The 144,179-nt window shown below is 44.9% G+C and overlaps 2 long non-coding RNA genes across 2 annotated transcripts; one reads left to right on the top strand and one right to left on the bottom strand.

Moving 5' to 3' along the window:
- Window positions 1–30,332: 30,332 nt before the first annotated feature.
- On the bottom strand, window positions 30,333–44,047 carry LOC141083078 (uncharacterized). Its single transcript, XR_012230645.1, has 2 exons — window positions 43,940–44,047; window positions 30,333–33,025 (listed from the first exon to the last, which is right to left on the bottom strand). It is a non-coding gene; the product is annotated as an uncharacterized lncRNA (long non-coding RNA).
- Window positions 44,048–44,260: 213 nt separating this feature from the next.
- On the top strand, window positions 44,261–108,970 carry LOC141083079 (uncharacterized). The gene is made up of 5 exons (XR_012230646.1): window positions 44,261–44,449; window positions 63,090–63,223; window positions 67,230–67,346; window positions 91,020–91,127; window positions 108,868–108,970. It is a non-coding gene; the product is annotated as an uncharacterized lncRNA (long non-coding RNA).
- Window positions 108,971–144,179: the final 35,209 nt, after the last annotated feature.

Here is a 144,179-nt window from a genome sequence, read left to right as displayed (position 1 = left end):
TTTTTACGGTGTTGACTGAAGGAGTTAATTAGTGGGTTTATAGTTCGGGATGTTCCGGACGCGGGGATAACAATTATGTGTACCAAAATACATTTAAAAAGAAGGAAGAAAAATTATGAAACCAATAATTCTCCTGTTGTGAATTCCCTTGCTCGGACTTTTGAGCCGAAGCTCCCTCTGCTCCCTCTGGTGGTTACTGGGAGTAGTGGAGCTGGCCAGGTTAATGGAAGTTTCCCACCTGACTACGATAATTGAGAACCTGGGATTACTGGCTGGGAGCATATAATTGAGCTGGCTGCTCTTAGTGGTTTCTGGTGATTTCCTCCTTGTGCATTTGGAGTTCTTTTGTCTCCTGCCTGATCTGCGTGGTTCAGTTAAATGATTCTTTTGCTAATCCTTTGCATCTAATCTGGTTGTGCCTTTTTTTTGCTTTCTTGCTAGGGTTCAGCATACTCCCTGCTGGGGGCAGCGCTGGGCCCCGCTCCATATGTTACAGCTTGTGTCAGTTTCTTCTGTCCCCTGTTATGTTAGTATCTTTTGCTTTGCTTCCAGTTCATACTAGAGTGCTGATCTAACAGGGGTGAGGTCGTGTGGCCTCAGGCTTTTTGTATATAAGATGTGTTGGATTGTTTCAGGGTTTTGTGCGTGATTGCAGACAGTATCTTTTCTGTCCTGTCCTGTCTAGACAGCTTGGGCCCCACTATTTGCTCAGTCCGTTCTCTGCCTGTGTTTGTGTCTCATCTTGTCTCACCGACAATATGTTTGAGGGCTGTCTATTCCTTTGGGGATCTGCTCCGGGGCAGTTTAGATATTACCTGTCTGGCTTTAGGATTAGTTAGTTCTCTGGCTGTGCCGAAGCGTCTAAGGCATCGTAGGAATGCTCCACGGCTACTGCTAGTTGTGTTGATTGGATCAGGGGTCTGCAATCCGCTTAGTTACCAACCTCTCTGGTTTTCTGGTGGCTTAGCCTGTTCCTGCCATCCATGGTGACCCATTATAACAGTCTCCTTCTTGCAGAATTCTCTTTCTCCCTCTCTCTCACAGAAAAGCAGCCTGTTGTGAGTTCATTTTCCCCTTCACCATTGATGTCTGATGAACTCCCTCTGCTGGTGAAGAGAGGTAGTGAAATTGATTGGGATGGGAAAAACCTTTCATCTGAACAGGTGGAGCGTGATTGGACACCCGGAATCACTGAGTGGATATAAGGCAGCTGATGCTCTGCAGGGCTGCTGGTGATCCTTTCTGCTCTGAGCTCTTGCAAACCAGTTCAGTACCTGTCTTCTGAAAGCTAAGTTTTTGCTCTCTTATTTTTCCTCCTTCGGTGACTCATTCATAACAGAATCACCAGCCATACCGCAGATTCTAGGGTAATCAATAGCAGGAAAGAATTGTAAAAGAAAAAAAAAAAGGTGTCAGAATTTTTTTTTTTGTGTGTATATTTTTTCCTCTATGTCTTTGAGGCCATAGGGGAAATTTTTTTTCTTCTCAATGGAGATGAAGCAATTGTCTGATCGTGTGGAGCAGCTCGCTGCTGAAGTGCTGGGAATTTCCGCCTATCTTGCTCATTCACATGTTGCTGAACCAAAGATCCCTACTCCTGATGTGTTTTTTGGGGATCGGTCTAAATTTTTGAACTTTAAGAATAATTGTAAATTATTTTTTGCCTTGAAGCCTAGCTCATCAGGGAGCTCCGCACAGCAGGTTAAAATTGTCATTTCTTTGCTGCGCGGCGATCCCCAGGATTGGGCGTTTTCTTTGAAACCTGATGATCCTATTCTAGCTAATGTGAACGCATTTTTTCAAGCCTTAGGGCTGTTGTATGATGAACCTAATGCTATTGATCAGGCTGAAAAGGCCCTGTTGGCATTGAGCCAGGGTCAGGATTCTGCAGAGTTGTACTGTCAAAAATTCCAAAAGTGGGCGGTCCTTACTACTTGGAATGATGGTGCCTTGGCAGCTCTCTTTCGGAAGGGTTTGTCAGAAACCGTAAAAGATACTATGGTGGGATTTCCTGTTCCCTCTGGTCTTGACGATTCTATGTCATTAGTCATTCAGGTTGATCGGCGTTTGCACGAACGCAAAACTGCACAAGAGGTGTTGCCACCTGTTGAACAAATGTCTGAACCTATGCAATGTGCTAGAGTTTTGTCTAGGGCGCAACGTCAGGAGTTCAGAAGGCGTAATAATCTGTGTTTTTTTTGTGGAGATGCCTCGCATATTATTTCTGTCTACCCTAAACGAGAGAAACGTTTTGCACACACATTTGCTGTGGGTGGTGTTCAACCTAAGTTTCTTCTGGCAATTACTCTGATCTGCTCCCTGTCCACATTTTCCGCTAAGGCTTTTGTGGATTCGGGAGCAGCTCTGAACCTGATGGACTTGGATTTTGCTAAACGTTGTGGATTTCCTATGACACCTCTGCGGACGCCTATCCCTTTGAGGGGTATTGATGCTACTCCTTTGGCGAAGAATAAACCTCAGTTTTGGACCCAGGTGGTAATGCGGGTCGCCCCAGATCATCAAGAAAATTGCAGATTTTTGATGTTGCATAATTTGCATGATACCATTGTTCTGGGGTTTCCCTGGTTGCAAATCCATAATCCAGTTTTGGATTGGAAATCTGTGTCTGTGGTGAGTTGGGGTTGTCGGTGTGCCCTTAGTGACACCCCTGTTTTCTCCACCTCTCCCCAGTCGCATGATGTTTCTGACTATTTGGCTGATTTTTATGATGTATTTAGTGAGAATGAGTCTGCGTCTTTGCCTCCTCATAGGAGTTATGACTGTGCAATTGAGCTGAGCCCTGGGTGGCAGGAACACCGCACTGAACTTGCTCACTGAGCCAGTGCTCGTGTCCTGAGTAAAGCGAACTGTGCTCAAAGATACCTGTGGAGCGGGCAGCAGTCGAGTAGGTGTCTACTTCAGAGCCGCAGGACCTGAAGCACGTGACTGCTGGGGGCGTGGCCTAAACTCCACAGAGCTAGGAGCTGCAAGAGAACTCCTAGCAGGGTAACTGTGAGACAAAGTTACCAAGGGGCATAGACAAGGAGAATAGTCAGACGTAGCCAATGAGTCAACACACAGAGATAGCTGTAAGGTACAAGAGGGGCGAGCAGAGTGTAGTCAGGTCACAGGCAATGAGTCATACACAGAGATAATAACACAGTACAGAATCAGCAGGCAAACTCACAACGGGAAACAGAGCCGGGTCAGAACCATATAAACAAGCTATAGCAACAAACAGGCACACGGGGGTCAGCACACTAGGCCAAAGGCAGAAGTATAACTGGCAGGGATTGAAGCTTCCCAGGGATTTAAGAAGCTCTCCCAGAACCAGAAAGAGGCCACAATCATTAACCCCAGGTGTGCCGGTCAAAACCTGCACCGAGCTCCAGACATTAACCCCTGACGTGCAGCTCAAAAACCTGCACTGGGATCATGACACTGGGTGTAAGTTTCCCAAGGGTCGACTTTACAATTTATCTGTACCCGAGCACGAGGCTATGCAATCCTATATTAAGGAGTCGTTGGAGAAGGGTCATATTAGACCATCCTCTTCACCCTTAGGTGCTGGGTTTTTTTTCGTGGCCAAGAAGGATGGTTCATTAAGGCCTTGTATTGACTATCGTTCCCTCAACAAAATTATTGTTAAATATCAGTATCCGTTACCCATGATTTCGGATCTATTCTCTAGAGTTAAGGGTGCTTGCTGGTTTACCAAGCTTGACCTCAGGGGGGCATATAATCTTATTCGCATTAAGCATGGGGATGAATGGAAGACGGCGTTTAATACTCCGGAGGGACATTTTGAGTACCTGGTGATGCCTTTTGGGCACACTAATGCCCCTTCTGTCTTCCAGTGCTTCATGAATGATATTTTCCGAGACTTTGTGGATAAATTTTTGATCATCTATCTGGATGATATTTTGATCTTTTCCAAGAATTGGGACTCTCATGTGGAACATGTTCGGACTGTGTTCCGGATTTTGAGGGAGAATTCCCTGTATGTTAAGGGATCGAAATGCCTTTTTGGGGTACAGAGGATTTCATTTTTGGGATTTATTTTGTCTCCGTCAACTATTGAAATGGACCCGGCCAAGGTACAGGCCATTTATGATTGGGTTCAGCCCACTTCTTTGAAGGCCCTCCAGAAGTTTTTGGGTTTTGCTAATTTTTATCGTAAATTTATAGCTAATTTCTCTGGTATTGCCAAACCATTGACTGATTTGACTAAGAAAGGTGCTGATGTGCTGAATTGGTCTTCGGAGGCTGTTTCTTCCTTTCAGGAGTTGAAGCGAAGGTTCACTTCTGCTCCGGTTTTGCGGCAACCTGATGTCTCACTCCCGTTTTAGGTAGAGGTGGACGCTTCTGAGATTGGTGCAGGAGCTGTTTTGTCCCAAAAAGGTCCGGTAACATCTAAAATGAATCCCTGTGCTTTCTTTTCCCGAAAGTTCTCCCCATCTGAACGCAACTATGATGTGGGGAATCGGGAACTGTTAGCCATGAAATGGGCATTTGAGGAGTGGAGACATTGGTTGGAGGGAGCTAAACATCAAGTCGTGGTCCTTACTGACCACAAGAATTTGATTTACCTGGAGTCGGCCAAACACTTGAATCCTAGACAGGCTAGGTGGGCCTTGTTTTTCACACGTTTTGATTTTGTGGTCTCTTTTTTTCCGGGCACTAAGAATGTCAAGGCAGACGCCCTCTCTAGGAGTTTCTTTGCTGATTCTCCTGTTGTGACCAAGCCTGCTTCCATCTTAGGTGAGGGGGTAGTTCTTTCTGCCATCTCGCCCGATTTGAGACGTGCTCTGGAAGAGTTTCAGGAGGACAAACCTGAGCGTTGTCCCATTCGAAAATTGTATGTTCCTGACCAGTGGAGGAAGAGAGTTGATGTCTGAAGTTCATTGCTCTGCATTGGCTGGTCATCCAGGTATTTTTGGTACTAGAGATTTGGTGAGTCGGTCTTTTTGGTGGCCCGCCTTGTCTCGTGATGTCAGGAGTTTTGTGCAGTCCTGTGGGACTTGCTCCCGGTCAAAACCTTGTTCTCGCTCTAGTGGGTTGTTGATGCCTTTGCCGGTGCCCAGGAGGCCATGGACCCATATTTCAATGGATTTTATCTCTGATATGCCTGACTCTCAGAGAATGACTGTTATTTGGGTGATTTGTGATAGATTCTCTAAGATGGTCCATCTTGTACCACTCCCTAAGTTGCCATCTTCCTCAGAGATGGTGCCCTTGTTTTTGCAACAGGTGGTTCGCTTGCACGGGATTCCTGAGAACATTGTATCTGACAGAGGAGTTCAGTTTATTTCTAGATTTTGGAGGACTTTCTGTTCCAAGCTGGGAATTCAGTTGTCCTTCTCCTCTGCGTTTCACCCTCAGACCAATGGGCAGACGGAGAGAACAAACCAGACTTTGGAGTCGTATTTGAGATGTTTTATTTCTTCTTATCAGGATGATTGGGTTTCATTTTTGCCCATGGCCGAATTTGCTTTTAATAATAGAGCTAGTTCTGCCACTTTGAGGTCACCTTTTTTTTGGGTTTCATCCTTGATTCTTTTCAGGGTAGGTGGAGTCTTCTGCTTGCCCAGGTGTTGACACTGTGGTGGAGAGAATGCACCAGATCTGGGACCAAGTGGTGGATAGGGTCTCTCTCCCAGGCAAAGGCCCAGCGGTTTTCCAACCGTCATAGGACCATTGGTCCCCAGTTTAAGGTGGGTGATATGGTTTGGTTGTCATCAAAGAATATCTCTATGAAGGTGGCTTCTCCAAAGTTTAAACATAGATTTATCGGACCTTACAAGATTTTGGAGATTCTTAATCCTGTCTCTTTTCGATTGGCTCTTCCTGTTACATTTAAGATCCATAACGTGTTTCATAAGTCTCTGTTAAAGAGGTTTGTTGAGCCAGTAGTTCCTGTGGTGGCACCTCCGGACCCTGTATTGGTGGAAGGTAATGTGGAATATGAGGTTGAGAAGATACTGGATTCTCGCCTGGCTAGACGGAGACTCCAGTATTTGGTTACATGGAAGGGTTATGGCCAGGAGGATAATTCTTGGGTCCCTGCATCCGATATTCATGCCGAAAGATTGGTTCGTGCTTTTCATCGGGCCCATCCTGATCGCCCTGGTGGCGTGGATGAGGGTTCGATGACCCCTCCTCAAGGGGGAGGTACTGTTGTGATTTCATTTTCCCCTTCACCGTTGATGTCTGATGAACTTCCTCTGCTGGTGAAGAGAGGTAGTGAAATTGATTGGGATGGGAAAAACCTGTCATCTGAACAGGCGGAGCATGATTGGACACCCAGAATCACTGAGTGGATATAAGTCAGCTGTTGCCCTGTAGGGTTGCTGGTGATCCTTTCTGCTCTGAGCTCTTGCAAACCAGTTCAGTACCTGCCTTCTGAAAGCTAAGTTTTTGCTCTCTTATTTTTCCTTGAGATTGTGTCTGTTTACTTAGTGTTTGTGTTCTTCCTGCCGTGTTGGTACAGGCTGAGCTCCATTTTTGTCTCTGGTCAAGTTGATCTTTTGCTCAGTCTTCAGAATATACCTGAGTGCTGATATAGTGATTTTGAAGTCTAGTGACTTCAGGGCCTTTTTTCTATCAGACGTGTTGGACATTATTTTGGCAGAATTTTTGCGGATTGCAGCCAGCATCTTTTCTGTCCTTTCCTATTTAGTTAGTTTGGCCCCATCGTTTGCTCAACCTGTCTTTCTGTCTGTGTTTGTGTTTTCATCTGCTTTTCACCGACAATACATGTTGGGGGCTGTCTATTGCTTTGGGGTCTGCTCTGGGGCAGTTTAGATTTCCCCTTTCTTTCTTTTAGGCTTATTTAGTTCTCCGGCTGTGAACGAGGGGTCTAGGGCACCGTAGGAACCCCCCACGGCTACTGTTAGTTGTGTGAATAGGATCAGGGGTCTGCAATCCGATAGCTACCAACCTCTCCGGTTTTCTGGACTTAGCTTGTGCTTTTGTTTTTTCCTCCTTCGGTGACTCATTCATAACAGCAGCCCCTCCTATTGTTAACTCATTTTCTGGTCTGCCTCTTTTTTCTGCTGAGGGAGCTGGTTGTGCTGACAGAGGAGTTGAGAGTTCTCTTTCTGGGCTCCTTCGGTTGGTGGCAGGAGATAATGAAGCTGATCTAATTAACAGAGACCTGCCACCTGATAATGAGGAAGAGGATTGGACATCTGGAGTCTCAGACTGGATGTAAGACAGCCTACTCCCTATTCCCATGCTGGTGATTTTTCCTGCCTCCTGAGGTCTTAGCTTGAGAACGCAGGAACTGAGCTGGAAACTAAGTTGTCTTTGCTAATGTTCACATTTGATTTGGTTTGGTCTATTCAGTTTTTTGTGTGGTCAGCCAGCCCCGGCTGGGGCTGTGCTGAATTTCCACTCTTATGCCACTGTGTGTGTCAGTTTGCTTTGTGTCCCTTATTAGATTGGCCTCTTTTTGCTCTATTCTCAGAATATGCCAGAGTGCTGATATAGTGGGTGAAGTCTAGTGACTTGAGGGTTTTTTTCAGAAGTGTTGGACATTTTTGCAGGGTTTTTTGGCGTGATTGCAGACAGTATCTTTTCTTTCCTGTCCTTTCTAGTTAGTGTGGGTCCCATCGTTTGCTCAGCCTATTTTCCTACCTGTGTTCGTGTTTTCATCTTGTCTCACCGTCAATACATGTGTGGGGGCTGTCTATTCCTTTGGGGTCTGCTCTGGGGCAGTTTTAGATTTCCCCTTTTCTTGCTTTAGGCTTATTTAGTCCTCCGGCTGTGACAAGGCATCTAGAATCATCGTAGGTACGCTCCACGGCTGCTGTTAGTTGTGTGGTTAGGATCAGGGGTCTTAAATCCGCGTAGTTACCAACCTCGCTGGTTTTTTGTGACTTAGCTTGGTCTTGTTTTCCTCCTCGGTGACCCACTCATAACATCCTCCCCTAGAGCCACTAAAAGCATCTACATTGGGTTGAATTGTTAGATTCCAATCACCCCTCACAATCAGCAAACCCTCTTGGAAAAGTTGAAATGTATCCAGTGTTTTGATGAGCCATTGAACCTGTTTAGTATTAGTGGCATATAAATTGCCGAATGTTACCTTCGTGTTAGCTAAAGATTCCTTAACAAAAATATATTTGCCTTCCAGGTCACTTAGACTGTCTACGTGTGTTAAAGGGAGGCCCTTTCTGAATGCTTCACTAACCCCTTTGGACACTGAAGAAGAGCAGCTGTTACACCAGATGGGAAAGGGGGAAAAAGACATGTTGGGGACCCTTCCAAGTTTAAAGTGGATTATGTGAATGAAAGCTACTTGTGTTTTTTCTTTAAGAGTGTAGTTATTTGAGTTTTTTGACTGCATTTGGCAGGGGAATTGATGCCCTTCACATTGAAGGTTGCCACAGTGATCGAGCCTGTACTCACTCGACTAGTCATTTCCCATACTTCCATCAGAGACCCATGTCACATTAGAATGCCTGAAAGAACAACAAAAAGAAGAGAGAACTTTAAGTAACCAAAATTTTTTTACATTAACAAGCTCGCCCATTGCGGGGGTGAGGGGGGTTTTAAAATATCCAAACGTGAGCAGAGAGAGTCCAAGTGATGATCTTAAGATCATAGAATCATAGAATCGTAGAGTTGGAAGGGACCTCCTGGGCCATCTGGTCCAACCCCCTGCTCAAAGCAGGATTCGCTAAATCATCCCAGTCAGATGTCTGTCCAACCTCTGTTTGAAGACTTCCATTGAAGGAGAACTCACCACTTCTCAGATCAAAGATTAAGTAAGAAAAAACAGTAAAAGAAACTGTCAAAAAACTGCTAATGAACAGTAGCCAATAGAAAAATGGAGTTATGGAAAAAAGGTCTAGGAAGTCTATACATGTAGGGCCCCCCCACCCCAAAAGTCGCTCTCCTCCATTTGCACTCAATATGCCTAGGCCAGTATCAACTCGCCCATATTTTAACCTGAGAAACCCAAAAAAGAGGAGACAGACATATACCATATATACTCGTGTATAAGCCGAGAGTTTCAGCCCATTTTTTGGGGCTGAAAGTTCTACCACACCACCCGCCCCCCCCCCCCCCCCCTTCTCGGCTTATACCCGAGTCATATACCGGGGGGAGCGGGGATGTCAGATCATACTCACCCTTCTCTGCAGCTCCCCTGCTTGTTCCATGTTGTCGGCGCTGCTCTCTTCCTGCTTCAGCTGTCAAATGGTACCCGCTCATTAAATATGCGCATATTTTATGAGCGGGTACCACGTGACCGCTGAACCAGGAAGAGAGCAGCGCCGACAACATGGAACAAGCAGGGGAGCTGCTGAGACGATCGCCATGAGGTGGGGAGGCATATTCACTTGTCCCTGCGCTCTACTGTCTTGCGTCCTCTGCCTGCTATCGCGCTCTCTGCCTGCACAGTCACTGCAGAGCCCGCAACGCTGATGAGCAGGGGGCAGCGACTGAGGTGAGTATATGGTTTTTTGTTTCTTTTTGTAAGGGAGGCAGCGGCAGCAGCAACATGATGAGGCCACACACTGTGCAGATAACTGGGGCCACTCACTGTGCATCATAACTGGGGCCACATACTGTGCATCATAACTGGGGCCACATACTGTGCATCATAACTGGGGCCACTCACTGTGCATCATAACTGGGGCCACTCACTGTGCATCATAACTGGGGTCATTCACTGTGCATCATAACTGGGGCCACTCACTGCGCATCATAACTGGGGCCACATACTGTGCATCATAACTGGGGCCACATACTGTGCAGATAACTGGGGCCCTCACTGTGCACCCTCGGCTTATACACGAGTCAATAAGTTTTCCCAGTTTTTTGTGACAAAATTAGGGGGGTTGGCTTATACACGGGTCGGCTTATACACAAGTATATACAGTAATAACGGCAGATCCTCAGGAATGGGGATTGTCTATTAACTCAAACTTCCAGACATCTAGCGAATTCCTTCCGCCTCACGGTCAGCAGAGCCAAGTCAAGCTGGGCGCTTCCTAGGATCCAACTTTTAAGGTTTAAGAGACGTTTGTTTTTCTTGAGCGACCACTCCTGTGGTCTTGTCAATTGGGGGAGGTTCCATCCAGTGTCGACCAGTATCCAGGAGGGAATGTCAATTGGCTCAATGCCGATCACTTCCCAGGAAGCCACAAGATCCACTGGGGAGCGTATTGTGATCTAGCGATTATCCACGCTGACCGCGAGGCCAAAATGGTACACCCATCTATAAATCAGGCCTTTAGCTCTGAGTTCCATTAGTAAAGGTTTGAGGGGCAATATCTTGAAAAAGTTGGAGTTTGGAATTTTCATAGTGAATCTTATCTTGCTCTTTGGCAATTGCAAGGATGGCTGCTGTGTCGACGAAGCTGAGGAGACCACAGATAACATCTCTAGGGGGTCATTTGGTTTTGGCTTAGGTTAAGCGCATGATGCACCCACTCGATGATTATAGATTCAGCTCTCTTTTGCCTAAGAAAGTTAGTGAAAATTTCGTTAGAAACTATTACAAGGGTTTCAAGTGCAAAAGATTCAGGTATGCCTCTCAATCGGATGTTTTTCGTCCGGCTTCGGTTTCCTTGGTGTTCCGCAGCCAAGAGTTCCATATTTAGTTGTTGATGGAGGGCTTGATCTCGGAGGCAAGTTATCGCACTGACTGTTTCTATGTTGGTAGATTCCAAAACCTCTGCTCTTTGACCCAATTGTAAATTTGTTCGAAGGACAGTCAATTCTTCTAAGAGGGGTTTCATATTCTGGGCCATTAGTTTTTTCATAAATGCTCTAGAAATCGGCTCAGAGTCTCCCTGATCAGATTCGCTATCCGAGCCGTCTCCACTGGAGTCTGACCCTCCATACACACCCTGACAGAAGTTATGTCGCTTATCCATGTTATGTAAATAAAAGCTTATAACATGACGTTAAATTCATCCATTGGTTATATAAATTATTTTGAAAGCTTAAACCCTCCGAAATGTGGTTTAGGTTAAGAAAATAAATTTGCATCAATGCAGTAATATTGATCATTTAATGGACACAGAATGGTCAGATTTTGTGACGAGTGTCAGCTTACGCTGAGTCATTTCTGCTTTGAATGAGTGGACCCTCTGGGCCATGGCACCCACCCACCTAGGGCGAGCTGACCTAGTGAGAACCACCCCCTATACAGGGAGTGTCAGGGGCAAGACCAAGGGGGTGAGCCACCACGGCAGCTGGACCAGACGGCCAGCTCAGGGAAACAAGACAAGGCGAAACGAGATGTTAGTTCAAAGAAACTTAATTTAAGGAAGGCTTCAAGGATAACATCAGGTGCAAACATAACCAGAACAGGGACAACATAGCAAGGTGAGTGCAAGGGCACGCTAAGGTCCAAGCATGGTACGTGCAGATGGTAGGCGGAGGCACGATGACATCAGACTCCGGACAGCAAGCGACGATCAACCGGGACATCAGGTTCTGAAGCTCTGTAGGCAACCATCAGGATCCGGACATCCGAAAGTCAGCCAGGGTTCCATGCAAGGAAACAAGACAGGGTTAACGACATGATACATGTCAACGGACACGCCAAGTTCGGGTTCACAGGATGGAGGCCGGCGCATGCCAAGGGGCATGCCAGGGACAGGTTCACAGGACAGACCTGCGCATGCCAAGGGACATGCCAGGGATGGGTACAAGGACGGTGGCCTGCGCGTGCAGAGGACACGCCAGTGAAAGACAGGGTACGGTGGCATCGGAATCCGGGTGCAGGCATCGACTGACAGGATCCAGGAATCAGGCTGCGGACATCAGCTCCGGACATCAGGCCGCAGTCATCTAGGTCCGGACCTCTGGCAGCGGTCGGCAGATTACGGAATCTGGCAGGCAAGACAGGGATCAGAGCAGAGAAAAATAAGCAAAAGAGTTGTGCAAGAGTAGCACGAAAAGGCACAGTGCGGAACCAGCATGAGTGCAAGGGAGCACGGAGACCACGGCTGGGAGCACCGGCAGGTGGTACCGACGATGGCATTTGCAGGCGGGCACGACTAGAGGCGGCACCGCTGTGGGCCACGCAGCCAGACCACTATAGCACTGGATGGGGCACGGCTGAGACACACAGGCGAGCACGGCTAGAGGCGGCACGGCTGAGGCACACCAGACAAGCACAGGCGACCAGGCACGTGCACGGAGCCACAAGACAGGGCTAGGCAAAGGTACAGGACAGAGACACGTGCGATACCGCACGGCAAAGCCTGGTACGAAAAGTGCAAGAGCGCACGAAACATCAGAGCCAAGGTTGGTATAGAGTAGTAGACAGGACCCTGCGCATGCAAAGGGCATGCCAGGGACAGGTACAAGGCGAGGCCTGCGCGTACCGAGGGGCACGCCAGGGACAAGGACAGATTCTAGCAGCGGAGCGTAGGCCGAAGCCCAGAGCCGGGCCAAGGGAGAGCCTTGGGACTAGACAGGGTACAGAGCGGAGACCTGCACGTGTAGACAGACACTCTAGGAACAGGGACAGAGACAGAGTCTAGTAGCGGAGCGTAGGCCGAAGCCCAGAGCCGGGCCAAGGAAGGACACGTCAGGGACAAGGACAGAACGGGGCCTGCACGTGTAAGGAGACACGTCAGGGACAGGGTACAGAGACGAAGCCTGCACGTGTAAAGAGACACGTCAGGGACAGGGTACAGAGACGGAGGCCTGCACTTGTAAGGAGACACGTCAGGTACAGGGTACAGAGACGGGTACCAGAAGCCACAAAGCAAAGCGAGACAGGAAACATGGAAAGAAACACGGAACAGGGTCAGAGCAAACAAGGACTACAAGGCAAAGCAGGGCAAAGACAAAACATGGCACGAAGGACAAACACTAGACAAGGCACGAGGCAAGAGACGGAATACGAGCATGGAGCGTGTGCAGAGACGCACTACAGAGCTAGGTGCAAGGGCACAGAATAGAGGGAGTGTCCCACAGACCAAGCAGCCATGCAGGGGCACAATACTCATCCCTGAGCAAAGGAAGGGGTGGTCTGATATAGGGCACAGCACCTCCTCTTCCGGGTCAGGACCAGGGGAGCACTTCCTAGTTCAGATGCTCCAGGATCACAGAGCGCAGTCACATGATCAGGGTTTCAGACATGACGAGATGATCACAGAACCAGACAGTGCAGGATCCTAGGAAGGACACATGATCAGAGTTTCAGACATGACGAGATGATTGCAGAACCAGACAGTGCAGGATCTTAGGAAACGTCACATGATCAAGGTTTCAGACATGACGAGATGATTGCGGAACCAGACAGTGCAGGATCCTAGGAAGGACAGATGATCAGGGACACTAGACATGACGAGAAGATCACAGAAGGCAAAGCAGAAACGCAGGCATCTTGCAGCTCAGCAGACATGAGGTGAGTGTGCACACTGCTCTAGGGAACAAGCAGGATAGCAGAAAAGATATGTGCATGCACATCGCTCCAGGAGTTCTTGAGACAAACAGACATGGCAGACATGACAGACATGGCGGACATGACAGATTTTGGCAAGACAAAAGTTTTGTCGCCTGGTCATATAATGCACCCAATCCTAGTTTACATCCTCACCTGTGCTCAGTAAATGATCGGTTAATTAGTGGGTGTGTATAAAAAGAAACCCAGCACCCCAGACCTTCTCTTGAGCTGCAACTTGAGCTCTGACAGCATGCCAAAAATCCATCCTGCGACCAAAGCCTGGATTATCAAGAGGCTGAAGACCAGATCCACTGCAGAGATGGCTGGCACCTTTAATGTGACTTAGCTACAAGTACAAAGAATTTAAAAAAAAAAGATTCAAAGAGACTTGAGATGTCTTTGACAAGCTCAGGTCCGGCAGACCGCACAAGACAACTGCTCAGGAGGAATGTTTGTTGGTTAGAAAATCAAAAGCAAGCCCCTCTTCCACTGCAGCTGAGCTCCAACAGGCCTGGTCACCTCAAGTCCCTGTGTCAACTAGAAAAGTTTGTAGGATTCTGTCTCGAAATGGCATCCATGGTCGAATCAGTGCCCAGAAGCCAGCACTAAATAAAATGTAAATAAAAAACCGTGTGGCATTTGCAAAGTCCCACAGCCTGCTATACAGATGGACGCTGGATTTCTCTGATGAATCTTCAGTGGAATAGATTTACCACTATTATGAAGCCCAATATGTCATGAAAAAACAATCTCAGAATCGCTAGGAATCTGTTGAAGCGTTCCAGAGTTATTACCTCATAAAGGGACACTGGTCAGAATTGCAATAAATGGCCTGGTCATTATGGTCAAAATAGGCTTGATCATGAAAGGGTTAATAGCCAGTAAAGGCTAAGGCTGTGTGCACACATCCGGAATTTCCGCAGATTTTATGCGTTTTTGCTGCGTTTTTTCGCTGTGAAAACGCGGTGTCAACGCTGCAAAAACGCATAAAATAAGCCATTGTATTCAATGGCATTCCGCACATGCTGTGCTAATGCGGAGTATATTTTCACAGCACAATCGCATCGCGTAAAAATATGCAGCAGGATCATTCTTTGTGCGGAATTGCGGGAATTCCGCACACATAGGAATGCATTGTTCCGCTTACTTTCCGCATGTGTCTATGGCCACCATGCGCAAAGTAAGCGGAAAATGTGCGGATGGTACCCAGGGTCTGGAGGAGAGGAGACTGTCCTCCAGACCCTGAGTACCATATCCCTGTAAAAAAAAAATTAAAATAAAAAATGGTGTTTTTCTTACCTTCCGGCGTCCCACGCAGCGTCCCCAGGCCTCAGTGATGCTTCCGCCAACTCCTGTTCCCAGTGATGCCTTGCGACAATGACCTTTGATGAAGTCGCGGTCTCGCACATACCGTAGCGGTCTCGCGAGACCGCTACGTCATCAAAGGTCATTGTCGCAAGGCATCACTGGGAACGGTACTTGCCGGAAGCAACGTGAGGATCGGGAACGCTGCATGGGACGCCGGAAGGTGAGAAAAACACCATTTTTTTATTATTTTTAACTTTATATCTTTTTACTACTGATTCTGCATAGGCGGCCTCAATAGTAATAAGTTTGTCACACCAGTCAAACACTATGTTTGGCAAGTGTAACCAACCTGTCAATCAATTTTCCAAGCGATGCTGCAGATCGCTTGGAAAACGCTAGCATTTTGTTAGCTAATTACGCATGCAAAACGCTAGTTTATCACGGGAATTACGCATGCGGAATTATATCGTATTTCCTGCGGCAGGGAGTTGCGGAATTCCCGTGGAAATTTCCGCGGCAATTCCACAATGTGTGCACATAGCCTAAATATTCAGCTGCGGGCTGATATTAATAGACCTGAAGATACATGGGTATTACCTGCTTCCCAGGCTAAACATCGGCCCTCAGTCGCTGGCTTTCCCTGTCTGGCGGAGAAAATTGTGCGGGAGCCCACACCATTTATTTATTTTTTTTAATTAAACAGATATTGCGCAGATTATGTGTGTTTATGTGTTTATTTAACTCTATGTACCATTTTATTATGTTTATTACTAAAAATCTGACAAATTTACACAGACAATTTGCTTAAAAATGATGCAATCTATAATAGAGTATAAGCATTATCGCTAGCTTGATTTTGCATAGTCATTTCTTGGCTTTTTGTTGAGTATTTGGGCAAGATTATAATAATAATTTTTTTCAGTGTGCTGGTTGTAGAAATATTATATGATGCTCTTTTGCACATAAGAAAGTTTTTTATAAATTAATTGGGATTATATTTGTGATTAAATACAAAACATTTTTTTGTGTTTTGCTGCTGTCCTTCTGTGGGCTATTTTTCTATGGAATCATATATATGTGGTCATTTTTAAATATTTTTCAATAAAAAAGAAATGTTTAAATTTATTTAAATGGTTCGCTTCTTTGTGGCTTATACATTGATTTGTTGCCACCTTGTTTGTTGAAATACTTAGTTTGAAGTGCCATATCGTAATATTTGGACGTATTGTGTATATACTAAAAATCAGGCGTAGTATTTATCAATAGATAGATATATCGATAGATATCTATCCATCTATCTATAGGTTATCTATCCATTTATCTATAGATCTATCTATCCATCTATAGATGTATGTATATATATATATCTATTATCTATCTTATCTATTTATCTATCTCATATCTATTTTGACCAGGTTCGCCGGAGGAGTCATTTGTCTCTGCCAGCGAAGGGCCTGGGAGGGATCCGGTTCTCCCCAGGCATTTATCCACATCAGCTGTGGTCCAGCTCACTCCAGAGCTCCACGAGCCCGGTAGGTCCACTGCTTTCTGCCTCCCATAGTGCTCCAGTGGGAAGTTGTTTCAGGGGGTTTTACGTGTAAGAACCCCTGTTTTATTATTTTTTTGTGACCTTGGGGAGGGAAATCAAACGACTCACGTCTGTCCCAGTAGCTGCCCAGGCCACGCCCTCAGAGCTATAACTTTAGTCTTTCCACTGACGGAGCTTTATGGCAGCTTGTTTTTTGCGGGACCATTTTTATTTACATTTCTTCTGTTTGATCTCGTTTTTTTGCACTTTTTGTTCAGTGGTATGATGATAAAGCATAGTTTTTTTTTTTGCCTGGTTTTCTGTTTTTTTTTTCTTCTTTTTTTACGCTGTTGATTGAAGGGGTTAACTAGTGGGACATTTGTATAGTTGGGGACTTTCCGGACGCGGGGATAACAAATATGTGTACCAAAATACATAATTTTTCTTTTTTTTTTTTTAATGAAACCAATAAATAAGTACGTTTATGTAAAAAAAAATAAAGGTACACATATTTGGTATCATCGAGTCCGAATGACCCGACCTATAAAACTGTCATGCTAGTTATCTACTTTTTTCCATTCTACATGACGGCACCACGAGAGAGGGGATCTGCCCAACAAGGACAGGAAACCTTCAAGATAAAAGGGGCGGCTCCTCCCTCAGCATCAGTTGGTTTCCTGTCCTCGATGGGGAACCCTCAATATGCAAACCTCTTGAAGAAAGAAGAGGATGCCTGGGTCAGGTGATTAATGGCAGGCACCCGTCTGCTACACCCGTCACCAGGTATCGGTAGTCGCCTCGGGGTCCATATATTCCTATGCCCCCCCCCGAGCGAGTGGAATGGCCACAGCCCGTGAGGCAATTTGCCCGTGTGAAGTTGGAGCCTAGGAGACCACATTGGTGGCCATGCAGCCCGTGAGGCACATCGGTGCCCGGGCAGGGGTAAGCTCCTCGGAAGTCCCTAGGGGGTCCCTCCCTGTTGAGCACAAGCCGAACACCGTGGTTTTGCCCTAGAGAAATATCTGCAACGTGGAAGCTTCCTCTCGGATTCCAGGTCCATGGGGGCCACAGGTATGAGGGCAACAGCAGTACGGTCATGTGGCTAATGGCGAGGAACGCCGGCAAGGAGCGCACACTGGGCCGAGAACACGCAGTGTCAGGCTGGTAGCAGGAGCATGCAGGGGTCACACTCTGAAAGAAGACGCTGCGGCGTATAGACCCGGGAGTCGGCGCTGAGTACCAGGCAACTGCAGAGGCGTTCGCGGTAATGTGCACGGAGGTAGCAGAGCGCGCGCTGTAGATAACACGGGGGCGCGTACCTGAAGTAGCTGTGGGCGACCCGGAAGTAGAGCACGACACCTGGGAAACAGCAGCAGGTAGAGCGCGCACAGGAACGAGCGACCCGGCCACATGGTAGGGGGCGCGTACCGGAAGTGGTCACCGGGTGCACGCGTGCAGTCATCGGCATATACCTGAGGGGGCGCAGGCACCGGAGGAGAGCGCGCACTGGATGTGGTTGCAGGGTGCGCGCATAGGCCAGCTGTAGTGCGCAGGCGTGGGGGTATAACCAGGAAGCGCAAGCGGCCGGCAGGTGCAGGATCAACCAGGTGTTCCAGTTAATTAGTAAAAAAAAAAAATGAGAATGCTGCTATTTAAAGGCAACAGGAAGTGCTGGGAGGCGACACCACACCATTATTGGGTTGGATGTGACTGCTCTCATCACAAAACAGCAGCAGTAGCAGCAGTTAAGCAGTTTATAGGCTGGAGAGCCCTTCACCAGAGCACTTGCAACCGCGCCAGGAGGCGAAGGAGAGGAGGTTGCGCTCAGAGGAGAAGAGCCAGACACGCCGCAGCAGCAGTGGGAGCCGCTCGGGCAGCACACGGGCGGATCGTCACCGCAAAAAGGAGGGGTCCCTGGTCTCTTTGGGAGACAGTGAGAAGACCACCAGCCTCCAGATCCGGTACCCGTTCTGTGAAGCGTCCGAGTGGTGAGTGAGCTTCGAGAAAGTCCAGCACTCTAATGTCTGTTCTCTTTCTCTCTCTTGTCTCCTCTCTCATTGGCGAGATGGAATATAGGAGTTCCCTAAGAAGAGTAGGGCAAAATCTAAAAGTAAAGAATGTCCTTTATGCAATAGCCCCCTAGGAGCATCCTGCAATAAAAGATTGTGCCAGGATTGTATTAACAAGACAGTAGCGGAGGAGACACCCTCATTCTCTGATAGTCTGAGATCCCTAATTCAAACAGAGGTTTGCAAATCAGTGAGGGCATTACAATCAGCGGATACGGATAGCAAAACTAGAGATAGATCCAGCCCCTCAGTGGTCTCTCAGGAGGACTCCACAGGGTCAGAGGAGGACTCAGATAAAACCCACTATTTGGATAATAGTTCTGACGAGGAAGACGCATTCCCAGTAGAAGCTACAGATAAGCTTATAAAGGCAATCCGGTCTACCATGGGGCTGGTAGATGAGCGAGCAAAAAAGACAGCTCAGGAACTCGTGTTTAGTGGAATTGCAAAAGAAAAAACGTAGAGCCTTCCCTATTAACGAACAGCTGGAAGGACTCATAAAACGGGAATGGGAAAAACTAGAGAAGTAGTAGTCCCAGATAGTCAATTCCCTAAAAAGGAGGTACCCCTTTGAGGAAGAGGCATCCTCGTCCTGGGATAGAGCTCCAAAAATTGATGTAGCAATATCAAAAGTCGCCAGGAAATCCACCCTACCCTTTGAGGATTTAGGTTCTCTAAAAGAACCTCTGGACCGAAAGACAGACAATTGTCTTAACACAGCCTGGAGGCCTCGGCTGGGGCACTAAGGCCCGCCATCGCGGCCACTTGTGTGGCTAGGTCCCTAAAAATATGGGTTGACAAACTGGAGGATCAGCTAGAGCAAGGAGTCCCCAGGGAGTCTATTCTGGAAGCATTGCCGGCCATCGGAGCAGCGGCAGTCTTTCTCGCTGAGGCTTCAGCAGATTCAGTCAGGCTAGCAGCAAAATTGGCAGCCTTAACTAATGTGGGACGCCGTGCAGTATAGCTCAAATGCTGGCCGGGGGACACACAGGCAAAGATGAAACTCTGCTGCTCTGCCATGTGAGGAAAATTTCCTGTTTGGACCGGCATTGGATGACGTATTGGAGAAAGCCGGCGACAAAAAGAAGAATTTCCCAAAACGGCCATTTCAGGCCTTTCGGCGCTCCTTTCAGAACGGCCGAAAATTCAGAAGACAGCAGTACAGCGATCGAGACAGAAACAACTCTGACAAGCGATCCAGAGGTGAGAGAGGCTTCTATTTCGGCAAGCCCTCCAAAGATGCCAAAAAACCCTCCCATTGATGGTCCTTCTCAGGTGGGGGGAAGGCTCTCTCACTTCCTCCCAGCCTGGGAGAGGATCTCATCCAGCACCTGGATCCGGCAAATTGTAAGGTCGGGTCTGGAATTAAGATTCCACCACTGGCCGCCTCGAAGATATATGCAGACTCCAGTGTAGTCATCTCAAGAAAAACAAGAAAGTCTGGAAGGGGAAGTATTATCACTTCTAGACAAACATGTCCTGGAAGAAATTCCGGAAAAGGAAAAGAAGGAAGGTTTTTACTCCCCGCTATTTCTCATAAAAAAAACAGACAATTCCTGGAGGACGATTATAAATTTGAAAGGCCTCAACAAATATCTGATAGTCCCATCATTCAAGATGGAAACGATAAGGTCAGCGGTGAAGCTCCTCTTTCCTCGGTGCTACATGGTAGTCCTGGACCTCAGGGATGCTTACTATCATTTCCCGATCCGGCAACAAGACCGCAAACATCTGAGTGGCAGTCCAGATAAGGTCTCAGTGGCGTCACTTTCAATACAGGGCTCTGCCCTTTGGCTTAGCAATAGCCCCCCGAGTCTTCACAAAATTAATTGCAGAGGTCACAGCGCATCTCAGGGAAAAAGACACTCTGGTGATACCATATCTGGACGACTTCTTGATAGTGGGAAGAAATTTCTCATTGTCAAGAACAAGTCAAAATAGTGATGGAGACACTACAGACCCTGGGTTGGCAGCTGAACCTCAAAAAATCCAAACTGGAACCAACAATGATCCAGAATTTCTTGGGCTTAACAATGGACTCGGTGGTACAGGAGTGTCGCCTCCCAGAGGAGAAAGAAGTGAAGATCAAAAATCTAATCATGGCAACATTAAAAAAAACAGAAATGACTCTGAGAAGGGCCATGTCAGTGTTGGGGTCCCTAACCTCCTGCATACCAGCAGTAAAATGGGCCCAGCTCCACACAAGAGAACTTCAGTGGTGTGTGCTACAAAATAACCTGAGGCTTCAGGGGCAGGTAGAGCAGAAGCTCACCTTCCTGGACCCTGTACTCCAGTCACTCAGGTGGTGGTTACAGATAGAGTCCTCTCCAAGAGGAATACCCTGGACATACACAGCGTCCAAGGTAGTCACAACGGACGCCAGTCCTTGGGGGTGGGCAGCCCACCTAGACACACTATGGCTCCAGGATCCCTGGGCCCAGGAGGAAAGAAATTATCCTCAAACGATTGGGAACTGCTAGCAATCGAAAGGGCCCTGGAAGGATTGTTGACACACCTAAGAGGACATCATGTGAGAGTCCTATCAAACCAACCGAACAGCGGTCGCATATGTGAACATCCAGGGGGGCACCCGTTCTCAGTCCCTGATGCAAATAGCAAAAAGGATCATGACTCTAGCAGAACACCAGTTCCTTTCATTATCGGCCCTGCATAGCCGAGGCGTAGACAACCTGAAGGCAGACTTTCTGAGCAGGAACCACTTGAGGCAAGGAGAATGGTGCCTAAAAGAGTCCATTTTTCAACGGATTGTGCATATGTGGGGGAAACCCATCATAGATCTCTTTGCCTCAAAAACCAACAGGAAGGTTCAAAAATTCTGCTCGCCTAAGTCCAGCAGACAGGCCATTGGCAGTAGACGCCTTCAGGATAAAGTGGACACCAGGTCTCCTGTATGCCTTCCCTCCAATATGCCTCATTCCAGCAATTCTGAGGAAGATCAGGGAGGACCAAGCCAGAATAATTATGATAGCTCCCTTTTGGCCGAAAAGACCATGGTTCTACTGGCTGAGAGTGATGTCAGTGACGGACCCATGGGTGCTCCCAGAGGACCACGACCTTCTAACACAGGGTCTCTTCAATCACCCTCCGAAGTCCGGGCTGCATTTCACAGCCTGGAATTTGAAAGGGCACTGTTAGGGAAAAAAGGATTCTCAGCGGGGTTAATATCCACCTTACTCAGTAGCAGAAAACCAGTGACTACAAAAATTTATGGAAGGATATGGAATTTTTTTTATCTACCTCAGGCCCAATACAGGAGGGGGAAGTCCCGATAGGGGCAGTACTGGAGTTTCTGCAGAAAGGTTTAGAGTTGGGGTTAGCTGTCAGCACCCTCAAAGAACATGTCTCAGCCCAGGCAGCCTTATTCAACTGCGACTGGCAAACAATAGATGGGTGGCCAGGTTTATCTGGGCCTGTACTTGAGCTGACTCTGTGCCGTCCCCTACTCCTCCTCCCTGGGATCTAAATTTAGTCCTATCATCTCTGACAGAAAGTCCGTTTGAACCGCTAGACGCAACGTCAGATAAAGTGGTAATTTTAAAGACAGCCTTATTAGTGGCACTCACATCGGCCCGTAGGACTGGGGACTTACACGCACTATCAGCAGACCCTCCGTACACTCAGGTCATGGACGATAGAGTTGTGTTAAAGTTAGATCCAGCTTACCTTCCCAAGGTGGTTTCAAAATTTCATAGGGCTCAGGAGATAGTCTTACCATCCTTTTTTCCTAACCCTAGTAACCAGAATGAGGAGAGGCTTCATTGCCTAGACGTTAGGAGATGTATCCTGCAGTATTTAGAAGTGACAAAACCCTGGAGAAAGCAGAGGGCCTTATTTGTCTCATACCAAGGGGCAAGAAAGGGCCTTAAAGCCTCTAAACAGACTATAGCTAGATGGGTGAGAGAGGCCATCATGCTAGCGTATAGTACTGCAGGCAGGGCTGTTCCTGAGGGCCTAAAAGCCCACTCCACGAGGGCCATGGCGACGTCCTGGGCGGAGAGAGCTGACGCCTCCATCGATCAAATCTGTAAGGCGGCCACCTGGTCCTCTCCGTCTACCTTTTTTAAACATTATAGATTAGACCTATCTGCTACCTCTGATCTCACATTCGGGAGAAGAGTGTTACAAGCAGTGATCCCTCCCTAAAGAGAATACAAATCTCTGTAACTCTCTCATGGTGCCGTCATGTAGAATGGAAAAACACGGGTATTACATACCCGGTAGTGTGTTTTTTCATGAGACATGACGGCACCCTTATATTCGCTCCCTATTAATCACGTCATTAGTTGGGTGCATTATTAGCATTTTACACTCCCTTCGGTGTTGGAAATTTAGTAGTGGAAAGGATGTATTATTTATGTGTACATTAACCTGCGGAGTTCCTCTCGTGCTCTGTAAAACAACTGATGCGGAGAGAGGAGCCGCCCCTTTTATCTTGAAGGTTTCCTGTCCTTGTTGGGCGGATCCCCTCTCTCGTGGTGCCGTCATGTCTCATGAAAAAACACATTACCAGGTTACCCGTGTTTCAGTGCACACCGAAAAAAAAGCTAAAAAAGGAGCAAAAACCTTTTCCTTTTCGTCATATTGCAATAAAACGCAATCAAAAAGTCAAATTGAAATAAAAATAGTAGCAATGAAAACGTAATCTTGTCCTGCAAAAATCAAGCCACCATACAGCTGCAACAATGGAAAAATGAAAAAGTTATAACTGTCAGAATAAAGCCATGCAAAACATTTTTTTTTCTATAAAAAAGTTTTAGTTACGAAAAAGCGGCAAAACATAAAATAACTACCGTATATACTCGAATATAAGCCGAGATTTTCAGCCCATTTTTTAGGGCTGAAAGTCCCACTCTCAGCTTGTATTCGAGTCATATACACCAGGGGGTCGGGGGGGGGGGGGGGGGGCGGGGGTGTCAGGTCATACTTACTGGTCCTGGCACGGTCTCTGCAGCCCCCAGCTTCTCCGCGATCTCCCTTCCTTCAGCTGTCACATGTTACCGCTCATTACACTCATGAATATGCCTTCAGCGCAGCGTTGGGCTGCGGACGCTCGGCGTGAAGCTCCACCCCCTGCTGCGCCTCCTCCAGTCAGCGCCGCCTATGGGCGCATGACTCTGCATGCGACCTGCGTACCCTATCTTTAGCATTGGGTACGCAGGCCGTGCACAGGTATGCTTTTGCCGGTGCATGGGTCCTTTTGACAGCGCGCCGACCTGCGCCAAATGCACCGTGTGGCATTTTGGTGCGATTGGCCCACCGTCAAAAGGATGCATGCGCCGGCAAACATACCTGCGCACGGCCTGCGTACCCAATGCTAAAGATAGGATACGCAGGTCGCATGCAGCGTCATGCGTCCATGGGCGGAGCTGCCCGGAGGAGGCGTGGCAGGGGGCAGAGCTTCATGGCGAGCGTCTGCAGCCTAACGCTGCGCCTCCAAACGCTAATGTGAAACTAGCCTTAGAATTGTAAAATCTGGTATGGTCATGAAGGCGAAAACGGGCTCTGGGATGAAAGGGTTAATGATCCTGGATTTAAAAAGAGATGTCTTAAAAGCTCCTCTAGGATTAATGTGTATGTATCCCAATAGTTTTGTCCATATGGTGTGTAATAGATTGTGCTTCTTCGATGGTGAGAGGTGGAGAATGCTCCTCTGATGATGTGTAAATCTGGTATGTTAATGAGAATAGTTTTGGTATATATTTTAGGAACGCACAAAACTCCGCCAAGGAGTGCTGGGAGGGGTAAATTCAGATCCAGGGAAGAGGAACCAAAGAAAGATAAGAGGTAAGCTCAAAATACGGCTATCATTCTGGTATCAGTTCATTGTACTGTAAGGCGTCGTTCACATATCCAGTTTTTAATTCCATTTTTGGATCCATTTTTAGATAAATAAAATGGAAATTAAAGGATTCAATGCAAAATTAGTTAATTTAAATGTGGATGGGAATGTCCTAAAGCACAAGTCATATGCACCCCAATATGCCTTAGATGCCAGGTACTGGATGGGCCCAGGAAAACCCACTTCACATTATTAATTTGGTACTCCCATTCTGTGTTCTTATGCATTGACTGCAAGGCCTGCCCTGCTACCAAGTCATATGCATCCCAATCCCCCCTTGGTAGAAACATGGAGGAGGGTCTCTTAACAAAAAATATCCCATTAAAAAGGAGCGGATCTCCTAGACTTGGAAGGCCCATACAGTAAGTGCGTTGGCTGTCAACATTTTCCCCTGTGGGGTACACCTCAACCTTTTCCATAACAAGTATTTTATGCCCAGCTAAACCACACACCCTAGTTAGGAATTCGATCCTGGCTGTAGCAGCTTGGAACACGTTAATCCTGTTGTCCTCGTGGGGGTGGATGATGAGGCGTGGAGGAATGCCTGATTAAAAATAGGCCCAATTTCTAGGAGCGGGTCTCATAGACTCGTAATGTCCATACACTTAGTATATGGGCTGTCAAACATTTCCTCGGTGGGGTACACCTCAACCTTTTTCATAGCAAGTATTTTATGCACAGCATAACCACCCACCCATGTTAATAATTCGACACTGGATGTAGCTGCACGGAACACGTAAACCCTTTTGATCTAGTGGCGGTGGATGATGAGTCTTGGAGGAAGGCCTGATTAAAAACTAGGCCCAATTTGTAGGAGCGGGTCTCATAGACTTGGAATGCCCATAGACTTAATGTATGGGCTGTCAAACATTTTCTCTGTGGGGTACACCTGAAACTTTTTCAGAACAAGTATTTTACACACAGCATAACCACCCACCCTTGTTCAGAATTCAATACTGGCTATAGCAGCACAGAACACGTTACCTCTGTTGCTCTAGTGGGGGTGGATGATTACGAAATAGGCCCAATTTCTAGGATTCTTGTCTCATAGACTTGGAATACCCATACGCATTTCTCCTTGGGAGGTGTACATATTTTTTGTACTTCTCAGAAAAATAAAGGGAACACTTAAACAGAATATAATGGTCCCTCTCTAGGCTATTAATATCTGCCCTCAGTCACTGGCTTTCCCTCTCTTACACACATACTCTAATCTAATTATTAGTCAAAGACATATAGAAAACTAAATGAAATGGTTTACTGCATGTAAACCATGTGTCATTTCATGTCTGTTTTTGTAATAATTTTCGGAAGTTGGCAATTGATTTAGTGGCTATTATTCTATGTAGAACTCTATGAAATATAAATCATAAATATACATTGAATATATATATCTATAATAATAAATGCCCTAAGCAGCTTCCGGTTGTAACAACTTCCGTCCAGTTGTAACCGGTGACGTCACCGCACACCTCTTTCCATGTTAACCCTCAACACACCACTCCTCCTCAACACACACACTCCTCTCGCCTTTCACCATCTCCACTCACATCCACTCACTCTTTCACTCCACATACGACCCTTTCTCTCACTCCGTCTCTCATACTCACGCCGTCATCGCGGCTGATCCACGATCCCCGACATCTTCTTCCACCGGCGCCATCCTGGATCCCGACGGCATCCACGCCGGCGACATGTTCCTGCGGCGACGCTATTTTGGATCGGCGAAATCCCGCGATACTCAAGATGGCGTCGTCGCAAGAACATGTCGCCGGCGAGGACGACGTCGGGATCCAAAATGGCGTCGGCGAAAACTCGCGAGATGTCGCCGACGCCATTTTGGATCCCGACATCGTCCACGCCGGCGACATGTTCTTCCGGCGACGCCATCTTGAGTATCGCGGGATTTCACGATACTCAAGATGGCGTCGCCGCAAGAACATGTCGCCGGCGTGGACAACGTCTGGATCCAGGATGGCACCGGCGGAAGAAGATGTCGGGGATCGTGGAGCAGCGGCGATGACGGCGTGAGTATGAGAGACGGAGTGAGAGAAGGGGTCGTATGTGGAGGGAAAGAGTGAGTGGAGATGGTGAAAGGTGAGAGGAGTGTGTGTGTTGAGGGTTAACATGACAAGAGGTGTGATGCTATCGCATCCTCCCGATGCGATAGCATCGAGCCATAATCTAGTATGTATATATATATATATATATATATATATATATGTGTATGTGTCTCAATGACGTGTATGTATGTGTATATATATATATAGATATATGTGTGTATACAGTACTAGCTGTTTCCAGCCAGCTAGCGCTCGGCACGCTCATTGCTATCTAATTAACACGGCTGGTGATTAAACTAAAGTAAATAATGACAACATTCAATAGCGCTTACGCAGGTGGTACATTAAATGGCCGAGATTATGTGTGGTAATGTGGTGGGGGGGCGGGATTGTGTGTGGTAATGTGGTGGGGGGCGGTATTATGTGTGGTAATGTGGTGGGGGGCGGGATTGTGTGCGGTAATGTGGAGGGGCGGGATTATGTGCGGTGATGTAGGGGGGGCGGGATTGTGTGGTAATGTGGTGGGGGCCAGGATTATGTGCGGTAAGGTGGTGGTGGGGGAGCGGGATTATGTGCGGTAATGTGGTGGTGGGGGGCGGGATTATGTGCGGTAATGTGGTGGGGGGGCGGGATTATGTGCGGTAATGTGGTGGGGGGGGTCGGGATTGTGTGCGGTGATGTGGGGGGCCGGGATTGTGTGCGGTGATGTGGTGGGGGGGGGTCGGGATTGTGTGTGGTGATGTGGGGGGGTGGAAGTGTGTGGTGATGTGGTGGGGGGGCTGGATTGTGTGTGGTGATGTGGTGGGGGGGCTGGATTGTGTGTGTTGATGTGGTTGGGGGGCGGGATTGTGTGTGGTATTGTGGTGGGGGGGCGGGATTGTGTGGTAACGTGGTGGGGGCGGAGCTACTATGCAGGGGGCGGGATTAGCGAGTAATCACGATGCCTCATATATATAGATGTGTGTGTATGTATTCTATATGTGTATATATATATATACAGTAAATATATATATATACACTTTATGAAACATATCAGTGTGATTTTACTGTATCCCCAAATGAATTGCTGGCTTTTGTTAAAGGACACTGGTGCCAATCGCAATATAATATGACAATATAATATGACCTTGAAAAAAAATCGGCTCATGGGAGCTGCCCCATAGATTAACATTTTTCCGAGTGCTATGCGATTTTTTTTCTCGCATAGCACTCGTCCGTATTTCTCGCTAGTGTGATGCCGGCCTTATACAGATACCGAGGATTACACCCAGTATACAGTACAGGAGAAGTGGTACTCTGCAGTGTATATATACAGAATACAGATTCTGAGAATTACACCCAGTATACAGGACAGGAGAAGTGGTACTGTGCAGTGTATATATACAGAATAATACAGATACTGAGAATTACACCCAGTATACAGGACAGGAGAAGTGGTACTGTGCAGTGTATATATACAGAATAATACAGATACTGAGAATTACACCAAGTATACAGGATAGGAGAAGTGGTACTGTGCAGTGTATATATACAGAATAATACAGTTACTGAGAATTACACCCAGTATACAGGACAGGAGAAGTGGTACTGTGCAGTGTATATATACAGAATAATACAGATACCGAGAATTACACCCAGTATACAGGACAGGGGAAGTGGTACTGTGCAGTGTATGTATACAGAATAATACAGATACTGAGAATTACACCAAGTATACAGGATAGGAGAAGTGGTACTGTGCAGTGTATATATACAGAATAATACAGTTACCGAGAATTACACCCAGTATACAGGACTGAAGAAGTGATACTGTGCAGTGTATATATACAGAATAATACTGATACTGAGAATTACACCCAGTATACAGGACAGGAGAAGTGGTATTGTGCAGTGTATATATACAGAATAATACAAATACTGATAATTACTACCAGTATACAGGAAAGGAGAAGTGGTACTGTGCAGTGTGTATATAAAGAATAATACAGATACCGAGAATTACACCCAGTATACACGACAGGAAAAGTGGTACTGTGCAGTGTATATATACAGAATAATGCAGATACTGAGAATTACACCCAGTATACAGGACAGGAGAAGTGGTTCTGTGCAGTGTGTATATCTATAATAATAAATGCCCTAAGCAGCTTCCGGTTGTAACAACTTTCGTCCAGTTGTAACCGGCGACGTCACCGCACACTTCTTTCCATGTTAACCCTCAACACACACACTCCTCTCACCTTTCACCATCTCCACTCACTCTTTCACTCCACATACGACCCTTTCTCTCACTCCGTCTCTCATACTCACGCCGTCATCGCCGCTGATCCACGATCCCCGACATCTTCTTCCGCCGGCGCCATCCTGGATCCAGACGTCCTCCACGCCGGCGACATGTTCTTTGGATCGGCGAAATCCCGCGATACTGAAGATGGCGTCGCCGCAAGAACATGTCGCCGGCGTGGAGGACGCCGGGATCCAAAATGGCGTCCCGACAGCATCCACGCCCGCGACATGTTCCTGCGGCGACGCTATTTTGGATCGGCGAAATCCCGCGATACTCAAGATGGCGTCGCCGCAAGAACATGTCGCCGGCGAGGACGACGTCGGGATCCAGGATGGCGTCGGCGAAAACTCGCGAGATTTCGCCAACGCCATTTTGGATCCCGACGTCGTCCACGCCGGCGACATGTTCTTCCGGCGACGCCATCTTGAGTATCGCAGGATTTCATGATACTCAAGATGGCGTCGCCGCAAGAACATGTCGCCGGCGTGGACAACGTCTGGATCCAGGATGGCGCCGGCGGAAGATGATGTCGGGGATCGTGGAGCAGCGGCGATGACGGCGTGAGTATGAGAGACGGAGTGAGAGAAGGGGTCGTATGTGGAGTGAAAGAGTGAGTGGAGATGGTGAAAGGTGAGAGGAGTGTGTGTGTTGAGGGTTAACATGGCAAGAGGTGTGATGCTATCGCATCCTTCCGATGCAATAGCATCGGGCCATAATCTATTACAGAATAATACAGATACCGAGAATTACACCCAGTATACAGGACAGGAGAAGTGGTACTGTGCAGTGTATGTATACAGAATAATACAGATACTGAGAATTACACCCAGTATACAGAACAGGAGAAGTGGTAGTGTGCAGTGTATATATACAGAATAATACAGATACTGAGAATTGCACCCAGTATACAGGACAGGAGAAGTATTATTGTGCAGTGTATATACAGAATAATACATATACTGAGAATTACACCCTGTATACAGGATAGGAGAAGTGGTACTGTGCAATGTATATATACAGAATAATACAGATACTGAGGATTACAACCAGTATACAGGACAGGAAAAGTGGTACTCTGCAGTATGTATATATACAGATACTGAGAATTACACCCAGTATACAGGACAGGAGAAGTGGTACTGTGCAGTGTATATATACAGAATAATACAGCTACTGAGAATTACACCCAGTATACAGGACAGGAGAAGTGGTACTGTGCAGTGTATATATACAGAATAATACAGATACTGAGAATTACAACCAGTATACAGAACAGGAGAAGTGGTACTCTGCAGTGTATATATACAGAATAATACAGCTACTGAGAATTACACCCAGTATACAGGACAGGAGAAGTGGTACTGTGCAGTGTATATATACAGAATAATACAGATACTGAGAATTACAACCAGTATACAGAACAGGAGAAGTGGTACTCTGCAGTGTATATATACAGAATAATACAGATACTGAGAATTACACACAGTATACAGGACAGGAGAAGTGGTACTCTGCAGTATGTATATACAGAATAATACAGCTACTGAGAATTACACCCAGTATACAGGACAGGAGAAGTGGCACTGTGCAGTGTATATATACAGAATAATACAGATACTGCGGACTACACCCAGTATTCAGGACAGAAGAAGTGGTACTGTGCAGTGTATATACAGTATACAGAATAATACAGATACTGAGAATTACACCCAGTATACAGGACAGGAGAAGTGGCACTGTGCAGTGTATATGTAAAGGGAGTTTCAGTCTTCCAATTAGAAATCGTCCAGACCTGAATAAGTAAGATGCTTCTTTATTGGACATGCCGGCATGGAGAGAGAGAATGACAGCCTCACCAGGTGTGGGCCGTCCTCTGTCTAACTCAATACATATTCTTAAGAGTTTAAATAGCAAAGCCGAAAGGGTGTTGCAACATATTGCGTTTGCAGAAAAGAGTACATGGAATATGCTTAGCTTGTTAGAAATTCTTATCTACGTTACCAGAGAAGTCATGCAAGACAAGGAAAGCCAGCTAACGTTAACAAAAAGTAACGCCCAAAGGTAACACCCATGTCTTTACAATACAGTCAGCTGAAAAGAGTTTCAAAGTCTTAAGCAAAAATAAATGGCATATATGCAGTCATGTGCATAGATATATATACATACACGCATGGGTATGTGTATATATATACTGTATATACACACACACACACACACACACACACATACACCCATGCACACAAAAGAAATTACTTTATTGCAATTATTATAACATTCCCTCATCTTGTAATAAAATCATCTATCTGTACACATTGGGGACAGATTTTTTTGTCAGATTTCACAGAAGATCTTCATATAATCTAGAGGGAGCGTAATATGTTCAGTATATTTATCATGAAGTCCCAAAATTTTAATTCTTTCATTTGATTCCAAGGTCTCCATTCCTTGATGCATAGTTTTTGTTATGGCAGAGTCAATCAGTCTTTGAACAAGTCCTCTAATGCATAGAATAGCACAGCATCCACAAACAATCAGCACTCCGGCCACGATGGTAAGAGATGTCAACGCAGAAATGAATAATCCGGACCATTTCCCAAACCATCCTTCAGTCCAGGAATATGTCGTCATATCCAGAGTTCCCAGCTAATTCATTAGACTGGGCAGTCAGTCCATCAAGAGCTTTGGAGATACTTCTATCAAAATCTGTATTAGGGATAAAGGGTGCAACAAAATCCTCCAAACATTTTATGTACTCCTCCCTTTTCTGCTAAGAACTTGTCTAATGCCATCCTATTCTACCAAGCCATGAGAGGAGTTGGTCCTAATTGCTCAGTTGTCCCTTTAACTGCATCCCGGGTATAATTAACAAATCTCTGCTGGTTATAGTATAAGTAGTTTATCCAATCTACATTCATTTTTATAATCACCCACCAAATTATGGATTCCCACCCGGCTGCTACCTGGTTCCTAGCCTTGTACTCGTTGGTCACTCCCCTGGGAACTCCAATGTCATCTCTGTAGATACTAGAATGGAAGGATCCTTGCGGAGTTTCACGCTTCTGTCTCTTCCACTACGTATCTTTGGCCATATCCCTGTTGACAACAGGTGGAACAGCATGATTGGCTGGACCACCGCACAATCCCCTCGGGAACCATGTGGTAGTCTGGCTCTTATGCTCTTATCACCGCATAACCACCATACATCCGCTCTCAGGGTTGTGTGGTCTGACCATATGGCTGAGTACTTGGCCCTGTGGGAGACAATGATCCGTTCTCTCCAAGAGTCGCCTTGGAGCTCTCCGAAGTCGTGCCCATGCCCTGGATGACTAAAACAAGTATAGTTACCAGGATTAGCAATCACCTGTGGTGGGATATCCAGATTCTCTAGTGGAGGAAATAAAAATGATAACATTTTACATTTTCCTTCCCTTTCTGAGCAGACATAAGTTTTACTATACACCTTAATTTTTTAAACCTTTTTGCAATGTAGTTGAGCCATTCTAACCTTTCATTCTTCTCCTCACAGCCTCTCTCTAGAGATAGTTTATCTTAATAAGTTAGATTGTCTAACCTATCTATGAACCCTATAGACTCTATTAGGGTTTTTTCTGACATACCTTCCTTGGATCTATGTATACTATTATTCTGAACTTCTATGTAGAAATGTCCTATTGGCTCTAATCCTGATATATCAGCTCCTATAATCTTTGATCCCTCATCTTAGGGTTTTTTAAAAGTTCTCAGTAGCTGATTAAAATTATTCTTTTTTGTGTAAGGGGATCTCCTTTTTCCTAATGGAGAATCAGGCTTTAAAATCTATGTAGCCATAAAGCTTATACCTATAGTCTCGGGCTACAATTGTCCATTCTGCTTTACGCCAGTCACACACATGCATCCCCTCTGCTATTAGAGCTTGTAACACAAACATACTTATCAGACTCTGCTAGTTTCACAGCTTGTTCCCTATCTCTGTATCATTTATACAACAGACAAAAATCCACTAACATGGCAGCCTACTGCCCGATTTCAAAAGCAAGATTTAAAGTCTTAAATCTGAAACCATTCTACCACCCTGGACTTTCCTCTCCTGCTGGGTCTATTACCCTCCAATTTCCCATCACTATGGTCACGAAGAATATACATGTGACTATCCCTGATGTACACATCCTAGATCTGACCGTCTTGTCCGGGTAGGGGGATGAATGGGAGACTTCACCAGCTTGAGACAAGCTTTCCCTTGTGGAAAACCTCCCTTTGTAGCTGGACTTTGACAAGCAAGTCAGATCCTACTCTGTCCCTACCTGTCTGACAAGTTTACAGTGTGAGAGATGGATCCAGGAATCTTGACCGCAGTAGGAGAAGTCCACAGGACTTGGTAAGGACCTTCCCACTTAGGATGGTGCTGGTGTTTCTTCTTTATCACTTTCACAAGGACCCAGTCTGCAGGTTTTACGATCTCAGGTTTTGTTAGTGAGTTTCCTGGAACAAAACTACGAGTAGAAACTTTTGTGAGTTAATATCTTAACCATATATTCTGCTAATGTACAATCAACTTCCTCATCTATCCTTTTAAAGAGCTTTAGCTGAGGTAACAGAAAAGATCTCCCGTACATGACTTCGAAGGCTGTCAGCACTACAGATGTCCGTGTGACATACATATTTAGTACAACCAATAGGAGACAGTACAACCAATTTTTCCTGTTTCCTGCATGGTCTTTGTCAACCTATTTTTCAAGATCCCACTGTGTCCTTCAACCAGTCCGGCTGACTGAGGATGACAGACACAGTGGTTTCCCAACTCAATTGACAATGTTTTAAGGTAATAATGACATTACTTAGTTCACTGTATATTTTCTGGAACCCCAAATCTGGGTATGATTTCCTTTAGAAGGGCCTTCGGTACCATTAATGCATCAGGGTGGACAGCTTCGATCCACCTTCTGAAAGCATCCATAATAAGAAGGCCGTACTTTTTCCCCTCACACTTGTTCAATAAAATCCATACAAATGTGTTGGAATAAGTATTCAGGGTGAGGACATTGTCCTCTCTCTGGTCTCAGATTCCCTTAGGAATTATCTTTTACAAGTAATGCAGATTAAACAAAAAATTTTAATAATTAGTAAAGCCATACATCATAAATACGTAAGATATGATCTCTACCATCCCTCCTGTTGAGACATAGCTTATGCCATGGCTCAATACTGTGACATATCTTAAGAGGTCACTGGGCAGTTTATACATATAGGGCATCTTTATAAAAAAAATAACCCCTTTTGTTACAAATTTTTTTTTTTTGTTTTTTCTTTTTTTTAAGTACCAATAGCATGTCATCCACATATAAGAGCATCTGGCTACCTTCTGGTGACTCACATTGAGCTAGGTTAGCAGATTTTACCTGGAAACAATAGTAGGTGATTCACCGTACCCTTGTGGAATTCCAGTGAATGTATACCTGCTCCCCTTATATGTGAATACAAACCAAACCTGGCTATCTGGATGTACCAGGATGCTGAAGAAGACATTACTGACATCACTGTAAAGATCTTATGTTCCGGCCTACAGCCATTCAGCAGAGTATGGGGGTCTGGCACTGTGGGGGCTCTTGTTATCACAGCCTCGTTTACAGATGGGGGCGCCCTCCCTACTGGAAACAAGGCTGTGCTACAAGGTGAGCTGGACAGGGTATAATCACCCCTATTATCAATCCCACATCTGCAGGTCATGAGGACCACAAAGATTCTGAGTATGTGGTCAATTCTTCCTCTAATTCTAGGAAAGGATCAGCATTTCTCCACTCGTTCCCCCGCCTCGCTGCAGGTGGACACTGGGTTTAGAAATGGTGTTCCACTTCAGTACTTGTGAATATGCCTGCAGTCTGGCATTGCAAAATAAGCCATCACCCAAATCCTCCCATTGTTACTTTCCTTATACTCCAACAAAATCACCAAGGAATTTCCATGATCTACCTTTACATCTGGAGAGGGAAACATGTGGCACGGTGCTAGTTCTAACAGTTTACAACTGATGACACAGTTCCCTTTATAATTCCAGTATATGGTGTGCAAAGAACAATCTAGAGCATGGAAATTCTCATATTTTACATCAGGACACCTAACATACCTGTAGTACATGGAGCAGTGTAGTTCTTCAGGTGTGTGAAAATCTACATTTTTATACCTTTATCTATTGCTTCCTTGATGAAGGACTCAGTAACTAAGGATGGTCCTGCAGTTATTAGATATAGACTGTAATAATATCTGGATTCCCCATACCCCTGGAGCACCATTGTCTCAGCCATGGATGTCACCTATAGTCCTGCAGCAGTAGGAATTATTCCCAGGCTCAGGGCTTGCATCATATCCCTCCCACACAGCTGATAATATAATTTGTGCAACTGCACTTTTACCTGTGCCGAGGGCCCGGTGTCTCCACAGGCGTAGACAATGGTTCTCTGTGTCTTACCACTTGCTCCTTTTACCACTATGCAGGCAGCAGACAGTCCAATAGTCGGTATCTCTTCTGGATGTACTAAGGTTCTAGTGGCTCCTGAATCAACAAGAAAAGTGACCTCATGGCTTCCCACAAGGACGGTTACTTCTGGAAATACAGTGTTTTATAAATGTATTTCTACTTTAACCAAACTAAATATTTCCTCTCATTACGCATTTCTTGTACCAAATTTTCACATTTTATGAAACTAAGTTTATCATCAAATGCAACCCAGCTGTCAAAAGACAGACTCAGCTCTTCTAGTGGCCCCTTCTTATCTCAAAACCACAACCACATTCCACAACAATCCTCATGTTAACAGCTTATCTCCCCACCTCAGGACTGTGTGCTCTGGGTGGTGCCTACTCCTTGTTTGTCAAGACTAAAAAGACAATGTCAGGGATATACAATTTTTACTTTCTATTTGCTATAATATATAAGAGTTAGGCCTATAAGTTACCAATAAGGACACATTGCACATCTGATCTGAAGACTGTTATCTCCGGGTACCTGATGAGAAAGGACCATATCCAGTTTCATTCCAGGGATACCCTCTTGGTACAATCTTAATAACTTTCCAGCCATCAGATGAAATGGTCAATAACAATCCTGCCTTACAATGAGGACAAGGTCTTAAAATATATATCTATGAGATAAAGTCCCATAATGATGTTACATAAAATTCTTAAACACAAAAAGACAAACAAGATGAGGACTATACATAATATAAACCCTGGAGTACAATGGATTTCTACGCACTTTTAAGAAGTTTGACAAATATCAGTGAAATTCATATGTCAACAAGAAGATAAAAAACCAATAGCAACAATTCAATTACTGCTACTAATATCCAGGATCTAAATAATCCTCACTGATTACACTGTGTCCTAGATATTTACCAGCTTGTATCTCTATATCCTGCCACATCCGTCCAAAGAAGGCCTGTAAGGACAGTGTGACAACACAGTGTAACAAGCATGAAAATCCTCAAGGGCTATGGTCACCGATATGACAGATACATATACTCACAACGTACAACAGCTTCCACAGTTAGAGACTAGACATACACACGTACACAGAGACATGTATTATCAGACAAGAACATATAAGACAGGAGAGTAAAGTTCCCTCGTACTCCTATTCCTGAAGTGCTGAGATAAAGTCTAATGACACCGCCTCTTTATATCCAGAGACGTTCCCATTCTTAATATCAGGTATTCAAAGCACCACAGGCGCAGACTCTCCTCAGTGAAACGAGGAGGGTTCAGTGACTGTTATTAAAAGAAAAACACATAAAACAACATAGAATATTCTCTATGGGGATCAGGTGACATGTACCTAGGTGATTTATACCACTATAATAACCTATGATTTGTCTCCAGTCCACACATGACTGTTGACCACGCCTACTGGACTCCCTAATACAGTCAGGATTTTATATTGCAATCCTCATACATTCACTCAAGATAACATTCAAGGAGTCTCGTGTAACATATTTATGGCGTTTTAGTTCTATGTAATTTTAAAAGACAGACAAAACAGCACACTTAACAGAAAACAACATTCAACAAAGTACAGAAGACAAAACAGAATACCGGCAAAAATTCATCTTATACTGGGTTCTATTTTAGGTTAATCCAGCGGATTCCTTAATCCAACGAGAATCTCCCTCGATTCTCCCATCTAGATCAATTTAACGTGCACACGGAGTTTTTTATTCCACAGTAGCCTTCTCACACTGGCTTTGTACCCATTCAAAAATAAAATAAATAAAGATTATTGTTATTCAGAGGAATATCTTAAAAGAACAAACAAACCCCAAATCTATGGAGCTTCGCAACTTACAGGAGTTCTTATAACTCCAATTGCATGTAAACTACCAACTTACAGGAGCCAATCACAAACTCCAATTGGAAAAGTCTACCATCACAGTCCCCATTCAATTTCAAGAATAGCAGTCATAAAATAAAACTAAATTAAAAAACAAAGATTATTATTATTCTACGGAATATCTTACAAGAACAAACAAACCCCATACACTATGGAGCTTAGCAACTTACAGGAGTTCTTATAACTCCAATTGCATGTAAACTTCCAACTTTACAGGAGTCTCTCACAAACCCCAATTGGAAAAGTCTACAATCACAGTTCCCATTCAATTCCAAGAATAACATTCATACTGGATTAACAAGATTACCGATTATAATGAAAATTATTAAATGTTATTACCTGTATTCAGATACAGACGATTCCCAGAGATCCTTAGACTATACGAAATCCGTCACTTTCCCTCAGACCGGGATAACTGATTCATGCCCCTGGTGACGCCTAATGTCAAGGCGGAGGACTTAAGGAGTCCCAGACTCCCCAGTGCACGGTTTACAGTACTCACCGGTGAGGGAAAGGTGTTGGATTCCCGGCCAACGCACCAAAATGTCAAGGGAGTTTCAGTCTTCCAATTAGAAATCGTCCAGACCTGAATAAGTAAGATGCTTCTTTATTGGACATGCCGGCATGGAGAGAGAATGATGGCCACACCAGGTGTGGGCCGTCCTCTGTCTAACTCAATACATATTCTTAAGAGTTTAAATAGCAAAGCCGAAAGGGTGTTGTAACATATTGCGTTTGCTTAAAAGAGTACATGGAATATGCTTAGCTTGTTAGAAATTCTTATCTACGTTACCAGAGAAGTCATGCAAGACAAGGAAAGCCAGCTAACGTTAACAAAAAGTAACGCCCAAAGGTAACACCCATGTCTTTACAATACAGTCAGCTGAAAAGAGTTTCAAAGTCTTAAGCAAAAATAAATGGCATATATGCAGTCATGTGCATAGAGATATATATATATATATATATATATATATATATATATATATATATATATATATATATATATATATATACACACACATACATACATACACACAAAAGAAAGGACTTTATTGCAATTATTTAACAGTATATATATACAGAATAATACAGATACTGAGGGCTACACCCAGTATACAGGACAGGAGAAGTGGTACTGTGCAGTGTATATAGAGAATAATTCAGATAGTGAGAATTACACCCAGTATACGGGACAGGAATAGTACTGTGCAATATATATATATATATATATATATATATATATATATATATATATATATATATATATATATATACACACACATACACACACACACACACACAGAATAATACAGCTACTTAGAATAACATCCAGTATACAGGACAGGAGAAGTGGTACTGTGCAGTGTATATACACAGAATAATACAGATACTGAGAATTACACCCAGTATACAGGACAGGAGAAGTGGTACTGTGCTGTGTATATACACAGAATAATACAGATACTGAGAATTACACCCAGTATACAGGACAGGAGAAGTGGTACTGTACAGTGTATATATACAGAATAATACAGATACTGAGAATTACACCCAGTATACAGGACAGGAGAAGTGGTACTGTGCAGTATATATATACAGAATAATACAGCTACTGAGAATTACACCCAGTATACAGGACAGGAGAAGTGGTACTGTACAGTGTATATATACAGAATAATACAGATACTGAGAATTACACCCAGTATACAGGACAGGAGAAGTGGTAATGTGCACTGTATATATACAGAATAATACAGCTACTGAGAATTACACCCAGTATACAGGACAGGAGAAGTGGTACTGTGCAGTGTATATATACAGAATAATACAGATACTGAGAATTACACCCAGTATACAGGACAGGAGAAGTGGTACTGTGCACTGTATATATACAGAATAATACAGCTACTGAGAATTACACCCAGTATACAGGACAGGAGAAGTGGTACTGTGCAGTGTATATATACAGAATAATACAGCTACTGAGAATTACACCCAGTATACAGGACAGGAGAAGTGGTACTGTGCAGTGTATATATACAGAATAATACAGATACTGAGAATTACACCCAGTATACAGGACAGGAGAAGTGGTACTGTGCACTGTATATATACAGAATAATACAGCTACTGAGAATTACACCCAGTATACAGGACAGGAGAAGTGGTACTGTGCAGTATATATATACAGAATAATACAGATACTGAGAATTACACCCAGTATACAGGACAGGAGAAGTGGTACTGTGCAGTATATATATACAGAATAATACAGATACTGAGAATTACACCCAGTATACAGGACAGGAGAAGTGGTAATGTGCACTGTATATATACAGAATAATACAGCTACTGAGAATTACACCCAGTATACAGGACAGGAGAAGTGGCACTGTGCAGTGTATATACAGTGGGGGAAAAAAGTATTTAGTCAGCCACCAATTGTGCAAGTTCTCCCACTTAACCCCTTTTCAACATCGGGCATACATTTACTTCGAAGTTGGACTTCCTTCCTTTGATGAGGACTCCGGCGGTGAGCTGACATCTTTCTCTTTTGAACAGCTAACATGTGCCCGCAATAGCCGTGGTGGAATTGTGGTTCACCTGCAGCTATTAACCAGTTAAATATCGTTGTCAAACAGTGACAACGGCTTTTAACAAGCGTTTCCGTTCATGGCTTCGGAAATACGCACAGCGGTGCACGTGATCGCGGGTCCCCAGTGTATTGGCATGACAACCGTAGGTTTCCTGGAGACCTCTATGGTTGTCGGTGCCGCCTTGCTTTGATCGCCACCCAGTGGTTGGTGCTCATAGCAAGTGAGTAAATGCACCATATAGAAGCGATCTGCTCATCGCCTCTATGTAGCAGAGCCGATCGGGTTGTGGCAGCTTCTAGTCTCACATGGAGGCTATTGAAGCATTCCAAAAGTAAAAAAATGTTTTAAAAGTATAAAAAATATAAAAGTTCAAATCACCCTTTTCGCCACATTCAAATAAAACAATAAAAATAAAATCAAACATACACATTTAGTATCGCCGCGTTCAGAATTGCCCTATTTATCAATAAAAAAAAGGATTAACCTGATCAGTGTAGCGAGAAAAAGTCAAAATGTCAGAATAACGTTTTTTTGGTCGCCGTGACATTGTATTAAAATGAAAAGATCGTATCTGCACCAAAATGATGTAATTAAAAATGTCAGCTCGGCATGAAAAAATAAGCCCTCACCCAATCCGAGACCAAGAAAAATGGAGATGCTACGGATTTTGGAAAATGGCAATTTTTTTTTTTTTTTTTTTAAAGTTAGGAATTTTTTTTACCATTTAGTTAACAAAAGAACCTAGACATGTTTGGGGTCTATGAATTCGTAATGACCTGGAAAATTATAATGGCAGGTCAGTTTTACCATTTAGTGAACCTAGTAAAAAGTCAATCAAAAAACAAGTATGGGATTGCATTTTTTTTGCAATTTCGCCGCACTTGGGAATTTTTTTCTCGGTTTCTAGTACACAACATGATAAAGCCAATGGTTTCTTTCAAAAGTACAACTCGTCCTGCAAAAAACAAGCCCTCACATGGCCATATTCACAGAAAAATAAAAAAAGTTATGACTTTGAGAAAAAAGGGAGCGAAAAACGAAAACACAAAACCGAATAAAGTTCCGGGGATTAACAGGTTAAAATTATTAAAGATACCTGTAATTGACATTTTAGCTAGACTACAACTATGAAAGGCAAAATGCGATAGCACTGAGTGATATGCAGGGGCGTACATAGAAATCATGGGGCCCCATAGCAAAAGTCTGAATGCTCCCCCCCCCCCCCCCCCCCCGAGGAAAAAAAAAAAAAATCAACAGGTGCTCTTAACTCCAGGCATGCATGTTATAGGTCAAACAATTAATTTTATAGCTAGTCTTTGATTTTTTTTCTCATTTGAGTAAAAGAAAAAGTAAAACACTTACATCCAATTTGATATATTCCTTGTAAAAACTCAAAATGGAAGATTAAGCAAGACAACCTCGTTAAGCTGTCTACAATAAGACCAGCGATTATGGAATCTGTCGGCACAAAATGACTGCTCATACCAAATATGTCCTCAGTGCACCCTTGGCAGAGCTAGATAGAAAGCAGACAGAAGGTGCCCTAGACTGGCCTCACCAAGGGTGCACTGAACACCTGTACTTTCAGTCATTTTGTGTTCAGACTCCCTTTAAGTTTTTTTCCCCCCCAGAATCAGATTGAATGACAATAGGTCACTATGATGAGTGATACATAAAGGAATTTTAAATGGCAAGAACTACACATTGTGTTTTCCCATCATCTCCCAGGGGTGTTCTAAACAGACAAAAGGCATGATCATCATATCTAGGATGCAAGTATACGTTTTGCCAGCGAGAAGGGGTTAAAGCATTCTTGCCCACACATTAATCCTCTATATGCCTTAGTTTCTTGCAAACATCTGTAATCCTGCCCCAGAGTCATAGTGCAGTACAGTGCTATCTCTTCTCCGGCAGCATCGCTCGTCCTCCATCCAATTAGTGTTCAATCGCCGTTGCGTTCTGCTGATTACAGCTCTTCGCTCATTACTCAGGAAAATCAGCTCATTTTCACATTTTTTTTTCCCTTCCTGATGTTTATTTTTTCACATTTGGTCCCATTTCTTGTACAGCTGGACGTACTGTAGCATTTAATGCTTAGGCCTCTTTCACACTTCAGTTTTTTGCATCAGTTATAATCCGCCAAAAAGGCGGACAAGCGGATCCGTTCTCAACTGATGTGAACGGATGGCACAGGATCCGTTTTCAGACGGATCCTGAAAATGCAGAAATTTAAAGGAATCGCTGGCCGGGAAGAGGAGAGTGAGTGAGTGAGTGAGTGAGTGAGAGAGAGAGAATTTTTTTTGTCCGGCACCCAGAAAGAAATTCGGGTTAAATCAGTGTTTGCAGGATCCGCCAGAGAAAAAAACGTTACAAGCTCCGTTTTGAAATTTTTGAGGATGGTGACGGACAGCAACTTTTGGCGGATCCTCACAAAAAACGGATGCAACGGACAGCAATCCGTCACAATCCGCCATTAATGCAAGTCAATGGGAAAAAAACGGATCCTCAAAAAAAATTTGAGGATCCGTTTTTTTTCAAAACCTGGCGGATTATGACTGATTGTAAAAAACGGAAGTGTGAAAGAGGCCTTAATTGCCTTCTTTATCTATGTTAGCATGTAATCTGGATCAGGATGAATCAGGATTGCTACGCATCACAACGCACCGTACCAAAACACTAGTGTGAGCGCAGCCCCACTCGAACAGCCTCTAACCAGGTGCCCCCATGTTATATACATGCTCCCAATACATTTTATTATCATTACCACACTGTAACATAGGGCACAAGCCCTTCTAGTGAGGTGGGAAAGATCACTGTATGACAGAGCAGCATGCGGACGTAGTCTACATTATGTCTGCAGTCTGTTCCCATACAGTTTCATCACTTTCCCATACAGCACATCCCTCGCTTCCGAGCATGCTCAGTGCCGCAAAACGGATCCCTGCACACGGATCTGTGCTCTCCTAGATCCGTGCTCCATAGAGCTCCAAGTTAATTCCAGACGTATAGCCACGGATCCGTGCGTCACCCTGTGCCTGCGTGTTTTTCAGATGACACAAAACTGCAACAAGTTGCGTTTTTGTGCATCTGAAAAAATATGCAGACACACGGATCTGTGGGAAAACGGTGACAACTGGATGCACACACAAGTCCCATCCATCACCACTGAAAGTCAATGGTGACGAAAACGGATCCGTGTGCAGCCAAAATATGCAAGTGTGAAACCAGCTTACCTCTATATAATGATTGGGGCTGGCCCTGATCTCTCCACAGGTTTTACCTAAAATCACTTTATATTACTTCCCCTACCCTTAGGGATCTTACTTGCGAGAGAGTCACGTGATTCTCGTGCGAGTCTCTCGCATGGAAACCTGGCACTGCTGCCGACACTCAGAAAGGAGGGGGCGGCTGCATAGAAGTACATGTAGCCGCATGCTTCAGTCCCAGTGCTGGCGGTAGTGCCAGGTTTCCATGCGAGAGACTTTCACGAGAATCACGCGACTCTCTCGCAAGTGAGTATGAACCCTTAGCAGCAACAACTGACGTCGTCTATCCTCCTCCCTGTAGTGTTGTCCTGAATCCTCCTGGCCCTGCATTCAACGGGATCGTTACATAGCGGCACTAACGCACCCTTTGGCCACAGTGATAATAATGCATCCAAAATCGGCATGATGCGTTACTTCATGACACACCCTGGAACGCGGTCTGCAGCATTTGGGGGTGCGCCATGAAGTAACGCATCATGCGTTTGGATGCGTTAGTATCATTGCGGCCAATGGGTGCGTTAGTGCCGCTATGTAACGATCCCGTTGAACGCAGGGCCATTAATGCAATGTGAACCAGGCCTAATACTATGAGAAGATGATATACCAAACAATGTGCTGAGCCTCTCCTCCTACTACACATAATCACATGCCATATATGCCATGGAGGAACTGGCAGGATAGATTTGGGACTGAAGGGTTAACTCATGTGCATTTATCTACAGCCCACAACTCCACATCTCCTCCTCTCCTGACCGCTCCTCCCCCAGATGAATCAGTCAGGCTTCACTAAGCTGGAGCTGCCAGGCGCCAGAAAAAAAAAAAAAAAAAACTCTGCTCCTTCTCCCTGCAGAGCCGGCTCATTTCGTTCACAGCAGGGAGACGGCTCTTTGAATAGGATCGTTCACGACCGACACATCACTACTGAAGAAGCAATGTTATGTCACAGCTCACAGGGAGGAAGCCAAAGTCCTTCACACACCTCATCCACCTCCTAACAGACGGCTGGGTCTCCTCCCTCTTCACAAGGAGCAACATCTTAACTCCTTGTGAGCTCATGTTCTGCAGGGGGAACACAGCACTCTGCTACATCCTGACTAGCACAGCCCACCACTGACAGACAGCCTACACGTGCAGACAGGACCCTTCATTATAACACATCACCTTGTACATGTAGCCCATCAGCACCAGAGACCCTTCTGGTTCCTGCAATGTACGTGTGCTGCTACCTCTCTGGCTGCTAGGAGGCGTGGCGTTCTTATGCAAATCCAGCCAGAGACTTCAGCCAACTGCTGACCAGGAAACAAGGAAAGCTTCAAGGGGCCTAGCCAGGGGGTATACAGCCGGCGGCGGCCGTCGCTTACATTTAAAGGAGATAGTACTGTGTCAGCACAGCTGCCAAATCGCAGCGGCCGTCGTGGGCCCCCTCACCCATGCAGGCCCCCTCATCTCTCCGAGCCCCATAGCAGCTGCGTGGCCTGTTACTATTGACGGTACACCCCTGGTGATATGTACTTCCCAGCGTAGATGACTGGACACATGCGCTGTTGGGACTGATGAGGGGTTTATTTAAAGATCAAACACTACACACAATGCCGCATTGCCCCCTGACAAAGCTGACGCGAAATGCGCGTTGTGGCGGCACAGCGTTGCTCCAGATACACCACATGATGGGTAAGGTATCATAGGGCATGGGATGGAGATATGCAGGGCAATTTGCGCTAGGCACTTGCTGCTTAGCATTACCTCTACTTACCTCCCTATCGCCTGGTTCTTTTTCTACTGACATAATTGCAATGCACTAAGCACTTTGCCGTATTAACCCCTTTACCCCCAAGGGTGGTTTGCACGTTAATTCCCGGGCCAATTTTTACAATTCTCACAAACTCTCCCTTTATCAGGTAATAACTCTGGAACGCTTCCATGGATCCCAGTGATTCTGACATTGTTTTTCTCGTGACATATTGTACTTCATGTTAGAAGTAAAATTTAATTAATATAACTTGCGTTTTTTTGTGGAAAAAAAATGGAAATTTGGCGAAAATTGTGAAAACTTTGCAATTTTCCAACATTGAATTTTTATGCCCTTAAATCACAGAGATATGGCACACAAAACACTTAATAAGTAACATTTCCCACATGTTTATTTTACATCAGCACAATTTTGGAGCCCAAATTTTTTTAGTTAGGAAGTTATAAGGGTTAAAAGTTGACCAGCGATTTCTCATTTTTACAACACCATTTTTTTTTTTTTAGGGGCCACATCGCATTTGAACTCCCTTTGAGGGGTCTATATGATGGGAAAATACCAAAAAGTGATACCAATCTAAAAACTGCACTCCTCACGGTACTCAAAACCACATTCAAAAAGTTTGTTAACCCTTCAGGTGCTTCACAGGAAATGAACATTAAACTTTTTTTCACAAAAATATTACTTCAGGTCCATTTTTTTTATTTTACCAAGGGTTAACAGGAGAATTTGAAATATAAAAGTTATTGTGCAATTTGTCCTGAGTACGCTGATACCTGATTTGTGGGGGGGGGGAGCCACTATTTCGGAGCATGGCAGAGCTCGGAAGGGAAGAAGCGCCATTTGACTTTTTCAACGCAAAATTGGCTGAAATTCAGATCGGACGCCCTGTCACGTTTGGAGAGCCCCGGGTGTGCCTAAGCAGTGGAAACCCCCCACAAATGCCCCCATTTTGGAAACTAGATCTCCCAAGGAACATTTCACATAAGTTTATAACATACAGCCGTAAAATTAAAAAAATCATATTTTTTCCACAAAAATGATCTTTTCACCCCCAATTTTTATTTTCCCAATGGAAACAGGACCCCAAAAGTTATTGTGCAATTTGTCCTGAGCATGCTGATACCCCATATGTGGGGTAAACCACTGTTTGGGCGCATGGCAGCGTAAGGGAAGGAGCACCATTTGACACAAAATTGGCTGGAATTGAGATCGGGCGCCATTTCGCGTTTGGAGAGCCCCTGATGTGTCTGAACAGTGGAAACCCCCCACAAGTGACCCCGATTTGGAAACTAGACCCCCCCCTTGCATCGCTGGAGTCCTGGGTTCGAATCCCAGTAAGGACAATATCTGCAAGGAGTTTGTATGTTCTCCCCGTATTTGTGCGGGTTTCCTCCCACATTCCAAAGACATACTGATAGGGAATTAAGATTGTGAGCCCCATCAGGGACAGTGATGATAATGTGTGCAAACCGTGAAGCGTTGCGGAATATGTTAGCTCTATATGAAAATAAAGATTATTATTAAAAATTATTTTTACACTGTTTTTTTTTACTTATATTGTCTCAGTGTGGGACATTACTATAAAGTGTCAGATCGCTGATCTGACACTCTGCAGGGCACTGTGTCTGACATGCACTGCATAGGCTTTCAGCGGGCGCTGAGAAAGCTTCCTCCTTGCAGGACCCTGAAGGCCCCCGCGGCCATCTTGGATCCGGGGGTTTAAAGTGATCACCACACATAGATAAGTTCTTTGGAGGGTCTAGTTTCCAAAATGGGGTTTCCACTGTTCAGGCACATCAGGGGCTCTCCAAACGCGAAATGGTGCCCGATCTCAATTCCAGCTAATTTTGCGTCAAATGGTGCTCCTTCCCTTCCGAGCTCTGCCATGCGCCCAAATAGTGGTTTACCCCACATATGGAGTATCAGTGTGCCAGGGGTTAATGTGCCAGGGGCGGTCTGTGACGGCCCCCGGCACATAGTGCCGGGTGTCAACTGTGATGATCAGCTGACAACCGGCCACGATCAGCTGCGCTCCCCCCATGAGTGCAGATGATCGCGGTGACGTACTATCCCGTCCACAGTCATACGGCCCCGGGTGTCATGGACGGGATAGTACGTCACATGTCAGAAAGGGGTTAAGGATGTGGTACTGTCTGGTTGACATGCCTTTATCTACCTGACTTTCTTGTTGAACATGTATCGTTATTGTTCTACTCTGTTTTATATACTTGATCACAAATATCTCTGTAATAAAGTTATACCTTTTTATTGCTTTTTGGACTAGAGCTCCACATTTTTTCTTGTTATTTAGGTTTGGAGTGGCCTTTTGCCAATGATCTGCTTACTGCTTCCCAACATGGTGTGGAGCATGTGGCAACTTTTATATCAATGGTTCCTGGTTTGATCTGTATTTACATTTTATATTTAACCCTTTTCTCACATCAGACGTAATATTCTGTCCTTGTGACCTGGGCCTATTTGACCACGGATGGAATATTACGTCAACACGATTGGCCGCACACACGGGATAGATAGATGGCTAGATGTATCTATGGATGGATGGCTAGATATATCTATGGATGGATGGCTAGATATTTCTATGAATGAATGGCTAGTTATATCATGGATGATTGGCTAGATATATCTTTGGATGGATGGCTAGATATATCTATAGATCAGTGTTCCCCAACTCCCGTCCTCTAGAGCCACCAACAGGTCATGTTTTCAGAATTTCATTAGTATTGCCCAGGTGATGGAATTATTGCCTATGCAAGTACTGCAATTATCACCTGGGCCATACTAAGGAAATCCTGAAAACCTGAACCATTGGTGGCTCTTGAGGACTGTAGTTGGGGAACACTGCTCTAGATGGATGGCTAGATACATCTACACTGGGTGCAGAATTATTAGGCAAATGAGTATTTTAATCACATCATCTTTTTTATACATGTTGTCCTACTCCAAGCTGTATAGGCTTGAAAGTCAACTGCCAATTATGTAAATCAGGTGATTTTCATCTCTGTAATGAGAAGGGGTGTGGTCTAATGACATCAAAACCCTATATAAGGTGTGCTTAATGATTAGGCAACTCCTTTTCCTTTGGCAAAATGGGTCAGAAGAGAGATTTGACTGAAAAGTCAAAAATTGTGAGATGTCTTGCAGAGGGATGCAGCAGTCTTGAAATTGTCAAACTTTTGAAGCATGATCACCGAACAATCAAGCGTTTCATGGCAAATATCCAACAGGGTCGCAAGAAGCGTGTTGATAAAAAAAGGCACAAAATAACTGCCCATGAATTGAGGAAAATCAAGCATGAAGCTGCCAAGATGCTATTTGCCACCAGTTTTGCCATATTTCAGAGCTGCAGTGTTACTGGAGTATCGAAAAGCTCAAGGTGTGCCATACTCAGGGACATGGCCAACTTAAGGAAGACTGAAAAAGGAACCACCTTTCAACAAGAAACATAAGATAAAACGTCAAGACTGGGCCAAGAAATATCTTAAGACTGATTTTTCTAAGGTTTTATGGTCTGATGAAATGAGAGCTACTCTTGATTGGCAAATGGATGGGCCCGAGGCTGGATCAGTAGAGGGCAGAGAACTCCACTCTGACTCAGAAGCCAGCAAGGTGGAGGTGGGGTACTGGTATGGGCTGGTATCATCAAAGATGAACTTGTGGGACCTTTTCGGGTTGAGGATGGAGAGAAGCTCAACTCTCAGACCTACTGGCAGTTTCTGGAAGACACCATCTTTAAGCAGTGGTACAGGAAGAAGTCGGTATCGTTCAAGAAAAACATGATTTTCATGCAGGACAATGCTCCATCACATGCATCCAAATACTCCACAGCGTGGCTGGCCAGTAAAGGTCTAAAAGAACAAAAAATAATGACATGGCCCCCTTGTTCACCTGATCTGAACCCCATAGAGAACCTGTGGTCCCTCATAAAATGTGAGATCTACAGGGAGGGAAAACAGTACACCTCTTGGAACAGTGTCTGGGAGGCTGTGGTGGCTGCTGCACGCAATGTTGATCGTAAACAGATCAAGCAACTGACAGAATCTATGGATGGAAGGCCTTTAGAGTGTCATCGTAAAAAAAGTGGCTATATTGGTCACTGATTTTTTTTGTTTGTTTTGTTTTTGAATGTCAGAAATGTTTATTTCTAAATTTTATGTTATATTGGTTTACCTTGTGAAAATAAACAAGTGAGATGGGTATATATTTGGTATTTTGCCTAATCTGCACAGTAATCGTTACCTGCACAAACCAATATCCTCCTAAGATAGCCAAATCTAAAAAAAACCCACTCTAGCTTCCAAAAATATTAAGCTTTGATATCTATGAGTCTTTTGGGTTGATTGAGAACATAGTTGTTATTCAATAATAAAAAGAATCCTCTCAAATACAACTTGCCTAATAATTCTGCACACAGTGTATAGATCTATCTATCTTTGTGTGTAAACATTATTCTTCAATGGAGTATGTAAAAGAAGAGTTTGGACAAAGAAATGACATCACAATTCTTTTTTTTGTGTTAAATAATAGATCTTTCTCTTTCGTCTCATTGGGGGACACAGAAACCGTGGGTGTGTGCTGCTGCCTCTAGGAGGTTGACACTATGCCATGAAAAAAATGTTAACACCGCCTCCGCAGTATACACCCCTCCGACAGGCTGTAGGACAATAGTGTCAGATAGGAGGTGGACAGGGGTCTCTTACAGTCCCATGCCTACCTCAATGTGCGTCGTTCCTTTTCAGGTTACCATGGAGGGATACAGAGTAGATCGGCTACATCTGTATTCCCACACCGGGATTGTGAGTACGGTGTGGGAATACGGTGTGTATCCTCATAAATCCCATTGGCAGGACCCTAGCCCCTAACACGGACACGTGTTCAGGTGATCGTATCTGGTCGACTCCCATCACTCGCCCTCCAGAGCTTGATGATCGAGTGAGACGCCCTGCAGAAAAGATTTGGGACAGCAATCTTATCAGGTAACTGCTCCCTGTCACGGGGGGAGCTGAAGGTAAGAGGCTGCAGCATTTTTTATTGAAAAAAAAAAAATAAAAGAGAAGCTCTTTCTTGCATATATGGAGGGGATCACTGTTACTCCGTGCTTATAGCCCATATCTCTAACTTATCTTAAGAGCCAGTACCTGCTTCCAACCACGGCAGGAATGCAGATTGTGGTGCAGCCTCCAATCCTTCCCGCGGTGGCATTATGCTCCTGGGCTTCAGCGATCATCCAGCACGCTCGCGTCAGATGTCAGATCCTGGCTTCCGGGGTAGGCCCAGCCCTCCGGGGTCTTCTTCTGGGACCGGCGCCATCCTGGTGCTCCAGGAAGTCCGGGTCTGGGCCCCACCTACCGGTTCCGGGCGGGGCTTGAGGGCGGTTCACCTCTCTCTCTCCCCTCTGTCTTCGGACGGCAGCTCCAGTGGGTACACAGGACGTGAGATGTGAGTACCCTACTACAGTTGTTGCTCCCTCACTCCGCTCTTTACCCCCGATGGTCGGCAACCATCGTTAAATATTTTGTATGTACCTCATGAAATATCAAGCTTCCTTCGGGTCAGTCCTCCCCACTCTGCTCAGAACGCAGCAAACCCACTGTATTACCTATGCTAAAGAGCAGGTGCAGCCCCCTCCACCTTACCTGCCAGGGAGCTGGATGTGGCCGTCCTGCCTGCCGCCCAGGGGTTAGCAGTTGCCGCAGGAAACAGTGAGTGTCTAGGATGGGCCTCTTCCTTATCTAAATCCGTGACTAACTTTACCAAGGTATCACAGAACCTGGTAACGGTGCTTGACAGATTGCCACCTCAGACTCCCGTGGACACAGTTACATCAAAGGAGTCCTTTTTGTGGATCTCCTAGAGGCCGTGAAAGGTTGAGACAGGACCGCCAACCCAGGTCCCCTTCTTACTCCATCTCACCACCAGAGTTTCTCTGGTTGTCTGCCTCCTCCTCCCCAGAATCAGGTGAGACATTTTTAGAAACACGCTCGGGGGAGGGTTCTGAGTACGGGCCAGAACAGCCTAGAGCGTCAAGGATATGGTCCAGGACCTCATTGCTGCAGTCAATGAGACTTTAACATTAAGGATGCCACATCGAAGCCTGATGATCAGGCTCTCTCATTTAAGCGGCATAGGTCCCCCTCCAGGGTCTTCGCCACCCACAGGAATTTTGAGGAGGTGTTTGCCAGGAAAAGGGAAAACCCAACCCGGCGGTTTCAGAGGGGAAGCCGTTTTGGGATCTCACATCCAGATCTCACTACCAACTGGACCTCCTCCCCTTCAGTGGACCACCAGTGTCCAGACTTTCTACCAAAACAGTCCCTCCACTCACCAGTGGGGCATCCCTGGAGGATCCCAATGATAGAAGGGTAAAATCCCTGTCAAGATCTACCTTTGAGGCAGCAGCCGCTATATTGTGTCTGGCCTTCGTCTCAGCTTGGGTAGCTAAGTCTGTTTCAAGATGCGTCAAACAGCTTAGACAGGGCATATTGTCCAGGGCCCGCCAGCAGAACTAGCGGAGTTCGCAGACCAAATCTCTCTGGTCGGAAAGTATATGATATCAGCAGCCTTGGACGCCACATCCTGCGTAGCCCAAGCATCCAGCAACAGGGTAGCCGTCCAGTGAATGGTCTGGCTAAAGGCCTGGCAGGCTGATTTGTCCTCAAAGAGATCGCTAACCAATCTGCCTTTTCAGGATTCCCGATTTATTGGTCCAATGTTAGATCAAATCATTAAAGATGCAACTGGGGGCATAAGCTTCCTTCTCCCTCAGGCCAGGCCTCATCGAGAGGTTTTCAAACGAAAGGCCCAATCCTTTCGTCCCTTTCATCGTGCCCCAGCGGCAGACGCCTGTGCTCAAATCCCACAGAGGTCTCAGGCGCCTAGGGACAGGAAGAAGGTGTCCTTTTGGGCCTCTCCTTCATGGCGCCCTCACAGTTCTCAAAGCAGAGCTACCAGGTCGGGGCCAGGCAGATCCTCTTCAGCCTGACACCTGCAGGGATTACAGCTCCCTTCCCCGTCCGACTCCCACACTAGGGGGCCGCCTTCTCTTCTGCAGAGATGTCTGGCGGAGTTCAGTAATGGATACCTGGGTAAGGGAGGTGGTATCCACAGGATGCAAGATAGACTTCAACGCGCTTCCGCGAGGCCGTTTTTTTCTAGCCCAACCACCAAGAGACGCTGCCATGGCTTCAGGTTTTTCAACTCCTCAGCGTAGGAGTAATCATCCCTGTTCCTGAGCAGGAGCGTTTTACAAGCTTTTACTCAAACCTGTTTGTAATACAAAAAAAGGATGGCTCGGTTCTTCCCATACTAGACCTCAAGAGATTAAACAAATGGGTCCGCCTACGCCACTTCAGGATGGAGTCGATCCGGCCAGTGATGGCCTCTATGGAGGATCAGGAATTCCTATGCTCCATAGATATTCGGGACGCCTACCTGCACGGCCCCTTTTTTCAGGGACATCAAAGATTTTTGTGCTGCGCTGTCCAGCCGCAGCATTCCCAGTTGGTGGCCCTACCATTTGGGCTGACAACAGCCCCAGAATTTTTACAAAGATTATATTAAGGGTCAGAGGTATAGTATTAGTCCCATATTTTGACGATATTCTCACCAAAGCACACTCCTTCGATCAGGCTCAGGAAAACCTATCTGCGGTTCTAATCACGTTGTCCCGGTTTGGTTGGCTCTTCAACAGGGAAAGAATCCCGCCTTACGCCAACACAACGCCTAGAGTTCTTAGGGATGCTAATCGACACCCACCGCTTGAGGGTCTTTCTTCCCGAAAGGAAGTGGATTACTCTCCGGCAGGGAATTTGCTCTCTGCTAGAATCTCGACTCCTATCTTTTCGCGCTGCCATGAGAGTCCTGCGGAGGATGGTGGCAGCCTCTAAGGTGATACCCTTTGCCCTGTTCCGTTCCAGGATACTTCAGAAGGACACCCTCCTTCAGTGGTACAGGCCCGTCTTCACTGGATCGCCCCTTCCTCCCTCCCAGTCATGCCAGGCAGTCCCGCAAGTGGTGACTGACCCCCCCCTTGTTTATCTGGGGCGGTCCTTTTCCCCCTGTCCACTGGCAGGTGATAACTACGGATGCCAGCCTCCTGGGCTGGGGTGCGGTATTCCGTCACCTGGCGGTCCAGGGGTGATGATCGAGGCAAGAATCCTCACTGTTAATCAACATTCTAGAACCAATCGTGGTCTTTCCAGCACTCCTACATTGGGAAGGATGCCTCAAGAATCAGCTAGTCCGGATTCAGATGGTCAATGCCACAGAAGTGGCATACATCAATCACCGGGGGGGACCAGGAGTCCCCGGGCATCATTAGAGGCATCAAGAACCTTCAGCCGGGCGGAAGCCGCAATTCCGGCAATATCAGCAGTTTACATCCCGGCACAGACAACACGGCCACCGACTTCCTCAGTTGGGAGGGGCTAGCAGCAGGAGAATAGTCCTTACATCAGTATGTGTTCCAACAAATCTGCCAGCTATGGGGGACTCCGGATGTGGACCTTCTGGCATCTCGACAGAACAGAAGGGTCCAATAGTTTGTATCCAGGTTATCCCTGGTCACAGTTCAGACTCCCTTACCTGGTCCCTCCCCTTCCTCTCCTACCCAGGTTGCAACAATCTAAGGCAACAATCGCCCGTTGGATCTGAATGGCAATTCTGGAAGCCTACCGGGTGAAGAACAGGTTGTCCCCTGCTGGGGTCAAGGCTCACTCAACCAGGGCGGTGGGCGCCTCCTGGGCGGCACACCATAGGGCATCAGCCATGCAATTGTGCAAGGCAGCCACCTGGTCGTCCGTTCCTACCTTTGCAAGGTTCTATAAGGTCTATACCTATACTTCAGCGGACGCCAGCCTAGGCAGAAGAATTTGTCAGGCGGCAGTGGTGAGTTCTCCGACTTGAAGGATGTTTCTGTCTTCTCCCTCCCCATGGACTGCTTTTGGACGTCAAACGGTTTCTGTGTCCCCCAATGAAGACTCTGAGAAACAGATTTTACGGTAAGCAACCAAAATCCTGTTTTATTTAGGTTACAAAAACGCAGTCAAATCCGCATAAGAAAACGCTTGAAAATCTGCATCAAATCCGTGCAGATTTTTTTTCTGCGTTTTCTCCCAAGAAAGGAAGAATCTGCGCAGAAAATTACACAGGCAAATCTGCAATGTGTACACATATCCTTAATATTTAAATTTTCTTCAAAAATATCATTTGTTTATAATTTAGTAAAAATTGAAAAATAATTTTAAAATGTTTGGTATTTCCACTTTTAAACACTAGGGGGAGCAGCTACTGACATTTCAAAAAACTAGTGTACTGCAGTAAATATGGGCTGAATCTTCTGACATGGGTGTGATGTAAGTCCTCCCCTCCCTTTCTGGGTGTTTGCTAAGGGATAAGAGAGTATGACATTTAGGAACACAGTGCAGAGCCATTTTGTTGGTGACTGCAAAGTTATACTGACAAGTAGACAGTCACCGATGACGGCAGCACATACTATTTTAGGAGAGCAGTGTGCTGGTCTATGAGGGTCACAGAAGGAGATATATGGTGGAAGGAGCAGGGTAACAGCAGCACAAAGTATTTCTGGAGAGCAGTGTGCTGGTCTATGGGGGGGAGTGTGCTCACGCTCACACGCTGACGCTCACGCTGATACTCACTCTGACGCTCACGTTCACTCGCACTGACGCTCAGCCCGACACCATCATAACTAAGCCAATAAGTAAACACAAACACACACAAACCTAAGCACACATTGTCACCAGGCTATGTAGGAGAGTTAACAGAACAAATGTACATAGACTGTAACCAGACAGCAACTGTTAATTTTAAAGAGAAAACAAAAAATTGCGGAGGCTCCCGCGTAATATTAATAACTAGCAGAGGGAGAGCCGATGATGGCTGGAGGCAGATGTTTATAGCCTGGGAAGGGGGTATTACACATGGAGCTTTCCAGACTATTCATATCAGCTCACAACTGTATACTTAGCCTTTACTTGCTATTAAATTGGGTGACCCCAACAAAAAATGTCGTGAAGTCCCCCTACAATTAATAACCAGCAAAGGCTATGCAGACACCTGCGGGCTGATATTAATAACCTGCTAAAAGGCCATGGATATTGCCCCCCCTAGGCTTAAACACAGTCTCAGCCGCTCCACAAATGGCACATATTATAGATGTGCCAGTTCTGTCACTTAGCCTCGCTCTTTCCACTTATCCTGTAGAGGTAGCAAGTGGGGTAATATTTGTGGGGTTATTGTCACTTTTGTATTGTCTGGTGGCATCAAGCCCATGACTTAGTAATGGAGAGGCATCTATACGACACCTAATCCATTACTAAACTTATATGGTACATAAAGACACAGCAAAAATAAAGACCATTATTAAATCTTAAACCATACTTACCGAATCCCTGATCCCCGATTCCCTCGTCTCCTGCAGCAAAAATAAAATTATAAACCACAAATATTCCTCACTGGTTCTCTCCCTTTACGGCACCACTGCTGTGTGGGAAAATTCTCATACAGCGGTAGTGCCATAAATGAGAGCACCCATCTAATGTACTCCGTTGAACTCTCACAGCGACGCAATGATACATTGCAGTGGGCGATCATCTCCTGTCAGTGTATCCCCGGGGCCGGGTAGAGCGGTCACATCTCCCGATGTGGCTGTTCTACACGTGAGATCTCCATGGTACACTCGGATTTCCTGGACTATGATGAGTCTACCGTATATATTCGTCTATAAGCTGAGTTTTTCAGTCCCTTTTTTGGGGCTGAAAAAGACCCCCCTCGACTTATACACGAGTCATGGTCCCACTTACCTATTTTCCGTTGCACCGTGGAGGTTCCCGGCGTCTCCGAATCGTCTGCCCGCTCCCCTACAGCCTCTGTAAGTTTTCCGGTGGCTGGCGTTGGCAGCGGGGCAAGGCTCGGTGTCCTGAGCAGGCGGTGACACTGGCGCCCTATAGGGGCCAAGTGAGTGTTGCCGCTTGCTCAGGCCCCGGTACTTGCAATATTCACCTGTCCCCGTTCCACCGCTGTGCTGTGTCTTCCGGGTCCTCTGGCTGTGACGTTCAGGTCACAGGGCGCGATGACGTGCTTAGAACGCGCCCTCTGCCTGAACAGTCACTGCAGAGGGAAGAGGGAAATGATATTTATTAACTATTTTGTGTGACATACTGTATTTCTCTGTTTTAAGTGCATAAAAATTCAGTTTGAAAATTGCTAAATTTTTCAAATTTTCGCCAAATTTCCATTTTTAAACAAACGCCAGTTATATTTAAGAAATTTTTACCACTAACCTGAAGTACAATATGTCATTAAAAAGCAGTCTCAGAATCACCAAGATCCATTGAAGCGTTCCAGAGTTATTACTTCATACATGGACAATGGTCAGAATTGTAAAAATTGGCAGGGTCATTAACATGCAAACCACCGTTGGGGCATTACCGTGGTGATGACTATATGTTTTGTTTCCCTTGTTTTTAATTTGGTCTTTCCCGTTCCATGTCCTATTCCTCCCAACCCCCCTCCCAGTATCCCTCTATTTTCTGTGCTACCCGATGAAGATAATATGTTCATGTAAAAATTGTTGGAAAAACTTCAATAAAGATACTTTATTAAAAACCAAAAAATAACTAAGGTTAACACGCAAATATGAAATAAAAGCGGCAACCTATTGGTAACCCCAAAAAGATTCAAGAGATAAGCTTTGAGGTTGGGAAAAAAACAATGACATTTATCATATTCCTAACAGTTCCTCGCCGCGCTGCGGAGGTTGTCTGCCTAGTATCGCAACTGCCACCCCCACTCAACAATGACTAGCCCTTATGCGCCCTAATAGGCCCTGAAAAATGAATTAACTGCAAAAAATAACCTGATACGCCACAATTTGGCAATAAGAAGAAATAACACAGACAAAATCCGAATTGGTCACAAATGTTTAAGAGATGAAACACCTTAATGAAATCACTTGCTAGTCAGATGTTCAATAACCAAATGCAAACATTGCCATATTTACAAGAAATGTAAGTATCCAGCATCAGTCCATAAAACCCATAAATTTTTCTTGTTTCTTTTAAAATGTAGCATGCACTACTGCATGCACCTTAGGATAGATGTGAGTTGGGGATAAGGGGAATGGAGAAAACACTGCTGGTATAATATTTGTTTGACTTATAACAGGGATTGTTTTTATCATAAATATAACTTTCTTCTCACCAGACCATGACTAGGTCCGCTTCTGATGGAAAAAATTTAGATTTCGTAGACCGCTTGTTTGTAGAAAAAAAATTCCATTACACAGAAAATAATTGTGGGTTAATAAAAATGATAAAGTAGATATATAATTTCTGATTCTGGAGAGTTGCTGATTTACAGCGGAAGTGGTTTTGCAAAGTGGTATGCATGTCAATAAAGAAATCGCAGTACATGTCAACCAAGTCCAATTTTTGTTTCACTGGATGTCCTAGAAGTTCCACTGCTGCCGTCTGACAGGTCCTGCGAGTTTACGGTTAATGAACTCACTTCACCTATGTGACTTCCTAGGCTATTAATATCAGCCCGCAGTTGTCTGCATAGCCTTTGCTGGTTATTATTTATAGGGGGACCCTGCTTCATTTTATTAGTAGGTCCTACATTTTAATAGCCAGTAAAGCCTAAGTATACAGCTGTGAGCTGATATTAATAGCCTGGGAAGCTCCATGGGTATTACCCCCTTCCCATGCTATAAACATCGGCCCCCAGCCGTCAGCTTTTCCTCTGCTGGTTACGAAAATTGCGCGGGAGCCCACGCTATTTTTTTCCAAAAAATAATTTTTTAATTAAACCCTTAACGACCAGGGGTATTTTTGGTTTTGCATTTTCATTTTACCCTTCCCTTCTTTCCAGAGCCATAACTTTTTTTTTTCCCCCCATCAATATGGCCATGTGAGGGCTTGTTTTTTTGCGGGACAAGTTGTACTTTTGAACGACACCATTGGTTTTACCATGTCTTGTACTACAAAACGGAAAAAAATTCCAAGTGCGGTGAAATTGCAAAAAAAGTGCAATCCCACACTTGTTTTTGCTTGGCTTTTTTGCTAGGTTCACTAAATGCTAAAACTGTTCTGCTATTATGATTCTCCAGGTCATTATGAGTTAATAGACACCAAACTAGGTTCTTTTTTATCTTTTTAAGTGGTGAAAAAAAATTCCAAAGTTCATTAAAAGAAATGCGCCATTTTCCGAGACCCGTAGCGTCTCAATTTTTCGTGATCTGGGGTTGAGTGAGGGCTTATTTTTTGAGGGACGAGCTGATGTTTTTTGAATGATACCATTTTTATGCAGATACATTCTTTTGCTCATCCATTATTGCATTTTAATGCAATGTCACAGCGACTAAAAAAACGTAATTCTCGCTACGCCATTTAGTGATCGGGTTAATGTTTTTTTTTATTGATAGATCAGGAGATTCTGAACATGGCGATACGTAATCTGTGTATGTGTGATTTTTATTTTTAATTGTTTTATTTTGAATGGGACAAAAGGGGGGTGATTTAAACTTGTATTTTTTTTTTATTTTTTCATATTTTTTAAAACATATATTTTTTAAAATTTTGGCATGCCTTCAATAGCCTCCATGGGAGGCTAGAAGCATCCCATACTTGATTGGCTGTGCTACAAATAGACGATGAGCTGATCGCCTATATGTAGCAGAATTACTGCATTGCTATGAGCGCCGACTACCGGGTGGCACTCATAGCAATATGGCATCAATAACCATAGAGGTCTCCAGCAGACCTGTGGTTGTTATGCCAACGCATCGTTGACCCCCGATTATATGAAGGGGTCAGCGATGCACACATTTCTGGCCGCGCTGCCGGAAGCGTCTGTTAAATGCCTCTGTCATCGTTTGACAGCGGCGTTTAACGGGTTAATAGGCGCAGGTGGATCGCGATTCCACCTCCGCCTATTGAGGGCACATGTCACCTGTTCAAAACAGCTGACATTCCTGGCTTTGATTGATGCAGGCTCACCGCTGGATCCCTCATCAAAGCAGGGGAAACAGTCTCCTGAGTTGTGTACCTAAACCTATCCTGAGTGATACTGTCTCCTGAGCTGTGTATCTAATCCTTTCCTATGTGATAATGTCTGCTGAGCTGTGTATTTAATCCTATCCTGTGCGATACTGTCTGCTGAGCCGTGTATTTAATCCTATCCTGTGCAATACTGTCTGCTGAGCCGTGTATTTAATCCTATCCCATGTGATACTGTCTGCTGAGCCTTGTATCTAATCCTATCCTGTGTGATAGTCTGTTGCGCTTTGTATCTAATCCTATCCTGTGTGATACTGTCTGCTGAGCCGTGTAGCTAGTCCTATCCTGTGTATTACTGACTGCTGAACTGTATCTAATCCTATCCTGTGTGATACTGTTTGCTGAGCCGTGTATCTTTATCCTATCCTGTGTGATACTGACTGCTGAGCCAGCGTGTATCTAATCCTATCCTATGTGATAGTGTGCTGCGCTTTGTATCTAATCCTATCCTGTGTGATACTGTCTGCTGAGCAGTGTATCTAATCCTATCCTGTGTGATAGTCTGCTGAGCCGTGTATCTAAGCCTATCCTGTGTGATAGTCTGCTGCGCTTTGTATCTAATCCTATCCTGTGTGATACTGTCTGCTGAGCCGTGTAGCTAATCCTATCCTGTGTATTACTGACTGCTGAACTGTGTATCTAATTCTATCCTGTGTAATACTGTCTGCTGAGCCGTGTATCTAATCCTATCCTGTGGGATACTGTCTGCTGAGCCGTGTATCTAATCCTATCCTGTGTGATACTGGGCTCCCCCTGCAGTCTGTGTCGACACGGTAATATATTATTTCCAGATTTACAGAAAGGCAATAACACCATAGAAATAAGAATAGGCCTCAGTTACCACAACTGTCTGCAAGGAAAACTGTTGATCATAGCAACCAATCACGGCTCAGCATCTTTTAGGCTATGTGCCCACGTTGCCTTTTTTTTTTTTATAGAGTTTCTGCCGTGTTTTTCCTAAACTCATCCCCATGCAATCCTATGGGATTCCGCAGTTGCTGTGTCAGTGCTGCTGATTTTACCGCTGCGGAATCGCATAGCAGTAAAATCTGCAGCATGTCCGTTATTTTTGCGGAATCGCGGCGATTCCGCGGCCATAGGATTGCATTGAAACACTCACTTTACCAATCAATCAATCAAATTTATTATCGCCAAGTACATATTACATATATACAAGGAATTCTTTGTGGCAAAGAGGCAACATAATATATAACAACAGATACAACAAGTAACATCTAACAAGACAGATACAGTATATAGTCTACACATGACGTTTTAATTGTTGAACAGAGAGTGGATAGAAGCTGTTCATATGGCGGTTGGTGCTGCATTTGGGGACTCTGAAGCGACGTCCTGAAGGGAGTAGTTGGAATGAGGAGTGTCCCGGGTGAGAGGGATCGGATGAAATTTTCAATGCGTGGGATCGAATACTCTTATCATAAAGATCCTGGATTTTAGGCAGGGGGAACCTATAATTCTCTCTGCTGTTCTGAAAGTCCTTTGTAAGCGGAGTTTGTCGTGCGCAGTGGCTCCCCCATACCAGACTATCAGAGAGGAACAAATCACAGATCTGATGACAGCATTAAAGAATAAGATCAGCAGATTCTTAGACAAACCATATCTTTTCAGCTGACGCAGGAAGAACATCCTCTGTTGTGCTTTTCTTATAACAGCATCCACGTTTTTCCCCCATTTAAGATCATGAGAGATGATAACACCAAGGAATTTGGTCTCTGTGACCCTAAGAACCACTTCGTCATGGATGTAGATTGGAAGTATCTCATGTTGATCGTTCCTAAAATCCACAACCATCTCCGCAGTTTTTTTAGTGTTGAGTACAAGATTATTGGCTTTACACCAGTCACATATTCTTTTCACCTCACTCCGATACAAGTCTTCAGCATTTCCCCTGATGAGACCAATCAGTGTCATATCATTGGCAAATTTCAAGATTTTTACTGCGTCTGCTGAAGAGATGCAATCATTCGTATAGAGAGAAAACAGTAACGGGGACAAAACACACCCCTGAGGTGCCCCGATGTTTGTGACCAAGGTGTCCGAAGTGAATGGTCCAACTTTTACACTCTGTATCCTGGCTGTCAGGAAGTTATAAATCCACAAGCATAAGTTGAGAGGGACTCCAAGAGCTACCATTTTCTTATGAAGTAAATTCGGATCAATGGTATTGAACGCTGAGCTAAAGTCCATGAAAAGAATCCGGACATATGAGTGCAGTTCATCTGTATGATCCAAAATGTACTTCAGTGCCAGATTGACAGTGTCGTTTGCCGAACGATTCTCCTTATAGGCAAACTGAAGCGGGTCCCATAGCTTCTGCGTGAATTTTATCAGGTGGGACATCATAATTCTTTCGAAGACTTTCATAGCTACAGATTTGAGTGCTACTGGTCTATAGTCGTTCAACTCAGAGGATCCCACTTTCTTGGGGACAGGGATAATTGTGGAACTTTTCCAACACTGAGGTACAACGCACTCTTTCAGTGACACATTGTGTATATTTGTCAGTATAGGGGCAAGCTGGGTAGCACATACTTTCAGACACATTGGAGATACACCATCAGCGCCAGGTGCCTTTTTGACCTTAAGTCTCTTCAGGATGCTTATCACCTCTGCCTCGGAGATCACTACTTGGGTGTTGCACAATGAATGATCTTTATATGAACAGACTGAGGAGCTTAGAGATGAATAGCCACTGTGTGTAGAGCTTGCCTCAAATCTGCAGTAGAATTCATTTAACTCTGCTGCCAGACTTCTGCTGGGGTTCACTATAGTGGGGTGGCTTTTATACTTGGTGACCTCTCTTAATCCTCTCCATGCAGATCTAGTATCTTTTGATGAGAACCTTTCCTCCAGAATCTTTGCATACTCGTGTTTGGCTTGATCTCTTTAGATAGCGAGTTCCTAAGTTTCTTGAATTCAGTAATATCGCCTGCTTTATAAGCCTCCTCTTTTCTCTTACGGATCAACCTGACTTTATTTGTAAACCACAGCTTGTTGTTTCCCCGAAAGTGGACAGATTTGGATGGAATAAACGTGTCTTCACAAAAACGGATATATGAGGACACTGCATCAACCCATTCATCCAGACCCGAGCATGTTTCCTGAAATACCTCCCAGTCCGCGCATTCAAAGCATGCTTGTAGTTGCAATTTTGCCTCCTCAGACCATGTCTTCTTTGTATAAACTGTAGGTTTGGATGTTTTCAACCTTTGCCTGTAGGCTGGAATTAAATGAATTAGACAATGATCTGAAAAGCCCACTGCTGCTCTCCTCACTGCCCTGTAGGCCCCTTTTATGACTGTATAGCAGTGATCAAGCGTATTGTTCTCTCTCGTGAAGCAGTTTATATGTTGAGTAAATTTGGGGAGATCCAGGTTGAGTTTTCCTTTGTTAAAGTCCCCCATTACGATCACAAATGCTTCTGGAGATCCTTTCTCCCATTCTGATATTTTGCAAGCTAATTCACCAATAGCAGCTTTAACAGATGCTTGAGGGGGAATATATACTGCAACCAGAACCATAGATGAAAACTCTCTTGGAGAGTAAAATGGTCTACAATTGAGTGCAAGGTACTCTAGATCTGGAGAGCAACCTTTTCCCAGTAGCAACCTTTTCCCTTTACGCATGTGGGTATGCCCATGTTCGGATGGTACCCAGGATCTGGAGGAGAGGAGACTCTCCTCCATGCCCTGAGTACCATATTCCTGTAAAAACTAGAATTAAAATAAAAAGTAGAGATATACTTACCCTCTGACGGCCCCTGGAGCCCTCCCTGTCCTCATTGGCGCTGCCGGCAAGTTCCACTCCCAGGGATGCATTGCGCAAATCACCCCAGATGATGTCACAGTCACGTGACCGTGACATCACAAAGGCCCTTCGCACAATGCTTCCCTGGGAACGGAACGTACCCGGAGCGCCCCTGAGGACTCCGGGGGCTGTCAGAGGGTAAGTATATCTCGATTTTTATTTTTTATTATTTTTAACATTCTGTCTTTTACTATTGATGCTGCATAGGCTTGACAAGTGTGACCAACCTGTCAATCACTTTTCCAAGAGATGCTTGAAATCGCTTGGAAAAGCGCAAGCTTTCTGCAAGCTAAAAACGCTTGCAAAATGCTAGTGTTTTGCGGGAAAACGCATGCGAATTCCGCATGTTTTACCCGTGGCGGGGAGTTGCGGAAATGCTGCGGACATTTCCGCAGCATTTCTGCAACGTGGGCACATAGCCTTAAACAGCTCTGGTGAAATGAAAGATGCTTAGTGATTGGGTGGGGCTATGAAGAGTGGGCGTGGCTGATACACACACGCATACACACACTCATTTTTATATATATATAAATGTTGCTTGCTGTAGACTGACGTTACATAATTACCAGTAAGTGTGTATTAGTCTCAATTTCCCAATGTTGCATGATAACACTTCTTTACGTGATGTTTCTGTGCTCAGTCCAACAGAGAGAGGCCCAATACGGCGGAGCTCTCGACTGGCTCTAAAGGAACGCCCAAATTATAATGACAGTCGGTGCCTATATCCATCACTGAAATATATCAGACGTCGTGTTCCATACAGCAGAGTAACAAGTAAGGTTTATGTCTGTGTTTTGTTTTACATGTTTATACTTATGTTTTCCTGTTACAATTGTATCTACTTTTTTGCTGAGAGCAGAAGTAAATGTGTACAGGTTTACCACCTTTCTATCTACTTAGACCCTGCCAGTGTCAGAATTTAATAGTCGCATGTCAGTATAAGGCCACGTTCAGTAGTTGGTCAATATTTTATATGAATATTTGAAAATCAAGACCAAGAGTGGGTGAAATATGCAGAAGTGATGACGTGTTTCTATTTTCTACCTTTCCTTTGAAAAGAGACCTGGCTTACAAGTACTAATGTAAAATAGGGAGTGTTTTTATCAAGTATGTTTGTATTTTTTTTTAAATTTTTGATTACTGTGTTAATAATGGGGCTGTCTGTTTGACCTTTCCTCCTTTTCTAGTATACTTATCTTCATGTATGATGCAGCACCCGTCTACAGGTCATTTATGCCTATTTATGTAGTGCACCTTTTGTATTTCCCAGCAGCCTTCAGCTCGTTTGCATTGTTGTGTCTGGTGTCTACTAACTAATGAACAGTAGCCAATTGAAAACTGAAGTTATGGAAAAAAAGGTCTAGGAAGTCTAAACATGTATGACCCCACAACAGTAGGGACCGCCCACCCCAAAAGTCACTCTCCTCCATTTGCACTCTCCCTCAGTCTGCCTGGGCCAGTACCAACTCGCCCATATTTTAACCTGAGAAACGCAAAAAAGGGGAGAAAGACATAATAACGGCAGATCCTTAGGAATGGGGATAGTCTTAACTCAAACTTCAAGACATCTAGCGAATTCCTTCCGACTCACATTCAACAGAGCTAAGTCAAGCTGGGCGCTTCCTAGGAACCAACTTTTAATGTTTAAGAGATGTTTGTTTTTTCTTGAGCGACCACTCCTGTGGTCTTGTCAACTGGGGGAGGTTCCATCCAGTGTCGACCGGCATCCAGGAGGGGATATCAATTGGCTTAATGTCGAGCACTTCCCAGGCAGCCGCCAGATCTGCCGGGGAGCGTATTGTAATCTGACGATTATCTACGTCGACCGCGAGGCCAAAAGAGTACAGCCATCTAAAAATCAGGCCTTTAGATCTGAGTTCCATTAGTAAAGGTTTGAGGATACATCTTTTTACAAGTATTGAAGGGGCAATATCTTGAAAAAGTTGGAGTTTGGAATTTGGATGGCTGCTGTGTTGACATAGCTGAGGAGACCACAGATAACGTCTCTGGGGGGGTCGTTTGGTTTTGACTTTGGTTAGGTGCACAATTATAGATTCAGCTCTCTTTTGGCGAAGAAAGTTAGTGAAAATTTAATTAGAAACTTTTACAAGGGTTTCATGTGCAAAAGATTCAGGTATGCCTCTCAATCGGATGTTTTTCCCCGGCTTCGGTTTCCTTGGTGTTCTGCCGCCAAGAGTTCCATATTTAGTTGTTGTTGTTGCTGGAGGACTTGATCTCGGAAGAAAGTTATCACACTGACTGTTTCCATGTTGGTAGATTCCAAAACCTCTACTCTCTGACAAAGTTGTTGTAAATCTGTTCGAAGGACGGTCAATTCTTCTAAGAAGGGCTTCATATTCTGAGCCATTAGTTTTTTTCATAAATGCTCTGGAAATCTGCACAGAGTCTCCCTGATCAGATTCGCAATCTGAGCCGTCTCCACTGGAGTCTGACCCCTCCATATTATCTGGGGAGGCAGGTCTCTTAGAAGATTTTGTAAGAGGGGTTTGTGTGGCGTCAGATGTCTTTTTTAGGTATTTGTCTGGATCTCCATGAGCTTTATGGATTTGTACCTCAGCTGTGCTCTTAGTTGTTTGTTTTTCCATGCTCTTTATTTAAATAATAATGGAGCTTCTGATAGCGTGTAGTGCAAAGATCACCACTTGAACATCATAGCATACAATTAATTTTCCATTTTGTATAGATATGCAACATTTATAATGTTCAATACAAAATATTATTGTGGTACCGTGTTAGCCAGAAAAATAGATGTAATTACTTATGCCCCTAAAAAAATTTGAGCGAAGTATTCAAGAAGCGATACCTTTATTGGCTAACCAGAGAAATTATATTTACAAGCTTTCAAGGCTCAGGCCTCTTCATCAGTTTTTCAGTAGGTTTTTCAGATCCATATGTGTTCAGTACATTAGGGTATCTTCCATTCTTTTATAGAATGACCAGTAGGTGTCACTCTTGTACTGGTCTGTGGGTTCAAACATAGACTTTTAGGGCTCATACACACTTGCGAGAGACTCGCACGAATCGCATGAAAACCTAGCACTGAGCACTGCCGCGGGCACTGGGACCGGAGCGTGCGGCTGCATAGGAATGTAGCCGCACACTCCGGTCCGATTGCCAGCGGCAGTCCCAGGTTTTCATGCCAGAGACTCGCATGAGAATCGTTCGAGTCTCTCGTAAGGGAGTATGAGCCCTTAGGCTGTGTGCACGTTACGGATTTAGATGCGGATCCGCAGTGTTTTTGGACGCGCAGAATTGCATCAAATCCTCAGCGTAGTGCACAGCCAATGATAGACTATGGGAATTTATGGTTTGTTGTGCACATGCTGTGAAAAAATACGCTCGGATTTGCAGCGGGTTTTTTTTCCACAGCATGTCAATTCTTTTTGCTGATCTTCAGCATTTCTGAACTCATTGATTTGCATTGAGTAAGTCAAATGCGCAGGTTTAAAAAAGATCTGTGGATTTGCATGCGAGAAACGCTGCAGATAGGGAGGAGGGAAGTGTGTGTTCAGAGACTGTGCGTGTCTGTATGAGGTGGTCTGTGTGTATCTATGTGTGTGCGTGTGTCTGCGTGGGTCGGCGGGTGTGTGCGCAGCTGTGTGGGGGCCTGCTACAGTGACATCAGTAGCTGACGATGGGACAGTAAGTAGTCCCATCATCCGGCAACTTTGTCGAATAGTAAAAAAAGAAAAACAGACATATTCACCATACTGCTAATCCACGAAGCTCTTGATCCTTTGTAAAAAATAAATAAATAAACAAAATAATAATAAAGTCAACCGTATACTCACTGTTGCAACTTAATCCATATAATAACGAGTGTCCCACGACGATTTCCCATGGATAGCTGTCACATCAGGAGATGTGACCGCTCCCCAGGGGCCTCCGGTGATACAATGAGGAAGGTATCCTTCTGCACTGTACCACTCTGCCGTCATGTCACAGGAGTTCATCTAGTCACTTGCGGCCCCGCTGCGTGAGAAAATTCTCACACAGCAATGCCGTCAAGTGAGAGGATGAACTCCAGTGAGACCCCTCAGTGATAACACTGCAGGAGCCATTGTTTCCTGTCAGTGTGTCACTGGAGGCCCAATATAGCGGCCGCATCTCCTGATGTGACAGCTCTATAGGGGAGATAATTGTGGGACACTCGTTATTACATGGATTACGTTGGAACAGGCAGTATCCGGTTGACTATATTATTTTTTTTTTTTTTTTTTTACAGGGGATCGAGGGCGTCGCAGGAATTAGGCATAAAATAAAGATGGAAAACTATGTTGTGTTTTATTTAATTAAAATACATTATTCTGGCTGTGTTTATTTACCATATAACAACTATAGGATAAGTAATGGATCGATTTCTTATCGCCTCTCTATTACTAACCGGGTTGATGACACCTTACAATGCAAAGGTGACATCCACCCCTTATTACCCCATATGCCACTGCTACAGGGCAGTGGGAAGAGAGGCTAAGTGCCGGAATTGGTGCATCTTAGAGATGCGCCTTTTCAGGGGCAGCTAAGAGCTGGTATTTGTAGCCAGGTGTGGGGGCTGGGGGTGTTTGTCTTTATTTAACTCTTTATGTACCATTTTATTATGTTTATTACTAAACATCAGGCTTTGTATTTATCTATCTATAATATCTATAGATAGATAGATATCTAGCCATCTATGTATAGATTAGCTATCCATCTATCTATAGATCTTTCCATCTATAGATGTATCTATCTATCTAACTCTCATATCTATCTCGACCAGGTCCGCCGGAAGACTCCTTTGTCTCTGCTGTCGTGGGGCCTGGGAGGGAGCCGGTACTCCCCAGGCGTCCATCTATATCAGCTGCGATCCTGCGCTCTCCGGAGCTCCACAACCCCGGTAGGTCCATTGCGTTCTGCCTCTCAATGCTCGAGCAGGAAGCTGTTTCAGGGGGTTTTACATGCAAGAACCCCTGTTTTAATAGTTTTTCGTGGCCTTGGTGAGGGAAATCAAACGACTCACGTCTGTCCCTGCAGCTGCCCAGTCCACACCTCCAGAGCTATAACTTTTTAATCTTTCTGCTGACGGAGCTTTAAGGCAGCTTGTTTTTTGCGGGACCATTTTTATTTACATTTCTTCTTGTTTGATCTCTTTTTATTGCACTTTTTGTTCAGTGGTATGATGATAAAACATAGTTTTTTTGCCTGGATTTCTATTTTTTTTCTTTTTTTTTTCTTTTTTTACGGTGTTGACAGAAGGGGTTAGCTAGTGGGACAGTTTTATAGTTCGGGACGTTCCGGACGCGGGGATAACAAATATGCATACCAAAATACATTTAAAAAGAAGGAAGAAACATTATGAAACCAATAAATACGTATGTTTATGTAAAAAAAAAAAAAAGTACACATATTTGGTATCATCGAGTCCGAATGACCGGACCAATAAAACAGTCATGCTAGTCATCTATTTTTCAGTGCACACTGTAAAAAAAAAAAGCAAGAAAGGAGCAAAAACCTTTGCCTTTTCATCATATTGCCAAACAAACAGTACAATAAAACGCAATCAAAAAGTCAAATCGAAATAAAAATAGTAGCGATGAAAACATAATCTTGTCCTGCAAAATATATCAAACCACCATACAGCTCCAACAGTGGAAAAATGAAAAAGTTATAACTGTCAGAATAAAGCCATGCAAAACATTTTTTTCTATAAAAAAAGTTTTAGTTACAAAAAAGCGGCAAAACATAAAATAACTATAGAAATTAGGCATTGTTTTACTCATACTGACCCGAAGAATAAAGCCTTCTTATCAATTTTACCACAATCTGAATGTCACTAAAAAAATAACCCAAAAAAAATTCCTGAATTGCTGGTGTTTGTTCATTCTGCCTCCCAATAATCGGAATAGAAAGTGATTAAAAAATGTCCTTTGCCCAAACATGGTACCAATAAAAACGTCAATTCATCCCGCAAAAAACAAGCCATCACATGGCTCGGCTCCCATTTATCCTATGCTCTGTGCTGAGCCCTTACACCGGGGTTATCGTGTAACTTTCTGAAATACGTGTTTCCACAGTGGAAGATTCCTTATAATGAAGCAGAAGGAGGCATTGTGGATGGCGTCTGACCTGTGATTCAGCGGTGTCCATCTTTTTAGTCGTACATAAGTGTCAATTTTTGTGCACCTCTGAAAAGGACACCTCTAAACAGAGGCCAGACGGAGTCTAGAGTAACTGTGCTGCCTCATTATAGTTAACCAGCAAAGTATTGGGTAACACAACCCACAAAAATCTCTCACTTAACAGCTGTCGGCAATAGAGAAAATAATAAAATATAACATTTAATGAAGAATTATTGAAAAGCTACTCTTAGACAAAAAGTGATAGTACATATTTTAAAATCACACCCCTTGACTAACAGTGCTGTAAACTAACCACAAGGATATCTATTTAAATTGATCAATAGATCTCTGTGCTCAAATAGTACGTACAACTGATCCCAGTTCTAAATACCACCAAGACTGGATTCATATAGATGACAAACTGTAATAAAAAAATGTACAAGCATAGGAAATTAGACATAGGTCAACAACATTCCTCTACTCCTTAAGGAACAAAACTATCACAGTTCATGTGTGGATATATACAATAGGTGAGAAAAAATACAATTCTGTAAGAAAGGAACAATCTCACCCATGGATAGAGATGAAGTCAGCTGTCATTTTCTCAATCCAATGTAGCGAAAATCCAAGAAAGGGAGTGGAGCATACTGTTCCTATTAAGCCCTATCAAGGCTAACATGGCCTTAAGCCCCAAAACTCCTGCCCGTACAAGGGCAGTCCACATCTGATCCTTAAAAGTAAATAGCCCTACTTGTCCCTGTGCATTCCGACGCGTTTCGTCACTCTTGTGACTCTTCAGGAGACATAGCAGCACATACGGGCACATAAAGGGAAATTCACTCCCTAACATAGCTTGTTCAAATGACCATGCTCAAAACAGCAAAACAAAAAACCCTGTTTGGGAGAGAACAGACAAATTGCGGCGCCCTAAGTGCGTAAACACAATATTGTAGTCTTTGAAGAGTGCATAATTTTATGCACTCACCTGATAGAAGACTAATATGGCTTTAGATTCTGTATCAAAAATCCTTCCTTCTGGGATACTTTTGCAGATTGCTTGCCTCGGGTGGATCCAAGTGAAAGAGCCAGATTTAGGCTCACACAGGATGAGTAAATCAAGAAAGGCACATCCAGCCCATGAATGGCAGCGCTTCCCAGGACTCACATCCAAAGATATTTCATATTTTTTTTATTTGATAGGTTAAAAGAGGAGATACAACGCGTTTCGGTCCAAATTTTATACTATTAGGATTTGTACTGTGTTTTTATGATACCTGATGAAGGATATACACTGTATCCGAAACGCGTTGTATCTCCTCTCTTTTAAGAGAGGGCTGGATGTGCCTTTCTTGACATGCTCAAAACAGGTGTTTTTATAGAGCTTTCTTAATTAATCTTTAATAATAATCTTAATTTAATAATAATCTTAATTAATCTTTAATAATAATCTTAATTTTTTATATAGCTCTAACATATTCTGCAGCACTTTACAGTTTGCACTCATTATCATCACTGTCCCCGATGGGGCTCACAATCTAAATTCCCTATCAGTTTGTCTTTGGAATGTGGGAGAAAACCAGAGTACCCAGAGGAAACCCACGCAAGCACGGGGAGAACATACAAACTCCTTGCAGATGTTGTCCTTGGTGTGATTCAAACCTAGGACCCCAGCGCTGCAAGGCTGCAGTGCTATCCACTGAGCCACCGTGTAATTGGTCAGAAAAAAACACATGATCAAAATGTCCAATCAGGATGACTCACCCATACACGTTAGAAAATATGCCTGGAACACCGTAATTTCTTGCGGCACATATTTCCATCATTGCCGCTACATATCCAGCGCCGAAACCCGGAACAAGCCTTTGGAACGCAAGGGCACATGGCCATCATGGCTGCTAAGCTTGCGGGGCACATAACCGGAACTAACCTTTGGAACGCATGATGAATAATCATGACCGCTATATGGAACGCAAACAGACTATTACCAGTACAAGATCCGGTTTGTGAAACCGGAAATGAAGAGTGCTTCACTCACGTCATTTGATGTGGCCGCGTCCATAAAGCCTTCCCCATTTCCAGGGGCCATTCTTAACAAAATTATTTCCGGATCACAGAAAATGCAAGAACTGTTCCACAATCATGTAAATGAAACATTGTGCCGATCAATAATTATCAAAGATTTTTGTATATACAGTGGGGAAAAAAAGTATTTAGTCAGTCAGCAATAGTGCAAGTTCCACCACTTAAAAAGATGAGAGGCGTCTGTAATTTACATCATAGGTAGACCTCAACTATGGGAGACAAACTGAGAAAAAAAAAATCCAGAAAATCACATTGTCTGTTTTTTTTTCATTTTATTTGCATATTATGGTGGAAAATAAGTATTTGGTCAGAAACAAGCAATCAAGATTTCTGGCTCTCACAGACCTGTAACTTCTTCTTTAAGAGTCTCCTCTTTCCTCCACTCATTACCTGTAGTAATGGCACCTGTTTAAACTTGTTATCAGTATAAAAAGACACCTGTGCACACCCTCAAACAGTCTGACTCCAAACTCCACTATGGTGAAGACCAAAGAGCTGTCAAAGGACACCAGAAACAAAATTGTAGCCCTGCACCTGGCTGGGAAGACTGAATCTGCCATAGCCAACCAGCTTGGAGTGAAGAAATCAACTGTGGGAGCAATAATTAGAAAATGGAAGACATACAAGACCACTGATAATCTCCCTCGATCTGGTGCTCCACGCAAAATCCCACCCCGTGGGGTCAGAATGATCACAAGAACGGTGAGCAAAAATCCCAGAACCACGCGGGGGGACCTAGTGAATGAACTGCAGAGAGCTGGGACCAATGTAACAAGGCCTACCATAAGTAACACACTACGCCACCATGGACTCAGATCCTGCAGTGCCAGACGTGTCCCACTGCTTAAGCCTGTACATGTCCGGGCCCGTCTGAAGTTTGCTAGAGAGCATTTGGATGATCCAGAGGAGTTTTGGGAGAATGTCCTATGGTCTGATGAAACCAAACTGGAACTGTTTGGTAGAAACACAACTTGTCGTGTTTGGAGGAAAAAGAATACTGAGTTGCATCCATCAAACACCATACCTACTGTAAAGCATGGTGGTGGAAACATCATGCTTTGGGGCTGTTTCTCTGCAAAGGGGCCAGGACGACTGATCCGGGTACATGAAAGAATGAATGGGGCCATGTATCGTGAGATTTTGAGTGCAAACCTCCTTCCATCAGCAAGGGCATTGAAGATGAAACGTGGCTGGGTCTTTCAACATGACAATGATCCAAAGCACACCGCCAGGGCAACGAAGGAGTGGCTTCGTAAGAAGCATTTCAAGGTCCTGGAGTGGCCTAGCCAGTCTCCAGATCTCAACCCTATAGAAAACCTTTGGAGGGAGTTGAAAGTCCGTGTTGCCAAGCGAAAAGCCAAAAACATCACTGCTCTAGAGGAGATCTGCATGGAGGAATGGGCCAACATACCAACAACAGTGTGTGGCAACCTTGTGAAGACTTACAGAAAACGTTTGACCTCTGTCATTGCCAACAAAGGATATATCACAAAGTATTGAGATGAAATTTTGTTTCTGACCAAATACTTATTTTCCACCATAATATGCAAATAAAATGAAAAAAAAACAGACAATGTGATTTTCTGGATTTTTTTTTCTCAGTTTGTCTCCCATAGTTGAGGTCTACCTATGATGTAAATTACAGACGCCTCTCATCTTTTTAAGTGGTGGAACTTGCACTATTGCTGACTGACTAAATACTTTTTTTCCCCACTGTATGTACACAAAATTATGGGTAAATACTTAGCATATCCAGAAGTAGGATCAATAAGTATCTTTAGATATAAACAGGTATTGACAGTCTGATAGCCAGAGTGGAATATTGACAACAGACCCACATGTTAAAAAGTATCTCAAATAAAAACTCCTAAAACTCAATGTAGACAAAACTGAACTCATTGTCTTTCCTCCATCTCGCGTATCTTCCCTACCCGATCTATCTATTATGGTAAACCGCATCACGCTCTCTCCCGCACCTGAAGTCCGCTGCCTCGGAGTAACTCTCGACTCTGCCCTGTCCTTCAAACCACACGTCCAAACACTTGCCACCTCCTGTCGCCTCCAACTCAAAAATATTTCCAGAATCTGTCCCTTCCTCAGCCCTCTCTTGCTTTGACTACTGCAACACTCTCCTCTGTGGCCTCCCTGCTAACTCTCTTGCACCGCTCCAGTCTGTCCTCAACTCTGCTGCCTGACTAATCCACCTCTCTCCTCACTACTCCCCTGTCTCTCCGCCCTCCACTGGCTCCCAATTCCCCAACAAATCCAGTTCAGACTACTAACACTGACCTACAAAGCCATCCACAACCTATCCCTTCCCTATATCTCTGAACTAATCTCCCAATATCTTCCCTCACGTAATCTCCGATCCTCCCAAGACCTCCTACTCTCCTCCACGCTTATTCGTTCCTCACACAACCGCGTCCAAGATTTCTCCCGAATATCCCCCATCCTCTGGAATTCCATGCCTCAACACGTCCGATTATCCACCTCCCTCGGATCCTTCAAACGGAACCTGAAAACCCTCCTCTTCAGGAAAGCTTACAGCCTGCATTAACCATTCTGCCACCTCGCCACTACCCGTGCCGCCACCTCATCACCACCAGAGCTGCTGCACGCCCGACCTTCTGTCTCTTCCTCACTATCCCATAGAATGTAAGTCCGCAAGGACAGGGTCCTCTCCCCTCTGTACTAGCCTGTCATTGTAAATTTGTTTACTGATAATGATATTTATAACTTTGTATGTAACCCCCCCCTTCTCATGTACAGCACCATGGAATTAATGGCGCTATATAAATAATAATTATAATAATAAATAAAGCAACTAAAATTAAGTTGCTCATTAAGCCCTGCTGGAACCAACCGTATGCAAATGAAATATCCATCTCTGTTTTTTTTTTTGCAAAATCACTTTATCCCAGTTTCCTCCCCTTGGGGAATTAGCCACTTTTTCAATGCCCATGAATTTGATAGAATCAATGTTACCCCTGGCAGACATTGACATGCCTGGCAGTGGGGGTCTCTCTTTTATGGGTAATGTCCCCAATATGCTCACCAATCCTGTGTTTAAATTCTCTGATGGTTTTGCCCACATATTCTTTACCACATGCACAAGTAACCCAATAGATTATCCCTTTGATAGTACAGTTGATAAATTCTCTGATAATAAATTGTTTACCAGTAACATTTCTGGCAAAGCTATTACCTGTGTTGATGCGAGAACAGGCTGTATAATGACCACATCTGAAACATCCCCTTACATCTCTCGTTAACCAGGTACTCATAGTGGGTCTCTTATCCCCTTTCCAACATTAGACGTACTATTGCGTCCATGCGACCTAGGACCTAAGTCCCAAGGATGGAATAGTACGTGTAGCGCGATCAGCTGCGCTCACGGGGGGAGCGCAGCTGATCGCGGCCGGGTGTCAGCTGATTATCACAGCTGACACCCGGCACTATGTGTCAGGGGCGGTCACGGACCGCCCCTGACACGTTAACCCCTGGCACACTGCGATCAAACAAGATCGCAGTGTACCGGGGGTTTAGGGAAGCATCGGCAGGGAGGGAGCTCCCTCTGTGCTTCCCTGAGACCTCCACAGCAGCGCAATGTGCATCGCTGCTGCAGGGGTCTCCTTCCCTGCAGGTCCCCGAATCCAAAATGGCGGCGGGGGCCTGCAGGGAGGCGGCTTCCTCGTGCCTGCAAAGCACCGGCATGTGGAATCCTGCTGATCTGTCACAGCGATCTGTGATGTGACAGATCAGTGATCTGTCACATGACAGTTATGTCCCCCCTGGAACAATGTAATAGAGTTAAAAAAAAAAAGTGTAAAAATAACTTTAAAAAATCGCTAAATAAATAAAACAAAAAATTCCCTAATTCATTTTTTGAAAATATAAAAAAACAATAAAAGTACACATATTTGGTATCGCCGCGTCCGTAACGACACGCCCTATAAAACTGTCCCACTAGTTAACCCCTTTATTGAACCCCTTAAAAAATAAAAAACAAAGCAAAAAATAAAGCTTTATCATACCGCCGAACAAAAAGTGCATGTTGTGAGTTCATTTTCCCCTCCACCACTGAGGCTCGATGAACTCCCTCTTCTGGTAAAGAACGGTAGTGAGCCTGATTATCAAGCACCTGAGACTAATTTTGATGACTGGCTGAGTGGAGTTACTGACTGGATATAAGGCCGCCGACGCCCTTCTGCCCTGCGGGTGATTTCTCTGTGGGATCCTTGGAGACCAGTCTGAATTCCTGCTCTTCTAAAGCTAAGTTTTCTGCTCAGCTTTTTGCATTTGTGCTTTGACTTTGTTTTTCTGGATTTCTGCCATTCCCTGCTGGGGTGAGCTGAATTCCTTTAGCTTTGTCTTCAGAAAATACCTGAGTGCTGATATAGTTTTTGAAGCCTAGCTGCTTCAGGGTCTTTTTCCATATCAGCCTGTTGGCTTATGTCTTTGATAGGGTTTTGGCAGATTGCAGACAGCAACCTTCCTTTCCTGTCCTGTTTAGTTAGCTTGGGCCCCATCGTTTGCTCAGCCTATCTTTCTATCTTTGTGAGTGTTTTTTCATCTTGCTTCACCGTCATTATATGTTGGGGGCTGCCTTTTACTTTGGGGTCTGCTCTGGGGCAGTTTAGATTTCCTTTTCTGTCTTTAGGCTACTTAGCTCTCCGGCTGTGAACGAGGGGTCTAAGGCACCGTAGGAACCCCCCACGGCTACTGCTAGTTGTGTTGATAGGTTCAGGGGTCTGCAATCTGATAGTTGCCAACTTCTCTGGTTTTCTGGACGTAGCTTCTATTTTTGTGTCTGCCTCCTACGGTGACTATCATAACAGTGCAATAACGCGCGATCAAAAACACGGATATAAATAACCATGATACCGCTGAAAACTTCATCTTGTCCCGCAAAAAACAAGCTGCCACACAGCGTCATCAGCGAAAAAAATAAATAAGTTATAGCTCGCAGAATAAAGCGATGCAAAAATAATTATGAAAAATTGTTTTCATTGCATAAAAGCACCAAAACATAAAAAAAGACATAAATGAGGTATCGCTGTAACCGTACTGACCCGAAGACTAAAACCGCTTTCTCAATTTGCACCCCCCAAAAGAAATTCATGAAACGCTGGTTTTTGTTCATTTTGCGTTCCAAAAATCAGAATAACAAGCGATCAAAAAATGTCACATGCCCAAAAATGGTAACTATAAAAACGTCAACTCGTCCCGCAAAAAATAAGACCTCACATGACTCGGTGGGCCAAAATATGGAAAAATTATAGCTCTCAAAATGTGATGATGCAAAAACTATTTTTACAATAAAAAGCGTCTTTTAGCGTGCGACAGCCGCCAAACATAAAAACCACCATAAATAGTAAATAAAACCCCCCGTTATCACCCTCTTAGGCTGGTTTCACACTTGCGGTTTTTTTTGCGGGATTTTAGCGCTAAAAAACGCTTGATTTTTTTTCCTATACTTTGCATGGGATGCGCTTATGTGCGCATACACATGCGTTTGTATGCGTTTTTCCGCGCATGCGTTTTTTGCGGTATGCGCTCGGGCACACAAAATGCATCCTGTTGCATTTTTTGAGCGTCCGACTTGCCTCAAAAAAACGCATGCGCACGCAATGCGTTTTTTTACAGCAAGACACCCATTATAAGTCTATGGGTGCGCATATGTGCGCATTGACATGCTTATGTATGCGTTTTTTTGCGCATGCGTTTTTTTTTTTACCATTAGTTGGACAATGGAATTTAGGGGTTTGGGTTAGAGTTAGGGTTAGTTAAGGGGGTTTAGGGTTAGGGTTAGCTAGGGTTTAGGGTTAGGGCAGGGTTAGGGTTAGGGTCAGGGTTAGGGTTAGTAAAGTCATGGTTTGGGTTAGTGTGAGGGGCCACCTAATGTTGGAAAAAAACGCAAATGCGGTAAAAACGCACTAAAAACGCATAAAAACGCTGCGTTTTTTTTCATGCATGCTCATAAAAATGCTTGAAAAAAACGCAGCATTTGTATGCGTTTGTATGCGTTTTTTCAATGTGTTTTTTTGCGGGAAAAACGCGCTGCAAAAAAAAGCAAGTGTGAAATTAGCCTTAGTTAGGGAAAAATAATAACATAAAAAAAATGTATTTATTTCCATTTTCCCGTTAGGACTAGGGTTAGGGGTGTGTTTGGGGTTAGGGTTGGAGTTAGAATTGAGGGGTTTCCACTGTTTTGGCACATCAGGGGCTTTCCAAACGCGTCATGGTGTCCGATCTCAATTCCAGCCAAAAAAGTCAAATGGCGCTGCTTCCCTTCCGAGCTCTGCCATGCGCCCAAATAGTGGTATACCCCCACATATGGGGTATAACCGTACTCAGGACAAATTGAACAATAACTTTTGGGGTCCTGTTACTCTTAGGAAAATAACAATTGGGGGTGAAAAGATCATTTTTTTTGGAAAAAATATGATTTTTAAATAGTACGGCTGTAAGTTACAAACTTCTGTGGAGCACTGGGGGGTTCAAAGTGCTCACCACATATCTAGATAAGTTCCTTAGGGGGTCTAGTTTCCAAAATGGGGTCACTTGTGGGGGTTTCCACTGCTTAGGTACATCAGGAGCTCTCCAAACTTGACAATGGCATCCGATCTGAATTCCAGCCAATTTGCAGTGAAAAAGTCAAACGGCGCTCCTTCCCTTCTGAGGTCTGCCATGCGCCCAAACAGTGGTTCCCCCCCTCATATCAGGTATCAGCGTACTCAGGACAAATTGCACAATAACTTTTGCAGTCCAATTTCTCCTGTTACCCTTGGTAAAATAAAAAAAATGAACCTGAACTAATTTTTTTGGTGAAAAAAAGTTTGTTCATTTTTTTTTAAACATTCAAAAAATTCCTGTGACGCACCTGAAGGGTTAATAAACTTCTTGAATGTGGTTTTGAGCACCTTAAGGGGTGCAGTTTTTAGAATGGTGTCACTTTTGGGTATTTTCTATCATATAGACCCCTTAAAGTGGCTTCAAATGTGATGTGGTCCGTAAAAATAAAATGGTGTTGTAAAAATGAGAAATCGCTGGTTAACTTTTAACCCTTATAACTTTCTAACAAAAAAAAAAATGTGGTTCCCAAATTGTGCTGATGTAAAGTAAACATGTGGGAAATGTTATTTATTAAGTTTTTTGTGTGCGATATCTCTGTGATTTAAGGGCATAAAAATTCAAAGTTGGAAAATTGCGAAATTTTCGCCAAATTTCTGTTTTTTTTCACAAATAAACGCAAGTTATATGAATTAAATTTTACCACTAACATGAAGTGCAATATGTCACTAGAAAAAATGTCAGAATCACCGGGATCCATGGAAGCATTCCAGAGTTATTACCTCATAAAGGGACAGTGGTCAGAATTGTAAAAATTGCAAACCACCCTTGGGAGTAAAGGGGTTAAAGTGGCTTTTTAACAAGTCTATCTTTTAGCGAGTGCCCCTTCCTATAAGTGATTAGTGGTCGTTCCATAAGTTCTTTTGTAATATCTGTATCCATCAACAAAACTGACCAATGTTTGGTGAGAATGTTACGTACTTGTGATCCATTATCAAATGTGGTGACCAATCACATGGGTTCCCCATTTGATAGCCTGTGAACCGGTCTCAATTCTGGCCTGCTTTTACATTTAGCATCCTTATGGATTTGTTTCAGGACATCAGAGGGATATCCCCTCTGCGAAGTTCTCCTGCTTGTTCCTCAAAAGATTCCTCTGTGGAACGATTTCTGCGGACTCTGAGGTCCTGCCTTTAGGTATACCTCTTTTCAGATGTGTGGGATGGCTGCTATCCCAATTACTTAAAGAATTGGTTGCAGTGAGTTTTCTATATGTGTAAGTGGTGAGTGCACCCTCCTCACTTTTTCTGATCAGAATATCAAGGAATGGCAATGAAGAAGGATCAATCACGGATGAGAAGAATAATCTGATGTCATTATGATTGAGGGATTGCGGGTGCTTACAAATGAAGTAAAGCGCTCAGTGGAGTTTCCCCACAATGCAAGGACATCGTCGATATAACGAATCCAAAAATAGACACATCCAATATTTTCAGTGCCACTTCCAAAGACCTGAGTCTCCTCCCACCAGCCCAGGAACAAATTACCATATGTGGGAGCACAATGGCTCACCTGAGCTGGTGGTATATCTTCTGATCAAAGAGGAAAAAATTCCTTGTTAGACAAAAACGTAACAGTCTTAACACAAATTCATTGTAGGCGTGATATTGACAGCCCCCACTGCTCAAGAAATATTTAACAGCCTCAAGACCATTATCATGTGGTAAACCGCATGTTTCCTTCACAGCAAAACCTTCCAAATGCAAGCACCACATCTCAAATCAACTCCAGGCCTTTTATCTGCTTAATTGAGAATCACATAACGAAGGGCTTGCCCATACCTGTCCATGAAATAGCCTTGGAGTCAATTGTCCAATTACTTTTGGTCCCTTTAAAAACAGGGTGGCACATGTTAAGGAGCTGAAACTCCTAAACCCTTCATCCAATTTTAATGTGGATACCCTCAAATGAAAGCTGAAAGTCTGAACTTCAACTGCATCTGAATTGTTTTGTTCAAAATTCATTGTGGTAATGTCTAGAACCAAAATTAGAAAAATGTTGTCTCTGTCCAAATATATATGGACCTAACTGTAGATAATAAATAGATCCTATAACACAGGAATATATAAGCATATATGTACTATACCAAATTCAAACACATGGATGTGCTAATAAAGATAATAAATAGATCCTATAACACAGGAATATATAAGCATATATGTACTATACCAAATTCAAAGACATGGATGTGCTAATAAATGAATACATGAATTTTTGGTCCAAAAGGATTGCCACATATTGGACTTTAGCACCCATATATATCCATACCAGCTTAATCTGTCCTAGATCATATCCATGAGTGTCCACAACATGCTAAACAATCAGTAAAAGATCATAGTTACCAGATGGAGAGCATCAGACACCCTGCCTGCACCAGTCCAGACAGTGCATAGCAAGGATATATGACAATAAAAATATTAAGAGTATAATACTCAAATAGAACCACCACCCGGTAGGTAATTATGTAAATAGTATGCTGAGAAGGACACTCATGAATCCAATCTCATAAGGGACAGCAGTGTCCTTCTCAGCATACTATTTACATAATTACCTACCGGGTGGTGGTTCTATTTGAGTATTATACTCTTAATATTTTTATTGTCATATATCCTTGCTATGCACTGTCTGGACTGGTGCAGGCAGGGTGTCTGATGCTCTCCATCTGGTAACTATGATCTTTTACTGATTGTTTAGCATGTTGTGGACACTCCATATCCATGAGGGTCCACAACATGCTAAACAATCTGTAAAAGATCATCCAATTTTAATGTGGATACCCTCAAATGAAAGCTGAAAGTCTGAACTTCAACTGCATCTGAATTGTTTTGTTTAAAATTCATTGTGGTAATGTCTAGAACCAAAATTAGAAAAATGTTGTCTCTGTTCAAATATATATGGACCTAACTGTATATGCATATAATATGCTAGCTGCTGTCCCTTATGAGATTGGATTCATGAGTGTCCTTCTCGGCATACTATTTACATAATTACCTACCGGGTGGTGGTTCTGTTTGAGTATTATACTCTTAATATTTTTATTGTCATATATCCTTGCTATGCTCTGTCTGGACTGGTGCAGGCAGGGTGTCTGATGCTCTCCATCTGGTAACTATGATCTTTTACTGATTGTTTAGCATGTTGTGGACACTCATGGATATGATCTAGGGCAGATTAAGCTGGTATGGATATATAGGTGCTAAATTCTAATATGTGGCAATCCTTTTGGGCCAAAAATTCATGTATTCATTTATTAGCACATCCATGTTTTTGAATTTGGTATAATACACATGAGCTTATATATTCCTGTGTTATAGGATCTATTTATTATCTATATACATATATGCTAGCTGCTGTCCCTTATGAGATTGGACTCATGAGTGTCCCTCTCAGCATACTATTTACATAATTACCTACTGGGTGGTGGTTCTATTTGAGTATTATACTCTTAATATTTTTATTGTCATATATCCTTGCTATGCACTGTCTTTACATGTTATTGGCTGCATGTTTTTATTTATCCTTGTCTGTCTGTCAATGTATTAATAAAGCCTTTTTTCATTCAATATTGGGCTGTGTGTGCATCACTGTTGCGCTTCTTTCTTTTTCTTTTTTGGTATAGCATAATTTGGCGCAAGCTTGCACCTAGCTAGAACATTCTCTGTGGTGCCCACCTTTCAATTTATACAATAATTGCAAGAGCAGTCACCCCCAACAACTCCAATCCCTCACAAATTAAACCATATAGGAATGGAAAAAAGGGGTTAACATGGTAGAACAAGAGTGAATTTGCCAATCACATAATTAAGTATCAAAGTCATTTGCCGTAATTTATGGGTTCCCCCATGGGGATTCCTTTGCACACTATCGCATGACTCTAGACATAATAAAGTGCAGGCATAAACAAATGAAGCATATAGGCTTTCCAAAGGAGGGTATAGAGAGGGGAGTTCAGAGATGTGCACTCCGACACGTGTTTCGCAGCAGCAGGGCGCCGCTTTCTCAAAGGGATACTCTTGGTGTCTAAATGGGACCTTGAAATAGCCCCGTGAACCCTGTCACATGCTGATAAATGGCCAATAGCAAGTAATACTACAGGCAAGGTCCTATGTGTGGAAGAGGTATCGTACCTACTTGCGCGTGCGGAAGCCAGAATTTACAAATGGCCAATAGTATGTGGCGTTGTCGAAGCATGCGCGCTGGGCCCACAAGGCCCTGTGTGTAGTAAAGGCGTTATGCAAGGTGCGCTCGCGCACACCGCATGAAGACGCCGACGCACAGACAGGACACAAGGAAGGCACAGCGCGATGCGCACAGCCACCAAAAGAGTGATATTTATATCAAATACAAAGGAAAACAAGGGGGGGAAAGGGAAAAGTATGTGTGACATAATGTAAGAGAGGAAAAATCACCACAAGATAAACCCCACTAAATGGACATAATGGGCCATGTATAAAATAATAATCACATAAAAATGATAATACATTACAGGTAAATATAAACAATTTATCCATAATAGAACCCAATTTTATTATTGGGGAATGTAGCAAAGTATAATTTCAAACGAGGAGACACGATGAGGGTACTGATGGAATAAACCCCTCTTCCATATTAAACTGTTACATCCCCCTTCATCAAGGCATGTTTTCTTTGTCAGTCAATGTAGCCAGAGCAAGGTCATGATATCACGCCATGGACATCACTAGTAAGAAATAGAAATAACAGAAACATAGAATAATTAAAAACAGAAAATAAAAAATGTATATAAAATAAAAACACTACATCCCCAGAAAAGGGGGGTGGAAGGAAAGGATGAGGGGGCAGGAGGAAAAAAACGCCAAAAAGACAAGAAAAGGGGACAAGGACTCTACAGAAATGAGGCAAAACTCAAAGCTTACTTCAAACCTTTCGGTGTCATAGTGTCTAAAAGAACTATCCACCTTGTTTCGATTTGTGCGAGGAGTTTTTTTATGTCCCTGCCCCTAATACCAAGATGGAGAGCATCAATCCCCCTAACCTTAGGCAATCTTGCGTCACAACAATGATGTGACTTAAAGTGACGGGGGATTGCTTTGACATCCGCAGAGTCCACCACTGTCTTGGCCGCGCCAATGTCCCTCACGTGCTCACGCATGCACACCCTTAGTTCTCTGGTAGTAAGACCAACGTATATCTTGGGACATGGGCAAGTAGCATAATATACCACATTCGAAGTACCACAAGATGACCGTTGTCTGATGGTAAAGTCTTTGAGTCCATCCGCAGAGAGAAAGGAAGAGCAGCGCAGGACATTGGTGCAGGCCAAGCAGTGTCCACATGAAAAAGAACCAGTCTGAGAATTACCAATGCCAAATAGATTATTAGGAGCCGGAACATAATGACTCCTCACCAGGAGATCGCGAAGGTTTCACGATCTCCTGCGTCATTGAGGGAAAAGCACCCAGGGCCGACCTCAAGGAGGGATTAGTCCCCAAGATAGGCCAATGTCTCTTCAAAATGGTACGCATTTCATGCCACTCGTGATTATAGGTGAAGATGAACCGTATCGGTCCACGTCATGATCCACCTTAATCCTCTTACTAGAATTTAATAGCTCATTCCGTGGTGTTCTCCTTGCTCTATCATATCCCTTTTTCACACATCTGCGGCTGTAGCCGCGTGTCTGAAAGTGGTCCTTGAGGAGGTCCGAGGCCTGTGCCTTGAATCAGAAGTCCGTGGAGCAAATTCGCTGCATCCTAAGGAATTGTCCGACCACAACGGCCCTTATAGTGGCTGGATCATGAGCCGAGGATGCATGTAACAGAGAGTTGATGGACGTTTGCTTCCTGAAAACGTCCGTCTGGATGCGCCGGTCAGAATCTACCTCCAGGCAGACGTCCAGGAAATCGATGATAGTATCATCTGAAGTGTAAGTCAACCGTATGTTAAAGTTGTTCTCATGTAGAATCCTCATGAAATCCTCATGGAATCATGCTTCCCGATCAACCTGCTGGAAATATAAGCCATCCGACTGGCTCTGCAGCAGTTCCATTATCTTCTAGCATGCCTCCCCGTCCAGATTCAATAGGGCAATGCCACGGCCGTGGCTTACATAAACCATCAGGGGGGGCACCCGCAGCAGGGCGGCAATGCACTAAGTAGAGCATGTCCTCCGCTGGGCCGAGAGAAACCACTCGGTGATCTCGGCAGTCCACATTCCTGGCGTAAAAAACTGGGCAGCAGACTAACTCAGCCGGCAGGGTGTTGCGTCCGGGGAGTGGTCTCTTCACGAGGTCTTCTGGCAGATTTGCCAACGTTTGGGTACTCCGGATGTGGATCTGATGGCCTCCAGATTACACGCCAAGGTGCCCATGTTTGTCGCTCGGTCCCGGGACCCACAGGCAATTGCCGTGGATAGGCTGGTTCTGCCATGGAACCAGTTTCGCCTTCTGTACCTGTTTCCTCTGCTGCCGCTACTACTGAAGGTCATCAGGAAAGTCAAGGCAGAGGGGATCCCAGTATTACTGGTTGCCCCAGATTGGCCTCATCGGGCATGATACGCAGATCTAGTGCAGCTGCTCGTCGACGTCCCCTGGAGGCTGCCAGAACGCCCAGACCTACTTTCCCAGGGCCCGATCTACCACCACAACTATGCTGGCCGAGCCTGGGTTCGTCCGGAATGTGTTTGCTACAATGGATAGCGCCCGGAAGCCTGCCTCAGCCCGTATTTACCACCACAGCTGGAAGGTTTTCTTCAGATGGTGTAGGGACTGTGGTTTTTCTCCACTGAGGTTCTCCATTCCCAACATTTTAGCTTTTCTCCAGTCTGGCCTAGACTCAGGTTTAGCTCCAACTTCCCTCAGGAGACAGATATCAGCCTTATCCGTCCTATTCCAGCGCAGGATTGCTACCAATCTGCAGGTAAAGACCTTCAGTCAGGGGGTCTCTCACTTGGTACCTCCCTATAGGGCCCCTCTGGACGCCTGGGACCTTAACCTGGTCCTAGGTGTTCTGCAGGAAGCTCCATTTGAACCACTACAGGATGTCTCTTTGGCATACCTTTCCTGGAAGGTGGTGTTCCTCGTGGCCATAACGTCAATCAGGCGGGTCTTGGAGCTGGCGGCTCTATCCTGTCGAGTCCCGTGTCTGATTTTCCACAAGGATAAGGTGGTTCTCAGGCCAGCCCCGCCTTTTCTGCCAAAGGTCGTTTCACTTTAATGAGGATATTGTCTTGCCCTCTTTTTTCCCTGCACCGCTACACCGTGTGGAAAAGGCTCTCCATACATTGAATCTGGTGAGAGCTCTCAGGAGGTACATGTCATGGACAGCATCCTTTCATCAGACACGCTGTTCGTGCTCCGCGAGGGTAGCAGGAAGGGACTTGCTGCCTCATGATCGACCATAGCCAGGTGGATTCGTCTGACGATTCAGGAATCTTACCGCATCAGAGGCGCAGCTGTTCCAGTAGGGATCAGAGCACACTCCACTCAGGCAGTGGGCGCCTATTAGGCTCTTCGTCATCAGGCATCGACGGAGCAGGTTTGCAAGGCGGCAACCGGGTCCAGTCTGCGCACATTCTCCAAACACTACAATATCCATACTCAGGCTTCAGCAGATGCAAGCCTGGGTAGAAGGATTCACCAAGCAGCGGTGGTGCACCTTTAGACAGGAGATGCGTATAGTTTGGACCAGTGAGTCCACTTTCCACCCAGGGACTGCTTTAGGATGTCCCACAGTCCTGTGTCCCCCAATGAGGCGAAGGAGAAACATGGATTTTTGTGGTATTTGCCAAAAAATCCTTTTCTCTGAGACACTCATTGGGGGACCAATTGGCTCTTTGTTTTTTCAATATGTATTTATGATAGTAGGTGGGTTTTCTAGACATGTGTTACCTGCATTAGGGTTGATTTTGTCTGTTTTTTGATCTGCTTTTGCACCAAATTGGTCTTGCCGGATATCAGGGCAAGGGTGTATACTGCAGAGGAGGTGCTAACCTTTTTTTCATTCACTTAGTGTCAGCCTCTTGGTGGCAGTAGCATACACACACAGTCCTGTGTCCCCCAATGAGTGTCTCGGAGATAAGGATTTTACGGTGAGTACCACAAAAATTTATGATTCTTGAACGACCACTCCTGTGATCTTGTCAATTGGGGTAGGTTCCATCCAGTGTCGACTAGCATCCAGGAGGGGATGTCAATTGGCGCAATGCCGAGCACTTCCCAGGCAGCCGCCAGATCTGCTAGGGAGCGTGTCATGCCCGCCATGTCCGTTATGACTGTCATGCCCGCCATGTTTGTTATGCCGCATGATCCCTGGAAGCAGTGTGCACACGCACCTCGTGACTACTGTGCTGCAAGATGCCTGGAGCAGTGTGCACGCACACCTTACCTCATGGCTGCACGCCACTGCTAGGTAACCATCCGTCTCTGCTCTGATTCTGCAATCCTCTGTATTCCTGGAACCCCTGATCATGTGACCTTTCCTATGTTCCAGCACTGTCTGATTCTGCAATCCTGTGTTCCTGGAACCCCTGATCATGTGACCTTCTCTATGGTTCAGCCCAGTCTGATCTAGCAACGCTCTCTATCATCCTGGAGGTTCTCGCCTGGTCTTGACGTGGAGGTGCTATATCAGACCACCCCTTCCTATGGTCGGGGCCTGAGTATCATGTTGCTTCCCTGCATGGCTGCTTGGTCTGCTCGGTCGCTCCCTGTATTCTGTGCCCCTGCACTCTGCTCTGTAGTGCGCCTCTGCACACGCTCTGTGCTTGTACTCTGCCTCTTGTCTCGTGCCTTGTCTTGTGTTTGTCCATTGTGCCATGTTTGTCTGTCATGCTTGGACTTGTAGTCCTTCCGGTGTTCTCTACCTTGCCTGCTTTGCCATGTCTTGCCTTTGCTATGCTCTGCCTTGTAGTCCTTCCTATGTTCTCTGTCTTTGCTTGTTCTTCCTTGCTCTTTCCTATGGTGCTCTGTCGTGCCTCCTGGCACACACACCATTCCTCTCTTACCTATGGTGCTCTGTAGTGCCTCCTGGCACACGCACCATTCCTCCTCTCTTACCTATGGTGCTCTGTAGTGCCTCCTGGCACACGCACCATTCCTCTGCTCTCTAACCTATGGTGCTCTCTTGCACATTTCCAGGCTAGTCTCAAGGTTCTCCCTTGACCCGGCTCTGGGCTTCGGCTTACTCTCCGCTGCTAGCTCTGTTCTCGCTCTGCCCTGACTCTGTGTTTCTGCTTATGTTCCGCTCCATGTTCTGTACCCTGTCTAGCCTTGCCTTGTTTTTCGGTTTGCCTCGCCTTGTTTCTTCGTGATCCCTAACACGCACCATGCCTGGACATCTGTCGTGCCTCTTGCCTGTGCCCTGGTTTGCCTGCTGGATTCCTGGAACCTGCCATCCCTGCCAGAGATCGTAAGCATGAAGACTACAACCTGAAGCCCCGATCCCTGGCAGCTGTCCGGAGTCCGGTGCCATCGTGTCCTTGCCGGTAACTGGGCTTGCCTTCTAGCACGTACTATTCCATGGACCTTGGCGTGCCACGCATGCACCTTGCTGTGTTTGCCTGTTATCTCGTTTTGCACTTATGTTATCCTGAATTTGCCATAATGAAGAAACCTTGAATTCACGTATTGTCTTGTCTTGTTTCCTGCTCGTCCCTGGTCGTCAGACACTCACATTGTGTCTTCCTTGAGCCAGCCGTCTGGTGCCAGCAGTCATGGTGGCTCACCCCCTTGGTCTTGCCCCTGACACTCCCTGTATAGGGGGTGGATCCTCACAAGGTCAGCTCGCCCTAGGTGGGTGGGTGCCACGACCCAGAGGGTCCACTCTAAAGAAAAAGTCGACTCAGCGAAAGCTGACCTCGTCACTGAGTGAATTGTGATCTGGCGATTAACTATGCCGACCGCAAGGCCAAAATGGTACAGCCATCTAAAAATCAGGCCTTTAGCTCTGAGTTCCGTTAGTAAAGGTTTGAAGATATGTCTTTTTGCTGTTGAAGGGGCAATATCTTCAAAAAGCTGGAGTTTGGAATTTTCATAGTGAATCTTATCTTGCTCTTTGGCACTTGCAAGGATGGCTACTGTGTTGACGAAGCTGAGGAGACCACAGATAACGTCTCTAGGGGTGTCGTTTGGTTTTGGCTTTGGTTTAAGTGCACGATGCACCCGCTCGATGATTGTAGATACAACAATCGTTGTAAATCTGTTCGAAGGACGGTCAATTAGTTTTTTCATAAATGCTCTGGAAATTGGCGCAGAGTCTCCCACATCAGATTCGCGATCTGAGCCGTCTCCACTGGAGTCTGACCCCTCCATATTATCTGGGGAGGCAGGTCTCTTAGAAGATTTTTTAAGAGGGGTTTGTGTGGCGTCAGATTTTTATTTAGGTATTTACAGTGGGGAAAAAAAGTATTTAGTCAGTCAGCAATAGTGCAAGTTCCACCACTTAAAAAGATGAGAGGCGTCTGTAATTTACATCATAGGTAGACCTCAACTATGGGAGACAAACTGAGAAAAAAAAATCCAGAAAATCACATTGTCTGTTTTTTTTTCATTTTATTTGCATATTATGGTGGAAAATAAGTATTTGGTCAGAAACAAAATTTCATCTCAATACTTTGTGATATATCCTTTGTTGGCAATGACAGAGGTCAAACGTTTTCTGTAAGTCTTCACAAGGTTGCCACACACTGTTGTTGGTATGTTGGCCCATTCCTCCATGCAGATCTCCTCTAGAGCAGTGATGTTTTTGGCTTTTCGCTTGGCAACACGGACTTTCAACTCCCTCCAAAGGTTTTCTATAGGGTTGAGATCTGGAGACTGGCTAGGCCACTCCAGGACCTTGAAATGCTTCTTACGAAGCCACTCCTTCGTTGCCCTGGCGGTGTGCTTTGGATCATTGTCATGTTGAAAGACCCAGCCACGTTTCATCTTCAATGCCCTTGCTGATGGAAGGAGGTTTGCACTCAAAATCTCACGATACATGGCCCCATTCATTCTTTCATGTACCCGAATCAGTCGTCCTGGCCCCTTTGCAGAGAAACAGCCCCAAAGCATGATGTTTCCACCACCATGCTTTACAGTAGGTATGGTGTTTGATGGATGCAACTCAGTATTCTTTTTCCTCCAAACACGACAAGTTGTGTTTCTACCAAACAGTTCCAGTTTGGTTTCATCAGACCATAGGACATTCTCCCAAAACTCCTCTGGATCATCCAAATGCTCTCTAGCAAACTTCAGACGGGCCCGGACATGTACAGGCTTAAGCAGTGGGACACGTCTGGCACTGCAGGATCTGAGTCCATGGTGGCGTAGTGTGTTACTTATGGTAGGCCTTGTTACATTGGTCCCAGCTCTCTGCAGTTCATTCACTAGGTCCCCCGCGTGGTTCTGGGATTTTTGCTCACCGTTCTTGTGATCATTCTGACCCCACGGGGTGGGATTTTGCGTGGAGCACCAGATCGAGGGAGATTATCAGTGGTCTTGTATGTCTTCCATTTTCTAATTATTGCTCCCACAGTTGATTTCTTCACTCCAAGCTGGTTGGCTATTGCAGATTCAGTCTTCCCAGCCTGGTACAGGGCTACAATTTTGTTTCTGGTGTCCTTTGACAGCTCTTTGGTCTTCACCATAGTGGAGTTTGGAGTCAGACTGTTTGAGGGTGTGCACAGGTGTCTTTTTATACTGATAACAAGTTTAAACAGGTGCCATTACTACAGGTAATGAGTGGAGGAAAGAGGAGACTCTTAAAGAAGAAGTTACAGGTCTGTGAGAGCCAGAAATCTTGATTGCTTGTTTCTGACCAAACACTTATTTTCCACCATAATATGCAAATAAAATGAAAAAAAACCAGACAATGTGATTTTCTGGATTTTTTTTCTCAGTTTGTCTCCCATAGTTGAGGTCTACCTATGATGTAAATTACAGACGCCTCTCATCTTTTTAAGTGGTGGAACTTGCACTATTGCTGACTGACTAAATACTTTTTTTCCCCACTGTATCTAGATCTCCATGAGCATTATGGATTTTTTCCTTAGCTCTCAGCTATGGTCTTAGTTCTTTGTTTTCCACGCTCTTTATTTATTTTAACAATAATGGAGCTTCTGATAGCGTGTAGTGCAAAGATCACCACTTGAACATCATAGCATTCAATTAATTTTCCATTGTGTTCAGATATGCGACTCTTTTATGGAGTGACCAGTAGGTGTCACTCTTGTGCTGTTCGGAGGGTTCAAACCTAGACTTTTAGGGCTCATACACACTTGCGAGAGACTGGCATGAATCGCATGAAAAACCGGCACTACCGCCGACACTGGGACCGGAGCGTGCGGCTGCATAGAAATACATGTAGACGCACGCTCCGGTCCGAGTGCCGGCAGCAGTCCCAGGTTTTCATTCGAGAGACTCGCTCGAGATTCGTTCGAGTCTCTCGAGAGTATGAGCCCTTAGGCTGTGTGCACATGTTACAGATTTAGATGCGGAACCGCAGCGTTTTTTGGACGCGCAGAATTGCATCAAATCCGCAGCGTAGTGCACAGCCAATGATAGACTATGGAAATTTAAGGTTTGTTGTGCACATTCTGCGGAAAAATATGCTCGGATTTACAGCGTTTTTTTTTTTTTACACAGCATGTTAATTCTTTTTGCTCATCTGCAGCATTTCTGCACCCATTGACTTGCATTGAGTAAGTCAAATCCGCAGATTTAAAAAAGATCTGAGGACTTGTGTGCGAGAAACGCTGCAGATAGGGAGGAGGGAAGTGTGTGTTTGGAGACTGTGTGCGGTGGTCTGTGTGTATCTATGTGTGTCTGCGAGTGTGTGCGCTGGTGTGTGTGTGGGTCTGTGTGTAGGCAGGCACCGTACGATGGGACTACTAGTCCCATCCAGCTATGCCTGCTACAATGACATCACTAGCCGATAATAGGACTGCTTACTGTCCCATCATCCGGCTACTGTGTTGAATACTAAAAAAAAAAGGCAAAATACATACTGCTAATCCACAAACCCCTTGATCCTCTGTAAAAAGAAAAAATAAATAAAAATATTACCATTATTTACCATATAGCAACTATAGGATTAGTAATGAATTGGTGTCTTATTGACGACTCTCCATTACTAACCGGGCTGATGTCACCTTACAATACAAAGTTGACATCCACCCCTTATTGCCCCATATGCTACCACTACAGGGCAGTGGGAAGAGAGAGGCTAAGTGCCGGAATTGGTGCATCTTAGAGATGCGCCATTTCTGGGGGGGCTAAGAGCTGGTGTTTGTAGCCAGGCATGGGGGCTAATATCTATGGTCCCTTCTTAGGCTATGAATGTCAGCCCGCAGCTGTCTGCATAGCCTTTCTGGCTATTAATTATAGGGGAACCCCACATCAGGTTTTTGGGGGGGATCCCTCTATTTTAATAGGCCGTAAAGGCTAAATATACAGCTGCGGGCTAGTATTAATAGACTGGGAAGATCCATGGGTATTACTCGCTTCCCAGGCTATAAACATCGGCCCCCAGTCACTGGCTTTCCCTCTCTGGCTGAGAACATTGCATGGGAGCCCACACCAATTTTTTTTCTCTTTTTTTTTTTTTTTTTTTTTTTTTATAAATTAAACAGATATTGCGCAGATTCTGTGTGTTTGTCTTTAACTTTATGTACCATTATGTTTATTACTAAACATCCATCTATCTATATATCTATCTATAGATATGTCTATTATCTATCTGACTTATCTATTTATCTATTTCATATCTATCTCGACCAGGTCCTTCGGAGGAGTTCGTCCCTGCTACGCCTGGTCAGGATCCCTTACTCCCCATGCTTCCATCAACATCGACTGAGGTCCCCCTGTCTCCGGAGCTCCACGACCTCGGTAGGTTCACTGCATTCTGCCTCCCTTAGGCTAGTTTCACACTAGCGTATTTTACATGCAGCGCATGGCGCCGCTAAGCCCCGCCCCCTGCCTGCCCCCTCTGGTCATCTCCTACTATCGCACACGGCTGCATGCGATCTGCGCACCCTATCTTTAGCATAGGGTGACCAGACCATGCGCTAGTTGGATTTTGGTGTGTGCTGCGCACTTTTGAAGGTGCGTCGGTGTGCGCCGAACGCACCATGTTGCATTTTGGCGCGCTCGGCGCACCTTCAAAAGTGCGCAGCGCACGCCAAAATCCTACTAGCGCACGGTCTGCGCACCCTATGGTAAAGATAGGGTGCGCAGATCGCATGCAGCCGTGTGCGATAGTAGGAGGAGATGACCGGAGGGGGCGGGCAGGGGGCATGGCTTAGCGGCGCTGTGCGCTGCATGTAAAATACGCTAGTGTGAAACTAGCCTTAGTGCTCCAGTGGGAAGTTGTTTCAGGGGGTTTTACTTGCAAGAACTCCTGTTTTAATAGTTTTTTGTGGCTTTGGGGATGGAGATCAAACGACTCACGTCTGTCCCTGCAGCTGCCCAGTCCACGCCCTCAGAGCTATAACTTTTTAATCTTTCTACTGATGGAGCTTTATGGCAGCTTATTTTTTGCGGGACCATTTTTAAGTACATTTCTTCTTGTTTGATCTCTTTTTATTGCACTTTTTGTTCAGTGGTATGATGATAAAGCATAGTTTTTTTTGCCTGGTCTTCTATTTTTTTTCTTTTTTTACCGTGTTGACTAAAGGGGTTAACTAGTGGGACAGTTTTTTTTCGGGACGTTCCGTACGTGGGGATAACAAATGTGTACCAAAATACATTTAAAAAGAAGGAAAAAAATTTATGAAACCAATAAATACGTATGTATTTATTGGTTGTATGTACATATTTGGTATCATCGAGTCCGAATGACCCGACCTATTAAACTGTCATGCTAGTTATCTACTTTTCAGTGCACACCGTAAAAAAAACTAAAAAAGTAGCAAAAACCTTTGCCTTTTCATCATATCGCCAAACAAACAGTACAATAAAACGCAATCAAAAAGTTAAATCGAAATAAAACTAGTAGCGATGAAAACGTAATCTTGTCCTACAAAAATCAAGCCACCATACAGCTCCAACAGTGGAAAAATGAAAAAAGTTATAACTGTTAGAATAAAGCGAAGCAAAACATTTTTTTTCTATAAAAAAATTTTTAGTTACAAAAAAGCGGCAAAACATAAAATAACTATATAAATTGGGTATCGCTTTAATCATACTGACCTGAAGAATAAAGCCTTCTTCTCAATTTTACCACAAGCTGAATGGCACTAAAAAAAATAACCCAAAAAACAATTCCTGAATTGCTGTTGATTGTTCATTCTGCCTCCCAAAAATCGGAATAGAAAGCGATGAAATGTGCCCGAAAATGGTACCAATAAATCGTCAATTCGTCCCACAAAAAAACAAGCCATCACATGGCTCGCCTCCCATTTATCCTGTGCTCTGAGCTGAGCCCTTACACCGGGGTTACCGTGTAACTTTCTGAAATTCGTGAATCAGATAGAATCCACAGTGGAAGATTCCTTATAATGAAGCAGACGGAGGCACTGTGGACGGCGTCTGACCTGTGAACCATCTTTAGTCGTACATAAGTGTCAATTTTGTGCACCTCTGAAAAGAAGGACACCTCTGAACAGAGGCCAGACGGAGTCTAGAGTAACTGTGCTGCCTCATTATAGTGAATGCATCCCTTGGGGAATCTGGTCACTCTGAGATTTAGCTGGAAACCCCAAAGTAAATGCTCAATGTAGAGCACCAGATAAATGTGATTCCAAACGTATGTAAAATGTTCCCAATGAAAGCTTCAACTCAATACACAAAAAAAGTAAGTCCCCACTCAGATGTGTCATCTGTTAATGGAAATATAGAGGGCTTCCATGTTACTAGTAGCACAAAGGCTCTGGAAAGGCGCTACGGCTCCTCACCACCTTAGAAGAAATTCAGCAAATTCTGCGTTCCCAAATCCAAATGCCTCCCTCTATTCTGAGCCCCAGTGTGCTTAATCCACATTTAGCCTCCACATATTTGGCCTTTCTGTACCGATGAGATCCCACCTAATTTACGAGTGCATGTCTCCAGAAGCATGTGCTGGGCTCTACAACGTACTGGTCACTATAATGGCAGTTTGCAGTTTTCACTCCGCAACATCCACTGCTGCTTGCATCTGGACAACACTTATGGAGTTAAAATACGTCACTACACCTGTAGATAAAATCGCACAGGGGTGTAATTTCCAAAATGGGGTCACTTGAGGGGAAATTCAGCTCTTGTGGCATTTAGGATCTCTGTATTTGGAGTCTGGAAACTATTCTAGAATAATTCGTTCTCTAAGAGTCAAATATTGTTCTGTCCCTCCCAAGTCTCACTGTGTGGCTAAACCGTTCTGTACAGCCACTTATAGGGTATTGCCACATTCAGCAGAAATTGTGTGATCCACTTTGGCAGAATTTTTACCCATTTCCCAGTGTGAAAATACAAACTCTGGGGCTAAAACATTTTTTTTTTTGTGGTAAAAATATAATTTTTTTCTTCACTACCCAATAGTATAAGTTTCTGTGGACCCCCGTGGTGTTAATGTGATCACTGCACCCCTAGATGAATTCATTGAGAAGTGTAGTTTATAAAACGGGGTCAGTTACAGGAGTTTCTGGTGTTCTGGCACCCCAGGGGCTCTGCCAAACCGGTGCAGCAAAATCTGCACTGTATTATGGCGCTCCTTCCCTTTTGAGCTTTGCACTGTGCGTCAAAGTAGTAATTGATCACTTACGGGGTATTGATGTACTCAGGAGAAATCGCATAACAAATTGTACTGTTTGTTTTCTTCTTTTACCCCTTGCGAAAATTGCAAACTTGGTGTCAAAGCAACATTTTAGTGGAAAAAATAGTAATATTTTATGTAGTCATCTCCATTTTAGGCTGTGTTCACATGTAGCGTTTTTTTTTGCGTTTTTGCTGCGATTTTAAATGAGCAATTTTGCGGCGAAAATGCAAAAAAAAAAGCATCCCGTGCATTCCTATGGCATTCCGCACATGCTGTGCTAATGCTGCGGATTTTTCCGCGGCGGAATTGCATTACGGAAAAATACACAGCATGCTCATTCTTTGTGTGGAATCGTGGGAAAATCCCGAAAATCCGCACACATAGGAATGCATTGTTCTGCTTACTTTCCGCATGTGGCTCTGTCCACCATGCGAAAAGTAAGCAGAACATTTGCGGATGGTACCCACGGTCCGGAGGAGAGGAGATTGTCCTCCAGGCTCTGGGTACCATATCCCTGTAAAAAATAGAATTAAAATAAAAAAATCGTCATATTCTCCACCCATTGACTTGCATTGAGTAAGTCAAATCTGCAGCAAAAACGCAGGTTTAAAACAGATCTGAGGATTTGTGTGTGAGAAACGCTGCAGATAGGGAGGAGGGAAGTGTGTGATTGGAGACTGTGTGCGTGTCTGTGCGGTGGTCTGTGTGTATCTATGTGTGTGTGCGGGGGTCGGCGGGTGTGCGCTGCTGTGTGTGTAGGCAGGCATCGTACGATGGGACTGCTAGTCCCATCCGGCTATGCCTGCTACAATGACATCAGTAGCCGATGATGGGACAGTAAGCAGTCCCATCATCCAGCTACTGTGTTGAATAGTAAGAAAAGAAAAAGGCAAAATACGAACTTATTCATCATACTGCTAATCCACAAACCCCTTGATCCTCTGTAAAAAAAAATAAAACATTTTTTATAATAAAGTCAACCTTATACTCTCTGTTGCGACTTAATCCATATACCGTATTTTTCGGACCATAAGATGCACTTTTTTCCCCCAAAATTTTGTAGGAAAGTGGGGGGTGCGTCTTAGGGTACGTGCACACGCTGCGGATTCCGCTGCGGACCCGCAGCGGTTTTGGCCGCTGCGGACCCGCAGCAACTTTAGCTGCGGTGTACAGTACCATTCAAATGAATGGGAAAAAAACCGCTGTGCCGACGCTGCGAAAAAATCCGCGCGGATTTACTGCGGTTTTGAATCCGCAGAAAGAATTGCATGTCAATTCTTTCTGCGGAAACCGCTGCGGGTTCCTATCTCCACCATTGTGGAGATAGTGAATCCGCAGGACCAAACCGCAGGCAAAACCGCAGATAATCCGCAGGTCTTTTGACCTGCGGATTATCTGCGGTTTTTGCAAAATCCGTGCGGATTAATCCGCAGCGGATTCCGCAGCGTGTGCACGTACCCTTATGGTCGCAATGCACGGTATTACCTGGTGCGCTGGTGGTAGCGGGCGAAGCTCTGCGGGACGAGATGTGAAGCTGCGCATGCGCCGTCCCCGGACCGGCGGCCATCTTGCCGGCGTCCATGCTCCCGGAGGCCACCGCAACATGGCGGCGCCCAGCAAGGGGTGTGCGGGGGCCTCCGGGCTGCGAAGAAACGCCGGCGGAGCCGCCGCCCCTGCACCGGAGCACAGCCCGCTGCCACCACCGCCACGCGCCGCCCGCTGCCACCACCGCAGAGCCCACCTGCCACAGCTGCCCCTGCACAGCTGCCCCTGCCACAGCTGCCACTGCCCCAGCACAGCTGCCCCTGCCCCAGCACAGCTGCCCCTGCCACAGCACAGCTGCCCCTGCCCCAGCACAGCTGCCCCTGCCCCACCACAGCTGCCCCTGCCACAGCTGCCCCTGCCCCAGCACAGCTGCCCCTGCCACAGCTGCCCCTGCCCCAGCACAGCTGCCCCTGCCACAGCTGCCCCAGCACAGCTGCCCCGGCACAACTGCCCCTGCCCCAGCTGCCCCTGCCACAGCTGCCCCTACCCCAGCACAGCTGCCCCAGCACAGCCCACCCGCCCCAGCGCAGCTGCCCCAGCACAGAGCCGCCGCCACCGCACGAGCCTGGACCACTGAATGACCCCTGTGACTACTTCTCCACCTGTGCCGGATCCCTTCCCAGGTAAGCTGAATTCGGACTGTAAGACGGACCCCCATTTGACACATTATTATTTTTTTCCCTATTTTCCTTCTGAAAATAAGGGTGCGTCTTATGGTCCAGTGCGTCTTATAGTCCGAAATAAAAGGTAATAAACGAGTGTCCCACGACAATCTCCCGTGGAGAGCTGTCACATCAGGAGATGTGAGCGCTCTCCAGGGGCCTTCGGTGATACAATGAGTAAGGTATCCTTCTGCACTGTACCACTCCGCCGACAGGTCACAGGAGTTCATCCTGTCACTTGCGACCCTGCTGCGTGAGAAAATTCTCACGCAGCATTGCCGTCAAGTGAGAGGATGAACGCCAGTGACCCCTCAGTGATAACACTGCAGGAGCCATTGTTACCTGTCAGTGTGTCACTGGAGGCCCAATAGAGCGGTCATATCTCCTGATGTGACAGCTCTATAGGGGATTTTGTCGTGGGACACTCGTTATTACATGGATTACGCCGGAACAGGCAGTATCCAGTTGACTTTATTTATTTATTTATTTTTTTTTTACAGGGGATCGATGGCGTCGCAGGAATTAGGCATAAAATAAAGATGGAAAACTGTGTTGTGTTTCATTTCATGAAAATACTTTATTCTGGCTGTGTTTATTTACCATATAGCAACTATAGGATTAGTAATGAATTTGTGTCTTATTGACGCCCCTCCATTACTAACTGGGCTGATGTCACCTTACAATACAAAGTTGACATCCACCCCTTATTGCCCCATATGCTACCACTACAGGGCAGTGGGAAGAGAGAGGCTAAGTGCTGGAATTGGTGCATCTTAGAAATGCGCCATTTCTGGGGCGGCTAAGAGCTGGTGTTTGTAGCCAGGCATGGGGGCTAATATCTATGGTCCCTTCTTAGGCTATGAATGTCAGCCCGCAGCTGTCTGCATAGCCTTTCTGGCTGTTAATTATAGGGGAACCCCACATCATTTTTTTGGGGGGTGATCCCCCTATTTTAATAGGCAGTAAAGGCTAAATATACAGCTGCGGGCTAGTATTAATAGACTGGGAAGATCCATGGGTTTTACTCGCTTCTCAGGCTATAAACATCGGCCCCCAGTCACTGGCTTTCCCTCTCTGGCGGAGAACATTGCATGGGAGCCCACACCAATTTTTTTTTTTTTTTTTAAATTAAACAAGATATTGCGCAGATTTTGTGTGTTTGTCTTTAACTCTTTATGTACCATTTTATTATGTTTATTACTAAACATCCACCTATCTATATATCTGTCACGGGGTCCTTCTCTGGTATCACACAATCAACAGAGCAAGCGAAGAGTGTACAATTCCAAGACCTTTATTCAGGCAAAAATACGAAAAGGTCCATATTCAGTCCACCACACAAAGGATAAGATAGTCCAGAATAAGAATGCAGTCCAGTAACAGGATAAAATGTCCAGGGAAACGAGATTCCAAAACTCTAGCACCAGAGGATAAAAATGGGTCCTTCTCTCTGAAATGCAGGCTTTACACGATCCTGTCCAGACCGGAACTGACTTGCCCAGCTCCTGTTCTCTCTCCACCCCCTTCCTTGTCCAGGGGTAGTCAGACCAGTTGGGGCGGTTTCCAGGCCTCCCAGAGGAGAACAAAGGACCTTAGGGATTAATGCACCACAGGGGGTCATCAAGAGACAGATACAGTGAGGCTGTAGACTTACAATGTAATAAGAAAAACACTATGAAAATAACTGGAATTGTTAAGAATAGGAATATACAAAAAATGATATCCACATAACATATCACACCATCACAACCTCTCCCCCCCATAATAAGTGAGCACGCCATGAAGTCTACACAGACCTCTGGCCTGCTCACTTTAGTCCACATTGCTCAGTTATTTATAGTTCCTTGTACAGTGGCAGGGGTAGGTCGGCCTGGGGAGCCTATGGTTCTTCTTGTCGAGACAGTCCATCGGCGTTCTGGTGTTGGCTTCCCCGCTTGTATTGGATGGAGAAGCTGTAGGGTTGTAAGGACAAGCTCCACCGCAGCAATCTTCCATTGTCCCCTGATACGCGATTCAGCCATGTGAGGGGGTTGTGGTCTGTAACAATTGTAAAGTCTCTGCCGTACAAGTAGGGCTGCAATTTTTTTAGCGCCCATACGATGGCAAGGCACTCCTTTTCAATAGTGGCATTGGCAACTTCCCGATCCAGTAGTTTCCGACTGGCAAAAGCAACAGGATGTTCTTCTCCGGCGGCGTTCACTTGGCTAAGTACTGCCCCAATCTCAAAGGTGGATGCATCTGTCTGCACGAGGAACCTGCGTTTATAATCCAGGGCAGCCAAGACAGGAGCAGTGACGAGGGCAATCTTCAACGCTGAAAAGGCATCCTCGCATGCCGTCGTCCACGTCACATTCCTAGGCATGTTCTTGCGGGCCAGGTCGGTTAGGGGCTTGGCCAAGGTGCTGAAGTTAGAAACAAATTTGCGATAGTAACCAGCAGTTCCTAAAAATGCAAGTACCTGCTTTTTAGTCTGGGGTCTACACCAGTTGCTAATGGCTTCCACCTTGGCAGGCTCAGGCCTTAGTGTCCCACCCCCTACTCTATGCCCGAGGTAATGCACCTCAGCCATCCCTATTTGGCACTTATCAGGGCGAATGGTCAGTCCTGCAGTAAGGATACAGTCCAGCACTATGCCCAAGTGTTTAAGATGTTCCTCCCAGGTTGTGCTAAAAATGGCAATGTCGTCTAAGTAATCACAGGCAAAGTCCTGACATTGTTGTAACAGTCGATCCACCAGTCTCTTGAAAGTAGCGGGGGCAGTTTTCATCCCAAAGGGCATTCCCAGGAACTCAAAGCCCAAATGGAGTAATGAAGGCTGAGCGCTCCCTAGCGTCCTCCGTTAGGGGTATCTGCCAGTACCCCTTGCTCAAGTCTAACGTGGTCACAAATTGGGCACTGGCCAGACGATCCAATAGATCATCAATCCTGGGCATGGGATAAGCATCACTCTTGGTGGCATCATTTAGTCGTCTGTAATCAACGAAGAATCATGTTGTACTATCCTTCTTGGGGACCAGGACGACAGGAGAGGCCCAAGAACTGTGAGTTGGCTGAATAACTCCCAGTTGTTTCATCTCCTCCAGTTCGTTCTTTATCATGCCTTGAACACCCTCTGGAACCCGGTAGGCAGCCTGCTGGATGGGGCGCTGTCCGGGGCTTTCCACATGGTGACTGGTGAGAGTAGTCTTCCCCGGCTTTGAGGAGAAAGCATCAGCCCTTGGCCTTAGTACGGCGACAATATCGTCCTTTTGTATATCCGATAAATGGAAGCCCAGGGGCACTTGTTCCAGTGATCCTCCCGCTTGGGCAACCTGGAGGAGATCTGGGAGATACTCGTCGTCGGCGGTATCACTAGGGGGGTGGCAGACAGCTAGAACAGGCAGAGATCGGTCATGGTAGTCTTTCAGCATGTTAATGTGGACGGTTTTCTGTCGTCGACCACTAGAGTCCAGGGCAATAACATAGCTAGTGTCATTAATTTTCTTGACAACCTGATAAGGGCCTTCCCACACTGCTTGAAGCTTGTTGGCAGGGGAAGCAGTAATCATGAGCACTTGCTGTCCTTCCATAAACTCCCGGTTCCTGGCATTACGGTCATACCAGGTTTTTTGTCTGGACTGGGCCATTCGCTGATGTTCTTTAGCGAAGGTAGCTAGCTGGGCGAGACGGTCTCTGAGCTCTAGAACATAGGGAACGATGGGCATTCCGGTATCTGAGATGTCTCCCTCCAAATGTTCTTTCAGAAGAGTGAGTGCCCCCGGACCTTCCGGCTAAACAGTAGTTCGAAGGGAGAGAACCCTGTGGACTCTTGGGGAACCTCCCGATAGGCGAAGAGAAGATGTAGCAGGTACTTTTCCCAGTCTTTTTCAACGTCAACAAAAGCCCTCAGCATATTTTTTAGGGTTCCATTAAAGCGTTCACATAGTCCGTTGGTCTGCGGGTGGTATGGGGTGGTGCGAATGGCTCGAACACCACAGGTATACCATAGGGACTGGACCAGATCTGACATGAACTGAGTGCCTTGATCCGACAATATTTCACTAGGAAACCCTACCCGGGTAAAGATGGTAACAAGGGCCTCATCTACCTTTACTGCTGTAATACTGAACAGGGCCACAGCTTCAGGATACCTAGTGGCATAGTCCACCACGGTCAGGATATATTTTTTCCCCGACCTGCTGGGGTGGGCCAGAGGACCTATGATGTCGACGGCTACACGTTGAAATGGTTCCTCAGTTATGGGCAGGGATTGCAGGAGTACCTTATGTCGAGCTCCTAGATGCCGCATTCGCTGGTACACATCGCAGGTGCGGCAATAATGGGCTACCGACTGCGAGACGCCCGGCCAGTAAAAACTTTGGGGGAGTCTCTTTTCAGTCCTTTTTCTCCCTTGATGCCCAGCCAAGGGGATGTCATGGGCCAGTTGAAGTAGCTGTGCCCTGTACTTCTGAGGGACAATGAGTTGCCTGGTTGTTGCGTCAGGGTTGCCCTGGTCACTGCCCATTGTTACACGATAATACAGTCCATTTTCTCAAGTGAAGCCATCCCCATTATCTCCCAAGTGCCCAGTTTCTGCCTTTCGCCTAAGGGCTGCTAAGGTAGTGTCAACCTATATTTCTCTCCTAAACTCCTCTCTGTCCCAAGACTCTCCCAATGTAGTAGCAGCGACCGTATCGCTTACCGACTCTGATGCGGTTCGTGGTGGTTGCTGTTATGATTGAGTGACCGTAGGAGGCAGACACAAAAATAGAAGCTACGTCCAGAAAACCAGAGCAGCTGGCAACTATCCGATTGCAGACCCCTGAACCTATCAACACAACTAGCAGTAGCCGTGGGGGGTACCTACGGTGCCCTAGACCCCTCGAACACAGCCGGAGAACTATATAGCCTAAAGTTAGAAAGGGAAATCTAAACTGCCCCAGAGCAGACCCCAAAGTAAAAGGCAGCCCCCAACATATAATGACGGTGAAGCAAGATGAAAAAACACTGACACAGATAGAAAGATAGGCTGAGCAAACGTTGGGGCCCAATCTAATCTAAACAGGAAAGGAAAGCTGCTGTCTGCAATCGGCAAAAAGCCCTATCAAAAACATAGGCCAGCAAGCTGAAATGGAAAAAGACCCTGAAGCAACTAAGCTTCAAAACTAAATCAGCACTCTGGTATTTTCAGGAGACAGAGCTAAGGAGTTCAGCTCACCCCAGCAGGGAATGGCTGAAATCCAGAAAAAACAAAGCAAGGCACAAATGCAAAAAGCAAGGAAGAAAACTTAGCTTTAGCAGAGCAGGAATTCAGACTGGACTCCAAGGATACCACAGAGAAATCACCCGCAGGGAGAATGGGCGTATGCAGCCTTATATCCAGTCTGTGACTCCACTCAGCCAGTCATCATCATTAATCTCAGGTGTCTGATAATCAGACTCACTACCTCTCCTTACCAGAAGAGGGAGTTCCTCGGGCCTCAGTGATGAAGGGGAAAATGAACTCACAAGAGTACCTCCCCCTTGAGGAGGGGTCACCGAACCCTCAACCACGCCACCAGGGCGATCAGGGTGTGCCTGATGAAAGGCACGCACCAGTCTTTTAGCATGAACATCAGAGGCAGAGACCCAGGAATTATCCTCCTGACCATAACCCTTCCACTTAACCAAATACTGGAGTCTCCGTCTAGCCAGACGAGAATCCAGTACTTTCTCTACCTCATATTCAATGTTACCTTCAACCAATACAGGGTCTGGAGGTGCCACTCCCAGAACAACAGGTTCAACAAATCTCTTCAACAAGGACTTATGAAACACATTATGGATTTTAAATGTGACAGGAAGAGCCAAACGAAAAGAGATCGGATTAATAATCTCCAAAATCTTGTAAGGTCCAATAAATCTAGGCTTAAACTTAGGAGAAGCCACCTTCATAGCAATATTTTTTGATGATAACCACACCAAATCACCAACCTTAAACTGGGGACCAATGGTCCTATGTCGGTTGGAAAACCGCTGGGCCTTTTCCTGGGAGAGAGATAACTTATACACCACTTGGTCCCAGATCTGGTGCATTCTCTCCACCACAGTGTCAACCCCTGGGCAGGCAGACGGCTCCACCTGCCCTGAAGAAAATCGAGGATGAAACCCGAAGTTACAAAAAAAAGGTGACATCAAAGTGGCAGAACTAGCTCTGTTATTTAAAGCAAATTCGGCCAAGGGTAAAAATGAAACCCAATCATCCTGATCAGCGGAAATAAAACATCTCAAATATGACTCCAAGGTCTGGTTTGTTCTCTGTCTGCCCATTGGTCTGAGGGTGAAAGGCAGAGGAGAAGGACAACTGAATTCCCAGCTTGGAACAGAAAGTTCTCCAAAATCTAGACACAAACTGAACTCCTCTGTCAGACACAATGTTCTCAGGAATCCCGTGCAAGCGAACCACCTGTTGCAAAAACTGGGGCACCAACTCAGAGGAAGACGGCAACTTAGGGAGTGGTACAAGATGAACCATCTTAGAGAACCTATCACAAATCACCCAAATAACAGTCATCCTTTGAGAGACAGGCATATCGGAGATGAAATCCATTGAAATATGGGTCCATGGCCTCTTGGGGACAGGCAAAGGCATCAACAACCCACTAGAGCGGGAGCATGATTTAGACCGGGAGCACGTCCCACAGGACTGCACAAAATTCCTGACATCACGAGACAAGGAGGGCCACCAAAAAGACCGACTCACAAGATCTCTAGTACCAAAAATACCTGGATGACCAGCCAAAGCAGAGCAATGAACTTCAGACATCACTCTTCTTCCACTGGTCAGGAACATACAACTTTCCACTGGGACAACGCTCAGGCTTGTCTCTCTGGAATTCTTCCAGAGCACGTCTCAAATCGGGCGAGATGGCAGAAAGAACTACCCCTTCGCCTAAGATGGTAGCAGGTTTGGTCACCACAGGAGAATCAGCAAAGAAACTCCTAGAGAGTGCGTCAGCCTTGACATTCTTAGTTCCAGGAAGAAAATAAACCACAAAATCAAAACGTGTAAAAAAACAAGGCCCACCTAGCCTGTCTAGGGTTCAAGCACTTAGCCGACTCTAGATAAATCAAATTCTTGTGGTCGGTGAGGACCACGACTTGATGCTTTGCTCCCTCCAACCAATGTCTCCACTCCTCAAATGCCCATTTCATGGCCAACAGTTCCCGATTCCCCACGTCGTAGTTACGTTCAGATGGAGAGAACTTTCGGGAAAAGAAAGCGCAGGGATTCATTTTAGATGTTACAGGATCCTTTTGGGACAAAACAGCTCCTGCACCAATCTCAGAAGCATCCACCTCTACCTGGAACGGAAGTGAGACATCAGGTTGCCGCAAAACCGGGGCGGAGGTGAATCTTCGCTTCAACTCCTGAAAGGAAGAAACAGCCTCCGGAGACCAATTTAACACATCAGCACCCTTCTTAGTCAAATCAGTCAATGGCTTGGCAATACAAGAAAATTTTGCTATAAATTTCCGATAAAAATTAGCAAAACCCAAAAACTTCTGGAGGGCCTTCAAAGTAGTGGGCTGAACCCAATCATAAATGGCCTGTACCTTGACTGGATCCATTTCAATAGTTGACGGAGACAAAATAAATCCCAAAAATGAAATCCTCTGTACCCCAAAAAGGCATTTAGATCCCTTGACATACAGGGAATTCTCCCTCAAGATCCGGAACACAGTCCGAACATGTTCCACATGAGAATCCCAATCCTTGGAGAAGATCAGAATATCATCCAGATAGATAATCAAAAATTTATCCACAAAATCTCGGAAAATATCGTTCATGAAGCACTGGAAGACATAAGGGGCATTAGTGAGCCCAAAAGGCATCACCAGGTACTCAAAATGTCCCTCCGGAGTATTAAACGCTGTCTTCCATTCATCGCCATGCTTAATGCGAATAAGATTATACGCCCCCCTGAGGTCAAGCTTGGTAAACCAGCAAGCACCTTTAACTCTAGAGAATAGATCCGAAATCAGGGGTAACGGATACTGATATTTAACTGTAATCTTGTTGAGGGCACGATAATCAATACAAGGTCTTAATGATCCATCCTTTTTGGCTACAAAAAAAACCCCAGCACCTAAGGGTGAAGAGGATGGTCTAATATGACCCTTCTCCAATGCCTCCTTAATATAGGATCGCATAGCCTCGTGCTCGGGTACAGATAAATTGAAAAGCCGACCCTTGGGGAATTTACACCCCGGGTTCAGCTCAATTGCACAGTCATAACTCCTATGAGGAGGCAAAGACGCAGACTCATTCTCACTAAATACATCATAAAAGTCAGCCAAATAGTCAGGAACATCATGTGACTGGGGAGAGGTGGTGAAAACAGGAGCATCACTAAGGGCACACCGACAACCCCAACTCACCACAGACAAAGATTTCCAATCCAAAACTGGATTATGGATTTGTAACCAGGGAAACCCCAGAACAATGGTATCATGCAGATTATGCAACACCAAAAATCTGCAATTTTCCTGATGGTCTGGGGCGACCGGCATCACCACCTGGGTCCAAAACTGAGGTTTATCTTTAGCCAAAGGAGTAGCATCAATCCCCCTCAAAGGGATAGGCGTCCGCAGAGGTGTCATAGGAAATCCACAACGTTTAGCAAAATCCAAGTCCATTAGGTTTAGAGCTGCTTCCGAATCCACAAATGCCTTGGCGGAAAATGTGGACAGGGAGCAGATCAGAGTAATAGCCAGAAGAAACTTAGGTTGAACACCACCAACAGAAAATGTGTGTGCAAAGCGTTTCTCTCGTTTAGGACAGACAGAAATAATATGCGAGGCATCTCCACAGAAAAAGCACAACTTATTACGCCTTCTGAACTCCTGACGCTGCTCTCTGGAGAAATCACATTGCATAGGTTCAGTCATTTGTTCAACAGGAGGCAACACCTCTCGTGCAGTTTTGCGTTCGCGCAAACGCCGATCAACCTGAATGGCTAATGACATAGAATCGTCAAGACCAGAGGGAACAGGAAATCCCACCATAGTATCTTTTACGGCTTCTGATAAACCCTTCCGAAAGAGAGCAGCCAAGGCATTATCATTCCAAGTAGTAAGTACCGCCCACTTTCGGAATTTTTGACAGTACAATTCTGCAGAATCTCGACCCTGATTCAATGCCAGCAGGGTCTTTTCAGCCTGATCAATGGCATTAGGTTCGTCATACAACAAGCCCAAGGCTTGAAAAAATGCGTTCACATTAGTCAGAATAGGATCATCTGGTTTCAAAGAAAATGCCCAATCCTGGGGATCGCCACGCAGCAAAGAGATGACAATTTTAACCTGCTGCGCGGAGCTCCCTGATGAGTTAGGCTTCAAGGCAAAAAATAATTTACAATTATTTTTGAAATTCAAAAATTTAGACCGATCACCACAAAATACATCAGGTGTAGGAATCTTTGGTTCAGCAGCATGTGAATGAGCAAGGTAGGCGGAAATTCCCCGCACTTCCGCAGCGAGCTGCTCCACACGATTAGACAATTGCTTTATCTCCATTGAGAGAAAAAAAAAATTCCCCCTACGGCCTTAGAGATAGAGAGGAAAAAATATACACACTTTTTTTTTTTGCAATTCTTTCCTGCTATTGAGTACCCTAGGATCTGTGGTCAGGCGGGTGATTCTGTTATGATTGAGTGACCGTAGGAGGCAGACACAAAAATAGAAGCTACGTCCAGAAAACCAGAGGAGCTGGCAACTATCCGATTGCAGACCCCTGAACCTATCAACACAACTAGCAGTAGCCGTGGGGGGTACCTACGGTGCCCTAGACCCCTCGAACACAGCCGGAGAACTATATATAGTTATATATATAGTTATATATATAGTTAAAGATATAAAGGGAAATCTAAACTGCCCCAGAGCAGACCCCAAAGTAAAAGGCAGCCCCCAACATATAATGACGGTGAAGCAAGATAAAAAAACACTGACACAGATAGAAAGATAGGCTGAGCAAACGTTGGGGCCCAATCTAATCTAAACAGGAAAGGAAAGGAAAGCTGCTGTCTGCAATCGGCAAAAAACCCTATCAAAAACATAGGCCAGCAAGCTGAAATGGAAAAAGACCCTGAAGCAACTAAGCTTCAAAACTAAATCAGCACTCTGGTATTTTCAGGAGACAGAGCTAAGGAGTTCAGCTCACCCCAGCAGGGAATGGCTGAAATCCAGAAAAAACAAAGCAAGGCACAAATGCAAAAAGCAAGGAAGAAAACTTAGCTTTAGCAGAGCAGGAATTCAGACTGGACTCCAAGGATACCACAGAGAAATCACCCGCAGGGAGAATGGGCGTATGCAGCCTTATATCCAGTCTGTGACTCCACTCAGCCAGTCATCATCATTAATCTCAGGTGTCTGATAATCAGACTCACTACCTCTCCTTACCAGAAGAGGGAGTTCCTCGGGCCTCAGTGATGAAGGGGAAAATGAACTCACAACAGGTTGCTCCTCGGTGGGGTCCGGATGACGTAGTGCTTGAAGAGCCTGTAGTCGGGTGACTGCTCCCACAAATTGGCACTGTAACTCCCCAATGTCGTTCCCAAGGAGGATATCTGCAGGAAGTCCTCCCATAACCAATCCAACACAGTTTTTCTCCACAACCATAATCCAAACGCACAGAAGCTCGCTGTATATATTTGCGGGCACCCCCCGCCAGGACAATGGGAATTCCCAGACCATGGTAAATTGCCTCGGGTCGAACCATACGGGGGTCAGCGATAGTCAAGAATGCCCCCATGTCTCTAAATCCTGACACTTTGTATCCATCAATAAAGACATCCTGCAGGTGGCGTTGCCGTTGCTCTGAGTAGCTAAAGGACAGAGGCCGGAGTCCGTACACTCCTGGAGAGGTATCTATGGTGCCGTGGTCGGTGGTCCACTCTGGTGGGGGTGGTGGTAGCTCTTAGGTGTGGTGGAGTGTACAAGATGCACTGGACGAGGTGGGGCTCCCTCCGACTCCTGGAGGGACAGCCAGACTGCAAATGTCCAGGTTGCCCACACCCATAACACCTCCTCTCTGTGATACCCCCAGGTCGTGGTCCGAACTGTTGGGGCCTAGGATTGTGAGGCGTGATTGTCATCGGCTTGCGACTAGGTGGAAGGGCAGATATAATTGGAGGGGGACGGGGCGCGGGAGCAGGCCGTGGTTCATTGTCCAGAAGCCTCCTCCATTGCGGCCGGATAGTAAGGGCTTCATCGGCCTGGGCTACAGCTCTATCCACGGTACATGGCGTGCGCTGCCGGACCCATTCCCGTACCTCTGCAGGGCACTTGGCAAGAAATTGTTCTATAAGGAACGCCTTAAAAGGCGTTTTCTGCTTCCAGCCATCTCCGACATGCCTCGGACATCTTATGTGCATACATCCTAAACGATCCCCCCGTGGTGCATGGGAGGTCTCAGAACTTGGCCCTATATGAGTCTGGGGTGATAGCATGGTTATCCAGGATAGTCCGCTTTACAATGTTATAATCCCGATTCTGCAGTGCATCAATGGTTCGGTAAGCCTCCGCCATGCTTCCGTTCAGGAGCCCCACTAACAAACGCATCCAGCTAGAGTGGGGCACCTCCATCACAGCACAATGCTGCTCAAAGTCTTTGAAGAACCCCTCCACATCTCCGGAAGCCTCATCACATGGCTTAAACTCTGTCCGGGTGATCCGTACAGGCTCCCGGATTGTTGGGGTTACACTCCACATTGCGTTACTCCCTTTTTCAAGCTCCATTGCTTCCTGCCTCCCCGTGCCCGGCGGGCAGCCTCCTCATTGTACTCCTGAGAGACGCCGGGGCCCAGAACCGCCATCTCTTCTTTGTACCACACCAACCACTGGCTTTTCTGGAAGGGGATCCCTGTCTCCAGTGCTCATCCTTCAGACATCTGGGAGGAGGTGGCCGGGCTAGCGCCCACCAGTAGATCGATTAAGGCCTCTTTAGTCAGTCCCTGGTAATTCAGGCCCAGGTTTCTGGCTCTCTCCTGTAAACTGCATACAGTCCAATTTCTGTACTCACTCTGTGGGTGGTTCTCCATTGGGTTACGCTCTGTTGATCCCACCACTGCCACCAGTTGTCACGGGGTCCTTCTCTGGTATCACACAATCAACAGAGCAAGCGAAGAGTGAACAATTCCAAGACCTTTATTCAGGCAAAAATACGAAAAGGTCCATATTCAGTCCACCACACAAAGGATAAGATAGTCCAGAATAAGAATGCAGTCCAGTAACAGGATAAAATGTCCAGGGAAACGAGATTCCAAAACTCTAGCACCAGAGGATAAAAATGGGTCCTTCTCTCTGAAATGCAGGCTTTACACGATCCTGTCCAGACCGGAACTGACTTGCCCAGCTCCTGTTCTCTCTCCACCCCCTTCCTTGTCCAGGGGTAGTCAGACCAGTTGGGGCGGTTTCCAGGCCTATCAGAGGAGAACAAAGGGCCTTAGGGATTAATGCACCACAGGGGGTCATCAAGAGACAGATAAATTGAGGCTATAGACTTACAATGTGATAAGAAAAACACAATGAAAATAACTGGAATTGTTAAAAATAGGAATATACAAAAAATGATATCCACATAACATATCACACCATCACAATATCTATCTATAGATATGTCTATTATCTATCTGACTTATCTATTTATCTATTTCATATCTATCTCGACCAGGTCCTTCGGAGGAGTTCGTCTCTGCTACGCCTGGGCAGGATCCCTTACTCCCTATGCTTCCATCAACATCGACTGAGTTCCCCCTGTCTCAGGAGCTCCACGACCTTGGTAGGTCTACTGCATTCTGCCTCCCTTAGGCTAGTTTCACACTAGCGTATTTTACATGCAGCGCACGGCGCCGCTAAGCCCTGCCCCCTGCCTGCCCCCTCCGGTCATCTCCTCCTACTATCGCACACGGCTGCATGCGATCTGCGCACCCTATCTTTAGCATATGGTGTGCAGACCGTGCGCTAGTTGGATTTTGGTGTGTGCTGCGCACTTTTGAAGGTGCACCGAACGCACCATGTTGCATTTTGGCGCGCTCGGCGCACCTTCAAAAGTGCGCAGCGCACGCCAAAATCCTACTAGCACACGGTCTGCGCACCCTATGGTAAAGATAGGGTGCGCAGGTCGCATGCCGCCGTGTGCGATAGTAGGAGGAGGGGGCGGGCAGGGCTTAGCGGCGCCGTGCGCTGCATGTAAAATACGCTAGTGTGAAACTAGCCTTAGTGCTCCAGTGGGAAGTTGTTTCAGGGGGTTTTACTTGCAAGAACTCCTGTTTTTAATAGTTTTTTGTGGCTTTGGGGATGGAGATCAAACGACTCACGTCTGTCCCTGCAGCTACCCAGTCCTGTGGGTGGTTCTCCATTGGGTTACGCTCTGTTGATCCCACCGCTGCCACCAGTTGTCACGGGGTCCTTCTCTGGTATCACACAATCAACAGAGCAAGCGAAAAGTGAACAATTCCAAGACCTTTATTCAGGCAAAAATACGAAAAGGTCCATATTCAGTCCACCACACAAAGGATAAGATAGTCCAGAATAAGAATGCAGTGCAGTAACAGGATAAAATGTCCAGGGAAACGAGATTCCAAAACTCTAGCACCAGAGGATAAAAATGGGTCCTTCTCTCTGAAATGCAGGCTTTAGGCTGTGTGCACACGCTACGGATTAGGTGCGGATTCATCCGCGCGGATTTTGTAAAATCCGCAGGTGAAACCGCAGGTCAAAAGACCTGCGGTTTTACCTGCGGATTGCTCTGCGGTTTTGCCCTGCGGTTTTTCATCTCCTCAATGGAGGAGATGGCAAACCGCAGCGGAATCCGCAGGAAGAATTGACATGTCAATTCTTTTTGCGGATTGAAAACCGCAGATAATCCGCGCGGAAAATTCCGCACCGTCTGCACTGCGGTTTTTGATTCCCATAGGGAATCATGGTACTGTACACCGCAGCAAAAACTGGTGCGAGTCCGCAGCAAAATCCGCAGCGTGTGCACACAGCCTTACATGATCCTGTCCAGACCAGAACTGACTTGCCCAGCTCCTGTTCTCTCTCCACCCCCTTCCTTGTCCAGGGGTAGTCAGACCAGTTGGGGCGGTTTCCAGGCCTCTCAGAGGAGAACAAAGGGCCTTAGGGATTAATGCACCACACGGGGTCATCAAGAGACAGATAAATTGAGGCTATAGACTTACAATGTGATAAGAAAAACACAATGAAAATAACTGGAATTGTTAAAAATAGGAATATACAAAAAATGATATCCACATAACATATCACACCATCACAATATCTATCTATAGATATGTCTATTATCTATCTGACTTATCTATTTATCTATTTCATATCTATCTCGACCAGGTCCTTCGGAGGAGTTCGTCTCTGCTACGCCTGGGCAGGATCCCTTACTCCCTATGCTTCCATCAACATCGACTGAGTTCCCCCTGTCTCAGGAGCTCCACGACCTTGGTAGGTCCACTGCATTCTGCCTCCCTTAGGCCAGTTTCACACTAGCGTATTTTACATGCAGCGCACGGCGCCGCTAAGCCCCGCCCCCTGCCTGCCCCCTTCGGTCATCTCCTATCGCACACGGCTGCATGCGATCTGCGCACCCTATCTTTAGCATAGGGTGTGCAGACCGTGCGCTAGTTGGATTTTGGTGTGTGCTGCGCACTTTTGAAGGTGCGCCGAACGCACCATGTTGCATTTTGGCGCGCTCAGCGCACCTTCAAAAGTGCGCAGCGCACGCCAAAATCCTACTAGCACACGGTCTGTACACCCTATGGTAAAGATAGGGTGCGCAGGTCGCATGCAGCCGTGTGCGATAGTAGGAGGAGGGGGCGGGCAGGGCTTAGTGGCGCCGTTCGCTGAATGTAAAATACGCTAGTGTGAAACTAGCCTTAGTGCTCCAGTGGGAAGTTGTTTCAGGGGGTTTTACTTGCAAGAACTCCTGTTTTTAATAGTTTTTTGTGGCTTTGGCGATGGAGATCAAACGACTCACGTCTGTCCCTGCAGCTGCCCAGTCCACGCCCTCAGAGCTATAACTTTTTAATCTTTCTGCTGATGGAGCTTTATGGCAGCTTGTTTTTTGCGGGACCATTTTTATGTACATTTCTTCTTATTTGATCTCTTTTTATTGCACTTTTTGTTCAGTGGTATGATGATAAAGCATAGTTTTTTTTGCCTGGTCGTCTATTTTTTTTCTTTTTTTACATTGTTGACTAAAGGGGTTAACTAGTGCAGTGGTCCCCAACCTTTTTTGCACCAGGGACCGGTTTCAAGCAAGACCATTCTTCCATGGCCCGGCAGGGTGGGGATGGAGGTGTGGCAGGGGCGGGGCTTTGGTCATAAGGGGGCGGGGCTATGGACGCGGTTGTAGTGTAGCAGTGCATACTTATAATTAAATAACATTTATAATGTGACTCAACTCACCATAGGTTTTGAATAAGTGCTCCATCACCCCCTTCTCCCCATCATTGCCTTCACCCCATCACTCCCTTCTCCCCATCATTGCCTTCACCCCATCACTCCCCTCTCCCCATCATTGCCTTCACCCCATCACTCCCCTCTCCCCATCATTGCCTTCACCCCATCACTCCCTTCTCCCCATCATTGCCTTCACCCCATCACTCCCTTCTCCCCATCACTGCCTTCACCCCATCACTGCTGTCTCGCCATCATTGCCTTCACCCCATCACTCCCCTCTCCCCATCATTGCCTTCACTCCATCACTGCCGTCTCTCCATCACTCCCCCCATGGCCTTCTCATGTCCCCATCTCCTCCAGGGCCAGGCTACACAAACACAGACCAACACACATACACACACAGACAGACAGACAGACATGTACACACACACATTATACATACACACAGACACCACCTCTCACCTGCCCGCCGCCCGCGCTTCCTCGCTCTGACACAGCAGCAGCGCGCTCCTCTCTGTGTCAGTCAGAGACAGGAAGCGCGGGCGGCGGGCAGGAAGCTGGATGGGTCCTTGCAGCTCCGCTCCTGCTATTCCCTCTTGCAGGCAGCGGAGCTGCTTGGATCGCTCCCTGGCCGCCGCTAAGAACTGCTGCGCGCTGCCCCAGCCCCCGCTACGCCACTGACTGCCCCTGGCTCCCCTTGTGTCCGCGGACCGGCAAGGGCACTGCAGCGGCCCGGTGCTGGGCCGCGGACCGGCGGTTGGGGACCCCTGAACTAGTGGGACAGTTTGGTTCGGGACGTTCCGGACGCGAGGATAACAAATGTGTACCAAAATACATTTAAAAAGAAGGAAAAAATTTATGAAACCAATAAATACGTATGTATTTATTGGTTGTATGTAGATATTTGGTATCATCGAGTCCGAATGACCCGACCTATTAAACCGTCATGCTAGTTATCTAGTTTTCACTGCACACCGTAAAAAAAAACTAGAAAAGTAGCAAAAACCTTTGCCTTTTCATCATATCGCCAAACAAACAGTACAATAAAAAAGCAATCAAAAAGTCAAATCGAAATAAAACTAGTAGCGATGAAAACGTAATCTTGTCCTGAAAAAATCAAGCCACCATACAGCTCCAACAGTGGAAAAATGAAAAAAGTTATAACTGTTAGAATAAAGCGATGCAAAACATTTTTTTTTCTATAAAAAAAAGTTTTAGTTACAAAAAAGCGGCAAAACATTAAATAACTATATAAATTGGCTATCGCTTTAATCATACTGACCTGAAGAATAAAGCCTTCTTATCAATTTTACCACAAGCTGAATGGCACTAAAAGAAAAAATAACCCAAAAAACGCTGTTGTTTGTTCATTCTGCCTCCCAAAAATCGGAATAGAAAGCAATGAAATGTGCCCGAAAATGGTACCAATAAATCGTCAATTTGTCCCACAAAAAACAAGCCATCACATGGCTCGCCTCCCATTTATCCTGTGCTCTGTGCTGAGCCCTTACACCGGGGTTACCGTGTAACTTTCTGAAATACGTGATTCAGATAGAATCCACAGTGGAAGATTCCTTATAATGAAGCAGACGGAGGCACTGTGGACGGCGTCTGACCTGTGAACCGGCGGTGTCCATCTTTAGTCGTACATAAGTGTCAATTTTGTGCACCTCTGAAAAGAAGGACATCTCTGAACAGAGGCCAGACGGAGTCTAGAGTAACTGTGCTGCCTCATTATAGTGAATGGATCCCTTGGGGAGTGTGGTCACTCTGAGATTTAGCTGGAAACCCCAAAGTAAATGCTCAACGTAGAGCACCAGATAAATGTGATCTCAAACGTTATGTAAAATGTTCCCAATGAAAGCTTCAACTCAACACACAAAAAAGGAAGTCCCCACTCAGATGTGTCATCTGTTAACGGAAATATAGAGGGCTGCACCCCTAGATGAATTTATTGAGAGGTGTAGTTTGCAAAACGGGGTCAGATACAGGAGTTTCTGGTGTTCTGGCACCCCAGGGGCTCTGCCAAACCGGTGCAGCAAAATCTGCACTGTATTATGGCGCTCCTTCCCTTTTGAGCTTTGCACTGTGCGTCAAATTAGTTGTTGATCACTTACGGGGTATTGATGTACTCAGGAGAAATCGCATAACAAATTGTACTGTTTGTTTTCTTCTTTTACCCCTTGCGAAAATTGCAAACTTGGTGTCAAAGCAACATTTTAGTGGAAAAAATAGTAATATTTTATGTAGTCATCTCCATTTTAAGCTGTGTTCACATGTAGCGGTTTTTTTTTCGCGTTTTCGCTGCGGTTTTAAATGCTCGATTTTGCCACGAAAACGCTAAAAAAAAAAAAAGCATCCCATGCATTCCTATGGCATTCCGCACATGCTGTGCTAATGCTGCAGATTTTTCTGCGGCGGAATTGCATCGCAGAAAAATACACAGCATGCTCATTCTTTGTGCGGAATCGCGGGAAAATCCCGAAAATCCGCACACACAGGAATGCATTGTTCTGCTTACTTTCCGCATGTGGCTGTGCCCAACATGCGAAATGTAAGCAGAACTTTGCGGATGGTACCCACACTCCGGAGTGGAGGAGATTCTCCTCCGGGCTCTGGGTACCATATCCCTGTAAAAAATAGAATTAAAATAAAAAAATCGTCATATTCTCACCTTCCGATGTCCCGCGCAGCGTCAGCAGGCTTCAGTGATGTTCCCGACAGTTCCCATTTCCAGTGATGCATTGCGACAATGACCTTTGGTCATTGTCACAAGGCATCGCTGGGAGCGGGATCTGCCCGGAGCATCGCGATGATCGGGAACGCTGCGTGGGACGTCGGAAGGTGAGAAAAACACGATTTTTTATTTTTATCATTGCATCTTTTTACTGCTGATGCCGCATAGGCATCCTCAATAGTAAAAAGTTTGTCACACTCGTCAAACACTGTTTGACGAGTGTGACCAACCTGTCAATCAGTTTTCCAAGAGATTCTACAGATTGCTTGGAAAACGCTAGCATTCTGCATGCTGATTACACTTGCAAATCGGTAGTTTTTCCGCAGGAAATTCGCGGGAATTAAAAATGCGTTTTTACCGCAGAATGGAATTCTCGCTGAAATTTCCGCGGGAATTCCGCAACGTGTGCACATAGCCTACATAGCATACAAGTTTGTGAATCGGCTGAGGGATAAAAATGCTCACCGCTCCCCTGGATGAATTGCTTGAGAGGAAAAGTTTACAATATAAGGATCACCTGTGGGGGTTTCTGCTGTTTTGGCATGTCAGTGGCTCCTCAAATGTGACATGGTGGTATCCGCAACCTATACCAGCCAAAATAGCACTCATTCCCTTTCCAGCTCTACCAAGTGCCCAAGCAGTCGTTTTTCAACAAACATGGAGTACCTGCGTACTTTGGAAAAATCGCACAGCAAATTTTGGCATGTAGGAAATGTTATTTATAAACTATTTTGTGTGACATAGCTCTCTGGTATTAAAAGTTTGAATATTGTGAAATTTTCTAAAGTTTCGCCAAATTTCAGATATTTTTAGAAATAAACATTATATTTATTAATATAAAGTTACATCGAACAAGTTTTACCACTATTGTGACGTACAATGTGTCACGAAAAACAGTCTCAATCACTGGGATACGTTGAAACTTATGACCACATAAAGTGACAGTGATTAGTATTGTAAAATCTGGCCTGGTTATGAAGGCAAAAACAGGCTTTGGGACCAAAGGGTTAATGATCTTGGATTTAAAAACGGATGTCCCTCTGGGAGTAATGTGTATGTATCCCAATAGTTTTGTCCATATGGTGTGTAATAGATTGTGCTTCTTGAATTGTGAGAGGTGGAGAATGCTCCTCTGATGATGTGTAAATCTGGTATGTTAATGAGAATATTAATCTGTTTGGTATATATTTTAGGAAGGCACAAAAGTCCGCCAAGGAGTAGTGGTGAGGGTAAATTCAAATCCAGGGAACAGGAATCAAAGAAAGATAAGCGGTAAGCTCTAAATACGGCTGTCATTCTGGTATCAGTTCATTGTACAGTAAGGCGTCGTTCACATATCCAGTTTTTATTTCCATTTTTGGATCCATTTATAGATAAATACAATGGAAATTAAAGGATTCAATTCAAAATTAGTTCATTTAAATGTGGACGGGAATGTCCTAAATTGTCGTCTTTTTTACTGCAATCCGATTTTTAGCTTGATAAAAGTCAGTGGTACACGGGTCAAAATTAGTGATGGGCGAGCACTAAAATGCTCGTTGCTCGGGTCGAGCAAATTGGAGTTCTCAGGAACTCGGACAGAACAAGGAGCACAATGTAAGTCTATGGGAGACCAGAGCATTTTTACCGGTATCCCCCCGGGGATCCTTTAACCCCTTCCTGACATCAGACGTACTATCCCGTCCATGGGACCCGGGCCCCTATGCCCATGGACGGGATAGTACGTCTACTGCGATCAGCGGCGCCCACGTGGTGAGCGCCGCTGATCGCGGCCGGGTGTCAGCTGATTATCACAGCTGACACCCGGCACAATGTGTCAGGGGCGGTCACGGACCACCCCCGACACGTTAACCCCTTGCACACCGCGATCAAACATGATCACAGTGTACCGGGGGTTAAAGGGAAGCATCGGCAGGGAGGGGGCTCCCTCCGTGCTTCCCTGAGCCCCCCACGGCAGCGCAATGTGCAGCGCTGCTGCGGGGGGCTCCTTTCCTGCAGGCCCCCGAATCCAAGATGGCGACGGGGGCCTTCGGGGGCCTGCAGGAAGCTGGCTTCCTCAGTGCCTGCAAAGCGCAGGCATGAGGAAGCCTTCTGCACTGCCTGTGACAGATCGCTGATCTGTCACAGTGATCTGTGATGTGACAGATCAACGATCTGTCACAGGACAGTGATGTCCCACCTGGGACTATTTAATAAAGTTAAAAAAAAAATAAAAAAAAAGTGTTAAAATAATTAAAAAAAAAAAAAAAAAAAAATCGCCAAATAAATTAGAAAAAAAAAAAAAATTCCCCCAATAAATCCATTTTTTGGAAATAAAAAAAGCAAAAACAATAAAAGTACACATATTAGGTATCACCGCGTCCGCAACGACCCGCCCTATAAAACTGTCCCATTAGTTAACCCCTTTAGCGAACCCCTTAAAAAATAAAAATAAAAAACGAAGCAAAAAATAATGATTTATTATCATACCGCCAAACAAAAAGTGTAATAACGCGCGATCAAAAAGACGCATATAAATATCCATGGTACCGCTGAAAACGTCATCTTGTCCCGCAAAAAACGAGCCGCCATACAGCATCATCAGCGAAAAAATAAAAAAGTTATAGCTCGCAGAATAAAGCGATGCAAAAATAATTTTTTTTTATATAAAATAGTTTTCACTGCATAAAACCGACAAAACATAAAAAAACGACCTAAATGAGGTATCGCTGTAACTGTACTGACCTGAAGAATAAAACCGCTTTATCAATTTTACCGCACGCGGAACGGTGTAAACGCACCCCCCAAAAAGAAATTCATGAAACGCTGGTTTTTGTTCATTCTGCGTCCCAAAAATCGGAATAAAAAGCGATCAAAAAATGTCACGTGCCCGAAAATGGTACCAATAAAAACGTCAACTCGTCCCGCAAAAAATAAGACCTCACATGACTCGGTGTGTCAAAATACGGAAAAATTATAGCTCTCAATATGTGGTGATGCAAAAACTATTTTTACAATAAAAAGCGTCTTTTAGCGTGCGACAGCTGCCAAACATAAAAATCGCCATAAATAGTTAATCAAACCCCCCGTTATCACCCCCTTAGTTAGGGAAAAATAATAAAATAAAAAAAATGTATTTATTTCCATTTTTCCATTAGTTAGGGTTAGGGCTAGGGTTAGGGCTAGGGTTGAGATTAGGGTTAGGGGTGTGTTGGGGTTCGGGTTGGAGTTAGAATTGGGGGTTTCCACTGTTTGGGCACATCAGGGGCTCTCCAAATGCAACATGGCGTCTGATCTCAATTCCAGCCAATTCTGAGTTGAAAAAGTCAAATGGTGCTCCTTCCCTGCCAAGCTCTGCCATGCGCTGAAACAGTGTTTTATCCCCACATGTAGGGTATCAGCCTACTCAGGACAAATTGCAAAACAATTTTTTGGGTCCAATTTCTCCTGTTACCCTTAGGAAAATAAAAAATTGGGGGCAAAAATATCATTTTTGTGGAAAAAAATTATTTTTTTATTTTCACGTCCGAGTGTTATAAACTTCTGTAAAGCACTTGGGGGTTCAAAGTGCTCACCACACATCTAGATAAGTTCCGCGGGGGGGTCTAGTGTCCAAAATGGGGTCACTTGTGGGGAGTTTCAATAGTTTAGGTACATCAGGGGCTCTCCAAACGCACATGACACCCGCAGACCATTCCATCAAAGTCTGCATTCCAAAACGTCACTGCTTCCCTTCCGAGCCCCGACGTGTGTCCATACAGTAGTTTTCTCCCACATATGGGGTGTCAGCGTACTCAGGACAAATTGGACAACAACTTTTGGGGTCCAATTTCTCCTGTTACCCTTGGGAAAATGAAAAAATTGGGGACTAATTGATCATGTTTGTGGAAAAAATACGAATTTTTTATTTTCACGCCCGGGCGTTATAAACTTCTGTGAAGCACTGGGGGGTTCAAAGTGCTCACCACACAGCTAGATAAATTCCTTAGGGGGTCTAGTTTCCAAAATGGTGTCATTTGTGGGGGGTTTCCACTGTTTTGGTACATCAGGAGTTTTCCAAACGCGACATGGTGTCCGATATCAATTCCAGCCAAAAACGTCAAATGGCGCTGCTTCCCTTCCGAGCTCTGCCATGCGCCCTAATAGTGGTTTACCCCCACATGTGGGGTATCAGCGTATTCAGGACAAATTGCACAATAACTTTTAGGGTCCTGTTACCCTTGGGAAAATAAAAATTGGGGTGAAAAGATCATTTTTGTGGAAAAAATATTCCACAAAATATTTTTTAATTGTACCGCTGTACATTATAAACTTCTGTAAAGCCCTTGTGGGTTCAAAGTTCTCACCACATATCTAGATAAGTTCCTTGGGGGGTCTAGTTTCCAAAATGGGGTCACTTGTAGGGGGTTTCCACTGATTAGGTACATCAGGGACTCTCCAAACGTGACATTGCGTCCAATCTGAATTCCAGCCAATTTTGCATTGAAAAAGTCAAACGGCGCTCCTTCCATTCTGAGCTCTGCCATGCGCCGAAACAGTCATTCCCCCCACATATCAGGTATCGGCGTACTCAGGACAAATTGCACAATAACTTTTGCAGTCCAATTTCTCCTGTTACCCTTGGTAAAATAAAAAAAATTGAACCTGAAGTATTTTTTTTATGAAAAAAAATTAGATGTTCATTTTTTTTTAAAATATTCAAAAAAATTCCTGTGACGCACCTAAAGGGTTAATAAACTTCTTGAATGTGGTTTTGAGCACCTTAAGGGGTGCAGTTTTTAGAATGGTGTCACTTTTGGGTATTTTCTATCATATAGACCCCTCAAAGTGGCTTCAAATGAGATGTGGTCCTAAAAATAAAATGGTGTTGTAAAAATGAGAAATCGCTGGTCAACTTTTAACCCTTATAACTTCCTAACAGAAAAAAAATTTTGGTTCCAAAATTGTGCTGATGTAAAGTAAACATGTGGGAAATGTTAGTTATCAAGTTTTTTGTGTGCCGTATCTCTGATTTACGGGCATAAAAATTCAAAGTTGGAAAATTGGGAAATTTTCAAAATTTTCGCCAAATTTCCGTTTTTCTCACAAATAAACGCAAGTTATTTGAATGAAATTTTACCACTAACATGAAGTACAATATGTCACGAGAAAACAATGTCAGAATCACCGGGATCCATGGAAGCGTTCCAGAGTTATGACCTCATAAATGTACAGTGGTCAGAATTGTAAAAATTGGCCCGGTTATGAACGTGCAAACCACCCTTGGGGGTGAAGGGGTTAAAGGCCGGGGTCACACTAGCGAGGAATACGGACGAGTGAGAGGCGCTAAAAGCACGCATTACACACGGACAAATGATTCTCTATGGGTTTGATCCCAACAGCCGTATATTTCTCGTCCGTATTCTACGGTCCATGCCAATCACAGCATGCTGCGATTGTCAGCGTACTACGCCCGTAATACGCCAATGCAAGTCTTTGGGTGCGCAAAAAATACGGATTACACACTGACCACACGTGTGACTTGCGAGAAATACGCAGGTCTTTTTGGCTGCTGACAGGAAATGGGCCAATCCATCATCAGGAAGCCTAGACATGCAAATGAGCTCAAAAAGCGCTCCAGACATCCAGGAAGTACGCCTCCACGGAGTAAAGCAGCGTCATGGCGCCATATTTCCTTAATGTGGAGATGCTTATAGTATTAGTGCAGGAGCGGCCAGAACTTTGGGACCAAAGGGATGCCAATTATGCCAACCGCGCAAGAAAGGAGGCGTCATGGAGATGCATATGTCGCCAGATGTTCCATGACTTTGGTGATCGGCCACGTGAGGAGCAGCAGAAACTGAGTAAGTACAAGGCCCAAAAATTATTTAATATACCTCACAAACAAAAATGATTACAGATTCTGCCCCCCTCACCTTCCTGTCCTTCTCCTTTTTGCCTCATGAGGCGGGTAGATTTTGATTTGACACAGTTGCACACTGCCATAATTTTGCCCTGGCCACAAGCTCCTCTTCCTCTTAGCCAACCAAGTAATTAAGTGTAGTTACTTGATACATAAACTATTCTGACCCTGTGTATCTGGCCTGGATGGGCCAATTAGATATGCCAGCCTGGCTACAAAGCACACCCCAGAAGGCCACATGCATAGACTACTGGGTGCAAATGTGACCGATCAAATATGTGAAATTGATAATATTTCCTGTCACATTGCAGTGGAAGATGTGATGAAACGCTGGCGAAGCATCCGGGACCAATACCGCCGGGAACGTCAGCAGCGGTCCAGGAGTGGGGATGCGGTCTACGTGAAACGCAAATATGTGTATTATGACTGCCTCTCCTTCCTCGCCCCAATTCTGGATCTGAGACCGTAAGTACATACCTCACACCACATTACACCGATACTTTACAGGGCCAAAAATATTGATGTATTTTTGCCTCTGTTCTATTTCATAACAGAACTCAATCCAACCTTACGGATCGAGGAACGGGCTCAGAGACAGAGCCCATAATTGATCCTGTAGGGGATGAGGTGGCTGGCCCATCTTCTACCCCTACAAGAAGCATGGGTGAAGATTAGTCATCACAGGAGAACCCATTGGCTGCCCAACAAACCACACCACCAGGACTGTCTGCTGCTGCCCCATCACCCATCCTGGAAGAGCAGGGCAACTTGAGCAGCAGCCCAACTGCCCAGATCAGGGGCTCCCCACAGGCTGCTGTTACATCCCAGCGAGGCCGAAGAAGGCGCCAGGTCGCTGTTCAAGAGAGCAGGACCAATGTGGACACAGGGGTCCTAAATTATTTATCTCGAGTCACTACAGATGATGGGGAGGAGGCCTACTCGCGTAGCCTGACCCATTATCTCCATGCCCTTTCCCGTGAGGTCAGGCTCCGTATTAGGGGATGTTTTCAGATCCTGCTTGATGCAAGCACCCCCCCCCCCAATACCCCATATGAGCTTTTCGAATATCTGGAGAGGTGGCAGCTTTCCCCCAGAAATCTAATGCGCATGAGACCACCCACACAGATGCTTGCTCAAGCAGGGTCTGAACATCCTCTAATACGTGGGCCTACACCTCACCCCCTTCCTCCCCCTACCCAACCTTCCCAACAGCAGCAACAGATTTCTGGCTCTAGCCAACCCCACCAATATGGCCACTTTTTCCCACCCAGTGTTGGAGGCTGGTCCCAACCTGGTTGGGGACGACATGGCTATATTGGTGGGTATGAGACACGGGCCTACCTGCCACAACAAGATGCCCCTCAGCAGTATTACTATGGCCACTACCCCCAACAAGCACAGGAGGAAGGTCAGTACCAACAGCATGGGCAACAGTATGCACCCACACAGGGCGATGTTGCTCAAAGTAGTCAGCATCAACCACAGGCTGCTCCTCCGCCTTCTCCTTCCCCAACATTCCACAATTTATAAGTGGCTGTAAACATGGAAGTAGTAAACCCATACTGTACATGAGTGTTCTTAAGCGGTCTGATGGGAGGAGATGTCCAGTGTGTTTGAACTGGTGGTCAAAATCTCAAACCAAAGTAAAAAAGAGGTATTTCTACCCCTTCTGAATCTATGACTGTTGAATTGATTTGGTAAGCGTATTTTGATAGGGGTTTGGACAATTAAGACAGAGACGAAAAGTGTAGTTGCCAAATTTTTACTTTTGCCTTTGTTTTGGTTTTTTTTTTTTGTTTGTAAGGCAAACATATTCTTGCCCTATAAAAAACTTGGGCAATGGCACAAATTGGCCTTTTGGCATATTTCAACATTGTTGTTAAAACAAAATTACAAACATATCCTACAACATACATAGTGCAATAACAACATTGCAACTTTACACATTTGTAATCCAAAGTAAACAAGAGGAGTTATCCATCATCAAAATGAGCTACACAAGATAATACTAACATTTATTCTGAAGGTTTTCAAATCATATTAATAAGCCACCATGACAGGCAAGGCTACCTTACGCGTTTCTGACACATATTACATGTCTGTAATAAACACAATATTTCACCTCACTATACTGGGAAAGTCAAAGGATCAAATTAGAAGACTGACTTGATAATACATAGAGAGAGCGTGATGGTCTTCAGGCTGTTTGCCTTGATTTTGGAATATAGTTAGCTGGCCTAAATTTGACTAAGTGAATATGGACAGCACGCTGTTATGATTGAGTGACAGTAGGAGGCAGACACAAAAATAGAAGCTACGTCCAGAAAACCAGAGGAGCTGGCAACTATCCGATTGCAGACCCCTGAACCTATCAACACAACTAGCAGTAGCCGTGGGGGGTACCTTCGGTGCCCTAGACCCCTCAAACACAGCCGGAGAACTATATAGCCTAAAGATAGAAAGGGAAATCTAAACTGCCCCAGAGCAGACCCCAAAGTAAAAGGCAGCCCCCAACATATAATGACGGTGAAGCAAGATGAAAAAACACTGACACAGATAGAAAGATAGGCTGAGCAAACGTTGGGGCCCAATCTAATCTAAACAGGAAAGGAAAGGAAAGCTGCTGTCTGCAATCGGCAAAAAACCCTATCAAAAACATAGGCCTGCAAGCTGAAATGGAAAAAGACCCTGAAGCAACTAAGCTTCAAAACTAAATCAGCACTCTGGTATTTTCAGGAGACAGAGCTAAGGAGTTCAGCTCACCCCAGCAGGGAATGGCTGAAATCCAGAAAAAACAAAGCAAGGCACAAATGCAAAAAGCAAGGAAGAAAACTTAGCTTTAGCAGAGCAGGAATTCAGACTGGACTCCAAGGATACCACAGAGAAATCACCCGCAGGGAGAATGGGCGTATGCAGCCTTATATCCAGTCTGTGACTCCACTCAGCCAGTCATCATCATTAATCTCAGGTGTCTGATAATCAGACTCACTACCTCTCCTTACCAGAAGAGGGAGTTCCTCGGGCCTCAGTGATGAAGGGGAAAATGAACTCACAACAGCACGCCTTTTCTATGCATTATCAAGTGAGTACTCTATTTTGATCCTTTGACTTTGCCAGTATAGCGCCGTGAAGTATTGTATTTTTAACAGACATGTAATTTGTCTCAGAAACACATAAGGTAGCCTTGCCTGTCATGGTGTCTTAATCATATGATTTGAAAACCGCATAACAAATGTTAGTATTATCTGTTTTAGCTCATTTTGATGATGGAGAAAATATATATTTTGACACACATCAAACCAACATTGCCAACATAGATCCAGCATGCTCTTGCCAAGAAGGTCCCCCCTGAGGTGCCATAAAGTAATTAGTGAAAAGATCACGCACTTTGAGGCCAGAGATCGGTCTACGTTGATGGTTGATAGGTGGTCTCACCCTACGCACATTGTCCGGCCTACGCACAACACCAGCAGAGGAGGAACAATCATGTATCCTGGTGAAGTTATGAAGAACCACACAGGCTTTCACTACTTCATTAACATTTTGTTCACTCAGCTGAATGGCAGACTGGAGTACCCGCCATTTGGCACAAAGAATGCCAAAGGAACACCACCAGTCGCCGAGCACGTGATAGGCGCAAGTTAAATATCCTGCGCCTGTGGTGAAGGTTGCGCCGGGGATATGGCCTCATGACATTGCGTGTTAACTGAAAGGCCTCATCTGCCACAAGGACATAAGGGACACATTCTTGAGTGGAGCCTGGTAGCTGGCGTGGTGGTGGTAGATACAACTGGTTGGTGCGTAGCCGCCAAGCCATAATGGAAGTATTGAAGACTCTAGAGTCTCCTGTCCTTCCATAGGCCCCAATGTCAACAATTATAAACTTGTATTGAGGGTCGGCCACAGCCAACAATACAACAGAAAACTAGTGTTTATAATTGAAGAATTGGGAGCCAGAGTTCGGCGGCTTACGCACCCGGATATGTTTGCCATCAAGGGCCCCAATACAATTTGGAAACTGGCATTCTTCCTCAAAGTCCCTTGATATCCTCAACCAGTCTTCCATCCTGGGCGCGGGCATGACCACTTGATATAGTCTTGTCCATATTTCAATACATGTTGACCTGACTATGCCAGATATGGTTGATCTTCCAATCAGAAACTCATGGTGGAGGGCAGCATAAGACAGGCCAGTGGCCAGGAAGCAGAAGAACAGAAATGGATGATTGTTGAATGCACACATTTACAAAACAAACAGGTCCATACATACCAAACTTGGTAAGATTTCAGAGCAAATAACACACACATCTTGCTTTGCACAATGAGTAAGTGATATTCAGTACATATTCCACATAACATTCGGGTCTGTAAGTTGAAACATATGTGGACTAAGATGAGGGCCTAAAACTTACTCCAAGAAGGCAAAAATTCAAACTTTGCCCAACACATCATGAACATAGAGAATATGGTTGTGTAGTACATACCGTATTGTGAGTAGAAGTCGCTCCTCTGCAGATATAGCTTTGCGCATCCTTGTATCCTGAAAGGTTATCCCTGGGCGCACTGTCTCCAAGAGTCGATCAAATGTTTCAAGGCTCATGCAACAGTATTGGTAGAATTTTACAGGATGCTCCCGCACAGAAGAACAGAGGCGGTGAAAATGACCTCTTGTGAGTCGTTGCCTCAAAAGTGGATGTATCCACATGAGTCTCCTCCTCCGCGGATCCACTATCACTGGGTATGGTTGGCCAAAGCGGCGTGACAAAAGCCAGTTGAAGAGAACCTGCTCAGTTGTGTTGAAAGTCAGAGTGTTTGCCATGTTGCACATACAACACCAACACACCTAGTGAAGGCAAAGTGACAAATGGACAGAATGGAGGCTGCCACCTGTTCCTGAGCCAATAAATAGAGTGCAGGCTAATGATTTAAATTGTTAGCAGGCCTCAAAACCGTTAAATGTCCATTTTGCAAGGCTGCGAGAAAATCTCGCCATACGGATTGCATACGGATGCCATACGGATTACATACGGATGCTCACATGCGCAAAATACGCGACCGCACCTTGCTTACGGATGACCTACGGAGCACTATTTAGGGGTCATTCATCCGTATTATGCCTGTAAACTACGGACCGTATGTTGCGCCAGTTAGTGTGACCCCGTCCTAAGGTCTAAAAATGTCTGAAAATGATGGAAACACTGGTCAAATGACACGGGGACATCATGGGGATCGCCCGTGGAAGCATTCCTGACTCCTAGTTCACAGCTTTAAACAGTGTTGTCGGAGTTTTATGCCATTTTTACCGATGCACCAAAAAGCAGACCAAAATGGATTTTGCTTGGAAATATGTTAAGGTATAGCCTTCAAGGTTAATGACTTGTATATAAGGCAAAATAATTAACCCCAGACCAAAATGTTCCTCCACCACTTGGGCTATGTTCAGGCGCAGCGTTTTTGAAGCGTTTTTCAACTTTAACATTGTTTTCAACCAATACAAATGCATTCACTGGGAAATGTCATTGTAACATTTACCAACCGTAGCTGGCCATGTGGTGTGTGACACATAAGCAGACACATCTTGTTTCATTTATGAAGGAGGAACTCTTAAAGGGGTTGCCCGGGCTTTTCAGAAAATCTCAGTACATAGCTGAGCTGCAGAATTATGACAATAAGTAATTTACTTTCTGTCACTAGTTTGCACGGTTTTCTAGATATTCTGAACAGAACGTCCAAGGGGGGGTGTGTTATGGCATTGAAATGAGAACTAGTCGTAACCTCCTACTCTACTCCAAACATGCCCTCTATAGCAACAACCCCACCCTCCATAGCTACAGGCCCTCCCCGTCCACATGAAGAAGCCCTCATCACACAGTAACAAATCCTCCCCCTCTAGCAGCCTCATGTGGACGGAGAGGGCCTGTAGCTATGGAGGGTGGGGTTGTTGCTATAGAGGGCATGTTTGGAGTAGAGTAGGAGGTTACGACTGTTCTCATTTCAATGCCATAAGGCTAAGTGCACACGTTGCAGAAAATTTCTGCACAAAAACCTGAATCCCTTCCCAGAAACCGCACCTATTTTTCCGCGGCGGATTTTGCGCGTTTTTTGCGCAGTTTTGATGCGTTTTTGATGCGTTTTTTACCGCAGTGGTTTCTAAACGCATGGAAGAAGCCAAAACCGCGGAAAAATCCGCAAAAGTAATGAGCATGCTGCGTTTTTTACCGCGATGCGTTTTTTTTCGTGGTAAAAAACGCATCAATGTGCACAAAAAGTGCAAAATGCATAGAAATGATTGTGCAGCTTATTTATAGCGGTTTTATAGTGAAAACCGCAGTAAAAAACGCTGTGTGTGAACACAGCCTTACGCAGCCCCCTTGGACGTTCTGTTCAGAATATCTAGAAAACCGTGCAAACCAGGGCTGTGGAGTCTGAGTTGGTGCTCATTTTGGTGGAGTCGGAGTTGGAGTCGTTATAAAATGGACCGACTCCTAAAATATATAAATTGGGTACAGTAGTTCAATGTAGAATGTGCTGAATATTTTTTCATAGGAATTTGGTAAAGTTATGAAATGTCCTATAAATGACTGTTCTATTTCTGATCTAAGGCTACATTCACACACAGCGTTTTTCCTGCGTTTTTTGAGGATACATTTTTCAGTTGCAAAAGCAGATTAGCTTTTTAAAAAACTGCATCACCTGAAAGGTTTTTGAGCTCATAGATAATTTCAATAGCAAGAGCAGATTAGAAATCTGCTCTATCTATATATCCATTTATCCATATCTGTCTATCCATATCATATCTGTACCAAAAAGAATGAAAGCCGGATAGCACACAGACTAACACTCCTTTTTTTAGCACCAGTCAGGTACACCTCATAGCTGCCCAAAAGGACGCCCAGGACAGGCATTGCTCGTCTTCAGTAACACATCAACATCAATTGATAGTTGGAATAAATAGAATGCATTCATCACCACATCTTCTTAAGGTGCAGGCTGTATTTTCAAGTGTAGGGGTGTCAAGTATTAGGTTCTGCAGCAGCTGAGGTGTGCAGTATGAAATTCTGTGGAACAGTAAGAGGTTCTCCCCCCCCCCCCCCCCGGTTTGATCCTGGCTACGCCCACAGTGTGAATGTAGCCTGAGGATCTAGGCTTTATCTTAGCCGAGCGAGATAAGTCATAGTGTGTGTGTATAATATATATACACACACACACATACACACACACACACACACACACACACACACTACAGACCAAAAGTTTGGACACACCGTCTCAATCAAAGCGTTTTCTTTATTTTCATGACTATGAAAATTGTAGATTAACTCTGAAGGCATCAAAACTATGAATTAACACATGTGGAATTATATAATTAACAAAAAAGTGTGAAACAACTGAAAATACTGTATGTCTTATATTCTAGGTTCTTCAAAATAGCCACCTTTTGCTTTGATTTCTGCTTTGCACACTATTGGCATTCTCTTGATGAGCTTCAAGAGGTAGTCACCGGAAATGGTTTTCACTTCACAGGTGTGCCCTGGCAGGTTTAATAAGTGGGATTTCTTGCCTTATAAATGAGGTTGGGACCATCAGTTGTGTTGTGCAGAAGTCTGGTGGATACACAGGTGATAGTCTTACTGAATAGACTGTTAGAATTTGTATTATGGCAAGAAAAAAGCAGCTGAGTAAAGAAAAACGAGTGACCATCATTACTTTAAGAAATGAAAGTCAGTCAGTCCGAAAAATTGGGAAAACTTTGAAAGTGTCCCCAAGTGCATTGGCAAAAACCATCAAGCGCTACAAAGAAACTGACTCACATGAGGACCGCCCCAGGAAAGGAAGACCAAGAGTCACCTCTACTGCGGAGGATAAGTTCATCCTAGTCACCAGCCTCAGAAATCGCAGGTTAACAGCAGCTCAGATTAGAGACCAGGTCAATGCCAGACAGAGTTCTACAACAACTGTTAGAGGAGACTTTGTGCAGCAGGCCTTCATGGTAAAATAGCTGCTAGGAAACCACTGCTAAGGACAGGCAACAAGCAGAAGAGACTTGTTTGGGCTAAAGAACACAAGGAATTGACATTAGTGGAAATCTGTGCTTTGGTCTGATGAGTCCAAATTTGAGATCTTTGGTTCCAACCACCATGTCTTTGTGCGATGCAGAAAAGGTGAATGGATGGACTCTACATGCCTGGTTCCCACCGTGAAACCTGGAGGAGGGAGGTGTGATGGTGTGAGGGTGCTTTGCTGGTGACACTGTTGGGGATTTATTCAAAATTGAAGGCATACTGAACCAGCATGACTACCACAGCATCTTGCAGCGGCATGCTATTCCATCCGGTTTGTGTTTAGTTGGACCATCATTTATTTTTCAACCAGACAATGACCTCAAGCACACCTCCAGGCTGTGTAAGGGCTATTTGACCAAGAAGGAGAGTGATGGGGTGCTGCGCCAGATGACCTGGCCTCCACAGTCACCAGACCTGAACACAATCGAGATGGTTTGGGGTGAGCTGGACCGCAAAGTGAAGGCAAAAGGGCCAACAAGTGCTAAGCATCTCTGGGAACTCCTTCAAGACTGTTGGAAGACCATTTCCGGTGACTACCTCTTGAAGCTCATCAAGAGAATGCCAAGAGTGTGCAAAGCAGTTATCAAAGCAAAAGGTGGCTACTTTGAAGAACCTAGAATATAAGACATATTTTCAGTTGTTTCACACTTTTTTGTTAATTATATAATTCCACATGTGTTAATTCATAGTTTTGAGCCTTCAGAGTGAATCTACAATTTTCATAGTCCTGAAAATAAAGAAAACTCTTTGAATGAGGTGGTGTCTCCAAACTTTGGTCTGTACCGTACAGTGGGGCTAAAAAGTATTTAGTCAGTCAGCAATAGTGCAAGTTCCACCACTTAAAAAGATGAGAGGCGTCTGTAATTTACATCATAGGTAGACCTCAACTATGGGAGACAAACTGAGAAAGAAAAATCCAGAAAATAATAATAATAATAAATTTTATTTTTATAGCGCCGACATATTCCGCAGCACTTTACATTTCAGAGGGGATTTGTACAGACAATAGACATTACAGCATAACAATAATCACATACAGTAGATTATAACACATACCAAGAGGAAAGAGGGCCCTGCTCGCAAGCTTACAGTCTATGAGGAAAGAGGGAGACACGAAAGGTGGGTGGTAACAGTTAACATTATGACTGGTCCATACAATCAGGGTAAGTGTGTAACAGTACAGACACAGAGGGCTAATGGAGGCATAAAGCATGGGGGAACATGATGCGGGGAACCTGGTTATGGTAAAACTTTTGGCTCTGCCACACAGGGATAGATTAGGTTAATGTGTTGGGGTGGTAGGCCAGTCTGAATAAATGCGTTTTCAGGACACGCTTAAAATTGTGGGGATTGGGGACTAATCGTATTGACCTCGGAAGTGCATTCCAAAGAATTGGCGCGGCACGTGTAAAGTCTTGGAGACGGGAGTGGGAGGTTCTGACTATTGAGGATGCTAATCTCAGGTCATCAGCAGAACGGAGGGCGCGGGTAGGGTGGTATACTGAAACAAGGGAGGAGATGTAGGGTGGTGCTGAGCCATGGAGGGCTTTGTGAGTGAGGGTAATAAGTTTATACTGAATTCTGGAGTGGATGGGTAGCCAGTGTAATGACTGGCACAAGGTAGAGGCATCAGTGTAACGATTGGTGAGGAATATGATCCTGGCTGCAGCATTCAAGACAGATTGGAGGGGGGAGAGTTTGGTAAGAGGGAGACCGATTAGAAGAGAGTTACAGTAGTCGAGACGAGAATGAATAAGAGAAACAGTAAGAGTTTTTGCAGAGTCAAAGGTAAAAAAAGGTCGAATTCTAGAAATGTTTTTGAGGTGCAGATGACAAGAGCGAGCCAGTGATCGAATGTGGGGGGCAAAGGAAAGCTCGGAATCAAGTATGACCCCAAGACAGCGGGCCTGTTGCTGGGGAGTAATAGTGGAACCACACACAGAAATGGCAATGTCGGGTATAGGTACATTAGTAGAGGGAGGAAACACCAGGAGTTCAGTCTTTGACAGGTTCAGTTTCAGATATAGTGAGGACATGATATTAGACACAGCGTTTAGACAATCGTCGGTGTTTTCTAGAAAGGCTGGCGTGATGTCAGGAGAAGAAGCGTATAATTGGGTGTCATCAGCATAGAGATGGTACTGGAAACCAAATCTACTGATTGTTTGACCAATAGGGGCAGTGTACAAGGAGAAGAGGAGGGGACCTAGAACCGATCCTTGGGGGACCCCAACAGTAAGGGGAAGATGAGAGGAGGAGGAACCGGCAAAAGATACAGTAAAGGAGCGGTCGGAGAGATAGGAGGAGAACCAGGAGAGAACAGTATCCTTGAGGCCAATGGAACGGAGCATAGTGAGGAGGAGCTGATGATCCACAGTGTCGAATGCTGCAGAGAGATCCAAGAGAATTAGCATGGAGTAATAACCATTTGATTTAGCTGTTAGCAGATCATTAGAGACTTTAGTGAGGGCAGTTTCAGTGGAGTGTAAAGAGCGGAAACCGGATTGGAGAGGGTCGAGAAGAGAGTTTTCTGAGAGATAGCGGATAAGACGGGAGTGGACCAGGCGTTCCAGGAGTTTAGAGATGAAGGGAAGATTAGAGACAGGTCTATAGTTAGCGGCACAGTTTTGGTCGAGGGATGGTTTATTAAGTAGTGGATGTATGATGGCATGCTTAAATGAGAAGGGAAAAATACCAGAAGAGAGAGAGAGGTTAAATATTTTAGTTAGGTGAGGGGTGACAGCAGGGGAAAGGGACTGAAGGAGCTGTGACGGAAATGGGTCACTGGTGCAAGTAGTTGGGTGAGAAGATGCAAGGAGCCTGCTTACTTCTTCTGTGACTGGTTCAAAATCAGAGAGTGAGTTAGATGCAGTGGGGGAGGGAGGACGGTGCATGGTATGAGGTGATTGGGAGATAATTTCCTGTCGGATCTGGTCAATTTTTTCTTTGAAGTAATTGGCCAGATCGTCAGCTCGGAGCTCCGTGGTTGGGGCCTGTACTCTTGGATTGAGTAGAGAATGAAAAGTGTCAAAGAGACGTTTCGGGTTATTGGACAGTGAGGTGATGAGGGTGTTGAAATAGGTTTGTTTGGAGAGGTGAAGGGCAGTGTTGTATGTTCTAAGCATAAACTTAAAATGGATGAAATCTTCGGGTAGATTGGATTTTCTCCACAGACGTTCGGCGCACCTGGAGCACCGCTGCAGGAAACGTGTTTGCACCGTGTGCCAGGGTTGTCGCCGTCTGCGTTGTGGTGTTCTATTTATAGGGGGTGCAAATTCATCCAGGGCACTTTGAAGTGTTTCATTGTAATGCTTCAATGCAGAATCAGGACATGAGAGGGAGGAGATAGGGGCCAATGAAGACTGCAAGTTCTTCATAAGTTTCTGGGTGTTAATGGCCTGTATGTTTCTATAAGTCTGGACAGTGGGGGTGACCTGAGCAGCCTGGCAGTTCTTGATAGAGAATGAAAGAAGATTGTGGTCAGAGAGCGGGAGAGGGGAGTTTGCAAAATCATCCACTGCACAAAGCCGAGAGAAGACCAAATCGAGGGAGTTTCCGTCTTCATGCGTTGGAGAATTAGTAAGCTGCGAAAGGCCAAATGAGGAGGTTAGAGATAAAAGGTGAGTAGCAGATGGGGAGAGGGGAAGAGCAATGGGGATGTTGAAATCACCCATGATGAGGGTAGGGATGTCACAGGAGAGAAAATGTGGAAGCCAAGTGGCAAAATGATCCAGGAACTGATGGGAGGGGCCGGGAGGACGATACACCACCGCCACTCGCATGGAGAAGGGGGTGTAGAGTCTGACGGCATGGACCTCAAAAGAAGGGAAGACAAGTGAGGGTACTTGAGGGATAACCTGAAAGGTACATTTTGGTGATAGGAGCAGACCAACGCCTCCACCAGCTCTATTGTCTGATCTTGGGGTATGAGAGAAGTGAAGCCCCCCGTATGAAAGAGCAGCAGCAGCAGCGGTAGTGTCTGACTGCTGGATCCAGGTTTCAGTAAGAGCCAGGAGGTTAAGAGAATTAGAAAGGAAAAAGTCATGAATGAAGGAGAGTTTGTTACACACTGAGCGAGAATTCCAAAGTGCACAATTAAGAGAGACAGATGGCATGCAGGGAATATTAATAAGATTAGAGGGGTTTCTGAGTGTAGCAGTTAGGAGGTTTGACTTTCTATAACATGGGGGACCAGGGTTGGGAGCAATGTCTCCTGCGACTAGGAGAAGGAGGATAGAAAGAGTGAGCAGATGGTTAAGTGATTTGTGAGAGCGTCTCTGATTTTGAATGGTGGGACTGACTGGATCTGTGCAGTTTAACAACGTGAAAAGAGCATGAGTGCTATACATAGGAGAGGAAAGAAGCGAGGGGCCAATGTGGATGGAGTGTAGAGAGTTAATGCCAGGGAGGTGGATGTGTGTGAATGCAGCGGCCAGGATATAATTTGCACAAATGCATATGGTATATATTTGTTGTACTCCAAATGTACAGGGAGTAGCTGTATATAAATGTCTTACCTGTCTCCAGCCCTGTCTAACTGCCATGTTATAACTGCCAGTACTTTGATACATGTACTTGGATAAAGTGTGCATAAATGCCCCCTGCATAAATGCTATCCCCAAGCTATGTCTGAATATATAGGAGGATAAGACTTAGAACTTTTTTTTTTTTTTTTTTTTTGGGCTCTCTCTCTTCTCGTTAATCAATCACACTAAATTGAGACACCAGGACCCAATAAAATGTTGTGGTCAAATAAACACATGTCCAGCACTACATGGATCATAAAGCACTTTGAAAAGTTTCTTGACCTCACAACATAAGGGGACAAGCAGAGTAAGTTGAAAAAAAACTATATGCCATATAGAAGCTTGCAGAGTTGAAAACACAGAGATAGCATTCAGGATTAACTGCTTGCTGACATTGAATGGAGACACAGGAGTGGATTCAGAGCAGAGATTGGAAAAGCTGGTTACCATATAGAAGCTTGCAGAGTTGAAAACACAGAGATAGCATTCAGGATTAACTGCTTGCTGACATTGAATGGAGACACAGGAGTGGATTCAGAGCAGAGATTGGAAAAGCTGGTTACCATATAGAAGCTTTCAGAGTTGAAAACACAGAGATAGCATTCAGGATTAACTGCTTACAGAAAATCACTTTGTCTGTTTTTTTTTCATTTTATTTGCATATTATGGTGGAAAATAAGTATTTGGTCAGAAACAAGCAATCAAGATTTATGGCTCTCACAGACGTGTAACTTCTTCTTTAAGAGTCTCCTCTTTCCTCCACTCATTACCTGTAGTAATGGCACCTGTTTAAACTTGTTATCAGTATAAAAAGACACCTGTGCACACCCTCAAACAGTCTGACTCCAAACTCCACTATGGTGAAGACCAAAGAGCTGTCAAAGGACACCAGAAACAAAATTGTAGCCCTGCACCAGGCTGGGAAGACTGAATCTGCAATAGCCAACCAGCTTGGAGTGAAGAAATCAACTGTGGGAGCAATAATTAGAAAATGGAAGACATACAAGACCACTGATAATCTCCCTCGATCTGGTGCTCCACGCAAAATCCCACCCCGTGGGGTCTGAATGATCACAAGAACGGGGAGCAAAAAAACCAAAACCACGCGGGGGACCTAGTGAATGAACTGCAGAGAGCTGGGACCAATGTAACAAGGCCTACCATAAGTAACACACTACGCCACCATGGACTCAGATCCTGCAGTGCCAGACGTGTCCCACTGCTTAAGCCTGTACATGTCCGGGCCCTTCTGAAGTTTGCTAGAGAGCATTTGGATGATCCAGAGGAGTTTTGGGAGAATGTCCTATGGTCTGATGAAACCAAACTGGAACTGTTTGGTAGAAACACAACTTGTCGTGTTTGGAGGAAAAAGAATACTGAGTTGCATCCATCAAACACCATACCTACTGTAAAGCATGGTGGTGGAAACATCATGCTTTGGGGCTGTTTCTCTGCAAAGGGGCCAGGACGACTGATCCGGGTACATGAAAGAATGAATGGGGCCATGTATCGTGAGATTTTTAGTGCAAACCTCCTTCCATCAGCAAGGGCATTGATGATGAAACGTGGCTGGGTCTTTCAACATGACAATGATCCAAAGCACACCGCCAGGGCAACGAAGGAGTGGCTTCGTAAGAAGCATTTCAAGGTCCTGGAGTGGCCTAGCCAGTCTCCAGATCTCAGCCCTATAGAAAACCTTTGGAGGGAGTTGAAAGTCCGTGTTGCCAAGCGAAAAGCCAAAAACATCACTGCTCTAGAGGAGATCTGCATGGAGGAATGGGCCAACATACCAACAACAGTGTGTGGCAACCTTGTGAAGACTTACAGAAAACGTTTGACCTCTGTCATTGCCAACAAAGGATATATCACAAAGTATTGAGATGAAATTTTGTTTCTGACCAAATACTTATTTTCCACCATAATATGTAAATAAAATGAAAAAAAAAACAGACAATGTGATTTTCTGGATTTTTTTTTCTCAGTTTGTCTCCCATAGTTGAGGTCTACCTATGATGTAAATTACAGACGCCTCTCATCTTTTTAAGTGGTGGAACTTGCACTATTGCTGACTGACTAAATACTTTTTTGCCCCACTGTATGTATGTAATCGATATTATACAGTGTATTACATATTTACAATTTATTACAGTTTTTTGTGTTCTAAAGTATTCCAATAAATAGATATTATGTTCTATTTAAATATCTCGATTATTGTATCATAGAAATGATTAACCCCTTCACCCCCAAGGGTGGTTTGCACGTTCATGACCGGGCCAATTTTTACAATTCTGACCACTGTACCTTTATGAGGTCATAACTCTGGAACGCTTCCATGGATCCCGGTGATTCTGACATTGTTTTCTCGTGACATATTGTACTTCATGTTAGTGGTAAAATTTAATTCAAATAACTTGCGTTTATTTGTGAGAAAAACGGAAATTTGGCGAAAATTTTGAAAATTTCGCAATTCTCCAACTTTGAATTTTTATGCCCTTAAATCACAGAGATACGGCACACAAAAAACTTGATAACTAACATTTCCCACATGTTTAATTTACATCAGCACAATTTTGGAACCAAAATTTTTTTTTGTTAGGAAGTTATAAGGGTTAAAAGTTGACCAGCGATTTCTCATTTTTACAACACCATTTTATTTTTAGGACCACATCACATTTGAAGCCACTTTGAGGGGTCTATATGATAGAAAATACCCAAAAGTGACACCATTCTAAAAACTGCACCCCTTAAGGTGCTCAACACCACATTCAAGAAGTTCATTAACACTTTAGGTGCATCACAGGAATTTTTTTGAATATTTAAAAAAAAATGAACATTAACTTTTTTTCACAAAAAAAATACTTCAGGTTCAATATTTTTTTTATTTTACCAAGGGTAACAGGAGAAATTGGACTGCAAAAGTTATTGTGCAATTTGTCCTGAGTACGCTGATACCTGATATGTGGGGGGGAACGACTGTTTCGGCGCATGGCAGAGCTCAGAATGGAAGGAGCGCTGTTTGACTTTCTCAATACAAAATTGGCTGGAATTCAGATCGGACGCCATGTCGGATGGCGGTACAATTAAAAAATCATCTTTTTTCCACAAAAATGATCTTTTCACCCCAATTTTTATTTTCCCAAGGGTAAAAGGACCCTAAAAGTTATTGTGCAATTTGTCCTGAGTACGCTGATACCCCACATGTGGGGGTAAACCACTATTTGGGCGCATGGCAGAGCTCGGAAGGGAAGCAGCGCCATTTGACGTTTTTGGCTGGAATTGAGATCGGACATCATGTCGCGATTGGAAAACCCCTGATGTACCAAAACAGTGGAAACCCCCCACAAATGACACCATTTTGGAAACTAGACCCCCTAAGGAACTTATCTAGATGTGTGGTGAGAACTTTGAACCCCCAAGGGCTTCACAGAAGTTTATAACGCCCGGGCGTGAAAATAAAAAAATCGTATTTTTTTCACAAACATGATCTTTTAGTCACCATTTTTTTTATTTTCCCAAGGGTACCAGGAGAAATTGGACCCCAAAAGTTGTTGTCCAATTTGTCCTGAGTACACTGACACCCCGTATGTGGGAGAAAACTACTGTATGGACACACGTCGGGGCTCGGAAGGGAAGCAGTGACGTTTTGGAATGCAGACTTTGATGGAATGGTCTGCGGGTGTCATGTGCGTTTGGAGAGCCCCTGATGTACCTAAACTATTGAAACTCCCCACAAGTGACCCCATTTTGGACACTAGACCCCCCACGGAACTTATCTAGATGTGTGGTGAGCACTTTGTACCGCCAAGTGCTTCACAGAAGTTTATAACGCTCGGACGTGAAAATAAAAAAATCATTTTTTTCCACAAAAATGATATTTTTGCCCCCAATTTTTTATTTTCCTAAGGGTAACAGGAGAAATTGGACCCAAAAAATTGTTTTGCAATTTGTCCTGAGTAGGCTGATACCCTACATGTGGGGGTAAAACACTGTTTGGGCGCATGGCAGAGCTTGGAAGGGGTTGGAGCACCATTTGACTTTTTCAACTCAGAATTGGCTGGAATTGAGATCAGACGCCATGTTGCATTTGGAGAGCCCCTGATGTGCCCAAACAGTGGAAACCCCCAATTCTAACTCCAACCCGAACCCCAACACGCCCCTAACCCTAATCTCAGCACTAACCCTAACCGAAAAATGGAAATAAATACATTTTTTTTTATTTTATTATTTTTCCCTAACTAAGGGGGTGATAACGGGGGGTTTGATTTACTATTTATGGCGGTTTTTATATTTGGCAGCTGTCGCACGCTAAAAGACGCTTTTTATTGTAAAAATAGTTTTTGCATCACCACATATTGAGAGCTATAATTTTTCCGTATTTTGACCCACCGAGTCATGTGAGGTCTTATTTTTTGCGGGACGAGTTGACGTTTTTATTGGTACCATTTTCGGGCACGTGACATTTTTTGATCGCTTTTTATTCCGATTTTTGGGACGCAGAATGAACAAAAACCAGCGTTTCATGAATTTCTTTTGGGGGGGTGCGTTTACACCGTTCCGCGTGCGGTAAAATTGATAAAGCGGTTTTATTCTTTGGGTCAGTACGGTTACAGCGATACCTCATTTAGGTCGTTTTTTTATGTTTTGTCGGTTTTATGCAATGAAAACTTTTATATAAAAAAAAATTATTTTTGCATCGCTTTATTCTGCGAGCTATAACTTTTTTATTTTTTCGTTGATGATGCTGTGTTGCGGCTCGTTTTTTGCAGGACAAGATGACGTTTTCAGCGGTACCATGGATATTTATATGCGTCTTTTTGATTGCGCGTTATTACACTTTTTGTTTGGCGGTTTGATAATAAATCATTTTTTGCTTCGTTTTTTATTTTTATTTTTTAAGGGGTTCGCTAAAGGGGTTAACTAATGGGACAGTTTTATAGGGCGGGTCGTTACGGATGCGGCGATACCTATTATGTGTAGTTTTATTGTTTGGTTTTTTTTATTTCCAAAAAATGGATTTATTTGGGGGAATATTTTTTTTTTTTTCTAATTTATTTGGCGATTTTTTTTGTAATTATTTTAACACTTTATTTTTTTTTTTACTTTATTAAATAGTCCCAGGTGGGACATCACTGTCCTGTGACAGATCGCTGATCTGTCACATCACAGATCACTGTGACAGATCCGCGATCTGTCACAGGCAGTGCAGAAGGCTTCCTCATGCCTGCGCTTTGCAGGCACTGAGGAAGCCAGCTTCCTGCAGGCCCCCGAAGCCATCTTGGATTCGGGGGCCTGCAGGAAAGGAGCCCCCCGCAGCAGCGCTGCACATTGCGCTGCCGTGGGGGGCTCAGGGAAGCACGGAGGGAGCCCCCTCCCTGCCGATGCTTCCCTTTAACCCCCGGTACACCGCAATCATGTTTGATCGCGGTGTGCAAGGGGTTAACGTGTCGGGGCGGTCCGTGACCGCCCCTGACACATTGTGCCGGGTGTCAGCTGTGATAATCAGCTGACACCTGGCCGCAATCAGCGGCGCTCACCACGTGGGCGCCGCTGATCGCGGTAGACGTACTATCCCGTCCATGGGCATAGGGGCCCGGGTCCCATGGACGGGATAGTACGTCGGATGTCAGGAAGGGGTTAAATGTCTGATGTTCACATTGTACTACAATACATTTTTCACTTAAATATAACCAATATATGTGGGAGTCGGAGTAAGGGAAATTGAGGAGTCGGAGTCGCAGGTTTGGCTTACCGACTCCACAGCCCTAGTGCAAACTAGTGACAGAAAGTAAATTACTTATTGTCATAATTCTGCAGCCCAGATATGTACTGAGATTATGTGAAAAGCCCGGACAACCCCTTTAAAGTCACAGACCCTATTTTTACCGGGGCATCAGGCGGCATCAATCTTCTTAAAGGGCCATTTTTAAACAGTGGGTCTCCTAAACTGCTATTGCCTGTGCAGTGAGTGGATAGGCTGCCAAGAATTACAACGCACCCCAATACCCCTTTTACGAGATGTCCAGGAGGGCTTCCATAAATGTTGCATTGAATGCAAGGCCTGCCTTGTTACCGAGTCATATGCACCCCAATAAGCCTTTGAACCCAGGTGCTGGATGGGCCCAGGAAAATCCACTTCACATTATTCATTTTGTACTCCCATTCTGTTTTCTTATGCACTGACTGCAAGGCCTGCCCTGCTACCAAGTCATATGCACAACAATAAGCATTTGAACCTAGGTGCTGGATGGGCCCAGGAAAATCCACTTCACATTATTCATTTTGTACTCCCATTCTGTTTTCTTATGCACTGACTGCAAGGCCTGCCCTGCTACCAAGTCATATGCACAACAATAAGCATTTGAACCTAGGTGCTGGATGGGCCCAGGAAAATCCACTTCACATTATTCATTTTGTACTCCCATTCTGTTTTCTTATGCATTGACTGCAAGGCCTGCCCTGCTACCAAGTCATATGCACCCCAATCCCCCCTTGGAAGAAACATGGAGGAGGGCCTCTTAACAAAAAATGTCCCATTAAAAAGGAGCCGGTCTCCTAGACTTGGAAGGCTAATACAGTAAGTGCGTTGTCTGTCAAACATTTTCCATTGTGGGGTAAACCTCAACCTCTTCTAAGGAATTAGACTCTGGCTGCAGCAGCACGGAACACGTTAATCCTGTTGATCTAGTGGGGGTGGATGATGAGGCGTGGAGAAATGCCTGATTAAAAACTAGGCCCAATTTCTACGAGCGGGTCTCATAGATTTGGAATGCCCATACACTTAGTGTATGGGCTGGCAAACATTTCCCCTTGGGGGTGTACATATTTTTTGTACACTGCTCAAAAAAATAAAGGGAACACTTAACCCCTTAAGCCCCAAGGGTGGTTTGCACGTTCATGACCGGGCCAATTTTTACAATTCTGATCCCGGTGATTCTGACATTGGTTTCTCGTGACATATTGTACTTCATGTTAGTGGTAAAATTTCATTCATATAACTTGCGTTTATTTGTGAAAAAAACGGAAATTTGGCGACAATTTTGAAAATTTTCCAACTTTGAATTTTTATGCCCTTAAATCACAGAGATACAGCACACAAAAAACTTAATAAATAACATTTCCCACATGTTTACATCAGCACAATTTTGGAACCAAAATTTTTTTTTGTTAGGAAGTTATAAGGGTTAAAAATTGACCAGCGATTTCTCATTTTTGCAACACCATTTTATTTTTACGGACCACATCACATTTGAAGCCACTTTGAGGGGTCTATATGATAGAAAATACCCAAAAGTGACACCATTGTAAAAACTCCACCCCTTAAGGTGCTCAAAACCACATTCAAGAAGTTTATTAAGCCTTTAGGTGCGTCACAGGAATTTTTTGAATATTTAAAAAAAATGAACATTTAACTTTTTTTCACAAAAAAAATACTTCAGGTTCAATTTTTTTTATTTTACCAAGGGTAACAGGAGAAATTGGACTACAAAAGTTATTGTGCAATTTGTCCTGAGTACGCTGATACCTGATATGTGTGGGGGGAACCACTGTTTCGGTGCATGGCAGAGCTCAGAAGGGAAGGAGCGCCGTTTGACTTTTTCAATGCAAAATTGGCTGGAATTCAGATCGGACGCCATGTCGCATTTGGAGAGCCCTTGATGTACCTAAACAGTGGAAACCCCCCACAAGTGACCCCATTTTGGAAACTAGACCCCCAAGGAACTTATCTAGATATGTGGTGAGAACTTTGAACCCACAAGGGCTTCACAGAAGTTTATAACGTACAGCGGTACAATTAAAAAATCATATTTTTTCCACAAAAATGATCTTTTCACCCCGAATTTTTATTTTTCCAAGGGTAACAGGACCCCAAAAGTTATTGTGCAATTTGTCCTAAGTACACTCATACCCCATATGTGGGTGTAAATACCTATTTGGGCGCATGGCAGAGCTCGGAAGGGAAGCAGCGCCATTTGACTTTTTGGCTGGAATTGAGATCGGACACCATGTTGCGATTGGAAAACCCCTGATGTACCAAAACAGTGGAAACTCCCCACAAATGACACCATTTTGGAAATTAGACCCCCCAAGGAACTTATCTAGATGTGTGGTGAGCACTTTGAACCCCCCAGTGCTTCACAGAAGTTTATAACGACCGGGCGTGAAAATAAAAATATCGTATTTTTTCAACAAACATCATCTTTTAGTCCCCATTTTTTTTATTTTCCCAATTGTAACAGGAGAAATTGGACCCCAAAAGTTGTCCAATTTGTCCTGAGTACGCTGACACCCCATATCTGGGAGAAAACTACTGTATGGGCACACGTCGGGGCTCGGAAGGGAAGTAGTGACGTTTTGGAATGCAGACTTTGGTGGATTGGTCTGCAGGTGTATAATAATTATTTTTGCATCGCTTTATTTTGCGAGCTATAACTTATTTTTTTGCGGATGACGCTGTATGGCAGCTCGTTTTTGCGGGACAAGCTGACGTTTTCAGCGGTACCATGGATATTTATATGCGTCTTTTTGATCGCGCGTTATTGCACTTTTTGTTCGGTGGTATGATAATAATAAGTCATTATTTTTTGCTTCGTTTTTTATTTTTATTTTTTAAGGGGTTCGCTAAAGGGGTTAACTAATGGGATAGTTTTATAGGGCAGGTCGTTACGGACGCGGCGATGCCAAATATGTGTATTTTTATTGGGTTTTTTTTTTCATTTTCAAAAAATGAATTTATTGGGGAATATTTTTTTTTTTAATAATTTATTTAGCGATTTTTTTAAAATTATTTTTACACTTTTTTTTTAACTTTATTCATAGTCCCAGGTGGGACATCACTGTCCTGTGACAGATCGCTGATCTGTCACAGGCACTGCTGCAGACTTCCTCATGCCTCTGCTTTGCAGGCAGTGAGGAAGTCAGCTCCCTACAGGCCCCCAAAGGTCCCCGTCCCCATCTTGGATCCGGGGGCCTGTAGGGAAAGAGCCCCCCGCAGCAGCGCTGCCGTGGGGGGGCTCAGGGAAGCACGGAGGGAGCCCCCTCCCTGCCGATGCTTCCCTTTAACCCCCGGTACACCGCGATCGTGTTTGATCGCGGTGTACAAGGGGTTAACGTTTCGGGGCGGTCCGTGACCGCCCCTGACACATTGTGCCGGGTGTCAGCTTACACCCGACCGCGATCAGCGGCGCTCACCACGTGGGCGCCGCTGATCGCTATGACGTACTATCCCGTCCCTGGGAATTAAGTCCCAGGGCACATGGACGGGATAGTAAGTAAACTTTAACTCCAAGTAAACCAAACGTATGTGAAATCAATCTGTACACTTAGGAAGCAACACTGATTGACAATCAATTTCACATGCTGTTGTGCAAGTGGAATAGACAACAGATGGAAATTACTCTCAATTATTAAGACACACTCAATAAAGGAAGTGGTTCTGCAGGTGGGGACCACAGACCACATCTCAGTACCAATGCTTTCTGGCTGATGTTTTGGTCACTTTTGAATGTTGGTTGTGCGTTGGTTGTGCTTTCACACTCGTGGTAGTATGAGGCGGACTCTACACCCCACACAAGTGGCTCAGATAGTGCAGCTCATCCAGGATGGCGCATGAATGTGAGCTGTGGCAAGAAGGTCTGCTGTGTCTGTCAGCGTAGTGTCCAGAGGCTGGAGGCACTACCAGGAGACAGGCCAGTACACCAAGAGATGTGGGGGAGGCCGTAGAAGGGCAAAAATCCAGCAGCAGGATTGCTCCCTGCACCTTTGTGCAAGGAGGAAGAGGAGGAGCACTGCCAGAGCCCTGCAAAATTACCTCCAGCAGGCCACAAATGTCCATGTGTCTGCACAAACGGTTAGAAACCGACTACATGAGGATGGTCTGAGTGCCCAGCATACACAGATTGGGGTTGTGCTCACAGCCCAACACTGTGCAGGACACTTGACATTTGCCACAGAACATCAGGATAGGCAAATTCGCCCCTGGCGCCCTGTGCTCTTCACAGATGAAAGCAGATTCACACTGAGCACCTCTGACAGAGTCTGGAGAAGCCGTGGAGAGCGATCTGCTGTCTGCAACATCCTTCAGCATGACCGGTTTGGCAGTGGGTCAGTAATGGTGTGGGGTGGCATTTCTTCGGAGGGCCGCACAATCCTCCATGTGCTCGCCAGAGGTAGCCTGACTGCCATTAGGTACCGAGATGAGATCCTCAGACCCCTTGTGAGATCATATGCTGGTGCGGTTGGCCCTGGGTTCCTCCTAATGCAGGACAATGCCGGACCTAATGTGGCTGGAGTGTGTCAGCAGTTCCTGCAAGATAAAGGCATTCCGCAGACCTGAATCTGATTAAGCACATATGGGACATCATGTCTCGCTCCATCCACCAATGTCACGTTGCACCACAGACTGTCTAGGAGTTGGCGGATGCTTTAGTCCAGGTCTGGGAGGAGATCCCTCAGGAGACCATCCGCCACCTCATCAGGAGCATGCCCAGGTGTTGTAGGGAGGTCATACAGGCACAGGGAGGTCACACACACTACTGAGCATCATTTTGACTTGTTTTAAGGACCTTACATTCCACTTTAATTTTGTGTGTGACTCCAAGTCCAGGTTAAATTTGATTTCCATTGATTTTTGTTTGATTTTGTTGTTAGCACATTCAGCTTTGTACAGAACAAAGTATTCAATGAGAATATTTCATTCATTCAGATATATGATGTGTTATTTGAGTGTTCCCTTTATTTTTTTTGAGCAGTGTATTTTGGTGACGGGCATCATAACACCCTTTCCAAAAAATAGAGTGGCCGGAGCATCACTAAATACGTTCACCCTGGTGTTCAAGTGGTGGTGGACGGTGAGGAGGAGGAGGTCACCAAATAGCCAAAATCATGACGCGTACACCCATGTTTGGTTGTGAAGAGGTGTTTGGGAATACACCTCCCAAAAAAACACTACTTTGGAGTTTATGCTTCGCTGTCATTTGGTGGTGTCGAGAAGTCAGGCCCAATCTATCCCTTGTTCATTTTTAGAAGAGTCAGCCTGTCTGCATTTTCCGTTGAAAGGTGAATGCGCTTATCTGTGATAATGCCACCAGTAGCACTAAAAACCTGCTCTGACAAAACGCTAGCGGCAGGGCAGGCCAGGACGTCCAAGACGTAGAGAGCCAGCTCATGCCACGTGACCAGCTTTGATACCCAATAATTAAAAGGCACAAAGGAATCACGGAGGATGTTGGTACGGTCAGCAAGGTATTCCCTCAGCATCTTAGAAAACATTGCATCCCTTGTGAGATTACCCTACCCTTCACCTCAGTGCCAGGGCGATTGGAGGGTCTTAGACAACTGTCCCAGAACTTTGCCAGTGTTCCCCTG

The sequence above is a fragment of the Dendrobates tinctorius genome, unplaced genomic scaffold (assembly GCF_039654945.1).
Source record: "Dendrobates tinctorius isolate UK_male_01 unplaced genomic scaffold, ASM3965494v1 ptg000019l, whole genome shotgun sequence".
Taxonomy (NCBI): Eukaryota; Metazoa; Chordata; class Amphibia; order Anura; family Dendrobatidae; genus Dendrobates; species Dendrobates tinctorius.
Note: the sequence above shows the minus strand (reverse complement) of the source record. Positions and strands in the feature narration are given on the sequence as shown.